The sequence below is a fragment of the Mustela lutreola genome, chromosome X (genome assembly GCF_030435805.1).
Source record: "Mustela lutreola isolate mMusLut2 chromosome X, mMusLut2.pri, whole genome shotgun sequence".
Lineage (NCBI taxonomy): Eukaryota > Metazoa > Chordata > Mammalia > Carnivora > Mustelidae > Mustela > Mustela lutreola.
Window position 1 is genome coordinate 79,791,596 of NC_081308.1, and position 144,179 is coordinate 79,935,774.

Genomic DNA, 144,179 nt, shown 5'->3' on the forward strand with positions numbered 1-144,179 from the left:
AAATAAATGATGCCATGAAATGTTCCAAAGTCAGAATTATTGGAATCCCTGAAAGCGAGGAGAAAGAAAGAAGTCTGGAAGATATAGTGGAACAAGTTCTTCATGAAAATTTTCCCAAGCTTGCAAATGGAACCAGCATTCATGTACTAGAGGCCGAAAGGTCTCCACACAAGATTATACATTCCAAAAAAAAAAAAAAAAAAAACACCAAGGCACCTGACAGTCAAATTGAGGAATCATAATTGTAGGTATGATCTCTTGAAGGATGCTAGGACATAGAGGCTCCTTACTTACAGAGGAAAGCCCATCAGAATAACATCAGACCTGTACAAAGAGACCTGGCAATCCAAAAAGGGATGGCAAGATATATTCAGGGAATTAAATGAGAAGAACGTGAAGCCAAAAATACTTTTTCCAGCAAGATTGATATTCAAAATGGATGTAGAGATAAAGAGTTTCCAAGACAGGCAAGGCTTAAAAGACTATGCAACCACCAATCCAACAGTGCAGGAAATATTAAGGGGGGTTCTATAAAAGAGGAAAAATCCTAAGAATAGCATTGAACAGAAATATAGAGACAATCTACAGAAAGAAAGACTTCAAAGGTAACACAATGTCAATAAAAACGTATCTATCAATAATCACTCTCAATGTGAATGGCATAATGCGCCTATAAAATGGCACAGGGTTGCAGATTGGATAAAACAACAGGACCCATCCATATGTTGTCTACAAGAGACCCATTTTGAACCTAAAGATACACCCAGACTGAAAGTGAAGGGATGGAGAAGCATCTTTTTTGCCAATGGGCCTCAAAAAAGGCCAGCATAGCGATTCTCATATCAGATAAATTAGATTTTAAGCTAAAAACCATAGTCAGAGATACAGAAGGATACTACATCATTCTTAAAGGGACTATCCAACAAGATGATCTAACAATTGTCAATATCAATTCCCCCAATAAAGGAGAAGCCAACTACATAAGAAAATTGTTAATCAAGATAAAGAATCATATTGGTATGAATACATTAATAATAGGAAATCTTAACATGCCTCTTTCAGAAATAGACAGATCATCAAAGCAGAAAATCAATAAAGAAACAAGAGCATTGAATGACACACTGGACCAGATGGACTTCAGAGATATATACAGAACATACAACCCTAAAACAACAGAATACTCATTCTTCTCAAGGGCACATGGAACCTTCTCAAGAATAGACCACATACTGGGTCACAAATCAGGACTCAACCGATACCAAAAGACAGACATTATTCCCTGCATATTCTCAGATCACAGTGCTTTGAAGCTGGAGTTCCATCACAAGGAAAAGTTCGGATGGAACTCAAACACCTAGAAGCTAAAGACCACCTTGCTTAAGAATGCTTGGATCAACACGGAGATCAAAGAAGAACTGAAACAATTCATGTAAACCAATTAGAATGAAGACACTTCAGTCCAAAACCTATGGGATACAGCAAAGGCAGTCCTAAGGGGGAAATATAGCCATCCAAGCCTCCATCAAAAAAATTGAAAAATCCAGAACATGGCAGCTGTCTCTACACCTTAAAGAACTGGAGAATCAACAACAAATCACACCAACTCCACACATAAGAAGGGAAATCATCAAGATTAGAGCTGAGATCAATGAGGTAGAAACCAGAGATACAGAAGAATGTATCAATGAAACTAGAAGCTGGTTTTTTGAAAGAATCAATAAGATCGATAAACCATTGGCCACACTAATCCAAAATAAAAGAGAGAAAGCCCAAATTCATAAAATTATGAATGAAAAGGGAGAGATCACAACTAACACCAAGGAAGTAGAAACAATCATCAGAAGTTATTATCAACAGTTATATGCCAATAAGCTAAGCAACCTAGGGGAAATGGATGCATTCCTGGAAAACTATAAACTCCCAAAATTGAACCAGGAAGAAACGAACAACATGAATAAACCAATATCTACTAATGAGATTGAAGTGGTGATCAAAAATCTTCCAAAAAACAAGAGCCCAGGACCTGAGGGATTCCCTGGGGAATTCTACCAAACTTTCAAAGAAGAAATAACACCTATTCTCCTGAAGCGGTTTCAAAAAATTAAAGCAGAAGCAAAACTTCCAGACTGTTTTTATGAAGCCAGCATTGCCATGATCCCCAAACCAGGAAAAGACCCTACCAGAAGGAAAAATTTCAGACCAATATCACTAATGAATATGGATGCTAAGATTCTCAACAAGATCCTTGCAAACAGGATCCAACAGCCCATTAAAAAGATTATCCACCATGACCAGGTGGGATTCATCCCTGGGCTACAAGGATGGTTCAACATTCGCAAATCAATCAATGTGATACAACAAATTAATATGCAAAGAAAAAAGAACCACATGGTCCTCTCAATTGATGCAGAAAAAGCATTTGACAAAATCCAGCATCCATTCCTGATTAAAACATTTCAAATTATAGGGATAGAGGGAACATTCCTGAATTTCATACACTCTATCTATGAAAGACCCACAACAAATATCATCCTCAATGGGAAAAAGCTTGCAGCCTTCTCGTTGAGATCAGGAAAACGACAAGGATGTCCACTTTCAGCACTCTTGTTCAACATAGTATTAGAAGTCCTAGAAACAGGAACCAGACAACAAAGAGAAATAAAAGGTATCCAAATTGGCAATGAAGAAGTCAAACTCTTTCTCTTTGCAGATGACATGATTCTTTATATCGAAAACCCCAAAGACTCCACCCCCAAACTACTAGAACCCATACAGCAATTCAGCAACGTGGCAGGATACAAAGTCAATGTACAGAAATCAGTGGCTTTCTTATACACTAACAGTGAAAATACAGAAAGGGAAATTAGAGAATCGATTCCATTTACTATAGCACCAAGAACCATAAGATATCTGGGAATAAACTTAACCAAAGAGGTAAAGGATCTGTACTCAAGGAACTACAGAACACTCATGAAAGAAATTGAAGAAGACACAAAAAGATGGAAGACCGTTCCATGCTCTTGAATTGGAAGAATAAACATTGTTAAAATGTCTATACTTCCTAGAGAAATCTATACTTTTATTGCCATTCTGTTCAAAATTCTACCGGTATTCTTCAAAGAGCTGGAGCAAATAATCGAAAAATTTGTATGGAACCAGAAGAGAACCTGAAAATCTAAGGAAATGTTGAAAAACAAAAATAAAACTGAGGACATCACATTACCTGATTTCAAGCTTTACTACAAAGCTGTGATCACCAAGACAGTATGGTACTGGCATTAAAACAGACACATAGACCAGTGGAACAGAGTCGAGAGCCCAGATATGGACCCTCAACTCTATGGGCAAATAATCTTCGACAAAGCAGGAAAAAATATACAGTTGAAAAAAGACAGTATCTTCTAAATGGTGCTGGGAAAACTGGGCAGCTATATGTAGAAGAATGAAACTCGACCATTCTCTTACACCATACACAAAGATAAACTCGAAATGGTTAAAAGACCTCAACGTGAGACAGGATCCATCAGAATCCTAGAGGCAACCCGCGGAATGGGAGGAGATATTTGCAAATGACAGTACAGACAAAAGGTTGATATCCAGGATTTATAATGAACTTCTCACTCAACGCACACAAAACAGACAAGCATATCAAAAAAATGGGCAGAAGATATGAACACAGACTTTTCCAATGAAGATATACAAATGGCTATCAGACATATGAAAAAATGTTCATCATCACTAGCCATCAAGGATATACAAACTAAAACCACATTGAGATATCACCTTACACCAGTTAGAACGGCCAAAATTAACAAGACAGGAAACAACATGTGTTGGAGGGGTGTGGAGAAAGAGAAACCCTCTTACACTGTTGATGGGAATGCAAGTTGGTGCAGCCACTTTGGAAAACAGTGTGGAGATTCCTCAAGAAATTAAAAATAGAACTTTCCTATGACCTTGCAATTGCACTCCTGGGTACTTACCCCAAATATACAGATGTAGTGAAAAGAAGGGCAATCTGTACCCCAATATTTATAGCAGCAATGGCCACTGTCGCCTAACTCTAGAAAGAGCCAAGATGCCCTTCAATGGAGGAATGGATAAGGAAGATGTGATCCATATACACTATGGAATATTATGCCTCCATCAGAAAGGATGAATACCCAACTTTTGTAGCAACATGGTTGGGACTGGAAGAGATTATGCTGAGTGAAAAAAGTCAAGCAGAGAGAGTCAATTATCATATGGTTTCACTTATTTGTGGAGCATAACAAATAGCATGGAGGACATGGGGAGTTAGGAGAAGGGTGTTGGGGCAAATTGGAAGGGGAGATGAAACATGAGAGACTATGGATGCTAAAAAACAATCTGAGGGGTTTGAATTGGCAGGTGTGTGGGAAGTTGGGGTACCAGGTGGTGGGTATTATAGAGGGCATGGATTGCATGGAGTACTGGGTGTGGGGAAAACATAATGAATACTGTTATTCTGAAAATAAATAAAAAATAAATTTAATTTAAAAAATGATTAAAAAAATAAAATGAATATTGAAAAAAATATAAAAAGAAAGGAAATATATATGTGTGTTAGATAAACTCGTTAAAAAACATTAAAAAGGAAAAGGGTAAAAGTTAAAAAAAATTAGCAGAAGAAGATAATATTGAAGAAGAAAAAAAAATTAAATTAACTGTGAGACTGAAGAATCTTGGGAAGAAAGCCATGAGTTCCGGGCTTTGCTTTCTCCTCTTCTGGAATTCCGCTGTTCTCCTTCGTATTGAAACTTCCCTCTTTGGTGTGTGAACTTGGTCCTGGCTGGATTTCTTGTTGATCTTCTGGAGGAGGGGCCTGTTGTAGTGATTCTCAAGTGTCTTTGCCCCAGGCGGAATTGCAGCACCCTTACCAGGGGCTGGGCTGAGCAATCTGCTCAGGTTTGCTTTCGGGAGCTTTTGTTCCCTGAGTGCTTTCCTTAGAGTTCTGGAGGATGGGAATTAAAATGGCGGCCTCCTCGTCTCCAGCCTGGAGAAGCCGAGAGCTCGGGGCTCCATTCCTCAGTGCACCCTTAGAGAATAGCGCCCAATTACTCCTGTCTCCCTGGCCTCTGACCATGCTCCGAGCTCACTGAGCCTGCGACCGGTTCAAGGTAACCCCGAGCTGAGAGCTCACTCCTCAGCTCTGTCTCTGCAGCCAGCTTTTCCGTTCTAATACCTGCAAGCTCTGCGACACTTAGACACCCCCGATCCTTCTGTGACCCTGCAGGTCCTGAGGCCATGCTGACTCCGCATGGGCTTCACCCTGGTTTAGCCTCTGGAGTGATGTCCCTCAGCGGAACACACTTTAAAAGGTCCTGATTGTGTGCTCCGTTGTTCTGCTGCTTGCTGGGAGCTGGCCCCTCCCTCCACAGTCTGTCTTCCCGTTGCTTTGGATTCACTTCTCTGCCAGTCCTACCTTTCAGAAAGTGGTTAATTTTCTGTTTCTAGAATTACTGTTCTTCTTCTCTTCAATCTCCTGTTGGATTTGTAGGTGTTTGCTATCTTTAGATAAGCTATCTAGCTGATCTCCTGCTACCTGAAGTAGTCTCAGCCTGCTACTTCTCCGCCATCTTGACTCCACCCCTCTACCTGGGAATAAATTTAACAGAAGAGGTGAAAGAATTATTCTGATAACTATAAATTATTGAAGAAAGAAATTAAAGATGGCACAAATGGAAAGATATACTATGTTCATGGATTGGAAAAAATCAGCCTTTTTAAAATGTCCATATTACCCAAAGCAATCTATAGAGCAATCTATAGAGCTAATGCAATCCTCATCAGAATTCCTATAGTATTTTTCACACAACTAGTACAAATTATCCCCAAATTTGTTTGAAACCACAAAAGAGTAGCCAAAGCAATCTTGAGAAAGAACAAAGCTGGATGTGTCACAATCCCATATTTCAATATATAATACTAAGCTATAGTAATCAAAATAGTATGGTACTGTCACAAAAAAAAATGTAAATCAAAACCTCAATGAGATATCGCCTCACACCAGTTAGAATGACTTGTAGCAAAAAGATAATAAATAACAAATGCTGTCTAGGATGTGGAGAAAAGGGACACCCTCATTTATTGTTGATGAGTATGTAACCTGGTAGAGCCACTGTGGGAAACAGTATAAACAGTATGTAAGTATTTTCCCAAAGAAAATCATAAAACTAGTTTCAAATGTTATATGCACCCCTATGTTTATTGCACCATTACTTACAGTAGCCAAGATAAAGATGTAACCCAAGTGTCCATTGATGGATGAATAAATAAAGTAAATATGCTATATACTTATAATGGAATATTACTCAGCCATAAAAATGAATGAACTCTTATAATTTGTATCACCATGGATGTACCTAGAAGATATGCTAAATGAAATAAGTCAGTCAGAGAAACACAGATACCATATGATGCCACTTACACATGGAATCTAAAAAACAAAACAAATGAACAAAGAAATGAAACAGAAACAAGACTCAGAATTACAGAGAAGAAATCAGTGGTTGCCAAAAGAGGATGGCCAAAATAGGTCATAAGGATAAAGAGGTACAAACTTCCAGTTATAAAATAAATAAGGCACAGTGATTAAAGAGTACAGCATAGGGCACAGAGTTAATAATATTGTAGTAATGTTTTATGGTGACAGATGGCAACCACACTTATCATTGTGAGCCTTGCATAATTTATAGAATTGTGGAATCACAATGGTGTGAACCTAAAACTAATATAACATTATATATGACTATATTTAAATAATTTAAAAATATAAAGAACACTCTGGATGGTCTTATTCTGTCTGCACAAATGAACTTTTTTCTCACCACTTGGATCCCCCTATTGTTTTCCCTATTCATGCAGTTGTATCCATCTTTGAAAGTTCTCATTCATTTAAATTAACCAAATTCAGACCCATCTTCCTTTAATATTCTCATTCACTGAAGTTAACCAAATTCTGGCCCAGCTGAATTCAGATGAGATTATGAAGGTAGTTTTATTTGCTCTTTGCCCCAAGTGACTTGTGAAGTATTTGTAAGAAGCAAAGACTAAACAGAGGGATCCAAGAGTTTTTGTGACAACCACCTTCATTTATTTTCTCCTTTTCTAAGATAAGGAGTTAAAGTGATACAAGTAGGGACAGCTATTACTCTAATGGTCCTTCAGTCTCAGAAGCCAGGAGGTATGTGGTATGGATGGCAATGGAGCATTTCCCTGATACCGCCAAATATGTGGATTATGGTGTTAGATGAGTCAATGTAGATAATGGGCAAGAAATTAACTTTTCATGCACATAATTTCATATCACATTGATATGTCCCTACACTGGACAACCTGATATGCAAGGGAAAAAATATCAATTTGTCAAAAGTGAAAAGGTAACATCTCAGAAATTTTTATATTAATGATGAAAAGAAAGCAGCAATCCGTTTTATCAAAGGCGATCTGATTAAAATAATATTCTTCTAATTATCACACTCTCCTTTTTTTTCTTTCTTTTGTTTGTTCTTAAGATTATGATGAATTCAACAATTATCATTTTAGAATATGCTGCCCTCTACTTTTAGAGCACTTTTCCAGAAAACATTTAAAACATTGTTCTGGTGTATATGATGACTAACATATTCATTCAGATGAGGGCTTCTCCACAGCATTATCTTCATAACCATCTGAAAGTAATTTTTCACCAAGTTGGGCTTTAGTCATGTTGTTATGGAATAATCCTATGCAGACTATGTTTCCAAATATGGGAAAGCCAGTTTAACTTTCTTCACCATTAAAAATATTTCATATTACACATTCTTCATATAAAATGTGTTAAACAAAGAAAGGAGAAGTAGTAGAAGGCCTGAGAAACATGAAATCAGAATAGATCATTCATAGTCTTTCAGCCTCTGTACTTGCCTTCAAACCTCCATAATTATCATCTGATGCCAAAGATCCAATGTACAGTTGTAGACCCTTATGTAGAGAACCACATCTGCCCTTTATTTGACATCAACTCAGAACTGGGGTCAGTTGTCCTCAGTGCTCATATAAAGAGGCAAATTAATGTCTAACAGTATGGAGATAAGAGGAAAGTGACCATCTAACAACTTTTACTCTATTCTGATATCCTTAGTGACCATTGTTATTTTGTCCCTTGATTTGACTTGTTACTTTTCCTTGTGTATTAAAACTCAATTCCCTCATTCCCTGGTTCTGTGTTTTTAGATGGTGTCTCTTATTAGCTAGCTCTTGATCCTGACCCATTATTTTCTGCCATAAAATCAAGACCTGGCTGTGTATTAGATGTTCTCCATTCATGATAAACCTTAAAAGTAAGTAGGGCATATTATTTTTCATCAAGAATAGAAAGAGAAGGAAAAAGAAGTTATTGTTGGAAGATATGGATAAGTATATGGGCAGATTAATAGAACCAAGGGAAATGGTGATTGTTTATGCTCTCAACATGGCAACAATTTTGGGGAGAGAAATAAAAGAGAATCTTGTTTGTTTGTTTGTTCATTTGTTTAATTAATGACAGTGGTCAAAATTTTTCAGTCTTAATAATAGAATTTTCCTTCAGCTATTTCAGTAATTATCATATCTGCCTGTGTGTAGCTGTCGACAGACTACCTTTTCAGCTAAAGGTGGAAGCATATTTTCTGCCTAAAGATGTCTTTTCCTCAGCATATTTCTATGAATGATTAACTAAAGATAAATGCTTTCTTATTGGAGATATTTTAGCACCAGTTTTTGCAAATATTATTGCTAATGCAATGTGTAACCAGGTATCTCATTATCAGGTCAGTGAGTTCTATTCCTGGAAGTGAAAAATTGATACCAAAAGCGTTTTGTTAAGTGTTGGCTTATATGATAGACATTGTGCTACAGACACCCTTGTTTCACCATATTTGTCTGTCAGATGGAGATAATTTCAAGAGGCCATTTATATTCATTACAAAGATTCAGGTAGATTTATATGGAACAGGAGACAGGAGGAAAATGGTATATTAACTCTATCTTAATATATACTTTTATAATGATTTTACTGTAAATATCTCAAGAGAAACTTTACTAAAGTAAAGTAGCTACCTCCTTTTACTGTATACAAAGTAAGACAGTTAGTTTAGAAAATAAAAACTTAAAAAGCAGATGCCCAGAGATGTTAAGTGACTTGGATAAGGTCATACGACCTGCACAGGTCATGAGAAAAACTGGACTTTTCTTTTGAGAAAAAATTAGGGAAGATACATGTTTCTCACACACCATAAGCCATAGACTAGAATGTCTTGAAAGAGCCATTGTTACACTAGTAATTTAGTTACTTCTTTCTAATTCCCTTATTTTTGGGGAAACACATTTAAAAACTGGGCAAATTATTTAAGAGTTAGTTTTATTAAATACAAACATAAATTAATGGGGCTTCCTAAATGAAAAAGGATTTAATATATATTATTTATAATATGTAATTATATAATATAAATATATAATACACATAATATAACTTAATCATAATTCAGTTTCACTATAATATTTAATGGAAATGATTACACACAGCAGCAGAACCATCTATTATAGGTTGCCTCAGAAAATATTTAGTTGTATTGCAGATCTGTAGAGGCAATTAAAATGCCCAGGTGACAGATGGAAAAAAAGGAATGTTCTGCTGAAAGATAAAGTAGCATTAATAAGGTCTCTAGTGGGATAAATATTAAGGAGAAGATGGTTCCAAGAAATCCTGGTAAAAATATTAAAAATACATTTCCACTCAAGAATATCACATTACATTGATGATATATTCACTAAGCCTTGACAGTCTGTCCTTTTTATTTCCCCCTTAGACAAAATCAAAAGCCAAGCAATTTTGACTTTCAATTCACATGTTAATTATAATGAATTTACTTTGATATCATTTGAAAGCATTACATATGAGGTTACTAAAACCCTATGAAAAATTTGCAAACATTCTTACTGCACTGAATCAGAGTTCTCCACTTGCTTCAAGTCCCTTCATATATATCCAAATAGTTTCTTGAAGTAAAAATAGGGAAGTATGAGAGATTTCAGAGTAAATTGAAAGACAGTAAGTTATAGTAAAATTGACAAACAAAATGAGAAAACTATTTATGTAGCTTTTCTATTATGAATATTGTGATAACCCAAGGTAGCATATGCCATTTGATATAAACTGTAATAACAATTTTTACTATGGAGAAGAGACTACAGAATAAAATAAACCCATATAAATATATGCTCCATCTATATGGCACCAAACATTCTAAGTTTCATTATATGTAATATAGTAAATGATAATGTAGGGATTTACTATGTACTTCTGGATCTTGAAGAATTTTAGTTTAATTCAGCAATGACTAGGTATTGATTATCATTATGAACAAAGAAGTTCTAAGCTAGGTATTGTCATGGGTACTACTAAAAAATGAATAAATTGATATCTGTTTTCAACCATCTTTCAAGTCAGACTAGTTCCAGGTAAAAGGTAATATATGCACACAAATAATTACATTATTAAGGAAACCAGGATATGCAGCCAAGAACAGCTATAAAATACTTTTGCAAAGTAGAAAATAAATAAAATAAGTCAACATCTTATCATAGAGTAAAATTTATTATTGAGTTAGTTAGTTATTAGTATATAATGAGAAACCACAAAAATCTTACTGGAATTTATTTAGCTTATATGGCTGTGAATTGGGAATTGGCTAATCTAGTATAGTTCAGGCTATTCAGGATATTGACTGGGATTCCCTAAACATATGTAGATTGAATAAGTTTAGCTAACCCAATGTAAGCCTAGGTAGGGTAGCTTGGTGAAAGCAGCTTCTTTTTGTCTTGCATTCTCCTCCTGGATGTAGCAGGGTAACCTGAGTGTGCTCTTCTCTTGGCAGTCCCAGAACTTGAAGAGAGTAAGCCCAAGTCTGAAAACACATTTCCTAAAATTGTATTGCCCAAAGTAAGTCACATGGCCAAGCCCAGAAAAAGAGTGGGAGGGCACTGCGAAGTTCATGGCAAAAGATGTGAATTTATAATCTTATCACCAAGGATAGATTATATATTTGGAATAATACAATTTACCATGAGTAGAGATGAAGGAATTTGTAGGTATATCTTTGCAGCAGAATTTATAGACCAGAATAAGATACTAGAATATCAATAATTTATGATAAATGAAATAATTCAAAACCAATGGGTGAAGTACATGCTTTTAAACAAAGGGTATTGAGAACTTAAGCTCACAATTTAAAAAGAAATCAGGTTAGATCCTTACCACATGCCATACATCAAATAATTTCCACATGATTTAAAAAGTGAACTATAAAAAATGATACCAAAACATATAGAAGAAAATATAAATAAATTTATAATTGATCTTGAAAAATGGAAGGGCTTTTTAATTCTTAAAGAAAAAAATCAACAGATTTCAAAACTTAAATAAACATTAATAACAACAAAATTAAAAGGCAAATAGAAAATTTTAAAAATTATTTAGACAAAGACTTAATACTTTATACAGTGACCTTTTTAAAGAATTTATTCATTTGAATTTAGAGAGACAAGATGGCGGGGAAGGAGGAGGATGTGCCATCTCAACCTGTACCCTAAAGTGAGCTGATTACCTACCTAAGAACTCCGATCACCCATGAAATCAGCCTGAGATCAGAATTATACATGTTTGGATCTCTATAGGGGCAGAATACGCCAGTGGGCAGGTAAAGCAGAGTGGGAATGTTGGACTGATATCAGAAGATAAACAAAAGGGGGAGGGAGCCACCAGAGGCGACCGATTGGAAAGTAATACCCCTAATATGAGAGTGCCCTGTGTCTGGGGACCAGCATTAACTGGAGACACGTTGAAAGCACTCAAAAAGAGCAAATGATCGCGGGAGGGAAATTGTGGGAATCAGGATGGCTAGGGACAGGTCCTTAAGTCCCCAGACCCAGGACAGCCTCCCCTGGTGCTGAGCCAGAAAGAGTGTGGCAGAGAAACCAGGTCTTGGTCCCTGAGCTGCCAACGTGCCCGAGATTGCGTGGTGTCCGGCTCCTGTGAGGGTCTGGGAGCCTCACAAGAGGGCAGAACACCAAGCCATGCTGCAGAGCCTGAGACACATGCACCCCTCACTCTCCTCTGAAAGAGGGGCGTGAAGGCCCAACCGGTGCTCTTTGACCCGCGCCATTGTTTCAGAGCCTGAGACATGCACGCACCCCCAAACTCTCCCCTGAGAGAGGTGCTCGAAGGCCCAGCCTGCTCTCAGAGCCTGAAATGCACGCGCAACCCATAGCCTCCCCTGAGAGAGGTGCGCACAAGCCAGGCGCTCTTAGACCCAGAAAGACCAGACACTCCACGCCTGGGCCAGTGGGAAAACCTCAGTGTGTGATTGCTGCTTGGAACCTTTTTGGCAGTCTGCAGCTGCCCAGACAGCCACCGGTGAAGTGGTTTTGGGTACAAGCAGAAGATCCTGCATCCCCAGGGACCACGACTTGGAACCTGCTCTGCCAGCAGCCAAGGGGGAACTTATACGGGTTCTGCAGCACCCACAGGAGAGAAAACAGGCTTCTCTCTGAGAGAAAGGTCAGGGTGCATTTTGCTTTCCTCTAAACCTACAAAAACCATCAAAAGCAGTCAAGGTGAGAGAAAAAAAAAAAAAGTGAACAAACATGAAAACCTCCAGAGAACAAAAGCCTGAAAAAACCGGTTTCCTCAGAACCCACCCCATTGAGGGGAGTGGGAAGACTTAACTCAGGGAACATCATTGACTGAAAAACCATGTGGCAGGTCCCTCCCCCAGAAAACTAAACAGGAAAAAAAAAAAAAAAAGGACCACAAGAGAACAACCATCACTACTTCATAGGACAACTTTTAGTTCTAATTCGTTCCCACTATTCAGGCTCATTTTTTTTAATATAAAAAATTTCTTAACCTATTTACCATCACAGTGAGATGTCCAGCACATCAAATTCCATAATAACCTTCTAACCTGAACTTTTTGATGCATACACCTGTGTTTTCTTTTGCATTTCTATTTTTTAAATTACTTTTTTTAAATTTTAGTTTAGTTTCATCTAATTTATTTTTTTAATTTTTATTTTCTAATATTCATACAGAGTAAAACGTCAAAGTTAATCCCCTTTCCCCAATCAATACTACCTCTATAGGAAAACCAATTTTTAATCCCCCTTTATCTTAGGAAAGTTGAGTCCTTTAACAAAGATATAAAGATACATCCAGGAAAAAACAAAACAACCATCCTCGCCCACACTGAGAAATTATAACCACTCTCCCATCTTTTTCTTCCACCACTGTTTCTATGTTTTTGTGTTTGTCCTAATAGTATATAAATCTTTTATTTTGGGTTCTTTTTGATGAGGTTCTTCCTTTATTTGCATATATTATTTTTTCTCATGTCATATACTTTTTTTTTTCCAACGAAAACGTAAGTTTGCTTTATTTTAAAACAGTAACTTCCTTCAATTGGAGAAGTGGCCAAAATTCAATACTGATACAAATTCTTAGGAGGTCAAAATATGAAATTCAGGCAAATTTTCTGAATTTTTTTAAAGGCAGAATTTATAAATCAAACAATGTAATCAACAACATATGTAAAATAAGTCACAGTTCAAATTTAAGCTAAGTAACATTTGCTAATATTGAGAACACTGCACATATTTTCAATAACTTAAAAGTAAATTTTCCTCTTCCTATCTTCACTTCTTTTTACTAGATTTAAGTAAATCCAAATATTTACTCGTGGTAAGAGATTCTGGCATTAACTATGAGTTTAACAGAAATACAGAAAACCATAAAGATTATCAAGCATTCACAAATGATCAGGTATAGCAATTCCTCAGAAGCCCTCAATGAGAAAGGCTGTTCTCCACTTTCTAATAGCACCTAAGGTTTGCTGCATAATGTAATTCAACAGAACAGCACTCTGACCAATGATAAACTTATATGAAATTATTTCACCTATTCAAGGTTTCATTATAAAGCTACGGTATTTGACCAATATTAAAAATCTTAAAACTCCATTATATTGCCATTTCCATTATGTATTACCTTAGCAACAAGTTATCTTTATGATGCCATTTATTCAACTGGAAAAAAAAAAAGATGGTACATTGTGGTTTTCATCTGTTACAGATTTAATTCTGATTTCTCACTATATGAAAACTACATTTTCTTTCTCAGTGCTGGAAAGCACTAAAGTGAAAGCAGCTTTCATAGTCCCTGACTTCCCTTTAAATGAAAGCATTATGGAATTTTCAGCAGTGAACATTATCTGGTTCCTACTTTGAACCCCATCTCCAAGGAAATGAGAGATTCTAAGGTAAAAAGTCCCATTCAAGGCAAAAAGGTTCCAATCCTAAATATTTCACTCCAACAACCTGTGTTCCATCATTGAGTAGTAAATGATCAGTGACAACTAATGATGGTAACAGTACCTTCACTGACATCATTATTAAAATCTACATACTATTTTATATCCAAATATATGCATATAAAATATCCGCACAGATAAATTAGTGTTAAAAATTAAAAACTCAACATCTACAAATGTCCTTTCTTCTGAAATCTATGTAATTGTTCTCAAGAGTAGAAACCTGAACATCCCAACTATACATTAAAAACACATGTCTGAATACATGTTATGGAAAACTTCAGAACTAATCTTACCCCCCCCAAAAAAAAACAAAAAAACCCCCACAAACTTAAGAGTGCTTTTGTTATTGCTGAATCTAATTAGACTTAAAGGATGTCACTGAATACTAAATTCAGGTATTTACTAAATAGTGTTGATTTTTACTTGTCAAACAGCCCTAACAAACCAACAGCTGGAACAAGGATAGTCATGTCATGTCATATACTTTTATCAGTCTTTTTGTTTGTCTGTGTCTGTTTGTATACTTCATAAATCTTACCTTGGGGCCCATTTGAGCTGAACCTTCTATTATCTTACCTTTCTTTCCTGTCTCTCTCCCTCTCTTTTTTTTTTCTTTTTCTTTTCTTTTTTCTCTCATTTGGGTGGGGATTCCTGATTGCTCAGAAATGTTCCAAGGTGCACCTAGACTGCACAACAGTCAATACATCCAGCTACATCCATTCAGTCATCTCTCACCAAAATGACTAGGAGGAGGAATGCCCAACAGAAGAAAAATTACAGAGGATGGACCTTCTGCAACAGAGATAACATCTATCCACATAGACAATATATGAGAAAGAGAATTCAGGCTAACAATTATCCAGGCAATAGCTAGGTTAGAGAAAGCCATGGATGACCAAATGGAATTGATTAGGGCTGAACTGAAAGCGACCAGAGATGGTGTTCACAATGTTAGGGGCAGAATTGAAAGCAACCAGGGATGAGGTTCACAATGCTGTCAATGACTTGACATCTAATCTAAATTCTCTCAAAGCTAGGGTAACTGAGACAGAAGATAGAATTAGTGATCTGGAAAACAAACAGATGGAGAGACAGGATCAAGAGGAAGCCTGGAACAAACAGCTTAGAAGCCACAAAAACAGAATCAGGGAAATAAATGATGCCATGAAACGTTCCAATGTCAGAATTATTGGAATCCCTGAAGGGAAGAGAAAGAAAGAAGTCTAGAAGATAAAGTGGTACAAGGTGTTCATGAAAATTTTCCCAATTTCGCGAATGGAACCAATGTTCATGTACTAGAGGCTGAACGGTCTCCACACAAGATTATAGATTCCAAAAAAAAATATCAAGGCACCTGATAGTCAAATTGAGGAATCGTAATTGTAGATATAATCCCTTGAAAGTAGCTAGGACAAAGAGTCTCATTACTTACAGAGGAAAGCCCATCAGAATAACGTCAGACCTGTCCACAGAGACATGGCAGGCCAGAAAGGGCTGGCAAGATCAGGGCACTAAATGAGAAGAACATGCAGCCAAGAATACTTTATCCAGCAAGACTGACATTCAAAATGGATGGAGAGATAAAGAGTTTCCAAGACTGACAAGGCTTAAAAGCTTATGCGACTACCAAGCTGACACTGCAGGAAATATTAAGGTGGGTTCCATCAAATAGGAAAAGTCCTAAGAATAGCATTGAACAGAAATATAGAGACAATATACAGAAAGAAATACTTCAAAGGTAACATGATGTCAATAAAAACCTATCTATCAATAATCACTCTCAATGTGAATGGCCTAAATGTGCCCATAAAACAACACAAGGTTGAAGATTGGATAAAACGACAGGACCCATCCATATGTTGTCTACAAGAGACCCATTTTGAACCTAAAGATACACCCAGACTGAAAGTGAAGGGATGGAGAAGCATCTTTCATACAAATGGTCCTCAAAAGAAGGTCAGGGTAGCAATTCTCATATCAGATAAATTAGATTTTAAAATAAAGACTGTAGTCAGAGATACAGAAAGACACTACTTCATTTCTAAAGGGGCTACCCACCGAGATGATCTAACAAATGTAAATATCTATGCCCCCAGTATGGGAGCAGCCAATTACATAAGAAAACTGTTAATCAAGATAAAGAGTCATATTGATATGAATACATTAAGAGTAGGAGATCTTAACACACATCTCTCAGAAATAGATCACCGAAGCAGAAAATCAATAAAGAAACAAGAGCATTGAATGACACATTGGACCAGATGGACCTCATAGATATATACAGAACATTCAACCCTAAAACAACAGAATACTCATTCTTCTCAAGTGCACATGGAACCTTCTCAAGAATAGACCACATACTGGGTCACAAACCAGGACTGAAATGATACCGAAAGACTTAGATTATTCCCTGCACATTCTCAGATCACAATGCTTTAAATCTTGAGCTCAATCACAAGGAAAAGTTCAGAAGGAACTCAAAAACCTGGAAGCTAAAGACCACCTTGCTTAAGAGTGCTTGGATCAACCAGGAGATCAAAGAAGAACTGAAACAATTCATGGAAACCAATGAGAATGAAGACACTTCGGTACAAAGCCCATGGGATAGAGCAAAGGCGGTCCTAATGGAGAAATTCATAGCCATCCAAGCCTCCCTCAAAAAACTTGAAAAATCCAGAACACAGCAGCTGTATCTATACCTTAAAGAACTGGAGAATCAACAATAAACCAGCTCCACACATAAGAACGGAAATAATTAAGATTAGAGCTAAGATCAATGAGGTAGAAACCAGAGACACAGTAGAATGTATAAATGAAACTACAAGCTGGCTTTTTTTAAAGAATCAATAAGATTGATAAACCATTGGCCACACTAATCCAAAAGAAAAGAGAGAAAGCCCAAATTCACAAGATTATGAATGAAAAGGGAGAGAACAACTAACATCAAGGAATTAGAAACAATCATCAGAAGTTATTATCAACAGTTCTATGACACTAAGATAAGCATCCTAGATGAAATGGATGCATTCCTGGGAAACTATAAAGTCCCAAAATTGACCAGTTATTGCTGGTCCCCAGATGCAGGGCATTCTCGTATTGGGGTATTACTTTCCAATGGGTTACTTCTGGTGGCTCCCTCCCCCTTTTATTTATCTTCCAATATCAGTCCCATGTTCCTACTCCGCTTTACCTGCCCACTGGTGTCTTCTGCCCCCGTAGAGATCCAGACGTGTATAATTCTGATCTCAGGCTGATTTCATGGGTGATTGGAGTTCTTTGGTAGGTAATCAGCTCACTTTAGGGTACAGGCTGAAAGGGCGCCTCCTCCTACTTCCCTGCCATCTTGTCCCAGAAATCAGAATCTTAATTAGAGCCTCCACAATAACTAGTTATATTTTGACACATTCTAGAACAAATGCCTATATTGAAATATGTGTGGTACTTTAACCATTTACATTTATGTAAGTAACTGAAATGGTAAGTACACTAACTTATAAAACTAATGTTTTTTTTTTTAATTTAATTTTATTTTTTCAGTGTTTCAAGATTCATTGTTTATGCACCACACCTAGTGCTCCATACACTATGTGCCCTCCTTAATACCCCCACCAGGCTCACCCAACCCCCCACCACCTCCCTTCCAAAACTCTCAATTTGTTTCTCAGAGTTCACAGTGTCTCATGGTTTGTCTCCCCCTCTGATTTCCCAAACTCACTTCTCTCCATCTCTCAATGTCTTCCGTGTTATTCCTTATGATCTGCAAGTAAGTAAAACATATGATAATTGACTCTCTCTGCTTGATTTACTCCACTCAGCACAATCTCCTCCAGTACCATCATGTTGATATGAAAGTTGGGTATTCATCCTCTCTGATGGAGGAGTAAAATTCCATTATATATAGGGACCATGTCTTCAGTATCCATGTGTCTGTTGAAGGGCATCTTGGCTCTTTCCACAGTGTGGCGATTGTGGTCATTGCTGCTATGAACATTGGGGTACAGATGGCCCTTCTTTTTACTAAATCTGTATATCTAGGGTAAATACCCAGTAGTGCAGTTGCAGGGTCATAAGGTAGCTCTATTTTTAATTTCTGAAGGAATCTCCACACTGTTTTCCAAAGTGGCCACACCAACTTGCATTCTCACTAACAGTGTAAGAGGGGTTCCCTTTCTCCACATCCTCTCCAAAACTTGTTATTTCGTATCCGTTAATTTTGGCCATTCTAACTGGTGTAAGGTGGTATCTAAATAATCTGTTTGATTTGAATCTCCTGGATGGCTAATGAGGATGAATATTTTTTCATTTGGCTATTAGCTATTTGTATGTCTTCTTTGGAGAAGTGTCTGTTTGTATCTTCTGCCCATTTTTAGATGTGATTATCTGTTTCTTGAGTGTTGAATTTGAGGAATTCTTTATAGATCTTGGATATTAGCCCTTTACCTGAAGTGCCATTTGCGAATATCTTCTCCCATTCCGTGGGTTGCCTCGTTGTTTTGTTGACCGTTTCCTTTGCTCTGCAGAAACTTTTGATTTTGATGATGTCCTAAAAGTTAATCTTCGCTTTTGAGACATGTCTTGAAAGAAGTTGCTGAGGCTGATATAGAAGTCGTTACTGCCCATATTCTCCTCTAGGATTTTGATAGCTTTCTGCCCCACATTTAGGTCTTTTAATCATTTCGAGTTTATGTAAGAGAATGGTTGAGTTTCATTCTTCTACACATAGCTGTCCAATTTCCTCAGCACTATGCATTGAAGAGACTGTCTTTGTTCCACTGACTAGTTTTTCCTGCTTTGTCAAAGATTATTTGACCATAGAGTTATGGGTCCTTATCTGGACTCTGGACTCTGGTCCACTTATCTGTGTGTCTGTTTTTGTGCCAGTACCATGCTGTCTTGGTAATCACAGCTTTGTAGTAAAGCTGAAAATTGAGCAATAAGGTGCCCCCAGTTTTGTTTTTCTTTTTCAACATTTCCTAAGCAATTCTGGGTCGTTTCTAGTTCCATACATATTTTAGGATTGTTTGTTCCACCACTTTGATAAATGCTGATGGAATTTTAATTGGGATGGCACTGAAAGTATAGATTTCTCTGGGCAGCAGAGACATTTTTACAATGTTTATTCATCCAATCCATGAGCATGGCATGCTTTTCCATCTTTTCGTGTCTTCAATTTCTTTCATGAGTGTTCTGTAGTTCCTTCAGTACAGATCCTTTACCTCTTTGGTTAGGTTTATTCCAAGGTATCTTATGATTCTTGGTGTGATAGTAAATGGAATCAATTCTCTAATTTCCCTTTCTATATTTTCATTGTTAGTATATAAGAAATCAACTAATTTCTGTACATTGATTTTGTATCCTGCCACATTACTGAATTGCTATATGAGTTCTAGTAGTTTGGCAGTGGAGTCTTTTGGGTTTTCCATATAAAATATCATGTCGCCTGTAAACAAGAGACAGTTTGACGTCTTTACCTATATGAATACCTTTTATTTATTTTGGTTGTCTGATTGCTGTTGCTAGGACTTCTAGTTCTATATTGAACAACAGTGGTGAGAATGGACATACTTGTCATGTTCCTGGTCTCTAAAGGATGTCTGTCAGCTTTTCAACACTGAGAATGATTTTCACTGTGGGTTTTTCATAGATAGATTTTATGAAGTTGAGGAATGTTCCTTCTATCCCCATCCTTTGAAGACTTTTAATCAGGAACAGATGCTGTGTTTTGTGAAATGCTTTCTCTACATCAGAGAAATCGAGAGGACCATGTTGCTCTTCTCTCTTTTCTTACTGATTTTTTCTATTGATTAATCAATCTATTGACTGATTTGCGAATGTTGAACCACCCCTTGCATGCCATGGATAAATCCCACCTGGTCATGGTGGATAATCTTTTTAATGTACTGTTGGATCCTATTAGCTAGAATCTTATTGAAAATCATGGCATCCATATTCATGAGGGATATTGGGCTGAAAGTCTCCTTTTTGATGGCATCTTTGCCTAGTTTAGGGATCAGGGTAATGCTGGATTCATAGAAAGAGTCTGTAAGTTTTCCTTCTGTTTCTATTTTTTTGAAACAGCTTCAGAAGAATAGGTATTATGTATTCTTTGAATGTTTGGTAAAATTCTCTGGGGAATCCTTCAGTTCCTGGGCTCTTGTTTTTGGGAGCTTTTTGATCACTGTTTCAATCTCAATAATAGAAGATATTGGTCTATTCAAGTTGTCAGTTTCTTCCTGTTTCATTCCTGGAATTTATAGGTTTCCAGGAATGCATCTATTTTGTCTAGGCGCCTAACTTATTGACATAAAACTGTTGATAATAATTTCTGATGATTGTTTCTATTTCCTTGGTGTTAGTCATGATCTCTCCCTTTTCGTTAATAATTTTATTAATTTGGGTCCTCTCTCTTTTCTTTTGGATTACTTTATTCTGGATTTTTCAGGTTTTTTGAGTGAGGCTTTGATGGCTATTTATTTTTCCCTTAGGACTGCCTTTGCTGTGTCCCACAGGTTTTGAACCAATGTGTCTTCATTCTCATTGGTTTCCATGAATTGTTTAAGTTCTTCTTTGATTTCCTGGTTGACCCAAACATTTTTGAGCAGGATGGTCTTTAGCTTCCAAGTGTTTGAATTCCTTCCAAACTTTTTCTTGTGGTTGAGTTCCAGTTTCAAAGCATTGTGGTCTGAGAGTATGCAGGGCATAATTTCAATCTTTTCGTATTGGTTGAGCCCTAATTTGTGGCCCGGTATGTGATCTATTCTGGAGAAAGTTCCATATGCACTCACAAAGAATGAGTGTTCTGCTGTTTTAGGGTGGAATGTTCTGTATATATCTATGAGGTCCTTCTGGTCCAATGTGTCATTCAAAGCTCTTGTTTATTGATTTTCTGCTTGGATGATCTGTCTATTACTGAGAGTGGTATGTTAAGAACCCCAACAATTAATGTATTTCTATTAATATGACTCTTTGTTTTGATTAGTAGTTGGCTTATGTAGCTGTCTGCTCCTATATTGGGAGCATAAATATTTACAATTGTTAGATCTTCTTGGTGGATTGACCCTTTAATAATGATGCAGTGTCCTTCTGTATCTCTGACATTATTTAGCTTAAAATCTAATTTATCTGATATAGGACTTGCTACCCCAACTTACTTTTGAGGCCCATTGGCATGAAAGATTGTTCTCTGTCACTTCACTTTCAGTCTGGATGCATCTTGTGGTTCCAAATATGTCTCTTGAAGACAGAATATGGATGGGTTCTGTAGTTTTATCCAGTCTACAACCCTGTGCCATTTATGGGAGCATAAATTTAGAGAAAAGAAACTTTTGAGGCCCATTGGCATGAAAGGTTGTTCTCTGTCACTTCACTTTCAGTCTGGATGCATCTTGTGGTTCCAAATGTGTCTCTTGAAGACAGAATATGGATGGGTTCCGTAGTTTTATCCAGTCTACAACCCTGTGCCATTTATGGGAGCATAAATTTAGAGAAAAGAAAAAAAATGTAAAGAAAAATCTTACTTTTTAAAAAGATTTCATTTATTTATTTGACAGAGAGATCACAAGTAGGCAGACAGAGAGAGAGGGAAGCAGGCTCCCCGCTGAGCAGAAATCCCAGTGCAGGACTTGATCCCAGGACCCTGAGATCATGACCTGAGCTGAGAGCAGTGGCTTAAATCACTGAGCCACCCAGGTGCCCAAGAAAAATCTTACTTTTAAACTTAGTGTGGGATCAATGGAGAAAAACAGAGCTTTCATATAAGGCCAGAAACAAGACAAAGATATCCACTCTCACAATTTTTATTCAACATAGTACTGGAGGTCCTAGCCACAGCAATCAGACAACAAAAACAAATAAAATGAATCCATATTGGTAAGGAAGGCATAAAACCTTCACTATCTGAAAATGACATGATAATCTATATAGAAAACCCAAAAGACTCCACCATAAAATTTTATAATTGAAAAAAAAAATTCAGTAATGTTTCAGGATACAAAATTAATATACAGAAATCTATTACATTTCTACATGCCCATAATACAGCAATAGGGAGAGAAATCAACAAAGCAATCCAATTTACAATTGCACCAAAAATAATAAGATACCTATGAATAAACCTAACTAAAGAAGTGAAAGACCTGTACTCTGGAAACTATAAAACACCAATGAAAGAAACTGAAGATGACACAAAGAATTGGAAAGATTGTCCATGCTCATATATTGAAGAAAAAATATTTTTAAAATGTCTATAATACCCAAAGCAGTTTACACATTCAATGCAACCCCTATCAAAATATCATCAGCATTTTTCACAGAACTAAAAAAAAAAAAAAAATCTAAAATTACATGGAACAACAAAAGACCTTGAATAGCCAAAACAATCTTGAAAAAGGAAAGCAAAGCTGGAGGCATCACAATTCTGGACTTCAAGTTACATTACAAAACTATAGTAATTCAAAACAGATGGTAGTGGCACAAAAATAGACACATAGATCAAAGGAACAGAATAGATAAACCAGAAATAAACCCACAACTCTATGGTCAATTAAAGGTTGACAAACAGGAAAGAATGTCCAGTGGGAAAAAGACAGTCTCTTCAACAAATGGTATTGGGAAAACTGGTCAGAAACATGGAAAAGAATAAAACTAGGCCACTTTCTTAAACCACACACAAAAATAAATTCAAAATGGATTAAAGACCTAAATATGAGACCTGAAACTATAAAAATTCTAGAGAAGAACACAGGCATTAACCTCTTTGATGTCAGTCATAACAACCTTACTAGATATGTATCCTGAGGGAAGCAATACAAAAGCAAAAATATATTATTGGGACTACATCAAAATAAAAAGCTTTCTGTACAGTGAAGGAAACAATCAACAAAACTAAAAGGCAGCCTACAGAATGGGAGAAGATGTTGGCAATGACATATCCAATAAAGGGTTTGTACCAAAAATATATAAAAAATGGATACAACTCAACACCTAAAAAACAAATATTCCAATTAAAAATGAACAGAAGACATAAACAGACATTTATTCAAAGAATATATCTAGATGACCAACAGATACATGAAAAGATGTTCATCATCAATTACCATCAAAGAAATGCAAATCAAAACTATAGTGATATATCACTTCAGTCAGAATGGCTAAAATCAACATTAGAAACAACAGGTGTTGGTGAGGATATGGAGAAAAATGAACACTCATGCACTGTTGGGAATGTTAACTGGTGTAGCTACTGTGGAAAAAAAGTATGAAAGTTCCTCAAAAGGTTAAGAATAGAACTACTTTACACAGTACTGGGTATTTACTCAAAGAGCGCAACAATGCTAATTGAAAGGGATGCAAGTTCCCTATGTTTATAGCAACATTATTTACAATAGGCAAACTACAGGAGCAGCCAAAATGTCCATCAATGAATGAATCAACATACATATATATGAATTATTATATATATATATATTATATATAAAGAATGATTAATATTATTCAGCCATAAAAAAAATGAAATCTGCCACTTGCAAATACATGGCTGGAGCTAGAGAGTATAAGGCAAAGTGAAATAAGTCATTCAGAGAAAGACCAACACAATATAATTTCACACATACATAGAATTTGAGAAACAAAAGAAATAAGCAAAGAGAAAAAAGAGAAATCAAGAAATAGACACTTAATTGTAGAGAACAAACTGATAGTTACCAGAAGGGATGAGGTGAAGGTATGGTTTAAACAGGTGATGGGGATTAAGGAATAAACCTTGGTAATCAGCACTGATGTATGACATTTTTGAATCACCATATTGTATACCTGAAACTAACATAACACTATATATTAACTGGAATTAAAATCTTAAAAAAACTGGTTTTATGCAGGATTATTGCAACAAGAGAAAACATACCACAACATAGAACTGGGCTCAATTCTGAATTCAGCAAAGACAACTGGGGATTTCAAGCCAAGGAGCAGGTGGGGGAGAGGTAGTTAGTAGACAGAAAATTATTAAGAGGGGAAATCAAGGATAGGGAGAATTCTTGCTATACTAATTTAATAGGATTTTTGCTGAAAGCAGGTTAGGATGGTCAGATACTACCTGGAAAATGCTGTGGAATGAGGAGATGCCTAGTGTGGGGGATTCTACTTAAACTGATTTAGTAGGATTCTTAATAAAACTGGGCAATGCAGTCCCAATAAGGAGAGATACTGAAGCCCAGTGTCAAAACCTCATTGAGAAGGGGGCTTAGGGAAGCCTGATTAAAGTTTGGTCGGTAATATCTACCTATCATCTGTCCATCTATTTGCATGGTTTTACAAGTTAAGTTTTAATATCCGGTTAAACTAATTTCCATGAGGCATTCTTATTTGCATAGATTTCTTAAATATTCTCAGATAATTGTTAGCCTGAATTCTTTCCAACATATTGTCTATGTTGATAGCCATTAGCTCTGTTGCAGTAGGTCCATCCTCTGTATTTTTCTTCTGTTGGGCATTCCTCCTCCTAGTGATTTTGGTGAGAGATGGCTGAAAGGGTGTAGCTCGGTGTATCAACTGTGGTGCAGTCAAGGTGCACACTGGAATGCTTCTGAGCAATCAGGGTTACCCACCCAATGAGAGGAAAAAGAAAAGGAAAAGAAAAAAAAGAGAGAGGGAGAGAGACAGGAAAGAAAGGTGAGATATAAGAGAAGGTTTCGCCCAAATGGGCCCCGAGGTAAGATATATGAAGTATACAAACAGACACAGACAAACAAAAAGACTGATAAAAGTATAAGACAAGAGAAAAAAATATATATATATGGAAATAAAGGAAGAACGTCGTCAAAAAGAACCCTGAGTGTAAGATTTATATACTATCAGGACTAACACAAAAGCACAGAAATATTGGTGGAAGAAAAAGATGTTAGAGTGGTTGTAAATTCTCAGTGTGGGTGAGGAAGGTTGTTTGGATTCTTCCTGGATGTATCTTGATATCTTTGTTAAAGGACTCAACTTTCCTAAGATAAGGGGGGATTAGGAATTGGTTTACCTATAGGGGTGGCATTGATTGGGGAAAGGGGATTACCTTGAAGTTTAACTATATATGAATATTAGAAAATAAAAATTTTAAAAAGGAATAAGCTAAACTAAACTAAAATTAAAGAAAAAGAAATTTAAAAAATAGAAATGCAAAAGGAAAACACGGGTGTATGTATCAAAAAGTTCAGGTTAAAAGGTTATTATGGAATTTGAAGTACTGGACATCTCACTGTGACAGTAAATAGGTTAAAAAATTATCTACATAATAATAAAAAATTAACTATATTTAAAAAATGAGCCAGAATAGTGGGATCAAATTAATAATAAAAATTGTCCTATGAAGTAGTGGTGGTTGTTCTCTTGTTGTCTTTTTTTTTTTTTTTTTCCTTTCCTGGTTGGTTTTCTGGGGGAGGGGCCTGCCACATGGGTTTTCAGTCCCTGATGTTCTCTCAGCTAATTCCTCCCGCCCCCCTCAAGGGGATGGGTTGTGAGGAAACTGGTTTTTTCAGGCTTTTGTTCTCTGGGGGTTTTTATATTTGTTCACTTTTGTTTTTCTCGCTCGCCTTGAGCACTTTTGATGGTTTTTGTCGGTTTAGAGGAAAGCAAACTGCACCCTGACATCCCTCTCAGAGAGAAGCCTCAGTCCAGCTGCAGAGCCCATATAAATCCCCCCTTGGCCGCTGGCAAAGCAGGTTCCCAGTCACGGTCCCTAGGGACTCAGGATTTTTTGCTTGACCCAAAACCACGGCAGCAGCGGCTGTCTGGGCAGCTCCAGACTGCCAGAGAACCATTCTCTTACACCGTATACAAAGATAAACTCAAAATGGATAAAACACCTCAATGTGAGACAGGAATCCATCAGAATCCTAGAGGAGAACATAGGCAGTAATCTCTTCCATATCAGCCACAGCAACTTCTTTCAATATATGTCTCCAAAGGCAAAGGAAACAAAAGTGAAGATGAACTTTTGGGACTTCATCAAAATCAAAAGCTTCTGCACAGCAAAGGAAACAGTCAAGAAAACAAAGAGGCAACCCACGGAATGGGAGAAGATATTTGCAAATAACAATACAGACAAAAGGTTGATATCCAGGATCTATAATGAACTCAAACTCAACACACACAAAAAGACAATCATATCAAAAAATGGGCAGAAGATATGGACAGACACTTCTCCAATAAAGACATACAAATGGCTATCAGAAACATGAAAAAATGTTCATCATCACTAGCCATCAGGGAGATTCAGATTAAAACTTCATTGAGATATCACCTTACACCAGTTAGAATGGACAAAATTAGCAAGACAGGAAACAACATGTGTTGGAGAGGATGTGGAGAAAGGGGAACCCTCTTACACTGTTGGTGGGAATGCAAGTTGGTGCAACCTCTTTGGAGAACAGTGTGGAGATTCCTCAAGATATTAAAAATAGAACTTCCCTATGACCCTGCCATTGCACTCCTGGGTATTTACCCCAAATATACAGATGTAGTGAAAAGAAGGGCCATCTGTACCCAATGTTTATAGCAGCAATGGCCACTGTCGCCAATGGCACAAAATTCATATCTCTCAAGTTACCCAGAATGTTAATGGGCTAAATGCCCCAATCAAAAGACACAGGGTATCAGAATGGATAAAAAAAAAAAAACCCATCTATATGTTGCCTTCAAGAAACTCATTTTAAGCCCAAAGACACCTCCATATTTAACGTGACGGGGTGGAAACGAATTTACCATGCTAATGGACATCAGAAGAAAGCAGGAGTGGCAATCCTTATATCAGATTAATTAGATTTTAAGCCAAAGACTATAATAAGAGATGAGGAAGGACACTATATCATACTCAAAGGGTCTGTCCAACAAGAAGATCTAACAATTTTAAATATCTATGCCCCCAACGGGGGAGCAGCCATCTATATAAACCAATAAATAACAAAATCAAAGAAACACATCAACAATAATACAATAATAGTACGGGACGTTAACACTCCCCTCACTGAAATGGACAGATCATCCAAGCAAAAGATCCACAAGGAAATAAATGCCTTAAATGACACACTGGACCAGATGGATATCACAGATATATTCAGAACATTTCATCCTAAAGCAACAGAATACACATTCTTCTCTAGTGCACATGGAACATTCTCCCGAATAGATCACATCCTGGGTGCTAACTCAGGACTCAACTGGTATCAGAAGATTGGGATCATTCCCTGCATATTTTCAAACCACAATGCTCTGAAGCTAGAACTCAACCACAGGAGGAAGTTTGGAAAGAACCCAAATACATGTAGACTAAACAGCATCCTTCTAAAGAATGAATGGGTCAACCGGGAAATTAAAGAAGAATTGAAAAAAATCATGGAAACAAATGATAATGAAAATACAACGGTTCAAAATCTGTGGGACACAACAAAGGCAGTCCTGAGAGGAAAATATATAGTGGTACAAGCCTTCCTCAAGAAACAAGAAAGGTCTCAGGTACACAACCTAACCCTACACCTAAAGGAGCTGGAGAAAGAACAAGAAAGAAACCCTAAGCCCAGCTGGAGAAGAGAAATCATAAAGATCAGAGCATAAATCAATGAAATAGAAACCAAAAAGACAATAGAGCAAATCAACGAAACTAGGAGCTGGTTCTTTGAAAGAATTAATAAAATTGATAAACCCCTGGCCCGACTTATCAAAAAGAAAAGAGAAAGGACCCAAATAAATAAAATCATGAATGAAAGAGGAGAGATCACAACTAGCACCAAAGAAATACAAACTATTATAAGAACATACTATGAGCAACTCTACGCCAACAAATTTGACAATCTGGAAGAAATGGATGCATTCCTAGAAACATATAAACTACCACAACTGAACCAGGAAGAAGTAGAAAGCCTGAACAGACCCATAACCAGTAAGGAGATTGAAACAGTCATTAAAAATCTCCAAACAAACAAAAGCCCAGGGCCAGACGGCTTCCCGGGGGAATTCTAACAAACATTTAAAGAAGAACTAATTCCTATTCTCCTGAAAGTGTTCCAAAAAATAGCAATGGAAGGAAAACTTCCAAACTCATTTTATGAGGCCAGCATCATCCTGATCCCAAAACCAGACAAGGATCCCATCAAAAAAGAGAGCTATAGACCTATATCCTTGATGAACAGAGATGCTAAAATTCTCACCAAAATACTAGGAAATAGGATTCAACAGTACATTAAAAGGATTATTCACCACGACCAAGTGGGATTTATTCCAGGGCTGCAAGGTTGGTTCAACATCCACAAATCACTCAATGTAAAACAACACATCAATGAAAGAAGGAACAAGAACCATACAATACTCTCAATAGATGCTGAAAAAGCATTTGACAAAGTACAGCATCCCTTCCTGATCAAAACTCTTCAAAGTGTAGGGATAGAGGGCACATACCTCAATATCATCAAAGCCATCTATGAAAAACCCACCGCAAATATCATTCTCAATGGAGAAAAACTGAAAGCTTTTCTGCTAAGGTCAGGACACGGCAGGGATGTCCATTACCACCACTGCTATTCAACATAGTACTAGAGGTCCTAGCCTCAGCAAGCAGACAACAAAAGGAAATTAAAGGCATCCAAATAGGCAAAGAAGAAGTCAAATTATCACTCTTTGCAGATGATATGATACTATATGTGGAAAACCCAAAAGACTACACTCCAAAACTGCTAGAACTTGTACAGGAATTCAGTAGTGTCAGGATATAAAATCAATGCACAGAAATCAGTTGCATTTCTCTACACCAACAGCAAGACAGAAGAAAGAGAAATTAAGGAGTCCATCCCATTTACAATTGCACCCAGAACCATAAAATACCTAGGAATAAACCTAACCAAAGAGGCACAGAATCTATACTCAGAAAACTATAAAGTACTCATGAAAGAAATTGAGGAAGACACAAAGAAATGGAAAAATGTTCCATGCTCCTGGATTGGAAGAATAAATATTGTGAAAATGTCTATGCTACCTAAAGCAATCTACACATTTAATGAAATTCCTATGAAAGTACCTTCCATCTTTTTCAAAGAAATGGGACAAATAATGCTAAAATTTATATGGAACCAGAAAAGACCTCGAATAGCCAAAGGGATATTGAAAAAGAAAGCCAAAGTTGGTGGCATCACAATTCCGGACTTCAAGCTCTATTACAAAGCTGTCATCATCAAGACAGCATAGTACTGGCACAAAAACAGACACATAGATCAATGGAACAGAATAGAGAGCCCAGAAATAGACCCTCAACTCTACAGTCAACTAATCTTCGACAAAGCAGGAAAGAATGTCCAATGGAAAAAAGACAGCCTCTTCAATAAATGGTGCTGGGAAAATTGGACAGCCCCATGCAGAAAAATGAAATTGGACCATTTCCTTACACCACACACAAAAATAGACTCAAAATGGATGAAGGACCTCAATGTGCGAAAGGAATCCATCAAAATCCTTGAGGAGAACACAGGCAACAACCTCTTCGACCTGCCGCAGCAACATCTTCCTAGGAACAACGCCAAAGGCAAGGGAAGCAAGGGCAAAAATGAACTATTGGGATTTCATCAAGATCAAAAGCTTTTGCACAGCAAAGGAAACAGTTAACAAAATCAAAAGATAACTGACAGAATGGGAGAAGATATTTGCAAACAACATATCAGATAAAGGACTAGTGTCCAGAATCCATAAAGAACTTAGCAAACTCAACACCCAGAGAACAAATAATCCAATCAAGAAATGGGCAGAGGACATGAGCAGACATTTCTGCAAAGAAGACATCCAGATGGCCAACAGACCCATGAAAAAGTGCTCCATATCACTCGGCATCAGGAAAATACAAATTAAAACCACAATGCGATATCACCTCACATCAGTCAGAATGGCTAAAATCAACAAGTCAGGAAATGACAGATGCTGGCGAGGATGCGGAGAAAGGGGAACCCTCCTACACTGTTGGTGGGAATGCAAGATGGTGCAGCCACTCTGGAAAACAGCATGGAGGTTCCTCAAAATGTTGAAAATAGAACTGCCCTATGACCTAGCAATTGCACTATTGGGTATTTACCCTAAAGATACAAATGTAGTGATCCAAAGGGGCACGTGCACCCGAATGTTTATAGCAGCAATGTCCACAATAGCCAAACTATGGAAAGAACCTAGATGTCCATCAACAATGAATGGATCAAGAAGATGTGGTATATATACACAATGCAATACTATGCAGCCATCAAAAGAAATGAAATCTTGCCATTTGCGACAACATGGATGGAACTAGAGCGTATCATGCTTAGCGAAATAAGTCAAGCAGAGAAAGACAACTATCATATGATCTCCCTGATATGAGGAAGTGGTGATGCAACATGAGGGCTTAAGTGGGTAGGAGAAGAATCAATGAAACAAGATGGGATTGGGAGGGAGACAAACCATAAGTGACTCTTAATCTCACAAAACAAACTGAGGGTTGCTGGGGGGAGGGGGTTTGGGAGAAGGGTGTGGGATTATGGACATTGGGGAGGGTATTTGCTTGGGTGAGTGCTGTGAAGTGTGTAAACCTGGTGATTCACAGACCTGTACCCCTGGGGATAAAAATATACGTTTATAAAAAATAAAAAATTAATTAAAAAAATATTGTGATCCTTTCTATAAAGTGTTCATGAAACATCAGCATATTCAGCTTATACAGAAATTATCCCCTACAAACAAGGAGTTTCTATTTTGTAAGAATTAGATTGTATTTCAGAGTGCAATAAAATCTGGTGTAAGAACAAACAAATAAAAAAAAATAGACAGACAACTCGAGGGGAGGAGTTAAAATGGCAGAATTGTAGGAAGACCCTGGGCTTGCCTCATCCCTTGAACACATAAGAAACAATCTGCAAGATAGGAGAGATCATGGTAGATGTGAGGTTCAGAAACATGAATTGGGAGCACCTGGGTGTCTCAGTCAGTTGAACGTCTGCCTTCAGCTCAGACCATGATCCCATGGTCCTGGGAACAAGTCCAGCATCAAGTTCCTTGCTCAGAGGGGAGCCTGCTTATCCCCCTGCCTGCTGCTCCCCCTTCTCTCTCTCTCTCTCTCTCTCTCTGACAAATAAATAAAATCTAAAGAAAGAAAGAAAGAAATGTGAATTGCAAGAGACAAAAGCTATGGTGTCACAGAGGGGTAGAAATGCTCTTGGTGGAATGAAGTCAGGGATAGAGGGAGAGGGTAGGAAAGAGAGCAGCACCTAGGGTTCACCCAAGGCCCAATGCAATGGAGATCCCCTGGGTCGCATGGGAAAAAAAAAAAAAAAAAAGCTCCCCTCCTGGAGTGCATTTTGAAGTGGGTATTTTCCCTCTCCAAGGACAAAGAATGCATCGGACATTATTGAGTGACCATTTAACAGCAGGGAACAGATGCACATGCAGAGGACTGATAACCTGGTAGCAGCCTTTTGCTGTTTCAACATAGACTACAGGCACTCATGCAAACATGCAACTGCTTTTCTGGGGCAGAAAGGGGAAAGGCACAGGAATGTGAGGCTCTCCTCCAGGGGAAGGGAGTGGATCCACACAGTGACAGATACTTTAACATGTATTGTTTTTAATCCCAACCAACAGCCAGAGAGAAAATACAAGAGAACTGTGGCATGGTGTGTGCCAATGACTAGCTAACCACAGACAGACTAAAGGCAGGGATATGACAAAAGCCTTGGATGCAGAAGAGAATATTGGTCACTTTTCTGTGAGGACCTCCTGAACAGCAGAGGCCATGAGTTCCCCTCTGGAGGGACAAGAGTGTGGAATGACACCATCTTTCATCACCCCCAACCCCACCCGACCTCCACCCGCAAGCATGATTGGACTTCAGAGACAAACATAGTGCCTGCAGTGGAGGCTGGAGTCCCTTACACCAAACCCCCCACACACACCCAGAAAAGATGTTTTTATTAGGGTGGGTCTGATTGTGAGACAGCACAGCAGGCTATCCCCTCAGAAGACCACATAAAGGCCCTCCACGTGCATCAAGGATACTGATCAAAGAGTGCTCCAAAGGGAGCACCTGGGTGGCTCAGTGGAGTAAGGCCTCTGCCTTCAGCTTGGGTCATGATCTCGGGGTCTTGGGATCGAGCCCCGCATCAGGCTCTCTGCTCAGCAGGGAACCTGCTTCCTCCTCTCTCTCTGCCTGCCTCTCTGCCTACTTGTCATCTCTGTCTGTTAAATAAATAAATAAAATCTTAAAAAAAAAAAAAAAAAAAAAAGAGTGCTCCAAAGTATCGCCTTTAGTTCTGTGGGAAATAGGACCAGGGTTTCGTTTTGTTTTGTTTTTCTCTATCAGTTTTTTTCTTTTATTTTAATTTTTCTTTTTTGTTTGTTTGTTATATTCTCTTTTTCTTTCTTCTTTGATATCAGGCTTACAGGGTTTTTGTTTTTGTTTTTTTACTTTTTTGTGCATTTGTTGACTTTTTTGTTTCCTTTTCTCATTTGTAAAATCAGTCTTTAAGTTTTTTCTTTTCTCTTCCTTTTCTCTTTCATTTTCCTTAGAATCAGTCTTATACATTTTTGTTTGTCTGTTTGTTTGCTTTCTTATTCCTTTTCCTTTTCTCTTTCCTTGGATAAGGAATTTTTTTTTTAATCAGGCTTAACAAATGAAAGCAAACCTAGATAAAGGTCTTAATACTCCCAACTGCAAGCAAGGAGGAGCTCTACAGAGGACTGACCTGGAAGGAAGAGCAGCCAAAATAAAACACAGTGAATACAACATTTTTCAATATAGTATTACTATTAGGAGCAGGAAACCTAACAAGTTTCTTAATATGCAAAAGACAGAAACCTAGACATAATGACAAAACAGAGGAATTCTCTCCAAAAGAAACATAAAAAAGAATTCACAACCAGGGATTTGCTCAAATAGATATAAACAAAGTATTTTAACAAAATTTTAAAAGACAGTCCTGGGGCACATGTGTGGCTCAGTTAGGTTTCCAGCTCTTGGTTTCCTCTTAGGTAATAATCTCAGAGTTTTGAGAATGAACCCAACATCGAGATTCACACACAGCGTGGAGTTTGCTTGAGATTCTCTCTTGCTCTCTCTTTGCCCCTCCCACTCATTCTCTCTCTCTTTCTCTCTCTCTCTCAAATAAATAAATAAAACTTTAAATGAAAGAAATGAACAACTGTCATAAGAGTATTAGCTGAGTGAGTGAAATAAGTCAAGCAGAGAGAGTCAATTATCATACAGTTTCACTTATTTTTGGAGCATAACAAAAAGCATGGAGAACAAGGGGAGATGGAGAGGAGAAGGGAGTTGAGGGAAATTGGAAGGAGAGGTGAACCATGAGAGACTATGGACTCTGAAAAACAATCTGAGGGTTTTGAAGGGGTCGGGGGTGGGAGGTTGGGGGAACCAGGTGGTGGGTATTGGAAAGGGCACGGATTGCATGGAGCACTGGGTGTGGTACAAAAACAATGAATGCTGTTACGCTGAAAAAAAGTAAAAAATTAAAAAAAAAAAGAATATTAGCTGGGGTTAAAAGAAGCATAAAGGACAACAGAAAAACCCTGGTTACAGAGATAAACGATCTATAACTAGTCAGGTTGGAAAAAAATACTATAACTAAGGGGTAGACAAGATGGTGGGGAAGTAGGAGGAGGCGCCCTTTCAACCTGTACCCTAAAGTGAGCTGATTACCTTCCAAAGAACTCCGATCACCCACGAAATCAGCCTAAGATCAGAATTATACACTTCTGGATCTCTACTGGAGCAGAAGACGCCAGCGGGCAAGTAAAGCGGAGTGGGAAAGTCGGACTGATATCAGAAGATAAACAAAAGGGGGAGGGAGCCACCAGAGGCGACCCGTTGGAAAGTAATATCCCAATATGAGAGTGCCCTGTGCCTGGGGACCAGCATTAACTTGGGAGTCTGGTAGAAAGCACTCAAAGAGAGCAAAGGATCATCGGGGGGAAATTATGGGAATTGGGGTGTTAGGGTCGGGGCTTAAGTCCCCAGACCCAGGACAGCCACCCCTGGGGCAGAGCCAGAGAGAGTGCGGCAGAGAAACCAGGTCTTGGTCCCTGAACCACCAGCGTGCCTGAGAGTTCATGGCGCCTGGCTCTGATGAGAGGTGGGAGCCTCACCAGCCAACAGAAGCACAGCCTTTTTGCAGTCCCCACGCAAGTGCCCTGCCATGCCATCACAGTCCGAATCCTGCCCCGTGCCCTCCTCTGAGAGAGGTGCACAAAAACTCCAGCCGGGTGCTCTTGGAACAGAAAGACAAAACATTCCCAGCCCGGGCCAGCGGGAAAATCTCAGTGTGCGATCACTGCTTGGAACTTCTCTGGAAGTCTGGAGCTGGCCATACAGCCACCGCTGCTATGGATTTGGGTACAAACAAAAAATCCTGAGTCACCAGGGACCGTGACTGGGAAACTGCTCTGCCAGCGGCCAAAGGGGGATTTATTTGGGCTCTGCAACCAGACTGAGGCTTCTCTCTGAGAGGGAGGTCAGGGTGCAGTTTGCTTTCCTCTAAACCTACAAAAACCATCAAAAGTGCTCAAGGCGAGAGAGAAAAACAAAAGTGAAAAAATATAAAAACCTCCAGAGAACAAAAGCCTGAAAAAACCAGTTTCCTCAGAGCCCACCCCCTTGAGGGAGGTGGGAGGACTTAACTGAGAGAGCATCATTGATTGAAAACCCATGTGGCAGGCCTCTTCCCCAGAAAACCAACCAGGAAAGGAAAAAAAAAAAAAGAAAAAAGATGACAAGAGAACAACCACCACTACTTCATAGGACAATTTTTATTATTAATTCGATCCCACTATTCTGGCTCATTTTTTTTTATATAGTTAATTTTTTAATATTATAGAGATAGTTTTTTAACCTATTTACCGTCACAGTGAGATGTCCAGTACATCAAATTCCATAATAACCTTCTAACCTGAACTTTTTGATATATACACCTGTGTTTTCCTTTTGCATTTCTATTTTTTAAATTTCTTTCTTTTTAAATTTTAGTTTAGTTTAGTCTAGTTTATTCATTTTTTAATTGTTATTTTCTAATATTCATATAGAGTTAAACTTCAAGGTAATGCCCTTTCCCCAATCAATGCCACCCCCATAGGAAAACAAATTCTTAACCCCCCCCCCTTATCTTAGGAAAGTTGAGTCCTTTAACAAAGATATCAAGATACATCCAGGAAGAATCAAAACAACCTTCCTCACCCACACTGAGAATTTACAAACACTCTCCCAACTTTTTCTTCCACCAGCATTTCTGTGTTTTTGTGTTTGTCCTGATAGTATATAAATTTTACACTTGGGGTTCTTTTTTATGAGGTTCTTCCTTTATTTGCATATATATATATATATATATATATATATATATATATATACAGTGCATTATATATATGTATGCATATATATGCATATATATACATATATATGCAAATATATATATATTATATTTTTTCTCTTGTTATATATGTTTATCAGTCTTTTTGTATGTCTGTGTCTGTTTGTATACTTCCTAAATCTTACCTTGGGGCCAATTTGGGCTGAACCTTCCCTTTTATCTCACCTTTCTTTCCTGTCTCTCTCCCTCTCTCTTTTTTCTTTTCCTTTTCTTTTTCCTCTCATTTGGGTGGGGAACCCTGATTGCTCAGAAGCATTCCAGTGTGCACCTTGACTGCACCAAAGTCGATACACACAGCTACACCCTTTCAGCCATCTCTCACCAAAATGACTAGGAGAAATGCCCAACAGAAGAAAAATACAGAGGATGGACCTTCTGCAACAGAGCTAATGGCTATCAACATAGACAATATGTCGGAAAGAGAATTCAGGCTAACAATTATCCAAGCAATAGCTAGGTTGGAGAAAGCCATTGGTGACCAAACAGAATTGTTTAGGGCCAAACTGAAAACAACCAGAAATCATGTTTTCAATATTAGGGAAGAGCTGAAAGCTACCAGGGATGAGCTTCACAATGCTCTCAATGACATCCAATGTAATCTAAATTCTCTCAACGCTAGAGTAACTGAGACAGAAGATAGAATTAATGATATGGAGGACAAACAGACAGGGAGAAAGGATCAGGAGGAAGCCTGGAACGAACATCTTAGAAGCCACGAAAACAGAATCAGGAAAATTAATGATACCATGAAACGTTCCAACGTCAGAATTATTGGAATCCCTGAAGGGGTGGAGAAAGAAAGAAGTCTAGAAGATATAGTGGAACAAGTTCTTCATGAAAATTTTCCAAATCTAGTGAATGGAACCAGCGTTCATGTCCTAGAGACTGAAAGGTTTCCCCCCAAGATTACAGATTCTCAAAAGTCCTTGAGACACCTAATAGTAAGAATGAAGAATTATAATTGTAGGCAGAACCTCTTGAAAGCAGCTAGGACAAAGAAGATCATTACATACAGAGGAAAGCCCATCAGAATAACGTCAGACCTGTCCACAGAGACATGGCAAGCCAGACAGGGCTGGCAAGATATATTCAGGGCACTGAATGAGAAGAACATGCAGCCAAGAATACTTTATCCAGCAAGACTGACATTCAAAATGGATGGAGAGATAAAGAGTTTCCAGGAACAGCAAGGTTTAAAAAACTATGCAACCAGCAAGCTGATACTGCAGGAAATATTAAGGTGGGCTTCTTTAAAGGAGGAAAAAGCCCAAGAATAGCATTGCACAGAAATATAGAGACCATCTACAGAAAGAAAGACTTCAAAGGTAACACGATGTGAGTAAAAACATATCTATTAATAATCACACTCAATGTGAATGGCCTAAATGCACCCATAAAACGGCACAGGGTTGCAGACTGGATAAAACGACAGGACCCATCCATATGTTGTCTACAAGAGACCCATTTTGAACCTAAAGATACACCCAGACTGAAAGTGAAGGGATGGAGAAACATCTTTCATGCCAATGGGCCTCAAAAGAAGGCTAGGGTAGCAATTCTTCTATCAGAAAAATTAGATTTTAAACTAAAGACTGTAGTCAGAGACACAGAATGACACTACATCATTCTTAAAGGGACTATCCACCAAGATGATCTAACAATTGTAAATATCTATGCCCCCAATATGGGAGCAGCCAATTACATAAGAATACTGTTAATCAAGATAAAGAGTCTTATTGATATGAATACACTAATCGTTGGTGATCTTAACATGCCTCTCTCAGAAATAGACAGATCATCTAAGTAGAAAATTAATGAAGAAACAAGAGCATTGAATGATACATTGGACCAGATGGACCTCATAGATATATACAGAACATTCCATCCTAAAACAACAGAGTACTCATTCTTCTCAAGTGCACATGCAACCTTCTCAAGAATAGACCACACACTGGGTCACAAATCAGGACTCAACTGATACCAAAAGACTGTGATTATTCCCTGCATATTCTCAGATCACAATGCTTTGAAACTGGAGCTCAATCACAAGGAAAAGTTTGGAAGGAACTCAAACACCTGGAAACTAAAGACCACCTTGCTTAAGAATGCTTGGATCAACCAGGAGATGAAAGAAGAACTGAAACAATTCATGGAAACCAATGACAATGGAGACACTTTGATACAAAACCTATGGGATACAGCGAAGGCGGTCCTAAGGAGGAAATGCATAGCCATCCAAGCCTCCCTCAAAAAAATTGAAAAATTCAGAACATGGAAGCTGTCTCTACACCTTAAAGAACTGGAGAATCAACAACAAATCACACCAACTCCACACATAAGAAGGGAAATCATCAAGATTAGAGCTGAGATGAATGAGGTAGAAACCAGAGATACAGAAGGATGTATCAATAAAACTAGAAGCTGGTTTTTTGAAAGAATCAATAAGATCGATAAACCATTGGCCACACTAATCCAAAAGAAAAGAGAGAAAGATCAAATACATAAAATTATGAATGAAAAGGAAGAGATCACAACGAACACCAAGGAAGTAGATACAATCATCAGATGTTATTATCAACAGTTATATGCCAATAAACTTAACAACCTAGATGAAATGGATGCATTCCTGGAAAAATATAAACTCCCAAAATTGAATCAGGAAGAAATTGACAATCTGAATAGACCAATATCTAGTAACGAGATTGAAGAGGTGATCAAAAACCTCCCAAAAAACAAGATCCCAGGACCTGATGGATTCCCTGGGGAATTCTACCAAGCTTTCAAAGAAGAAATAGCACCTATTCTCCTGAAGCGGTTTCAAAAAATTGAAGCAGAAGGAAAACTTCCACACTCTTTCTATGAAGCCAGCATTACCCTGATCCCCAAACCAGGCAAAGACCTACCAAATAGGAGAATTTCAGACCAATATCACTGACAAATATGGATGCTAAGATTCTCAACAAGATCCTAGCAAACAGCCCATTAAAAGGATTGTCCACCATGACCAGGTGGGATTCATCCCTGGGCTACAAGGATGGTTCAACATTTGCAAATCAGTCAATGTGATAGAACAAATTAATATGAGAAGAGAGAAGAATCACATGGTCCTCTCAATCGATGCAGAAAAAGCATTTGACAAAATCCCCGCATCCGTTCCTGATTAAAAGGCTTCAAAGTATAGGGAGAGAGGGAACATTCCTGAACTTCATCAAATCTATCTATGAAAGACCCACAGCAAATATCATCCTCAATGGAAAAAAGCTTCTGTCCTTCTCATTGAGATCAGAAACACGACAAGGATGCCCTTTCACCACTCTTGTTCAACATAGTATTAGAAGTCCTAGCAACAGCAATCAGACAACAAAGAGAAAGAAAAGTTATCCAAATTGGTAATGAAGAAGTCAAACTCTCTCTCTTCACAGATGACATGATTCTTTATATGGAAAACCCAAAAGACTCCACCCCCAAACTACTAGAACTCATACAACAATTCAGCAATGTGGCAGGATACAAAGTCAATGTACAGAAATCAGTGGCTTTCTTATACACTAATAATGAAAATACAGAAAGGGAAATTAGAGAATCAATTCCATTTACTATAGCACCAAGAACCATAAGATACCTGGGAATAAACCTAAACAAAGAGGTAAAGGATCTGTACTCGAGGAACTACCAAACACTCATGAAAGAAATTGAAGAAGACACAAAAATATGGAAGACCATTCCATGCTCTTGGATTGGAAGAATAAACATTGTTAAAATGTCTATAGTGCCTAGAGCAATCTATACTTTTAATGCTATTCCCATCAAAATTCCACCGGTATTCTTCAAAGAGCTAGAGCAAATAATCCTAAAATATGTATGGAATCAGAAGAGACCCCGAATCACTAAGGAAATGTTGAAAAACAAAAATAAAATGGGGGATTCACGTTACCTGATTTCAAGATTTATTACAAAGCTGTGATCACCAAGACAGCATGGTACTGGCATAAAAACAGACACATAGGCCAGTGGAACAGAGTAGAGATCCCAGATATGGACCCTCAACTCATGGTCAAATAATCTTCGACAAAACAAGAAAAAATATACAGTGGAAAAAAGACAGTCTCTTCAATAAATGGTGCTGGGTAAACTGGGAAGCTATATGTAGAAAAATGAAACTCGACCATTCTCTTACCCCGTACACAAAGATAAACTCGAAATGGATAAAAGACCTCAATGTGAGACAGGAATCCTTCAGAATCCTAGAGGAGAACATAGGCAGTAATCTCTTTGATATCAGCTACAGCAACTGCTTTCAATATATGTCTCCAAAGGCCAAGGAAACAAAAGTGAAGATGAACTTTTGGGACTTCATCAAAATCAAAAGCTTCTGCACAGCCAAGGAAACAGTCAAGAAAACAAAGAGGCAACCACGGAATGGGAGAAGATATTTGCAAATGACAAAAGGTTGATATCCAGGATCTATAATGAACCCCTCAAACTCAACACACACAAAACAGACAATCATATCAAAATATGGGCAGAAGATATGGACAGACACTTCTCCAATGAAGACATACAAATGGCTATCAGACACATGAAAAAATGTTCATCATCACTAGCCATCAGGGAGATTCAAATTAAAACCACATTGAGATATCACCTTACACCAGTTAGAATGGCCAAAATTAGCAAGACAGGAAACAACATGTGTTGGAGAGGATGTGGAGATAGGGGAACCCTCTTACACTGTTGGTGGGGATGCAAGTTGGTGCAGCCTCTTTGGAGAACAGTGTGGAGATTCCTCAAGAAATTAAAAATAGAACTTCCCTATGACCCTGCCATTGCACTCCTGGGTATTTACCCCAACAATACAGAGGTAGTGAAAAGAAGGGCCATCTGTACCCCAAAGTTTATAGCAGCAATGGCCATGGTCGCCAAACTGTGGAAAGAACCAAGATGCCCTTCAACGGATGAATGGATAAGGAAGATGTGGTCCCTATACACTGTGGAGTATTATGCCTCCATCAGAAAGGATGAATACCCAACTTTTGTAGCAACATGGAGGGGACTGGAAGAGATTATGCTGAGTGAAATAAGTCAAGCAGAGAGAGTCAATTATCATATGGTTTCACTTATTTGTGGCGTGTCGGGGACTGCCTCCGACCGGGAAAGTCCCCGCCATTACAAGAAGGTGCTTGGCTCACTGCTAGCAAAATACGCTGCAAGTATACAATGAACTTTCTGGTGAAGCCCGCCTAAAGGAGGACATAGTTATTGGCTGTATCAAATTTAATCAGCATAGTAACAGGACTCTCATTGGCTCTCCCCATTGCTTGACCCCTTATTGGTCACCCTGCTGTATATAAGCTAAGGAAGTTGATTAAATAAACAGAAATGAAGCATTAACACCATACCAGGCTCATTGTCATCCTTGAGGGCTGAGGGCGACAAATGGTGCCAAAACCTGGGAAATATTAAGAAAAATAGAAAAACCTTGCAAGGGAGAAGTCCGCAGGTAAGCGGGGAAGGGACCACGATCAAAGTGGTGGGAATCTTGTACAAGACCGCAATAAGAAGCGGGGCGGCCTTAGAGCCGGGATTTAACAAGTCCGCAATAAGAAGCAGGGCGGCCTCAGAGCCGGGATTATGCAGCAAGTATACACGGAACTGCCATTAGGTTGGGATTCTAATTATGGGATCTGGACTGTCAAAGTCGAGGTTAGAGGGTTCCCTAAAGGACTTTCTAAAGGCCAATGGCACGCCATTAAAAACGAAAACTGCTAGGACATTCTTGAATACAGTTGAGACAGTGGCGCCTTGGTTTCTGGACGAGGGCTTGCTAAATATCCCCCAATGGGACCAGTTAGGTGAGGATTTTAAGAAGAGGGATAAAAATAAACCACTGCCAACGGCAACTTTAGTTATATGGACTCTAGTCAGAGGGTGCCTGGGAGGATATAAGCCGAAATGTGATTCAGTTATTCAGGAGGGCGCTGAGGCACTCGAGGAAGTGAAAGAAGAACGCTCATCTCTTGCTTCGGAAAGGAGTAGTTCTAGCGAAGGGGAAGAAGAAATGTCGGGGGAGGAGCTAGAGTGGAAGTTCAAATTAAAACCAGACCCTCCCTGTTCAGCAGTGACCCCTAGTGCTCCGCCTCCTTACAATCCCCTGGCTGGGGAGATAACATGTAAATGTCATCCCTCTGCTAATGAGGATTGGAAGACCACATGGAGGGGAGCCAATAGCAGCTCGATTTTCCCAGTTCTAGAGGACCAAAATCATCAACGGTATCACCAGCCCTTGGAATTTAAATTAGTTAAACAATTAAAGGAAGCGGTCATGCAGTATGGCCCTCAGGCAGCATTTACTATTTCTCTAGTGGAGTCCATAGCAGGCATGAATTTAATCCCTGAAGACTGGGGGAATTTAGCAAGGGCAGCCCTCTCTGGAGGGCAATATTTGGTCTGGAAGACAGCATGGCAAGAGCATTCCCAGGATGTTGCATGGTGTAATGCCGTGGCAGGCAATCTACAATGGAATCTGGATATGCTTATGGGCATGGGGCCATACACTGGTAAACATGACAAACTGCAATACAACCCTGCTGTATACATGCAGATTGCGGCTGCCACTACCAAAGCATGGAAAACTCTCCAGGGCAGTGGGGACTTGCAGGGTCAACTATCTAAGGTGATACAAGGACCAAATGAAGCATATGCTGATTTTGTTGCAAGATTGATGCAAACAGCTGGGAGAGTATTTGGGGATGTTGACACAGCCATGCCTCTAATTAAACAACTGGCCTATGAGCAAGCCAATAAATGGTGTAAAGAGGCCCTTAGGCCATGGAAGGCTAAAGATTTAAGCACATACATTAAGGTATGCAGGGATATTAATGACAGTGTTATTCAAGGACAAGTACTTGCTTCAGCCATTACTCAAGGCCTTCAGGGCATTCAGCTATCCCAACGTAAGGGCGCTAAAGGAAATTCTGGGGAATGCTACAAATGTGGAGCTCAGGGGCACTTTAAGTGAGAATGTCCTGACAGCAAGGGTCCCCCAACAGTAAAGCAACCTGGCATATGTCCTAGGTGTGGCAAGGGTACACACTGGGTAAATGAATGTCGCTCTGTAAAAGATATTCAAGGTAATCCACTACCCCCAAGGAATTCAAAAAACGGGAAATGGGGCCCATCACCCCAGGGCCCTCAAATGTATGGGGTGCTTCAACAGGTAGCCTGCACGCATTACCCGCCGACGAGCCAAGGTGGGCTACAAAAGGAAACGCCGGATTGGACATCCGTGCCACCACCAGACTTGTACTAACCCCCAAGATGGGAACCCAGGTGGTGGAATCGGATTTTAAGGGCCCACTGCCTGTGAACACTGTAGGCCTATTATTAGGGCGTAGCTCCACAGCCCTTGCTGGATTAATAGTACACCCCAGAGTAACTGATGCTGATTATACAGGAATAGTCAAAATATTAGTGTCTTCCCCTCGTGGCATTACAGTTATCAGTCCAGGTGATAAAATAGCACAAATTATAGTGTTACCAAGTTGTCATAAACTATTCCCCAACACAGAAAAATCCCGTGGACTAAGGGGTTTTGGCTCCACTGGCCTGCCCCTCGCATGTCTAACAGTTGGAATGGAGGACAGACCTCTTTATTCTCTGTGGATCAGAAATAAAAAATTTATGGGCCTTCTGGATACCAGGGCTGATCGTAGTATCATTAATGAAGTTGATTGGCCAAAAGCTTGGCCCCTACAAAGGGCTGATCAAACCCTTAGAGGCCTAGGGGTTGCCCAAAGTCCTATGTGTAGTGCTGCTACATTACCATGGAAGGATGATGAAAGTCATAGCGGCCTGGTTCAGCCATATGTACTTAAGATCCCTATATCTCTCTGGGGAAGTGACATTCTTACTCAAATGGACCTAAAATTGACTACTGAAGCCTTTTACACTGAGAAAGCTCGAAACCTCATGACTAAAGCTGGATATTCAGGTGTTGGAGGATTAGGGAGTAAAAATCAGGGTATTACAAATTCAGTACCCCTAAGTAATTATACCTCTTGGATTGGTGGACTGGGGTTGGGTTTTTCATAGGGGCCACTGAGCCTTTGAAAATTCAATGACACACTGACAAGCCTGTGTGGGTTTCTCAGTGGCCCCTGCCGAAAGAAAAATATGAAGCAGCCCACACATGGGTGTATGCACAACTTGTTGCAGGACATATAAAGCCTTCCACTTCACCATGGAATATTCCTATCTTTGTCATTAAGAAAACATCAGGTAAATGGCGGTTATTGCATGATTTGAGAGCAATCAATGCCCAAATGGTTATCATGGGACCAGTCCAATTAGGGTTACCCTTGGTATCTGCCCTCCCCTCGAGTTGGCCTTCAATTGTTGTAGATATCAAATATTGCTTTTTTTCTATACCATTACACTCCAGTGATACCCCCCGATTTGCATTTACCATACCCACTATTAATCATTCTGGTCCTGATCAGCGATTTGAATGGACAGTTCTTCCTCAGGGTATGGCTAACAGCCCCACGATGTGTCAACTTTATGTTGATCAGGCCTTGCAAAAGGCCAAGGAGCTCTATCCTTCTGTTTTGGTATACCACTATATGGATGATGTACTACTTTGCCATAAACAGGAAGAACAGCTTGAAAAGGCCCTTGTTTTCCTTTTCGAATGTTTCAAACAGTTTGACTTGAATATAGCCCCAGACAAAATCCAAAAAACATCTATCAAGGACTATCTGGGCACTAGATTTGATGATACTAAAGTTAAACCTTTAAAGGTAACCTACAAACAGATAAATTAAAAACATTAAATGATTTTCAAAAACTCCTGGGAGATATTAACTGGATCCGGCCATACCTAAAACTCACTAATCAGGAACTACAGCCCCTGTTCAAGACATTGAAAGGAGACTCTGACTTGAACTCCCCCCGTATTTTATCTGAATAAGCTCAAGAAGCTGTTAAATTGATTCAAAATAGACTTGAGACTGCCCAAGTTGATAGAATTAATTACTCTGAAACCCTATATTATTGTGTTCTTGCAGTAGAGCACACGCCCACTGCTGTTTTTTGGCAGGAAGGTCCCATCTCCTGGGTCAATTTAGCTTACTCTCCAGGAAAAGTTCTTCCATGGTATCCCAATGCCATAGCTAAAATCATATTGAAAGGACTAAAACTTAGCATCGCTGCATTTGGCAAACAACCTGATGTCATCCTAACTCCCTATACACAAGAGCAGTTAACTTGCTTAACAGCATGTGACGATCATTGGGCCATCACTATGACTATCTCAACTGCAAAATTTGACAATCATTATCCAGCAAACCCATGGCTGCAATTTAGTCTTACTCACCCATTAATTTATCCAAGGGTTACACGTCAATCACCTTTGGATAATGCAAAACTCGTTTTTACTGATGGTTCTAAAAATGGGGTGGGCACTGTGGTTACCCAAGATAACACTTGGACCTTTTTATTTCAAAGCTACTCCCCTCAAATTACAGAGCTATTTGCAGTCATTAAAGCCTTTCAATTGTTTCATGATACACCTTTTAACTTGTTATCAGACAGCAAATATGTTCTCCAAGCTGTCTCCATCCTGGAAAACGTAGGTCACATCAGCACCAAATCCACCATTACAGAAACTTTAAAGAATCTCCAACACATTATATGGGACAGAAAGGTACCCTTTTACATAGGGCATATCAGGGCACATACAGCTCTCCCCGGCCCCTTGACGGAAGGCCATCGCACTGCAGACATGTTAACCAAAGAGCAATTTATCTTCACTTTAATGGAAAATATTCAACAAGCAAAACAATTCCACAAGCTATTTCATGTTAATGCTCTTACTCTCAGACTTAAATTCAACATAACTAAAGCCCAAGCCAGGGACATTGTAGTCTCTTGCAAAAACTGTGTTACCCTCTTGCCATCCCCCTCCTTAGGAGTTAACCCACGAGGCCTGTTACCCAACCATATATGGCAAATGGATGTTACTTACATCCCTGAATTTGGTAAACTAAAATATGTGCATGTTTCCGTGGACACATGTTCTGGTGTCATATTCGCCTCTATCCATGCTGGGGAAAAATCCAAAGATGTTGTTATTTCCCACTGCCTTCAAGCCTTCGCCGCTTGGGGTAAACCTCGACAAATAAAAACAGACAATGGACCTGCATACACCTCACAAGTATTTCACGGTTTCCTTACTCAACTAAACATTACCCTAAATCATGGTATTCCCTACAATCCTCAAGGACAGGCCATCGTGGAACGTGCCCACTTAACCATCAAACAAACTCTTTTAAAACAAAAAGGGGGAATAGGGGACACGTTCCAGTCCCCTAAAGACAAACTAAATACAATTTTATTTATTTTAAATTTTTTGATGCTCCATAAAAACGGTCAAGCAGCAGCTGAAAGACATTCAGCCCGTATGGATTCTTCCCCCAAGCCCTTAGTTCTTTGGAAGGATATCCTTACAGGACAATGGAAAGGCCCGGATCCTGTATTAATCTGGAGCAGAGGCTCCGTTTGTGTTTTCCCACAGGACAAAGAAGTGCTGATTTGGATTCCAGAGAGATTGGTCTGGAAGGCCCCTGAGAATGAGGATGAGGACAGAGGAAGCCGTGATCCTCCTACTGTCGTGGGGGACTCTGATATTCCTAATTCCCCCGATGGTGACACGTGAATTATGGGCTATTCTGAAGGCTTGGCCCTATCCTTTACCTTTAACTAATTCTTCCTTTATCTTCCCCCCATTCTTCACTAGCTGATATACTGAGTGTTGGTTCTATTGTTCCTTTTTCTGCGCTTTGTGTTACCCCTGTAAAATTCTCTCAATTTAATAAGGCCAGCAATTCCTCCCAACAGTTTTCTCTTAGTATTTGCAGGGTGCTTGGTCTGACGATATTCAAAATTTCACACGAATCCTTCTGGCTGAGATAACTCGACTAAATAGTATGCGTCTGCAACCAGCTTCCCTTCCAGAGCTATTTCCAACATTCAGCAATATGTTCCAGTTCACCAAACAATGGGCTGGTACAATTGGTCATCTTGTCCTCCTCCTTATTGGCATTCTGCTTCTATTCAGAAACGTTCACCAATGGAGAACACAGCAGCGAGAGCAGAGCCGAGCTATAGCACAAGCCCCTATGTCAATAGAGGCTGGGACATCTCCCCAGATATGGTTAAGCATGCTAGATCAGTAGTCAAAGACAGGTAAGATCAGTAGAGAAACATACCAAACTAAGACAGGACAGAGATCATCGAATCTTGTGTCTGATGACAGGTAAGGATGTTTTCTGCTACTGACGACCTAAGACAGGCACGATCTCTGCCATAAAACAAAAAAGGGGGAGATGTCGGGGACTGCCTCTGGCCGGTAAAGTCCCCGCCATTACAAGAAGGTGCTTGGCTCACTGCTAGCAAAATATGCAGCAAGTATACAATGAACTTTCTGGTGAAGCCCGCCTAAAGGAGGACATAATTATTGGCTGTATCAAATTTAATCAGCATAGTAACAGGACCCTCATTGGCTCTCCCCATTGCTTGACCCCTTATTGGTCACCCTGCTGTATATAAGCTAAGGAAGTTGATTAAATAAACAGAAATGAAGCATTAACACCATACCAGGCTCATCGTCATCCTTGCGGGCCAAGGGCAACAGTGGCGCATAACAAATAGCATGGAGAACATGGGGAGTTAGAGAGGAGTAGGGAGTTGGGGGAAATTGGAAAGGGAGGTGAACCCTGAGAGACTATGGACTCTGAAAAACAATCTGAGGGTTTTGAAGGGCCGGGTGTGTGGGAGGTTGTGGGTCTTATAGAGGGCACGGATTGCATGGACCACTGCATGTCATGCAAAAATAATGAATACTGTTATGCTGAAAATAAAAAATAAATTTTAAAAAATACTATAACTAAGATGCAAAATCAAATATATGTAATCACAATGAGTATGAAAGAAGGGGAGTGAAGAGTTGATACAGAATACAAAATTATGGAAAATAAGGAATCTGAATATAAGAGGGAAAGAAAACTATTAGATAACAATAAAGCCAAAATCCACCATAAGAGGGGAAACAATGTAGTTTAGAGCAGAAATCAAAATATAAAAATCAAAAGTAACAGTAGGATAATCAATGAAACTAGGAGCTGGTTCTTTGAGAAAATTAACAAAATTGATAACTCCCTAGCCAGAGCTATAGTAAAGACAAGAGTAGGAACACAAATAAATAAAATCTAGAATGAAAGAGGAGAGATCACAACCAACTCCACAGAAATACAAACAATTATAAAAGAATATTATGAGCAAATATATGCCAACAAATTGGGCAATCTGGATGAGATGGATAAATTCCTAGAAACATGTTAATGACCAAAACTGAAACAGGAAGAAATAGAAAATGTGAACAGACCCATAATCAGCAAAGAAATTGTATCAGTAATAAAAAAATCTCACAACAAAAAAAAAGGTCCAGGACCAAAGGGATTCACAGGGGATTTCTACCAAAATTTTAAAGAAGATTTAATATCTATTTTTCTGAGGCTGTTTCAAAAAAGTACAAATGGAATGAAAACTTCCAAACTCATTTTACAAGTCCAACATTACCAAAACCAGACAAAGTCATCACTAAAAAGGAGAGTTGCAGACAAATATCCCTGATGAACATAGATGCAAAATTTCTCGACAAGATGCTAATCAAATCCAACAGAATATTTAAGGGATTACTCACCATGATCAAGTGAGATTTATCCCTGGACTTCAGGGGTAGTTCAACATCCACAAAGCAATAAGTAGGATACATCACATTAATAACAGAAAGGATAAGGAGGATATGATCCTCTCAAAAGATGCAGAAAAAGCATTTGATTAAATAAACTTTCTTTCTTGATAAAAAACCCTTAAGAAAGTAGGGATAGAAAGAACCTACCTCAAGATCACAGACCCCATATGAAAGACCAGTAGTTAATATCATCCTCAATGGGGAGAAATTAAGAACTTTCGCCTAAGGTCAGGAACACGACAAGGATGTCCAGTCTCACCACTATTATTCAACACAGTACTGTAAGTCCTAGCACCTGCAATCAGACAACAAAAAGGAATAAAATACATCCAAATTGGAAGAAGTCAACTTTTCACTCTTCACAGATGAAATGATATTCTATTTAAAAATCCCAAAAGACCACCAAATCTTTGTTAGAACTGATTCATGAATACAGGAAAGTCTTAGGATATAAAATCAACGTATAGAAATCTGTTGCATTTCTATACACCAATAATGAAGCAGCAGAAAGAGAAATCAAGGACTTGATCCCATTTACAACTTCACCCAAAACTGTAAGATACCTAGGAATAAACCTAACCAAAGAGGTAAAAGATCTGTCTTATGAAAACTATAGAACACTTATGAAAGAAACTAAAGTAGACACAAATAAATGGAAAAAAAAAAAAAACCTATGCTCATAGGTTGGAAGAACACATATTGTTAAAGAATTTATTTATTTTTAGAGACAAAAAGAGTGTGCGAGTGGGAGGCAGCTCAGAGGGAGAGAGATAAGAAGACTATGTGCTGAGCTTGAAGCAGGGTTCAATTCCACAACACTGATATCATGACCTGAGCCAAAATTAAGAGTTTAACACTAAACTAACTGAGCCATACAGGCACCCAGGAACAAATATTATAATGTCCATACTACCCAAAGCATTTTACACATTCAATGCAATCCTGATAAAAATAAAAACCAGTATTTTTCACAGAGCTATAACCAACAATCCTAGAATTAGTATGGAAATGGGAAATAGCCCTAATAGATAAAGCAATATTGAAAAAGAAAATCAAGTCTGGAAGCATCATAGTGCCAGCCTTCAAGCTCTATTACAATGCTATAATCATCAATGCAGTATGGTACTGACATAAAAACAGTCACATGGATGAGTGGAACAGAATAGAGAACCCAAAAATGGACCTACAACTATATGGTCAAATGATCTTTGACAAAGTAGGAAAGAATACCCAATGAATATTTCTTCAACAAATAGTGATGGGAAAACTGGACAGCAAAATGCAGAAGAGTGACACTAAACCACTTTCTTACACCATACAAAAATATAAATTCAAAATGGATGAAAGGACTAAACGTAAGAGAGGACTCCATCAAAATACTAGAGAACACACAGGCAGCAACTTCTTTTACCTTGGCTGCAACAACTTATTACTATACATATCTTCAGAGGCAAGGAAAACAAAGCAAAGAAGAATTATTGCAACATCATCAAGATAAAAAAAACTTTGGCACAGCAAAGGAAACAATGAAACTAAAAGAAAACTGATGCAATAAGAGAAGATATTGCAAATGTCTTATCAGATAAAGGCTAGTATCCAGCATCTATAAATAACTCATCAAACTCAAACTCCAAAAAATAAATAATCCAGTTTAAAAATGGGAAGAAGACATGGATAGACATTTCTCCAAAGAAGACATCTAGAAGGCTAACAGACATATGAAAAAATGTTCAACATCAACTCATCATCAGAGAAATACAAATAAAAACCATAAGGAAATTCAAAATCACACCACTCAGAATGGCTAAAATTAAAAACTCAGGGAACAATAGATGTTGGCAAGTATGTGGCAAATGGGGAAGATTCTTGCACTATTGGTGGGAATGCAAAGTGGTGAAACCACTCTGGAAAACAGTATGGAGTTTCCTCAAAAAGTTAAAAATAAAGCTAACCTGCAACCTAGCCATTGCAATACTAGTTATTTACCCAAATAATACAGGTATTCATTAGAAGGGGCACATTTACCCCAATGGTTATAACAGCACTATCCACAGTAGCCAAATTATGGCAAGAGTTCTGACTGATAAATGGATAAAGAAGTAGTGTGTATGTATGTGTGTGTGTATGTGTGCGTATATACAGTACACAATTGAATATTACTTAGTCATCAAAGAAATGAAACCTTGTCATTTGCAACCTTGTCAATGGAACTAGAGTGTATTATGCTAAGCAAAATAATGCAATCAAAGACAAATGCCATATGATTTTATTCATTACAATTTAAGAAACAAAAAATAAACGTAGGGGAAATGAAAGAGAAATGAAATAACATTAAAACAGAGATTGTGGCAAACCATAAGAGACTCCGTAGTTAAGAGAACAAACTGAGGGTTGCTGGAGGGAAGATGAGTAGGGGTTGGGCTAAATGTGTGATGAGTATTAAAAAGGGTACTTGGGATGAGCACTGAGTGGTATATATAAGTGATGAATCATTAAATTCTATTCCTGAAGCCAATACTACATTATATGCTAACTAACTTGAATTTAAATAAACAAAATATGATTTAAAAAACAAAACTAAAAAAACAAAAATAACAAAAAAAAATTACTAGATATGCAAAGAATATAGAGTACAGAATGTAAGTATATCACTAAAGAAAACCAACAAACCATGAAAAACAGAACAAGAAGAAATGATTGCAGAAGGCTACAAAAAAAAAAAGAAAAAACCCAGAAAACAAGTAAAAAGATGGAAATAAATATGTATCTATCACTAATTACTTTGAATGTAAAGTCCATAAAAATATACAAGATTGACACTATCTTATAATAAGGAGAACAATTCAACAAGAAGATATAATTATAAATATTTATGTACCCAACATAGGAGCACCCAAATACAGAAATCAATTAATAACAAAGAAACCAATAATAATACAATAATTGTAGGGGACTTTAACACCCCATTTATGTCAAGAAATAATATCCAAAGAGAAAACAAACAAGGAAACATTGGCTTTGAATGGCACACATATTTAGAACAGTCTGACCTACAATAGCACAATACACATTTTTTTCAGATGGATGGGGACAAAACAAGTCTTAGAAATTTCAGAAAGACTGAGGCCATACCAGGCATCTTTTCTGACCACAACAGTATGGAATTAAGAATCAACCACAAGGAAAAAATCTTGAAAGACCACAAATACTTGAAATTTAAGTAACATGCTACTAAACAATGAATGAGTCAACCAAGAAATAAAAGAAGAAATAAAATTTCATAGAAACAAATTAAAAAAAAATACAATAGTCCCAAACCTTTGTGGTGCAGCAAAAGCAATCCTAGGAGGAAAGTTTATAACAATATAGGCTATAGAAGAAGCAAGAACCAAGAAAAATCTCAAATAAACAACCTAACCTTATACCTAAAGGAGCTGGAAGAAGAATGAACAAACAAAACCCAAAAGCAGCAGAAAGAAGAAAATAATAAACATAAGAGCAGAAATAAATGATGTGGAAACTTTAAAAAACAATAAAGTAGGTCAATGAAACCAACAGCTGGTTCTTTGAAAATACCAACAAAATTGGTAAACCTTTAGCTGAAATCACCAAAGAGAAAGAAAGGATTCAAATAAATAAAATAAAAAGTGAAAGAGGAGAAATAATAACCAACTCCACAGAAATACAAATAATTGTAAGACAATATTATGAAAAACTAATGCAAAATAATTAGACAACATAGAAGAAGTGAATAATTTCCTAGAAACATATAACCTACCAAAACTGAAGCAGAAAGAAATAAAAAATTTGAACAGAACGATTACCAGCAAGGAGATTGAATGGCAATGAAAAAAAATCCCAATAAATAAAAGTCGAGGAACATATGACTTCACAGGCAAATGCTACCAAACATATAAAGAAGAGTAAATACCTATTCCTCTCAAACGAGCCCAAAAAAATAGAAGAAGGAAGACTTCCAAAGTTGTTGTGTGAGGCCAATGTCACCCTGATACTAATACCAAATAAAGACACCACCAAAAAAGAGAACTACAAGCCAATTCGTCAATAAACATAGATTCAAAAATCCTCAACAAAATACTAGCAAACTGAATCTAACAATACATTAAGAAAATTATTCACCATGATCGATTTGGGTTTATTCCTGGAATGCAAGCATGGTTCAATCTTCATGAATCAACCAACATGTTACTTTACAGCAATAAGAGGAAGGATAAAAACCATATGAGCATTTCAACAGATACAGATAAAGCATTTGACAAGCTACAAAATTCATTCATGTTAAAAACTCTCAAGAAAGTAGGTTTAGAGGGAATATACCTCAACATAATAAAGGTTAGACATGAAGAACCCAAGGTGAACATCATACTCAAATGGGAAAACCTGAGAGTTTCCCTCTAAGGTCATGAACAAGACAAGTAAATAGACTCTCACCATTTCGTTTCAACATAGTACTGGAAGTCCTAGCCACCAATCAGACAAGAGGTATAAGAAATGAAAGGCACCCAAATCAGAAGAAGAAGTCAAATTTCACTATTTGCAGATGACATGATACAATGTGTAAAAAACCTAGAAGATTCCACTAAAAAGCAAGTAGAACTGACAAGTGAATTCAGTAAGTTAGCAGGATATAAAACCAATGTGCAGAAATCTGTTGCATATCTATACACTAATAATGAGCCGATCTATAAAGAACTCCTCAAACTCAACACACACAAAAGAGACAATCATATCAAAAAATGGGCAGAAGATATGAGCAGACACTTCTCCAATGAAGACATACAAATGGCTATCAGACACATGAAAAAGTGTTCATCATCACTAGCCATCAGGGAGATTCAAATTAAAACCACATTGAGATACCACCTTACACCAGTTATAATGGCCAAAATTAGCAAGTCAGGAAACAAAGTGTGTTGGAGGGGATGTGGAGAAAGGGGAACCCTCTTACACTGTTGGTGGAAATGCAAGTTGGTACAGCCTCTTTGGAGAAGAGTGTGGAGATTCCTCAAGAAATTAAAAATAGAGCTTCCCTATGACCCCATCATTGCACTCCTGGATATTTATCCCAAAGATACAGATGTAGTGAAAAGAAGAGCCATCTGTACCCCAATGTTTATAGCAGCAATGGCCATGGTTGCCAAACTGTGGAAAGAACCAAGATGCCCTTCAATGGACAAATAGATAAGGAAGATGAGGTCCATATACACTATGGAGTATTATGCCTCCATCAGAAAAGATGAATACCCAACGTTCGTAGCAACATGGATGGGACTGGAAGAGATTATGCTGAGTGAAATCAGTCAAGCAGAGAGAGTCAATTATCATATGGTTTCACTTATTTGTGGAGCATAACAAATAGCATGGAAGACAAGGGGAGATGGAGAGGAGAAAGGAGTTGAGGGAAATTGAAAGGGGATGTTAACCATGAGAGACTATGGACTCTGAAAAACAATCTGAGGGTTTTGAAGGGGCAGAGGGTGGGAGGGTGGGAGGGTGGGGGAACCAGGTGGTGGGTATTAGAGAGGGCACGGATTGCATGGAGCACTGGATGTGGTACAAAAACAATGAATACTGTTACGCTGAAAAGAAATTTAAAAATTAAAAAAAATAAAAATAAATATTTTCAGCTAAAAGAAAAGAAAACACTTTTAAAAGATGTGATAATTAAAACAGTATAGTACTGGCACAGAAATAGACACACAAATCAAGTGAAATGAATAGAAAATACAGAAATAAACCCAAAATTACATAGTCAAGTAATCTTTGACAAAGCAGAAAAAAATATACAATGGAAATAACAGTCTTTTCAACAAATAGTGTTGGGAAAACTGGTCAGCTTCATGCAAAAGAATAAAACTGGACCACACTACTGGGTATTTGCCCAATAAATATAAAAATAGTAACTCAAAAAGATACATGCACCACTATGTATATTGCAGCATTATTTACAGTAGCCAAATTTGAAGCATTCCAAGTGTCCATTGACTGATGAACAAATAAAGAGAGGGTGGTATATATACAGTGGAATATTATTGAGTCATAAAAAATAATGAAATCTTTCCATTTGCTGTGACATGGATGGAGCTAGAGAGTATATTGCTAAGTGAAGTAAGTCAGTCAGAAAAATGATTTCACTCACGTATATAATTTTAAGAAATAAAACGAATGAGCAAAGGTTTAAAAGAAAAGAGACAAGTCAAGAAACAGACTCTTAACTATAGAGAACAAACTGATGATAACCAGAAGGGAGGTGGGTAGGGGGATTGGTGAAGTAGGTAATGGGGACTAAGAAATGCATTTTTGTGATGAGCACTGGGAGATGTATGTAATTGTTGAATCACCATATTGTAAACCTGAAACTAATGTAACTGTATGTTAACTTTCCTGGAATTAAAATAAAATTTAAAAAAACTAAGTATGTAGAATGAAATAAGGTAGTAATAAGGTTTAAATATACAACTTAAAATGATCAGAGTAGAAAAAAATTTTAAATAGAAGTCCAGTTTTAATAACAATCAGGGAATTCTCATTATAAAATGAAATTTAATACATTATATACTTATTATATTGGGGATATTTAATAAATTAAGGAAGAATAAACATGAAGTTATGAGTACTCTCATACACTCTACACCACTTGTAAAGTGAAAATTGGTACCTGGTAGGAATGCGAGCTGATACACTTAGATAAACTGTTTGCCATATTCTATTAAAGGCCGACTTATACATACCATTTGGACAAACAATTCTGCATCTGCTATATAGAGAAATTCTTGCACATGGGCCCCAAGAGAAATGTATAAGAACATTCATAACAAGATCATTTGTGATAGCAAAAACTGACAATAAATCAAATGTTTGAAAGCACACTGGATATATAATTTTGGTATATTCACAAAACTGAACACAGCACTAGAAATAAAATAATGAATCTAATAGATAAAATATTAGGTAAAAAACAAAGTTTATAAAGGATACATGAGGTATTATCTCTTTTTTGAGTTTTTAAATTTATTTTTTATTTATTTATAAACATATGATGTATTATTAGCCCCAGGGGTACAGGTCTGAGAATTGCCAGGTTTACACACTTCACAGCACTCATTAGATATTATTTCATCATATGTAGGTACAAAAACAGAGAAGGTTAAACTGTGTTGTTTAAGAGTTCATATTAAGCAATAAAATTTTAAATAAATACAAGTCCTACATATACATTATCATGATAGTCATAATATCTAGAAGACAGAGATGAGACTATGATCAGGGATGACTTGCACAGAGGACTATTGGAGGTGCGGGCTTTCTATTTCTTGATCTGAATACTGGTTTCTTATTAATTATTCATTAAACTGGATATACATGCTTTTGTAGTTCTTTGTATTTATATCTTAATAAAAAAATAGTTGAAAAGAAGGAAGTCTTAGAATTAATGAACTAAGCATGCAACTTAAGATTTTAGAACAAGAACATCAGAATAAAATTTAAACATAGAAGGAAGGCAATAAAGCTAAAATCAGTAATTAATGGAATATAAGACATAAAATGGAGATGGTAATGTCAAAATGTGCTTCTTAAAAAAAAATAATAAGAAGAAAAATTTTGGCAAGATTAATCAAGAAGAAACAGAACAAAGTTGCTATGCTAGGAATGGAAAAGTAGGCATTAATCAGGTATAAAAAATGAAATACATAAAAGAAAAGTACAAACTCTTATGCCAATGAATTTGAAGGCAACATGACATGAATAAATGCTTAGAAGTATATAAGCACCAATAATAATAATAATAATAATAATAACTCAAAGAAATAAAAACAAATAGCCTTATAATAATTAAAGAAATTGATGGAGAGGAGGAGGGGTTTAAAGGGATGGGGTGGCTGGGTGAAGGACATTGGGGAGGGTATGTGCTATGGAGAGTGCTGTAAACTGTGTAAGACTGATGAATCACAGACCTGTACCCCTGAAAAAGATAATACATTATATGTTAATACAAAAATTAAAGAAATTGAATTATAGTTTAAAAATATTTAATAAAAGAGAAATCTAGGTCTGGTGACTTTATAAGTGAGTACTACCATACATTAAAGGAACAGACAATTCAAATCCTACATATATGGCTCGATGAATTTTTTAGAAAATGGAAACACTCTCCTATAATTTCATGAGATGGACACCAAAAAGGCCAAGTACTGTATAAAAAAGAAAAATCATAAACTGGTCATGTTCATTAAGTACAAATTGTTCTAAAGATCTAATGCAATTCTGAAGGAGGGCTTAAGATAGCAGAGGGGTAGGGAACTTGAATATGGTCTGGTCCCTGGAATTCAACTGGATGGTTTTCAAATCATTCTGAACACTTAAGAAATCCATCAGAGATCTGAGAAAAGAATTGTTGCAGTTCTACAGATTGAAAAGTGACCACTTTTCATAAGGTATAAGATGCAAATATATGAATCTGGAGCGATATATTGGAAGATAAGCCATGGAGGGGAAGGAGCTCTTAAGCAGGCTACCAGAAAGTAAGCAGCAGAGCACAAAATCAGAACTTTCAGAAGTCTGTTACAGTTGGGGTTGTCCCTTACTTAAAGGTGCTCAGGTGGCAAACCAAGGAAGAATGCCAGGAAGGGTATTATGGTCTTAGAATCCCCTGGGTCACAAAAAGAACAGGGATGTCTGAGTGCAGCAAAGTTCCCAAGTCCTGGAACAGGAAGCTAGCTGAATACAGTGAGCCTACGCAATGGCTTTCTGCTCAGCGTTGCACCATTTGACCACCATTCCCTGCTCAGGGTCCAAGCAAAAAGCAGAAGCAAGGCAAGAACCTCTTCCATCCCCTAGGATGTATGACATGAGTCTGCACAGCCAGAGTCATTAATGTTTGGAGACTCAAAACTTGGTCACACGTATGAGATAAAAATGCTAGGTCACGGGCTGGGTGAACACAGGGCTAGGACAGAAACCAAGGAGACAAAAGTGTTTGACTGCTTTTCTGTGAGGGCTCACTGATGTTGGAGGACAGGAACATCCAGCTCCTGGGCCAGAGAGCAGGGTGCCAACATTTTCATCTCCACCATCACCACTGGTCCTGAAAGTCTTCAAGAAGCACAATGCCACATAGTGGAATCTGGAGCAGCTTACACTGACCCCAGCCCCCAATAAGGGAGATACAATTCCACCAGGACAAGACCACCTGGGAATCAGAGCATCAGGACCCTCACCTAGAAGACCAGCAGGAGCAACAAGCTAACACCAAGTTTACTGATCATAGAGAACTGTAAAAGTTCAGCTCTTGGGAAAAAAAGTATATAGCATTTGTATTTTTGTTTGTTTCTAAATTATAATTCTTTAGACTTTCAGTTTTATTTTCTCTCAGCTATTTCCTTATTTTATCAATTCCATTTTAATTCTTTTTTAAATTTTTATATATGTGTATATTTTTTTGTTTCCTTTGACTGTATTTTACTTTATTTTGTATAGACATAAGTTTTTCTTTCTTTCTGATTTTGAGATCTAGTTTCTTTAAACAAACAGACCAAAATATAGCCAGAATCTAGTTTATTGATCTGTTCTGTTTTACTTCTGTTTAACATTTTCCTATTTTGTTTTGTTTCTGTTTTATCCTGGTTTGTTTTGTTTGTAATTTTTCTGTTGTTTCTTTTGTTGTTACAATTTTTTAGTCTTTTCTCACTCTTTCTTCTATTCTTTTCTGGACATATGATAAGACAGAGAAACTCACCCTAAAATAAAGAATAGGAGGGAGTACTCACTACCAGAGATTTAATCAATACATATATGAGTAAGATGCCAGAATTAGAATTCAAAATAATGATTATAAAGATACTAGCTAGGCTCGAAAAAAGCATAAAAGACAATAAAGAATCCCTTCCTTGCAAAATAAAAGAACTAAAATCTAATAAGGCCAAATTTAAAATGCTATTACTGAGACAAAGTAAAAAATAGAGGCTGGACAGGGCACCTGGGTGGCTCAGTTATTAAGTGCCTGCCTTCAGCTCAGGTCACGATCCCAGAGCCCTGCATCAGGCTCTCTGCTTGGCGGGAAGCCTGTGTCTCATTCTCCCACTCCCCCTGCTTGTATTCCCTCTCTTGCTGTCTCTCTCTCTGTGTGTGTTAAATAAACAAATAAAATCGCTTAAAAATTTAGAGGCTGGGGACGCCTGGGTGGCTCAGTGGGTTGGGATCAAGCCCCGCATTGGGCTCTCCGCTCAGTGGAGAGCCTGATTTCCTTCCTCTCTCTCTGCCTGCCTCTCTGCCTAGTTGTGATCTCTGTCCGTCAAATAAATAAATAAAATATTTTTAAAAATTTAGAGGCTGCTGCCTTCGGCTCAGGTCATGATCCCAGCGTCCTGGGATCGAGCCCCGCATCGGGCTCTCTGCTCAGCAGGGAGCCTGCTTCCTCCTCTCTCTCTGCTTACTTGTAATCTCTGTCTGTCAAATAAATAAATAAAATCTTTAAAAAAAAAAAAAATTTAGAGGCTGTAACTGTTAGGATAAATGAGGTAGAAGAGGGAGTCCGTGATGTAGAATACAAAATGATGAATAAGAAAGCTGAAAAAAAAGAGAAAAACAACTACTGGATCATGTAGGGAGAATTTGAGAAATCATCGATCCCATAAATTGAAATAATATTCAAACAATAGGGATCCCAGAAGAGGAGGAGAGAGAGAGGGGAAACTCAAAAGATTTACTTGAACAAATTATAGCTGAGAACTTCAATAATCTAGGAAAGGAAATATGCATTCAAGTCCAAGAGGCACAAACAACCCCCTTAAAATCAATAAAATTAGGTCAACACCTTAACATATAATAGTGAAGCTTGCAAATTTCAAAGATAAAGAGCAACTCCTGAAAATAGCTCAGGACAAAAGGTCATTAACCTAAAAGGATAGAAATGTAAGGCTTGTGGCAGACCCATCCACAGAGACCTGGCAGGCCATAAAAGGACTGGCATAATATATTCAGGATGTTAAATGGGGAAAATATGCATCCAAGAATACTTTATCCAGCAAAGCTATCATTCAGAATAGAAGGAAAGATAAAAGAGTTTCCAGGACAAACAAAAACTAAATGAATTCATGGACACTATACCAGCACTGCAAGAAATATTAAAAGGGAGCCGTTGAGTAGAAAGATCCCAAAAGTAACAAAGACAAGAAGGGAACAGAGACTATCTAGAGGAATAACGACTTTATGTATAATAAAATGGTTCTAAATTAAAATCTTCCAATAATTATTTTGAATAAAAATGGATTAAATGCTCCAATCAAAAGACACGGTATCAGAAAGGATAAAAAAAAAATAAGACACATTGAAATACTGTCTAAAAGAGACTGATTTTAGACCCAAAGACCTCCAGATAAAAAGTGAGGAGGTGGAGAGCCATTTATCATCCTAATGGACATCAAAAGAAAGCCAGAATGGCAATCTTTTTATCAGAGAAACTAGATTCTAAACCAAAGACTATAAGAAGAGTTGAAGAAGGACACTATATTACAATAAAAGGATCTACCAAATAAGAAAGTTTAACAATTATAAATATTTATGCCCCTAAATTGAGGGCAGCCAAATATAAACCAATTAATAACAAAATAAAAGAAATACCTTGATAATCATACAATAATAGCAAGGGACACTAACATACCACTCACAGCAATGAACAAATCATCTAAGCAGAGAATAAACAAGGAAACAAGGACTTTGAATAACACACTGGGCTAGATAAACTTCACAGATACATCCAGACCATTTTATCCTAAAGCAACAAAATACACATTTTTCTCAAGTGCACATGGAACATTCTACAGATAGATCACCCACTGAGTTACAAATAATGTATCAACTGGTACCAAAAGAATGGGATTATTCCTTGCATATTTTCAGACCACAAGGAATTAAAACTTGAAGTCAATCACAAGAGAAATCTTGAAAGAAACACAAATATATAGAGGTTAAAGAGTATCCTACTAAAGAATGAATGGGTCAAACAGGAAATTAAGGAAAAATTTTTTAAAAAACATAGATACAAATGAAAATGAAAACACAATAATTCAGAACATTTGGCCTGGAACAAAGGTGGTTCTAAGAGGGAAATATATAGCAATACAGGCCTTTCTCAAGAAACAAGAAAGGTCTCAAATAAACCACCTATCCTTACACCTAAAGTAACTGGAAAAAGGACAGCCAACAAAGCATAAATCCAGCAGGAGAAGAGAAATAATAAAGATTAGAACAGAAATCAATGAAATAGAAATCAAAAGACCTGTAGAACAGATCAATGACATGAGGAGATTGTTCTTCAAAAGAATTAATAAGATTGATAAATCCCTAACAAAGCTCATCAAAAAGAAAAGATAAAGGACCCAAATTAGTAAAATATGAATGAAAGAGGATGAATTACAACCAACACTGAAGAAATACAAATAAATATAAAAGAATATCATGAGAAATTATATACCAACAAATTAGGCAATTGGAAAGAATGCATATATTCCTAGAAACATATAAAGGACCAAAACTGAAACAGGAAGAAACAGAAAATTTGAAAGACCCATGACTAGGAAAGAAATTGAAACAGGAATCAAAAATCTTCCAATAAACAAGAGTCCAGGGCCAGGTGGCTTCCCAGCAGAATTCTACCAAACATTTAAAGGAGAATTAATACCTATTCTTCTGAAGCTATTTGAAAAAATAGAAATGGAAGGAAAACTTCCAAACTCATTCTATGATCCTGGCATTACCTTGATCCAAGAACAAGACAAGGAGCCTGCTAAAAAGGAGAATTATAGACAAATATCTCTGATGAACATGGATACAAAAATTCTCACCCAGATACTAGCAAAGATGATTCAACAGTACACTAAAAGGATTATTCACCGTGACCAAGTAGGATTTATTCCTAGTCCAAAAGACTGGTTCAACATCTCCAAATAAATCAATGTGATACACCACATTAATAAAAGAAAGGACAAGGACAAGGATCCTCTGAATAGATGCAGGAAAGCATTTGATGAAATACAACATATTTTCTTGTTAAAACCTCTCCAGCCTGTAGGGTTAAAGGGAACATATCTCATTTTCATAAAAGCCATATATGCAAAACCTACAGTGAATATTACCCTTAGTGGGGAGAAACTAAGAGCTTTTCTCCTAAGATCAGGAACATGACGGGGATGTCCCCTTTCATCACCATTGTTCAACATAGTACTGGAAGTCCTAGCCTCAGCAATCAGACAACTAAAAGAAATAAAAGGCATCCCAATTTGGCAAAGAAGAAAAATTTTCACTCTTCACGGATGACATGATACTCTATGTTGAAAACCAAAAAGATTCCACCCAAAAACAGCTAGAACTTACAAAGGAATTCAGCAAAGTCACAGGATATAAAATCAATACAGAGAAGTCAGTTGCATTTTTTTAAAGATTTTATTTATTTATTTGTCAGAGAGAGAGAGAGAGAGAGAGAGCGCACGCAGACAGAGTGGCAAGAAGAGATAGAGAGAGAATCAGGCTCCCTGCTGAGCAAGAAGCCCAATGTGGGACTCGATCCCAGGACGCTGGGATCATGACCTGAGCTGAAGGCAGCTGCTTAACCAACTGAGCCACCCAGGCATCCCGTCAGTTGCATGTCTATACACTAACAATGAGACAGAAGAAAGAGAAATCAAAGAATTGATCCCATTTATAATGGCACCAAAAATCATCAGATACTGAGGGTAAAACCTAACCAAAGAGGTAAAGGAACTGTACTGCTGAAAGTGATATAACACATAAGAAAGAAATTGAGGAAGACACAAAAAGATGGAAAAACATTGCATGCTCATGGATTGAAAGAAAGTTTATTGTTAAAATGTCTATGCTACTCAAAGCAATCTACATATTTATTGCAATCCCTATCAATATACCATCAACATTTTTCTGACAGCTGAAACAAACAATCCTAAAATTTATATGGAAACCAGAAAAGACCCAAATATTGAAAGGAATATTGGAAACCAAAACCAAAGCTGAAGGTATCACAATTCTGGACTTCAAACTGTGTTGCGAAGCTATACTCATCAAGACAGTATGGTACAGGCAGAAGAAGATTCATAGATCAATGAAACAAAATAGAGAACCCAGAAATGGACCCTCAACTCTATGGTCAACAAATCTTTGACAAAGTAGGAAAGACTATCCAATTAAAATAAAGACAGTCTCTTCAACAAGTGGTTTTGGAAAAATGGACAGCCACATGCAGAAGAATAAAACATCAGAGAAAGTCAATTATCATATGGTTTCACTTATTTGTGGAGCATAACAAATAGCATGAAGGACAAGGGGAGATGGAGAGGAGAAGGGAGTTGAGGGAAATTGGAAGGGGAGGTGAACCATGAGAGACTATGGACTCTGGAAAACAATCTGAGGGTTTTGAAGGGGTGGGGGGTGTGAGGTTGGAGGAACCAGATGGTGGGTATTAGAGTGGGCACGGATTGCATGGAGCACTAGGTGTGTTGCAAAAACAATGAATACTGTTACACTGAAAAAAATAAATAAATTTTTAAAAAAGAAGAATAAAACTGGACCATTTTCTTATATCATACACAAAAATAGACTCAAAATGGATGAAAGACCTAAATGTGTGACAGAAATCTATCAGAATTCTAGAGAAGAACAGAGGCAGATACCTCTTTGACCTTGGCCTCAGCAACTTCTTTGTAGACACGTCTTCAAATTAAAGGAAAACAAAATAAAAAATGAACTATTGGGACTTCATTAAGATAAAAAGCTTTTGCACAGCAAAAGAAACAATCAGCAAAACTATAAGACAGCTTACAGCTTAGAGGGTAGGAGATGATATTTGCAAATGTCTTATCAAATAAAAGGCTAGTATCCAAAGTCTGTAAAGAATGTATCAAACTCAAAACCAAAAAAAACAAATAATCCAGTCAACAAATGGGCAGAAGACATGAAGAAACATTTCTCCAAAGAAGGCATAGAAATGTCCAATAGACATCTGAAAAAATGCTCAACATCACTCAGCATCAGGGAAATACAAATCAAAACCACAATGATATACCACCTCACACAGAATGGCTAAAAATTAACAAGTCAGGAATCAACAGATTTGGTGGGGATACAGAGAGGGAGAACCCTCTTATAGTTGGTGGGAATGTAAATTGGTACAGCTGCTCTGAGAAACATTATGGAGGTTCCTCAAAAAGTTAAAAATAGAGCTACTTTATGGCCTAGAAATTACACTACTATGTATTTGTGCAAAGGATACAAACATAGTGATTTGAAGGGGCACATGCATCCCAAAGTTTTTAACACCAATGTTCACAATAACCAAAATATGGGAAAGGCCTAGATAAGTATATTTACACAATGGAATATTACTCAGCTATCAAAGAGAATGAAATCTTGCCATTTGCAATGGTGTGGTTGGAATTAGAGTGTATTAGAATGGCATTAAGAAGGGCACTTGATGGAATGAGCACTGTATGTTATAAGCAATTGATGAATTACTAAACTCTACCTGTAACTAGTAATATACTATATGCCAATTAATGATTTAAATAAAGATTAAAATAAAAATCTAATGCAATTTCAAACAAAATCCTAACAGGCTAGCATGTGTATGTGTGTGTGTCGATGTGTCACTTGAGAAAACAAAGAATAAAAAAAAAAAAAGACACAGTAGTGCAGAAGAAGAAGGAAGGAAGACTTGCCCTATTGATTTTCAACACATATTATGAACATATAATAATGAAGACAATATGATATTGGAGCAATTATAGACATATAGAACAAAAAAAAAGAATGAAGAAAGACCACATATATGTGTAAACTTGATTTATAACAGGAAAAAAAGCATTGCATTGTAAAAGAAACAGAAGAGATCATCCATTGAATGGTGAAGGAATAAATGATAATTCATATAGAAAGTAAAAAAGTTGAAGACGATATTTGAAAGATATATAAACAAGAAAGGCTTACTCTCCAAATATATGAAGAACTCCAGTCAATCAGAAAGAAAAGACAGCCATACCAATAGAAAATGCACAAAAGGCATGGATAGGTATTTCACAGCAGGATGAAATACTTGTGTCCTGTGAACATATCCTCAACCTCATTTGTATTCAAGTAAAGTCTTAGGAAAAGCAAACAAGATACCATTACATATCCACCAGATTAGAAGTATTAAAATCAGGCGCACCTGGTTGGCTCAGTCAGTTAAGCATCTGCCATCTGTTCAGGTCATGATGTGGGGGTCCTGAGATTGAACCCTGAGTCCAGCTCCCTGGTCAGCAGGCAGTCTGCTTCTCCCTCTCCCTCTGCCTCTCCCCACTGCTTGTGCTCTCTTACTTACTCCCTCACTCTTTCACTCTCTCAAATAAATAATCTTTTTTTTTTTTGAAGTATTAAAAGCATAGACAACATCAAGTTTTGGAGAAGTTGTAAAGCAACAGGAACTCCCATACACTGTTAATGAAAGTATACATGAATAAAAACCATTTTGGAAAACAGTTTGGCATTGCTTGGTAAATCTGAGCATTTACTACAATTCTTCAATTCTACAACTATACAGCTAGAAGTAAGCAATTATACTCCTAGGTACATATTCTGAAGAAACTCTGAACATGTGGAAAGAAAGAGAGGAAGAAAGAAAGTAAGGAAGGAAAGAAGGAAGGAAGGAAGGAAGGAAGCAAGGAAGGAAGGAAGGAAAGAGAGGAAACTTTGGAATGCCCACTATAGCTCTCTTATGCCAGGCCCTCTAGAAAATGGAACCTGACAGAATTTTTATGTGCTCAGGCTTTATTGGGGGAATTCAATGAAAGGGAAACAGCAGTGAAGAAAAAAAAATCTAAAATAAGCCATAAAATGTTTTTAAAAGTAAAGTGAGGTAGGAAGGATAGGAAGGCAAATATATTCATGAGTGTGACAAACATAATAAATGATCTCATCTCACACAATCTCTTCAAAGAGGCTATATGAAATGATTTAATCTTAAAACAGTCTTTTTGAGGAGGGAGGAAAAAGAGAACAATTTATCTGCTACTTTCTTTCTCTTTTCCTTCTCATCCTAACCAAAGACTTCTCTGCATGAAACTGGCTTCCCTCACTTCCATGTTGTGTCAACTGATTCTTCCAGGATGGAAGCCAGAGCTCCCATGGTCTAGTCCAGATGGTGCATGACACAATAATCTCTTCTTGCTAGTTAGTGCCATGTATGATTATTAGTCTGTGGCAAAACAGCTCTTGGGATTGATGACCACAGAAATAGTATGAATAGTTATTAAGGAGATATGGATGTGGGAAAGGGTTGGGTGGGAGGGGCTTGCAGATCTATAGAAGGGCACATAAAATGAGGCTGGTACACCATTATATCATAATAGGAAAAAATACTTGAGATAGCCAAATATCTAGCCATACTAGATTAACTAAATTATGGTATAGTCATATAATGAAATAGTATATAGTAGTATAAAGGAATGAACCACAGCTATATATATTAATGTTGATGGATATACAAATTATAACGTTGAGCTAATGAAGCAAATCACAGAAGTGTATGATTCCATTTATACAAGGGAATAGGAAATAGGAAAAAGAACATATTGTTCATGTAGACATACAGAGGTGATAACCAATAACTATAATCAGGAGAATTTGTATTGATCAAGGTAGTGGTTACTTCTTTAAATCTTTTTTTTTCTTAAGATTTTTACTTATTTATTTGACAGAGAAAGATCACAGGTAGGCAAAGATGCAGGCAGAGAGAGAGGAGGAAGCAGGCTCCCTGCTGAACAGAGCACCCGATGCGGGACTTGATCCCAGGACCCTGGGACCACGACCCAAGCCAAAGGCAGAGGCTTAACCCACTGAGCCACCCAGGTGCCCAAGGTAGTGGTTACTTCTAAGAGAGAGATACAATTATGGAAGAGGGCACATTAGGGGCTTCTAAGATTCTGATATAATCTAGGTCTTAAACTGAATTGCAGGTACATGAGTATTGATTTTAATATTTTTCAACTGAATATGAACATTTTATTTCACTCAAAAAATAAATAAATTGGTAGTCTTTAACTGGAAAAATCAAATTTTTATAAATTACTTAGACCTATATCTATAGAATCATTAAACTTCTAAATTGATCATTAAACTCTTAAGTTATATTTTACAGCATTATTCAGAAGAAATTATATGTCAATGTGTATTTTCAAACTGAGCCATTTAACATGAATGTTAAGAATCATTTCCTTCTAATTCATCTCCCTGCCTCCAATTTTTATTCTTCCAGCCCATTATTTCTACCTCTCCCAGATTACTTTCCAAAACAGTTATTTGCTTATGTAATACTTCTTCTTATTAAAGATATTTTTTTTTAATTTATTTGACAGAGAGAGGTCACAAGTAGGCAGAAAGTCAGGCAGAGAGAGAGAGGAGGAAGCAGGCTCCCTGCCGAGCAGAAAGTCTGATACAGGACTCCATCCCAAGACCCTGAGATCATGACCTTAGCCAAAGGCAGAGGCTTAACCCACTGAGCCACCCAGGCATCCTGATTATATAATACTTCTTTTATCAAACTTTCCATGGCTTCTGACTATTATTCTAGAATTTGGGGGTGACCTCATGCAGATCTTGACACAACTGTCCTTTCATAAAGAAAATGATATCATTAATTAGGGTGTAGCCTTCTTTAGTTACAAAGTCAATCTAAAAGTATACCCTGATCACTTTGATTAGGCTGAGAAAAACTAGGGGGAGGATATTGATTAGACCACTGTATTTTCTTAGCATTTTATTTATTTATTTGGAAGAGAGCGAGCAAGCACAATCGAGGGGAGGGGAAAAAGAAGAAGCAGACTCCCCACTGAGCAGGGACCCCCAGTGCAGCACTCAATCCTGGGACTCTGGGATCATGACCTGAGCCAAAGGCAGGCATTTAACTGACTGAGCCACCCAAGAGCCCCAGACCACTGTGTTTTCTAAGACTCTTTAGCAACACATGGTATTTGTAGATCAAATCTATAAATAATCCCATCAACATGTGATTTGAATTAGTGTCATATTCAAATGGTAAGTTTTTCTTGATATTTTCCCTAGAATCTCAGGGAACCTTACCATGATCACTTGCTGTGACTACTACCATCCACATGTATTTTCAAAACCTAATTCTCCTAAGAGAATGTTCTAGTTCTGCCATATTCATACCACTGCTCCCTAAGTAAGTCATTCCTACCACTATGACATAGCTCATCTATTTTCTTGATATGGGATACCATCTCAAATCCTTTTTATCTTTCACAAACTTTCTCATATCTTACCTTCTTCTTAGTATCTGTATTTAATGAATGGTTACTATGTGCCAACCACTATACTTGGTGTTTATCATGCATTATCTTATTAAATTCTTACAATAACCCAATGAAGTAAGCACTATTATAATCCCCCTTTTACAAATGATAAAAATGAGGTTTGGGGAGGAGCAAGATGGCAGGACAGTAGGAGACCTAAATTTCACCTGGTTCTAGGAATTCAGCTAGATAGTTATCAAACCATTCTGAACACTGACAAACTCAACAGGAGATCGAAGAAAAGAATGATAGCAATTCTACGAAAAATGAGGTTCAAAGGGGTTATTTAACATTTATATAATCATGTAAATACTAAGTAGCAGAGCCAAGATTAATATGAGATATATTTGACTCCAAAGACCATGCAAAGGCAATTATAATTGGTTCTTTAACAAGGTGGGAATTAGGGTGCTCATCCATCATAAGGTCAAAATCCATAGATAAATTTTGACTCCTTCACATTTAACTACTAATAGCCTATTGTTGACCAGAAGCATTACTGATAACATAGACAGATGATTAACATGTATTTTGTATGTTATCTGTATTATATACTGTATTCTTATAATAAAGTAAGCTAGAGAAGAGAAAATGTTATGAAGAAAATCATAAGAAAGAAAAAAAATATTTATACTGCTGTACTGTATTTATCAAAAAATGGTTTAAACCTATGTTATTCAATGGTCAACTGTATAATAATTTTTATTAACAATGAGCCATTCCTGCTTAGGCCTCCTAGAGAATTTAGAGCATTGTTTAAATCATGCTGCCATTATAACATATGTAGTCACATATGATTTAGTAATGTTACACACACTTTTATTCAATTTTAGATCCTGAATAAAATTAAAGTTCCATTAACTCTCTATATATTTTATATATCACCCCTTTTTTCTCCCATAGAACCTAGTATACACTGCAAATACTCAAAATATACCTTGTCTTAATCATTTTCATTGAAACCCTATATTCTACCTTGTTGATTTCTTCTAACAACCCTTTAAAGTGCTCCCTATTTTTACCATATGTAAAGAATTAATAAATATTAGGAAATTGAAGATTTATGAAAAATAGGTCTTAATTTGAATCATTAGTGATTCAAAATGTGATGCTAAAATTGGGACATCCTTGAATTATATGCACTTATGTATCTATATGAATGTGTACTGGGTCTAAATCTTTATCCAAAGATTCTCTTTAAAGGTTTTTGCCTCTAGCTTTCTATTCCCTGCTCAGTGAAATCTTACCTGCTCTCAGAAGGAAGAAGTCTTGCTCTGACCCCAGTATTATCACATTTTTCCTGTTTTCTGCGCTTATGATTGCTTATGATGGGCAGGATTAGTGGTGAAAAGAAAAGTTAATAAGAACAAGCAAGCCTGAAGGGGAACAAATTCTCTGGTTAATGTGGTTAATAATAAACTGTCTTTATTCCTTGTTCTCCTTATTCTTTCTTCTTCATGAAGAAGCTTTATTTCCCATTTAGATACTCCTGCCTATACATAGTAACACACATACAATCTATACCCAAAGAAAGTGGAGACTGGATCTCTCTCCTGAATTTCTTTCTACAGAGTGCCAGTATTTCCCAGAAGTTCTCCCTCTCTCAATATTGGATTTTCTTCCATTCCAACTTTGGGTATTTCAGCCTCTTATACAGAGCTGGAATACACTTTTGAAAGAGCTCAATCAAAAGTTCAAGAATAAGCAACTGGGGTGCCTGGGTGTCTCATTGGGTTAAAGCCTCTGCCTTCAGCTCAGGTCATGGTCCCAGAACCCTGGGACTGAGCCCCACATAGGGATCTCTGCTCGGCAGGGAACCTGCTTCCTTTCCTCTCTCTCTCTGCCTGCCTCTCTGCATACTTGTGATCTCTGTCTGTCAAATAAGTAAACACAATCTTAAAAAAAAAAAAAAAAGAATAAGCAACTTAGCTTAAAAGCTGTAGGTTGTGTGGGCTAGTTCTTCACCCTGAATCTCCTACCATGCCTTAGTCTTTCTCAGAATTATTGTCTAGTCTCCTGGCCCTCACAATCTGTTTCAAGGAGTGAAATTATGGCTGAATGAGGCTAGACTTTTAAGAGATTAGTGGTTATTTTCAGTCTACATTGCCAGCTATAGGTTTTCTTTAATGGTAAGATAGTACTAGAAATATGGGAATGCAATAAAGAAGAGTGCTTGCATTTATCCAGTCCATTTAGTGACTGTATTTAAAAGGCTCCTCTTCTCATCCTTGCCTTGAGCTATGTGGTTCATTAAGTCTTTCTCCAATGTCTCATGTGGCTCTTCATGAGCATGCCATTTTTTTTTTAAGGTTTAAACTAGTACCTCCATTTTGAAAGCCACAGCTTGTTGTTGCACTGGAGTAACCTCCTCCTTATTCAAGAAGAGGTTCAATTCTTTTAGAAATTTACTACAAGATTGATCTCAACAGCAAGCTCTAATCAGGTTTCTTTAGGCCTTTTTGAAACGTCTTGCTCACTGTCCTGCATCTAAACATGAAATTCAAAGCCTTCTTTCATAAACTTTGAAATTTGTTGTCTTCACAGCCCACCAGTGTTACTTTTGAAATTGTCACTGTCTTCTGGAAGTCTACCAACCTCATCACTTTCATGGGCACAAAGTAATATATTGATATATTCTGATGTTCCTGGTTCATGAAAGACCATAAAATAACCTATCTCTGGCCCATTTGCCTAAACACAGCACACTTTTATTCTGCTACTCCAATGCCGTTATGGAATGGGGTGGGAAATGGACTTTTAGATTTTAATGTTCCATGAGCATTACTCAGGAAAGAAGGGGGAAATATGATTATTCTATGTGTATATGAATAATAAAATATTGCTATTGTTCATTTCTAAATTTGATTATAAAAATAAAAAATAAAGTTGATTAGACTACACTATCATTGATAACATAAGCTTTGAACTGTTTTTATCATATCAGTAAAGGCTTAGCTCTAATTGGGCCCCATTTTTTCTCAATTTCTCCTTATAGCCAAAAGTTTGCATACAATCATCTAGGGTTAAGATTAATGTGGAATGTCTTCAAGTAGAGCAATATTCAATTGCCTAGACAGGAATCAAACCAAATACCTAAGCTTTGCTAATAAATGACCACAAAAGAGACACTATATTTATACAGAAATATTATTTATCCACCTGCCTATTTTTAAAAATGAAATATTTAAAGCAGTTTACTGTACATGGCACCTATAAAAAAGGACTGTAAAGTTGAAGAAAGAAGATAATTACATAAGGAAAGCTGCACTAAAACTAATTACCACAATTCATCATTGTACTTTAATGTGATTCCAGATAGTCAAGTCAAAATTGGAAATATGATTAATTATGCAGTGGTTATTGTTTAATTAAAAATACCAATTCATGGGGCTCCTGGGTGGCTCAGTAGGTTAAAGCCTCTGCTTTTGGCTCAGGTTATGATTCCAGGGTCCTGGGATCGAGCTCCGCATCGGACTCTGCTCAGCAGGGAGCCTGCTTCCCCCTCTCTGTCTGCCTGCCTCTCTGCCTACCTGTGCCCTCTGTCTGTCAAATAAATAAATAAAATCTTTGAAAAACAATACCAATTCATCTGGATACCTAAAACTAAATGACTGGAGGAAATTTTTTATGAAGTTCTGTGTATAAGAACCATTGAACCTAAGAGTCAGTGTTCTTACAGAATAATTTTCCCACTGTTTTTAATATATATGCTCAATAACAGCTGGGTATAATATTAAGTTATAATATTGTGAGGGCCTATATTAGTAATGTCCAGGTAAGTGGTAACCTAACTTGATTCAGAGTTTTAAGTTCATGCTAATCAGCCATTTCTCTACATTCTTGTTTTATCTCAAATATCAAAGGCTTCGACCTTATGCTTAAATCACTACACTAATGTGAGAAGTCACTATTAGTGGTTTGTCTCTCTTCCTTTGAACTTACAAAACCTGCACAAATGTTAGCTCATTTTTCTTCACAACACAACCTAGGGACAGGGAGTTAACTTCATGCTTTCTGGATGTACCATTTGTAGTATAAAATAAAATGACTCACCTAAAGTAAAAGGATTGTTACAGACCTAGAAGAATTAGAACACAGGGTTGTCTCACTTTCAACATGATGATCTTTTCATTATATTTCTACATAATTAAAGTGTATAATAGACAAATGTCCACATGACTTGGGAATAAAACATTCCCAAAAAGATTACAGACACAATATATCCACCAAGTATTATATATAAGAATTTTTTTTATTGCTTAGGGTTTAATTCTACTAGACATAATAAGGTGGTTAATTTCCTTAACTTTAAAGCTAAGAAATTATATAATCTTTCAAATGCCAATGTTCAGACTCTACTTATAAACAATGCTGTTAAGATTTTTTTTTTTAAATAAACAAATAACCTAACAGAAAAGGACTCAGGAAAGACAGAAAGAATCCAAGCATCTGGACTTAATACATTTATGGTAACACCCTTGGCTTTTCTCTGTTTTGTGTTATCTATTATTTAAGGAACACATGTGAAAAATATCCACTAAATAAATGAAATTTCATGCCACCCCTTCACAACCAACAAAGATTCATTTTAAGACCAAATGTTTATTCTGTAAACATAAGAAGCAATACAAAAAGAGGAAAATGAACTTTTAGTACATTGGGTATGGGAAGGATGTACACTGTCGTATCATAGCTGAAAAGACTCAAGTCTGAAGATGGATGTGATGCAGGATCATTGAGTGCAATGATCAAGAAAGAATTCTTGAAATATTTGCATTGCAAAGAGGTGTTTTTATTGTAGCACAAGGACAGGACACATAGGGATAAAGAGCTACATTGAGATTGTGATGAGTGATTGATTATATCGGGTTTGCTATCCTATAGAGCTGAAGGTGACCTTAAGCCTTCAGGAAATTGAGTCGATAGGTTCCTGGAGGTCTGCCTATTATTAAGATTGTGCTTTTTGGGGCAGCTGGAACTGAGCCCTGTGTCAGGCTCCCTGTTCAGTGGGGAGCCTGCTTCTCTCTTTGTCCCTCCCCTTGCTTGTGCTCTCTTTCTCTCTCTTTCAAATAAATAAATAAAAATAAAAATAAAAAAGAAGAGTGTGCTTTTTTGCAGTGCCTGGGTGTCTCAGTCAGTTAAGCATCTGCTTTTGGCTCAGGTCTTAATCTCAGAGTCCTGGAATTGAGCTCCACATTTGGCTCCCTGCTCAATGGTGAGTCTGCTTCCTCCCCCTGCTCTTTCACTCTCATTTGCTTATGTGTTCATGCAATCTCTCTCCCTCTCAAATAAATAAATAAAATCATTTTTTAAAAAAGGTTGTGCTTTTCTTGTAAATCATTAGGAGAGTTACAAACTGTAGTGGAGTTTCAAGTCCTGCATGACTGAATTATTTGTCAGTTGACCATTTGTTTCTCCCCTACTTTTGTTCTTAGGCAGTCACTAGTGCCTGAAGAATGTTATACATCGCCTACCATAAAAGAGGGGGTGGTTTTCAAGGAGTAAGCTCACATTTTGCCCTCAGTTTGCCTTTTGTCCTCTCATCAGGCGGCTCACATGGTTGCTGCTGCATCTGCCCTTTCTGTCCACTGCCGCTCTCTCAAACAAAGCAACAGTTCCATCCCTCTGTGCCTGCCTGAGGGCTCATCTGCCTTTCCACACTAATGGCATACATTTTTCTAGCTCTTGTAGGTGAGAAAATGTTCATAAAAATGCAGATGGGAAATATTATCTATAAATAACAAACTTTCTTTGCTGTGTCCTGTGATGGCAGCTGAAAGAAAAGGAAGTAGAATTTAAACATGTTGATACCAGGTGCCAGGCAATTGAGAAAACAAGGTATTTTCCCCCAGATTTTCTGGTTTAGTACTCAGAGCAAATCTGAAAAGTGAATGTTATTGTTTCCATTTTGGAGATTAGAAATTTGAGGCTCAGATATGTTAACTAATATCAAACTAGTAAATGCCTCAGTAGAATTTAAATCTATCTGACTCCTTCCATATTTCTTCAGGACACAACAAATCATCATGTTTTCTCAATTCTCTAGGATTAATTCACAGTGAATAGAGGGAATGAATTCATTTAGCGAACCCATATGTCAGTTAAGGTTTGGCTTTCACCTTTCCCTGAACAGAGACGAAGGACAGAAGGAGTGTCAATAGAAGCACTGCCATAGTTGGAGTAGATCTTCAAGAGGAAGTGAGTAAAAAAGACAGAAGAAATGATGACTTTCAAGGATGGATTTGGGTTCTTTCTTAAGGGCCTAAATCCTATACAGCTACAGGGGGATTGCTTTAAGGAAAATAATATAAAATTATAAGTACAAAATTAAATGCAAGGTTTTAGAAGAGCCAATGCAATAAAGAGCCCTGTAGCTTAAAGATTCTTTAGCTTCAATGTAAATCTGTCTCAGCTTAAAGTATTTAACAATATAAACTTTGGAGGAAAGAGGATCAAGAAGATGTGAACAGAGGTAAAGAGATATAAGGTTATATGCTTCTGGCATAAAAGAGATAGTTCTGTTTTTAACTTTCCACCTTAGTACAAAAAGAAGAAACACTTAGCAAGAAATTAAATTCTGCCAAGTAAAATTGTCCTTTTTCTTTAAGTCCTGCAAACTATATATGAACAACTTGATATAAACTTCAAAGAAATCACCACTACAGCTCCTGTATAGATAATCTTCATGGTTGTTGCTGTATGGAATGTTCAAAATTCTTAAGACATTTGAACTACAACCCAGGAAAATCTTCAGTGAGAGCAAACACACTGCCACTGTCTGCTCTCACTGTATTTGAAGGTGCTTTGAGCTTAACAGCTAGAAATCTCCACTGGTTAACCTCAGAACTCAAAAACTGATTTAGATAATGACCTAATCACTAATATCATTTTTTCTTTTGTTTCCATAGAAATGCTCCTTGTTTAACACCTGATTTCTTGAACCATAGGCCTAATTTTGAAAACACATCTGTCTCACCATCCCTGAAATGAATTTAACTAAATTGACCTATTGTCAGGGCTAAGAATAGTTCAATGAAGTGAAATAATTTACCAGCTCAACTTTTAATATGAAGAACTTCCAGGGAAGTTCCAGACAGGGGAACTGTAGGGGCCTAGGGCAGGCTGCCTGAAAATTTGCCACTTTCACATAAAGATTATTTTAAGTTAACAGTAATAAAAACCTAGCAGATGCAGGAAAGATACTTTGCCTCCTCCATAAATGCTTAAATTTACATTGGAAAGAAGAGGCTGCAACAAGAAAAGAAATATTAACAGAGGCCCCTTTTAGCTTAAGAACTCTAAAAAATTCCTCTAGAAATTTCCTTTATCTCTAAGCCCCCCAATCATCCTCCAAGCAAATGGCCCACTGACATACATCTGAAAAGTTTCATGACTAAGGTTTTATTAGATGGTAATAAATTACCTTTCCCCAACAACAGCAGCCCCCTCAAGGTCCTGGAAACTGTACTTCCAAAATTCCTTAGAGATTTACAATGTCCCTAACCCCCTCCCAGCTTAAAAGTATATAATGGGTCAATCCCAAGACCACACTGCCGCTCTTTCTGTCCACAGGCCCTGCCCTGTGTTTTAATAAAACCACCTTTTTGCACCAAAGACATCTTAAGAATTCTTTCTTGGCTGTCTGCTTTGAAACTTAACATGTTTACCACATTATTTCACCTTCTTGCTAAGGAGTTTTCTCTCCTTTCTGTCCTCAGGCCCCTACATTTTTTCTTGATTCATATAAGCTTCATGTTGCCTCATTGTCCTTGGAATTTCATGTCTATGAAGATTCCCTATACATACACCTGTTAAAATTTATTTTCTCCTGTTAGAAAAAGGGATGGACAGAAATGGCCAACCTGTCTCTTTTTATTGCTTTCAGTCACTATTCCTCAGTAACAGAGATATCTTCACTTGAGATGACCCTCCAATCAGTGCCCAATATACAAAATGTCTCCAATGTGTTTAAAACATGTTTTTATGTTAAAGTAGGCTTACAGGATCATGGGGGTGGGGTGTGGGCTAGGATTGCCTTTTGCCCTTAATAAAGTGTCAACACCAAGACATTGAGTCCCTAGGGGAATGTCACTTTGTGTGTTTCAAGGACTTTTCAATGGGATGTAGGTGGTAAGGAAATTTAATAATTTTTCTTCTACCTTTGTTTCCCATATCAAAAGGAGATGTTTGGAAAAACAAGATTGCTGTATTATGATGTATGGACATAGAATGTAGTACAAGATGACAAGAGAAGAAATACAATGTGTTTAACAATAAAAAATAGAGAAAAGGGATTAGGTACACTTGGGGGAAGATGAGGTTATTATGTTTATATGCAGCAGTATGAACCATTCAAAGTATTAATCAATCTTTCTACATAAAAGGTTACTATTACAGTAATGGAGTAATTGATCTAAGTCCATCAAATGACTGAAAATACCATCTCTGTTGGTTTTCATACCAGTATTTTGGTCATATAGATAAAGCTTGTATGTGGAGGAAAAGTCAGAGAGACTTTGGGGGGGAAATAAAAACAGATATATTTGAGAGTATTATGATATAATAGCGTGTCCGAAGTGTGACTATGGCCTCTTGAGACCAGTTTTTCTACAGACATAACAGAATTGAGATAATCAAATGAGCAGTGTTCTTTAAAGTGGTCACACAGTTAACAATTATGCTGCTATACACTTGTGAAATTACTCAGTAGAATTAGATACAGAATCTGAGATACACTGTTGTGGGTATTCTCACTGATGGCAAATTTTGGTCCTCTGAGGGGAAGATTTGATTTTTTTAATACACCTAAAAGTCATTCAGAGTTAGATCTCATGAACATGGTGAGTGATCAAACTGCTAATAGCATGTGGATCAAAAATGAAATGACTATAAAGTAATGAAACTGATCATTTGATATAGCACAGAATGTAACCTCTAATGAAATTCCAAAGGTGAAAGTTATAGATAACATCATGCTCACCAGGTTCCCATACTATCTGACACTGTCATTTCTAATTCTCCCTTTTAACAATTATCCATCTGAGACTGTTAGTTGTGCTGATGAAAGACAATGATTGGCATGACTTAGCTTATTAAGAACTGCTTGATTCAGACAAAGGGGGAAAAATCCCTTCCGTATTTGCAGAACCCATCCTAACATAACTTCATAAATATGTGGTGCAGATCACAAGATAAAACAAAAGTGTCTTCATGAAAACACACCTCAAGACTGAAGAGAGGATAGGGAAAAAGAGAAGAAAGGATGACACAATTTATTTGTTACAGTAATTTTCTAGAATTTGTACTGGGACTTCTAGTAGGAACCATGCAGGATATGCATTAGGCACTTTAAATGCTTTTTATCAGATATCATTCTTGTTATATAGCATATTTAGTTTAATGTACTGCTGAAGACTTACAATAAGTCTAAGGGAATTGTATTATTCCCATGTGTGATAACAGAGCTGAGCTACTGAGTAACCTGTTCAAGGTCTCACAGCAAATAAGTGACAGAACCAATAAAGAGATCACTGTCTGGCTCACTACAAAGCCAATGCTCCTTGTAGGATACCATGATGTACACGTTCTCTTACTGTTGGCATCTGGGGCATCAGTTATCTCACTCACTTATTCAGTAAATATTTACTTGTCACCTACTATGCCCTAGCACACTTCTAGATGATGGAGATATAGCAAGAAATGGAACAAAGCCCTACCCATCAGAGAGTTTATATTCTAGTAGGAGAAAAGAGGTAATAACAAGATAAACAGGCAAAAAAAAAATAGTGTTCTGGATAGTCATTAATTACTATGTTTAAAAATAAAGTGTGGAGCCCCTCTCTTCCTCGGTACTACCTATGGAAGTGGCAGCCATCTCCTACTACCCTCAGGCCTCTGGTGAAGCACAAGATCATTAAAAACAGGATGAAGAAGTTCATCCAGCACCAGTCAGGCTGATATATAAAGCTAAGGCACAACTGACAGAAACCCAGAGGCATTGAGATTATGGTGTGCAGAAGATTCAAGGGTCAGATCATTATGCCAAATATTGGTTAAGGAAGCAAGAAGAAAACAAAGCATAAGATGCTCTGTGGCTTATAGAAGTTCATAGTCCACAATATCAAGAAGCTTCAAGTACTGATAATGTGAAAAAATCTTACATTGCAGAGATTATTCACAATTTCTCCTTCAAGACTGCAAAGCTATTGTGGAAAGAGCAGCCCACCTAGCTCTCAGAGTCACCAATCCCAATGTCAGGCTACACAGGTAAGAAAATTAGTGTGTGTTCAACAAGAAGATTTAACAATTTTAAATATCTATGCCCCCAACGTGGGAGCAGCCAACTATATAAACCAATTAACAACTAAATCAAAGAAACACATCAACAATAATACAATAATAGTAGGGGACTTTAACACTCCCCTCACTGAAATGGACAGATCATCCAAGCAAAAGATCAGCAAGGAAATAAAGGCCTTAAACGACACAGTGGACAAGATGGACATCACAGATATATTCAGAACATTTCATCCAAAAGCAACAGAATACACATTCTTCTCTAGTGCACATGGAACATTCTCCCGAATAGATCACATCCTCAGTCCTAAATCAGGACTCAACCGGTATCAAAAGATTGGGATCATTCCCTGCATATTTTCAGACCACAATGCTCTAAAGCTAGAACTCAACCACAAAAGGAAGTTTGGAAAGAACCCAAATACATGGAGACTAAACAGCATCCTTCTAAAGAATGAATGGGTCAACCGGGAAATTCAAGAAGAATTGAAAAAAATCATGGAAACAAATGATAATGAAAATACAACGGTTCAAAATCTGTGGGACACAACAAAGGCAGTCCTGAGAGGAAAATATGTAGCGGTACAAGCCTTTCTCAAGAAACAAGAAAGGTCTAAGGTACACAATCTAACCCTACACCTAAAGGAGCTGGAGAAAGAACAAGAAAGAAACCCTAAGCCCAGCAGGAGAAGAGAAATCATAAAGATCAGAGCAGAAATTAATGAAATAGAAACCAAAAAAACAATAGAACAAATCAACGAAAGTAGGAGCTGGTTCTTTGAAAGAATTAATACAATTGATAAACCCCTGACCCGACTTATCAAAAAGAAAAGAGAAAGGACCCAAATAAATAAAATCATGAATGAAAGAGGAGAGATCACAACTAACACCAAAGAAATACAAACTATTATAAGAACATACTATGAGCAACTCTACGCCAACAAATTTGACAATCTGGAAGAAATGGATGCATTCCTAGAAACATATAAACTACCACAACTGAACCAGGAAGAAGTAGAAAGCCCGAACAGACCCATAACCAGTAAGGAGATTGAAACAGTCATTAAAAATCTCCAAACAAACAAAAGCCCAGGGCCAGACGGCTTCCCGGGGGAATTCTACCAAACATTTAAAGAAGAACTAATTCCTATTCTCCTAAAACTGTTCCAAAAAATAGAAATGGAAGGAAAACTTCCAAACTCATTTTATGAGGCCAGCATCACCTTGATCCCAAAACCAGACAACGATCCCACCAAAAAAGAGAGCTATAAACCAATATCCTTGATGAACACAGATGCGAAAATACTCAACAAAATATTAGCCAATAAGATTCAACAGTACATTAAAAAGATTATTCACCATGACCAAGTGGGATTTATTCCAGGGCTGCAAGGTTGGTTCAACATCCGCAAATCAGTCAATGTGATACAACACATCAATAAAAGAAAGAACAAGAACCATATGATACTCTCAATAGATGCTGAAAAAGCATTTGACAAAGTACAGCATCCCTTCCTGATCAAAACTCCTCAAAGTGTAGGGATAGAGGGCACATACCTCAATATCATCAAAGCCATCTATGAAAAATCCACCGCAAATATCATTCTCAATGGAGAAAAACTGAAAGCTTTTCCGCTAAGGTCAGGAACACGGCAGGGATGTCCATTATCACCACTGCTATTCAACATAGTACTAGAGGTCCTAGCCTCAGCAATCAGACAACAAAAGGAAATTAAAGGCATCCAAATCGGCAAAGAAGAAGTCAAATTATAACTCTTCGCAGATGATATGATACTCTATGTGGAAAACTCAAAAGACTCCACTCCAATACTGCTAGAACTTATACAGGAATTCAGTAAAGTGTCAGGATATAAAATCAATGCACAGAAATCAGTTGCATTTCTCTACACCAACAGCAAGACAGAAGAAAGAGAAATTAAGGAGTCAATCCCATTTACAATTGCACCCAAAACCATAAGATACCTAGGAATAAACCTAACCAAAGAGACACAGAATCTATACTCAGAAAACTATAAAGTACTCATGAAAGAAATTGAGGAAGACACAGAGAAATGGAAAAATGTTCCATGCTCCTGGATTGGAAGAATAAATATTGTGAAAATGTCTATGCTACCTAAAGCAATCTATACATTTAATGCAATTCCTATCAAAGTACCATCCATCTTTTTCAAAGAAATGGAACAAATAATTCTAAAATTTATATGGAACCAGAAAAGACCTCGAATAGCCAAAGTGATATTGAAAAAGAAAACCAACGTTGGTGGCATCACAATTCCGGACTTTAAGCTCTATTACAAAGCTGTCATCATTAAGACAGCATGGTACTGGCACAAAACAGACACATAGATCAATGGAACAGAATAGAGAGCCCAGAAATAGACCCTCAACTCTATGGTCAACTAATCTTCGACAAAGGAGGAAAGAATGTCCAATGGAAAAAAGACAGCCTCTTCAATAAATGGTGCTGGGAAAATTGGACAGCCACATGCAGAAAAATGAAATTGGATCATTTCCTTACACCACACACAAAAATAGACTCAAAATGGATGAAGGACCTCAAAGGAATCCATCAAAATCCTTGAGGAGAACACAGATAGCAACCTCTTCAACCTCAGCCGCAGCAACATCTTCCTAGGAACAACGCCAAAGGCAAGGGAAGCAAGGGCAAAAATGAACTACTGGGATTTCATCAAGATCAAAAGCTTTTGCACAGCAAAGGAAACAGTTAACAAAATCAAAAGTCAACTGACAGAATGGGAGAAGATATTTGCAAAGGACATATCAGATAAAGGACTAGTGTCCAGAATCTATAAAGAACTTAGCAAACTCAACACCCAAAGAACAAATAATCCAATCAAGAAATGGGCAGAAGACATGAACAGACATTTCTGCAAAGAAGACATCCAGATGGCCAACAGACACATGAAAAAGTGCTCCATATCACTCGGCATCAGGGAAATACAAATCAAAACCACAATGCGATATCACCTCACACCAGTCAGAATGGCTAAAATCAACAAGTCAGGAAATGACAGATGCTGGCGAGGATGCGGAGAAAGGGGAACCCTCCTACACTGTTGGTGGGAATGCAAGCTGGTGCAACCTCTCTGGAAAACAGCATGGAGGTTCCTCAAAATGTTGAAAATAGAACTGCCCTATGACCCAGCAATTGCACTACTGGGTATTTTCCCTAAAGATACAAACGTAGTGATCCGAAGGGGAACGTGCACCCAAATGTTTATAGCAGCAATGTCCACAATAGCCAAACTATGGAAAGAACCTAGATGTCCATCAACAGATGAATGGATCAAGAAGAGGTGGTATATATACACAATGGAATACTATGCAGCCATCAAAAGAAATGAAATCTTGCCATTTGCGACAACATGGATGGAACTAGAGCGTATCATGCTTAGCAAAATAAGTCAAGCAGAGAAAGACAACTATCATATGATCTCCCTGATATGAGGAAGTGGTGATGCAACATGGGGGCTTAAGTGGGTACAAGAAGAATAAATGAAAGAAAATGGGATTGGGAGGGAGACAAACCATAAGTGACTCTTAATCTCACAAAACAAACTGAGGGTTGCTGGGGGGAGGGGGTTTGGGAGAAGGGGGTGGGATTATGGACATTGGGGAGGGTATGTGCTTTGGTGAGTGCTGTGAAGTGTGTAAACCTGGTGATTCACAGACCTGTACCCCTGGGGATAAAAATATATGTTTATAAAAAATAAAAAATTATATAATGAAAAAAAAAGAAAATTAGTAGACAGCTTATGTGCATGTCATATTTGTGTTAATAAAACCATAAAACTATAAACAAACAAACAAACAAACAGTAAATAAGGTGAAGAGAAAGACAGAAAGAGAAATCTTTTCCAAATTCTATGGACTGAAAAAGTGACATTTGAATAAAGGTCTCAAGGAGATGATAAATAAAGCTATGAATATACCAAAAGGAGGATAAATCTAGCATGAAAGAATTACCTTTGACAGTAGCTGGGTTCATGGTATTAGGAAATGATCAAAAAGGATCAAATTTGAGATCCATTTTGACAATAGAAACAGCAAGGTATATTGATGAATTGGATTTGAGATGAAGGAAAGTGAGGAATACGAATAGATATCAAGTTATTCTGTTTTGTTTCTTTTTTTTTCAAAATTCTAGATCTATCACAGAATAGTCTTATAACATATTTTATAAAAAATACTCTGTATACAAATAAATTTGGGAAATTCCAGATACTGTAATATATCCTCCTTTGAATATTAAGAATGCAATTAGCATATTACAGGCTCCCAGATGACTGATGTAAAAAATCAATGAATGATTGGATAGATGGATGAATAAACAAACAAAAAGAATTTTCTCATTAATCTTTTACCACAGAACCCAGTTTTCCTGGCATAGGGGGTTTGAGAAAACACTTAACATTTTAAGCAAACCTTAAAACTGAAAAATGCACACCAGGTTTCATAACAACACAAAAAAATTAATCTTAATCTTGAGCTGAAACTTTTTCAAGATGCCATTCTGAGTTCAGGAATCCTTACCCAGGGGCAAAATATAGTTTTTAGGTTTAAGGTTTCCATAGGAATAGTGGTATATATTAATACTGTATTGTACTTATGATTTTTGGCAAGAATCTTCAGGAACAAACTGTGAGTTGCCAACAAAAGAATTACCAAACCTTTTCTATGGAAACAAGTTAGGAGTTCTAAAGTGTTAACAAGCAGAATATAAGGAGCACAACAAGAATACACATTTACATTTTTTTAATTTTTCAATTAATTTTTTTCTTCCAAGTTTTCATTTAAATCCCAGTTAGTACAATGTAATATTAATTTCAGGTGTCAAATATAGTAATTCAAAACTTACATACAATACCCAGTGCTCATCACAAAACCCCTCTTTAATATTTCATCACCTATTTACCCCCCCTCCAGTAATCTTCAGTTTCTTCTCTATAGCTAAGAGTTTGTTTCTTGGTTTTTCTCTTTCTAGCCCCAATGTTCATTTGTTTTGTTCCTTAAATTCCACATATTATTGAAATTGTATGGTATTTGTCTTCCTCTGACTGATTTATTTCACTTAGCATAATACTTTCTAACTCCAACCCTGTCATTACAAATAGCAAGATTTCATTCATTTTTATATTTGAGTAAGATACACACACACACACACACACACACACACACAACCTCTTCTTTATCCATTCATCAGCTGTTGGACATTTCAGTTCTTTCCATAATTTGACTATTGTTGATAATGCTGCTATGAACATCAGATGCATGCACCCCTTTGAATTAGCAATTCTGTACAATTTTGGTAAAACCCTAGCAGTACAATTGCTGGATCATAGGGTAGTTGTATTTTAACTTTTTGAGGAACCTCCATACTCTTTTCCAGAGTGGCTTCACCAGTTTCATTCCCACCAACAGTGCAAGATATTTGCTTTCTCCACATCCTTGCCAACATTTGTTGTGTCTTGTGTTGTTAGTTTTAGCCATTCTGACTGGTGTGAGGTGGTATCTCATTGTAGTTTTGTTGTGTATTTCCCTGATGACGAGTAATGTTGAGCATCTTTTCATCAGTCTGTTGGTAATCTGTATGTCTTCTTTGGGAAAATGTCCATTCATGTCTTCTGCCGATTTATTAACTAGAATACTTGGTTTTATGGGTGTTGAATTTTATATATTCTTTATGTATTTTAGATACTAGTCCTTTATCAGATATGTCACTGCAAATATCTTCTCCTATTTAACAGGTTACCTTTTATTGTTTCCTTCACTGTACAGATTTTAATTTTGATGAGGTCCCATATGTTATTTTTGTTCTTATTTTTCTTGTCTCAGGAGACATATCTAGAAGGAAGTTGCTATGGCCAAAGTCAAAGTTTACTACCTATGTTCTTCTCCAGGATTTTAATGCGTTCCTGTCTCACATTTATGTCTTTAACCCATTTTGATTTGTGCGTGTGTGTGTGTGTGTGTGTGTGTGTGTGATGTAAGAAAGCAGTCCAGTTTTATTCTTTGCATGTAGCTGTTCAGTTTTCCCAGTACCATTTGTTAAAGAGAATGTCTTTTTCCTATTGGATATTCTTTCCTGTTTTGTTGAAAATTAATTGACCCTGTAGTTGTGGCCTCATTTCTGGATTTTCTATTCTGTTCCACTAATCTATGTCTCTGTTTTTATGCCAGTAACATACTGTCTTCACTACAGTTTTATAATATAACTTGAGGTCCAGAATTCTCATGCTTCCAGCCTTGCTTTTCCTTTTTAAGATTGCTTTGGATATTTGGGATCTTCTGTGCTTCCATACAAATTTTAGGATTGTTTGTTCTGGCTCTGTGAAAAATTCTGGTGGTATTTTGATAGGTATTGCATTAAATGTGTAGATTGTGTTGACTAATATGGCATTTTTCACAGTATTTATTTTTTTAAGATTTTATTTATTTATTTGACAGACAGAGATTACAAGTAGGCAGAGAGGCAGGCAGGGAGAGAGGAGGAAGCAGGCTCCCCACTGAACAGAGAGTCTGATATGGGGCTCAATCTCAGGACCCTGGGATCACGACCTGAGCTGAAGGCAGAGGCTTTACCCACTGAGCTGCCCAGGCACCCCCACAACATTTATTCTTCCAACCCATAAGCATAGAATATTTTTCCACTTCTTTGTGTCATTGTCAATTTTTGCATCAGCGTTTCATAGTTTTCAGCATACAGATTTGTTACCTCTTAGGTTAGGTTTATTCCTATATATCTATTGGTTTTGGTGCAATTATAAATGGGATTGATTCTTCAATTTATTTTTCTGCTGTTTCATTGTTGGTGTATAGAAATGCAATGGATTTCTGTACATTGATTTTGTATTCTGCCACTATTTTTGAATTTGCATGTCAATTCTAGCAATTTTTTGGTGGAATCTTTTGGGCTTGCTGTATAGAGTATTATGGCATCTGCCAATAGTCAGAGATTTCTTCTTCCTTGCTGATTTGGATGGCTTTCTATTTCTGTTTGTTTTTTGATTGCTGAGGTTAGGACTTCCAGTACTATGTTAAACAACGGTGGTGAGAGTGGGCATCCTTGTTTTGTCCCTGACCATAGAGGAAATGCTCTGTTTTTCCCCCATTGAGGATGATATTAGCTGTCAGTTTTTTGTGTATGGCCTTTATTACATTGAGGTATGTTCACCTAACTCTACCTTGTTGAGGTTTTTTTCATAAAGAGATGGTGTGTTTTGTCAACTGCTTTCTCTGGATCTATTGAAAAGATCATATAGTTCTTTTCCTTTCTTTCATTAATGTGGTTTATAGTGTTGATTGGTTAGTGATATTGAACCACACTTGTAGCCCAGGGATGAATCCCCCTTGATCATGGTGAATGACTCTTTTACAGTACTATTGGATTTCATTTGCTAGTATTTTATTGAGAATTTAGGCATCTGGGTTCATCAGGTATATTGGCCTTTAATATATATTTTTAGTGGAGTCTTAATTTTAGTATTGGGGTAATGTTGGCCTCCTAGAATGAATTTGGAAAGTTTCTTTCTATTTCTATCTTTTGATATAATTTGAAAAGAGTAAGTATTAACTCTTCTTTAAATGTTTGGTAGAATTCACCTGTGAAGCCATATGATCATGGACTTTCATTTGTTGGGAGATTTTTGGTTACAGATTCATTTCTTTGCTGGTTATTAGTCTTCTTAAGTTTTCTATTTCTTCCTGTTTCAGTTTTGGTAGTTCATATGTTTCTAGGAATTTCTTCCAAAAATACATTTCTTCCAGATTGCCCAATTTGTTGACATGTAGTTTATCATAATATTCTCTTATATTTGTTTGTATTTCTGTGGTGTTGTTAGTGATTTCTCCTCTCTTGTTTATGATCTTATATATTTGGGTCCTTTCTCTTTTCTTTTTATAAGCCTAGCTAGGGATTTATCAATTTTTAGTTTTTCAAAGAATCAGATCCTGGTTTCAATGACTGTTCTATTTCTTGCTGTTGTTGTTGTTTTTGTTTCTATCTTATTGATTTCTGCTCTAATATTTATTATACCCTTCTTCTGCTAGCTTCAGGGACTCACTGTGAGAAGAGTGAATAATCTCCCCTCGATGTGCCCCAGCCATTCATCACATTGTGCTGTCTGCTGCCGAGTTCTTTCTTGTCTTTTGTCCGGGAGTAGGGCAACATCTTTAGTCCCAGTCATGCCCACTGACCCTTAAAATTCCAGTCTTTAAGCTCCACTGGTTGCAAAAACTGAGGACAATCAGCCCCTTTAATTTTCCCAGCCAATGGCTTTGGGGAAAGTGTTCTTGTTGTGCATTTCCCTCTGTGTTCCTCTCTCACCTTTCTCTGTGACCATGGCTCTCTCTCCTCCACAACACCCATGACCCTTTTCTCCTCCAAATCACATATCTGCATTTCCTACCTTCTCTGATGTGGTCTCTTCTCTCCCTCTAATTATGGGATTTGTTCTGTCAGTCCTTAGGTAAATTTCTTTGGTATTGAGAATGATTTGAAACTTATCTTATTGTGTTCAAGGGGCAAGATGAACCTAGGGTCCCCCTACTACATTTCTTTCTTAGCTCCCCAGGAATACCCTTTTTAAACTACTTGCTTTTTGGATTAGAAATTTCCACCACAAATATTCTAAACTGAATCTTTATACAGGTGCTATCTTGGAAGAGTTCCTGTATGTCTTTCTTCATTCTGCTTCCTCACAGGCATTTTAGTATAGTATTCTTTTATCCTTGGTTTCACTTTCTTCAGTTTTGCTTTCCACAGTTTCAATTGTCCACAGCTAACAGAGATCTGGGAGCAGGTGATCCTTCTTCTGATGTCAGAAGGTCAATAGCAGCCTATCACTACACAATAATGTCTACATCAGTCATCTCAATTCATTTCATTACACATACACATTTCATCATCTCACATCATCACCAAAGGATTGTAACTGAACAAATGTGAGTTCACATCTTCGTGTGTCACAGATAGAAACTACACCAGGTTGAATCTTTGAACCATATTTTCAGCAAGTAAGAAAATCACAGGGAATAACTTCTAATGCAATGATTCCTTGAACAAGGGTGAATTGGTTCTTTTTATTTAGGGTTTGGATGAATATTTAGATAGGAGAACCTAGTCATCATATGTAGAAGTGGGCATAAGGTCACACATGAGCTTTAAGGAAACATGTCTATGAATACATTGTATATTATGTAAACAAGGCTTGTGCTCCTCCTTGGGTAGAGATTTTAGTATTATTACCAGATAAAGGTAACTGTCAGTCTCTCTATGGGTGACTTCATGGTCCATCAATGCAACCAAAAGTTAGGGGTTAAGTTGAAACTGGTCTGGGTATTGTGTACTAGTCAGAACTCTTTATCTGGGTAGTCATTATTGTTTGAGGTGTAGCTTCTGTTTTCATCAGAGGATGCTACACCCCTCAGGTCTTTTGCCTGTCTTAAGAGACAAGCTGGAAAGTAGAGCTTAAGGAAAAATATGGGACAAAGATAAGGGGGTACAAACAGGTGAACAGTAAAGGTCAGGTCTTAGGGTCTAGCGGTAACAGGATAAATATAGAATAAGTTATTTTTAGAGAGCCCACATACTTGTAATTTTTCTTTCAGTATATTGTTTTAACACTTCTATTTTATTATTTGTTACTATTATAAGTCTTTTACTGTACCTAGTGTATAAATTAAACTGTATCATATGCATCTATGGGAAAAAACATACTATATATAGGGTTTGGTACTATCTCTGGCTTTAGGCATCCATCATAGGTCTTGGAATGTAACCCCAAAGATAATGTAGGGGACTAATGTATCACAGAAACTCAGAGATGAAAAAGATTTAAATTTCTACCCAGCATAAGAATCTCTTTCACAATATCCCCCCAACACTCTCATCCAACAACTTCTTTTTTTTCCTGCTTGACAACTTTTAGTCTATTTCATTTATTTTCATTTTTAAAATTTTTTCAGTGATCCAAAATTCATTGTTTATGTACCACAACTTTTTGAGCATCCCAGTAACAGGTAGCTATCTGCTCTATGAAGCATTCTACTCCATTATGGGGTCACTCTAATTGTTAGCAGGATTTTCTTCATATAGAACATAGATTGACTTTCTTACTCTAACTCTCACAGCTGGTCTTAGGAGCTAAATAGAATGATCTTCCAGGGGAGGGGCAAGATGGCAGAGAAGTAGGAGACCCTGTTTCAACTGGTCCCCTAAAGTAAGCTAAATATCTACCAGAACATTCTGAACACCCATGAAAGCACCCTGAGATGTAAGATTATATACTTCTGGATCTATACAGAGGCAGAAGACATCAGTGGAGAAATAAATCAGAGTGGAAACACTGGGACTGATATTGGAGGATAAACAGAAGGGGGAGGGAGCCACCAGAAGTGACCCATTGGAAAGTAATATTCAATACAAAATTGCCCTGTTTTGGGGACCAGGATTAACACAGAGTCTGGTTAAAAGCACTCAAAAAGAGCAAAAGATCTCAAGGGGCAACTGGTGGAATTGGGCAGTCATGGGCATGGGCCTAAGCCCATGGTCCCAAGAAGGTCACCAACAGTGACCACCCATGCCAGAGAGAGTCTGGTGGGGCCTCCAGTCCATGGAACCTGAGCGTGCACCTTCCCTGTGCTTGTACCACCTCTTTGGCTGGGGACATCCCTGCCTGTGCCCAAGAGAGCTCAGCATGAACTCCAGTCGGGATTCCTCCACCCACAGCCTACCATGGCCCACAGCCTTTTGCAGCCTGTGTGACCATGGGGTCTGTGCATACAGTCCATGCCTGAGAGAACCGAGCATGAATTCAGGTGGGGGTCCCTCAGCCGGCAGCCTTCCACAGCCTGTGCTTCCACTGGGTGTGAGCACACCCGGCATGGGGGTGGACCCTGGACAGCAGTCTTGGCAATGGCAGTCACTAGGGTTCAGGCTTGCCTGGACCAATATCGCTTGTGGTTTTAGGATCACGGGTGTGCAGAGACAAGTGGGGGCTTCAGGAAACCACTGAGATGGTGGCTGGAGGTGGGCACTGTCTCTGTCAATTTGTGGTGTTCAGCGGAATTTACAGAGGAGGTATCTGTGTGTTCTGGACTACCCACAGGGGAACAGTCTGAGACTTCTCTCTGAGGTGGAAGTCTGGGTACAGAGAGTTTACTTCCCACTAAACCTCCAAAAAGCCACAAAAATCCCCAAAGTACAAAAACCTCTAGAGAACAAAAGCCTGAAAAACCAGTTTCCAAAAACCACAGGCCCCTAATAGGAGGCAGGGCGACTCAGCCCAATCAAGATTGACTGAAAAACAACGTGGCAGTCCCCTCCCCCAGAAAACAAACTGAAGGAGCAAGAGGACAACCACCAAAGAGTCCCCATAAAACTGTAAAACTCCAACATCAGGGGAAAACAATATATTAAGCTCCTGGTATTGCCCCAAAACATCTGTATTTCATAGATAAAACTTTTCTCTTTTTTTTTTTTAACTAGTTCTCCTGATTCTTCTTCTTTTCATTTTTTAACCAACTTACCATTACAACTAGAGGTTTAATACATTTTCTATAAAGACTTTTTAACTTGAATTTTTTCATACATATATGTAGGTTTCTTTTTCTTTTCCTTTTTATAATATTCATGTAAAGATAAGTTTCAAGGCAATCCTTTTCCACTATTCAATACTACCTGTATATATAAAACAGTTATAATTTCACTGTATCTCTGGAAACTTCATTCCTTTAACAAAAATAGCAAGATACATCCAGGAATAACTAAAATAACCTTCCTTTACCATATCAAGGATTTATAACCACCCTCCCATCTTTTTCTTCTGTTACTGTTTCTGTGTATTTGTCTTTGTTCTTGTATTATATAAATTTTATTCTTTGGATTCATTTTGACTGGGTTTGTCTTTTTATTTTCTTCTCTTTTACTTTTGTCAGTCTTTTTATTTGTTCTTTTTTGCTTATGTACCTTATAAATCTCTCTTTAAGGGCTCACTCTGGATGAGATTTTTTTTTCTTTTTCTCCCTCTCTTTTTTTCTCTTTTACCCTCTTTTTTTCTTTTTTCATTTCTTTTGAATTGTGACTTCCAACTTTGAAAGGTGACTTCCAAAAGTTCCAAAAATTTCCAGGGTGCACATTGCCTATATTGTGGTTGATATATTCAGCTATACATCCACTGAACCACCTCTACCAAAATGACTATGAGGAGGAACAACCAAGAGAGGCAAAATTTAGAGACTGTGTCCTCTGCTATTGTTGGATATGGACATAAACAGGATATTGGAAAAAGGATTCATGGTAACAATTATCCAGGCAATGGCTAGGTTGGAGAAGATCATTAGTAGCAACATAGAATATCTAAGGGCAGAAGTGAGAGCTTATCTGGCAGTACTAAAAAATGCTATCAATGAGATCCAATCTAATCTAAGTACTCTAACAGCCAGGGTACCTGAGGAAGAAAATTGAATTAGCGATAAACTTATACAAAAGAAAGATCATGAGAAGGCCTGGAACAAATAGTTTAGAAGCAAAGAAAACAGAATTAAGAAAATAAATGATGCCAAGGAAGGTTCCAGTGTCAGAATTATTGGGATACCTGAGGAGGTGAAGAAAGAGAGAAGACTAGAAACTATGCTTGAACAAATTCTGAATGAAAATTTACCTAATCTGGGGAATGGAACAAGTGATCGTGTCCAAGAGGCAGAAAGGACATCCCTCAAGATTAACAATTCAAGGAAGAACTCCAGACTCTTAATTGTGAACTTCATAAATTGTAATTGCAGACAGGAGGTCTTAAGGGAAGCTAGGGGGAAGAAATTCCTTATGTACAAAGGAAGGACCATCAGAATAACAACAGACCTGTCCACAGAAATCTGGCAAGCCAGAAAGGGCTGGCAAGACATATTCAGGGCACAAAATGAGAAGAACAGGCAGCCAAGAATATGTTACCCAGCAAGGCTGATGTTCAAAAAAGATGGAGAGATAGAGCTTCCAAGACCAGCAAGGTTTAAAATGGTACATGACCACCAAGCTGTCACTACAAGAAACATAAAGGGGGGTTCTATAAAAGAATAAAGAACACCAGAGTGACATAGAACAGAAATTTACAGAGACAATCTATGGAAAAAAGAATGTCACAGGCAACGTGATGTCAATAAAAACATATCTTTGAATAATCACTCTCAATGAGAATGGCCTAAAGGCTCCCATAAAATGGCACAGGGATGCAGACTGGAGAAAATGACAGGACTCGTCCATATGCTGTCAACAAGAGACACATTTGGGCTCCAAAAGTACATCCAGACTGAAAGTAAAGGGTTGGAGAACCATCTTTCATGCCAATGGGCCTCAAAAGAAAGCTGGCGTAGGGATTCTCATATCAGATAAATGAGATTTTAAGCTAAAGAATGTAGTCAGAGGGCGCCTGGGTGGCTCAGTGGGTTAAGCCACTGCCTTCGGCTCAGGTCATGATCTCAGGGCCCTGGGATTGAGTCCCGCATCAGGCTCTTTGCTCAGCAGGGAGCCTGCTTCCCTCTACCTCTCTCTCTGCCTGCCTCTCTTGTCTATTTGTGATCTCTCTCTGTCAAATAAATAAATAAAATCTTTTTTTTTTTTTTTTTAAAGAATGTAGTCAAAGATACAGAAGGATACTGCATCATTCTTAAAGGGTTTATCAACTAACAATTGTAAATAATTTTGCCCCCAATATGGGAGTGGCCAACTACATAAGCCAACTGTTAATCAAAATAAAGAGTCATATTGATATGAATACATTAATTGTAGGGGATCTTAACATGCCACTCTCAGAAATAAACAGATCATTCCAGCAGAAAATCAATGAAGAAATAAGAGCTTTGAATGACACATTGGACCAGATGGACCTCATAGATATATACAGAACAATCCACCCTAAAACAACAGAACACTCATTCTTCTCAAGTACACATGGAGCTCTCTCCAGAATAGACCATATACTGAGTACTGTGAAATGTGTAAACCTGGCGATTCACAGACCTATACCCCTGAGGATAAAAATACATTATATGTTTATTTAAAAATCAATAAAATAAAAAATAGACCATATACTGGGTCACAACTCAGGGCTCGACCAATACCAAATATTGAGATTATTCCCTGCATATTGCCAGACCACAATGCTTTGAAAGTGGAACTCTACCACAAGAAAAAGTTTGGAAGGATTCAAACACTTGGAAGCTAAAGACCATCCTTCTCAAGAATGTTTGGGTCAACCAAGAAATCAAAGAAGAACTTAATTCATGGAAACTAATGAGAATGAAGATGCATCAGTCCAAAACCAATGGGATATGGCAAAGGTGGTCATAATGGGGAAATACATAGCCATCCAAGCCTTGTTCAAAAAAAAATTTAAAAATCCAGAGCACAACAACTCTCTTTACACCTTAAAGAACTGGAAAATCAACAACAAGTTAAGCCAACCCCATGTACAAGAAGGGAAATAATCATGTTTAGAGCAGAAATCAAAGAGTTAGAAACTAGAGATACAGTAGAAAACATCAATGAGACTAGAAGCTGGTTCTTTGAAAAAATCAATAAGGTCAATAAATCACTGGCCAAACTAATCCAAAAGAAAAGAGAGAGGACTCAAATTAATAAAATTATGGATGAAAGAGGAGAAATCAGGACTAAGACCAAGGAAATAGAAACAATCATCAGAAATTATTACCAAGTCATATACCAATAAGTTAAGCAAACTAGAAGAAGTGGATGCATTCTTGGAAATCTATCCACTTCCAAGACTGAAATGGGAAGAAATTTACAATATGAATAGTATTGTAGCTAGTAATGAGATTGAAGCAGTGATCAAAATCTTCCAAGAAAACAAGAGCCCAGGACCTCACGGATTCCCTGCAGAATTCTACCAAACATTCAAAGAAGAAATAATACCTATTCTCCTGAAGCTGTTTCAAAAAATAGAAATGGAAGGAAAACTTCCAGACTCTTTCTATGAAGCCAGCATTACCCGATCCCCAAACCAGGCAAAGACCCCATCAAAAGGGAGAATTTCAGACCAATATTCCCAATGAATATGGATGCTAAGTTTCTCAATAAGATCTGAGCTAATGAGATTTAATGGTACATTAAAAAGATTATCTACCATTTCCAGGTGGGATTTATCCCTGGGATGCAAGGGTGGTTCAACTTTCACAAATCAATCAATGTGATAGAACAATTCAATAAGAGAGGATATAAGAACCACATAGTCCTTTCAATTGATGCAGAAAAAGTATTTGCCAAGACACATCCCGTTCCTGATTAAAATGCTTCAAAGTGCAGGGATAGAGGGAACATTTCTCAATTTCATAAAATCTATCTATGAAAAACCCAAAGCAAATATGATTCTCATTGGGGAAACCTTCCCTTTGAGATCAGGAACACAACAAGGATGTCCATTCTTGCCACCATTGTTCAATATAGTAGTAGAAGTCCTAGCAATAACAATCAGAAAACAAATAGAAATAAAAGGTATTCAAATTGGCAAAGAGGAAGTCAAATTCTCTCTTTTCACAGATGGCATGATACTTTATATGGAAAACTCAAAAGACTCCACTCTCAAACTACTAGAACTCATGTAGCAATTAAGTAATATGGCAGGATACAAAATCCATGTACAGAAATTATTCTTATACACTATATATTGTGTATACATACAGTATACACTATATACAGTATGCATACAGTATAATGTATACATACAGTACACACTATACTATACATTGTGTTCTTATACACTAACAATGAAAATATAAGGGAAATTAGAGAATTGATTCCATTTATTATCGCACCAAGAACCATAAGATACCTGGCAATAAATCTAACCAAAGCGGTAAAGAATCTGTACTCGAGGAGCTACAAAACACTCATGAAAGAAAGTGAAGAAGACAAAAATATGGAAAAGCATTCCATGCTCATGGATTGGAAGAATAAACATTGTTAAAATGTCTATAATGCCTAGAGCCATCTATACTTTCAATACCATCCTGATCAAAATTCCATCGACATTTTTCAAAGTGCTGGAACAAACAATCTAATATTGCATGGAACCAGAAGAGACACTGAATTTCTAAGGAAATACTGAAAAAGACAAATAAAACTGGGGGCATCAGTTTTCTGATTTTCAACTTTATTACAAGGCTGTGATCAACAAGGCAGCATGGTACTGGCACAAAAAAAGACACATAGACCAGTGAAACAGAGTAGAGAGTCCAGATATGGACCCACAACTCTATGGTCAAATAATCTTCAACAAAGCAGGAAAAAATATCCAGTGGAAAAAAGGCAGTCCCTTCCATAAATGGTGCTGGGAAACTTGGACAGCTATGTGTAGAAGAATGAAACTCAACCATTCTCTTACACCATACACAAATATAAACTCAAAATGGATAAAAGACCTCAACATGAGGCAGTTATTTATCAAAATCCTAGAGGAGAACATAGGCAGTAACTTCTTTAACATCAGGCACAACTTCTTTCAAGACATGTCTCCAAACGCAAAGGAAACAAAAGCAAAAATGAACTTTTGGGACTTCATCAAAATCAAAAGCTTCTGCACAGGAAAGGAAAGAGTCAAAAATAACCAGACAACCCATGGAATGGGAGATGATATTTGCAAATAACACTACAGACAAAAGGGCTGATATCCCAGATCTATAAAGAACTCCTCAAACTCAACACCCACAAAACAGATAATCCCGTCAAAAAATGGGCAGAAGACATGAACAGACGCTTCTCCAAAGAAGACATACAAATGGCTAACAGACACATGTAAAAATGATCATCCCCATTAGCCATCAGGGAGATTCAAATCAAAACCACATTCATTGAGATACCACCTTACACCAGTCAGAATCACCAACATCAACAGGACAGGAAACAGCAAGTGTTGGAGAGGATGTGGAGAAAGGGGAACCCTCTTACACTGTTGGTGGGAATGCAAGTTGGTGCAGCCACTTTGGAAAACAGTTGAATATTCCTTAAGAACTTCAAAATAGAATTACCTTATGACCCCACAATTGCACTGCTGGGTATTTACCCCAAAGATACAGATGTAGTGAAAAGAAGGGCCATCTGTACCCCAATGTTCATAGCAGCAATGGCCACAATCACCAAACTCTGGAAAGATCCAATATTCCCTTCAATAGATGAATGGATAAAGAAGACATGGCCCATATGTACAAAGGAGTATTATGTCTCCATCAGAAAGGATGGATACCTAACTTTTGTATCAACATGGATGGGACAAAAGGAGGTTATGCTGAGTGAAGTCAAGCAGAGAGAGTCAATTATCATATGGTTTCACTTACTTGTGGAGCATGAGGAATAACAAGGAGGACATTAGGAGAAGGAAAGGAATGTGAATTGGGGGAAATCAGGGAGGGGGACACAAAGCATGAGAGGCTGTGGATTCTGAGGAACATACAGGGTTTTGTAGGGAAGGAGAAGAGAAGGATAGGTGAGCCTGGTGGTGGTTTTTAAGGAGGGCACGTATTGCATGGAGTACTGGGTGTGGTGCATAAACAGTGAATCTTGGAACACTGAAAAATAAAATAAAATCATTAAAAAAAGATAAACATAAAGGACACAAAGTATTTAATATGGATATGTGAAAAGGAAATGATGGATATAGACAATGCCCTTTTTCATTTCCGATGTAGGAAAATGGGAGGAACATACTAGTAATGTTGTTTGCTTTTATAATAAAAATGTGCTGATTTTTATATACAAAAATATTAAAAATGAATCTTCTTACTTTTTCCCTCCCTGGGGGAATTACAATATAAAAACCAAGAATTTCTTTCAACTTGTTGATATGCTTCCCTAGAAACTACATAATAACTAGGTTTTCCTAGAAGTAAAACAAATGGGATTTTGATTACTCTCCAGATGCATGAATTTTGTAATTCTCACAGGTGATAGTAATTTAAGAATCCTGGTAATGACATGAGTTTCAGAAATCTTCTCATTTAAAAAAAAATGTATCTAAGAACAAATCTTGATAGGGATTTGGATATTATAATACTATTATACTGGATATATATATATATATATATATGCATATAATTTTCATATTATATGTATATATATCTAGCATAATATTAATGACATATGAATGTCTTTGACATTTACATGTTCAGAGTCTAGAGGTGACAATATATGTAGGAGAACAATAGCTGTCTGGATGTTTGGGACATTTTATACCCCTTATAAATATCTCTCTCATTTCTTGATTATTGTCAGGATTGTGTCATTATTTCAAGCCAATCATATAATTCTGCTTTTAAAATATCAGACTTATATCATGGGCACAAACTATTTGATTGAATGTCTAAATTTATCACTTCTATTTTCTGAAACTGTTTTTAAAAAGAAAGGAAGGAAGGAAGGAAAGAAGGAAGGATGAAATAAAGGAAGGAAGGAAGAAAAAAGAAAAGAAATAAATGGAAAGAAAACGTCCAAACTCATTCTATAAGTCCAACATTATATTAAACAAGATCAGACAAGTACCCTGCTAAAAAGGAGAATTACAGACCAATATCTCTGATCAACAAAGAAGCAAAAATTCTCACAAAGATAGTAGCTAAGAGGATCCAACAGTATATTAAAAAGACTATTCACCACGACCAAGTGGGACTTATTCCTGGGCTGCAGGGTGCTTCAACATCTACAAATCAATCAATATGATATGTCACATTAATAAAAGAAAGGAAAAGAACCATATGATCTTCTCAATAGATGCAGAAAAACATTTGACAAAATACACCATCCTTTCTTGATCAAAACTCTTCACAGTGTAAGGATAGAGTAAAAATACCTCAATATCATAAAAGCCATATATGAAAAACCTACAGTGAATATCATCCTCAATGGAGGAAAACTGAGAGCTTTCCCCTTAAGGTCAGGAACCCGGCAGGGATGTCACTCCCATCACTGTTGTTCAACATAATCCTGGAAATACTGGCCTCAACAATCAGAGGGGGAAAAAAGAAATAAAGGCATTCAAATTGGCAAAGGAGAAATCCAACTCTAATTCTTCACAGATGACATGATACTTGAAGTAGGAAACCCAAAAGATTTTACCCCCAAAATACTGGAATTCAGCAAAGTTGCAAGATGTAAAATCAATGAAGAGAAGTCAGTTGCATTTCTACATGCTAACAATGAAGCAGAAGAAAGGCAAATCAAGGAATTTTTGCCATTTAAAAATTGCATCAAAACCCACAAGATACCTAGGGATATACCTAGCCAAAGAATCAAAAGATCTGTATCCTGGAAACTATAGCATGCATATGAAAGAGATTGAGGAAGACAGGAAGAAATGGAAAAACTTTCTATACTCACAGATTAGAAGAACAAATGTAGTTAAATTGGCTATGCTTCCCAATGAAATATACACATCCAATGAATTCCCTATTAATATACCATCTAAATTTTTCACAGAGCTGGAATAAACAATCCTAAAATTAGTATGGAAACCAGAAAAGACCCCAAATAGCCAGAGGATTGTTGAAAAAGAAAACCAAAGCTGGAGGCATCAGAATTTCTGAACTTCAAGCTGTATTACAAAGCTTTAATCATCAAGATAGTATGGTACTGGCACAAAAACAGACACATAGATTAATGGAATAGAATAGAGAACCCAGAAATGGACCCTCAACTCTATGGTCAACTAATCTTGTGCAAATCAAGAAAGAATATCCAATGGAAAAGACACATGAAAAAGTGCTCCATATCACTCGGCATCAGGGAAATACAAATCAAAACCACAATGAGATATCACCTCACACCAGTCAGAATGGCTAAAATCAACAAGTCAGGAAATGACAGATGCTGGCGAGGATGCGGAGAAAGGGGAACCCTCCTACACTGTCAGTGGTGCAGCCACTCTGGAAAACAGCATGGAGGTTCCTCAAAATGTTGAAAATAGAACTGCCCTATGACCCAGCAATTGCACTATTGGGTATTTACCCTAAAGATACAAACGTAGTGATCCAAAGGGGCACGTGCACCCGAATGTTTATAGCAGCAATGTCCACAATAGCCAAACTATGGAAAAAACCTAGATGTCCATCAACAGATGAATGGATCAAGAAGAGGTGGTATATATACACAATGGAATACTATGCAGCCATCAAAAGAAATGAAATCTTGCCATTTGCGACAACATGGATGGAACTAGAGCGTATCATGCTTAGCGAAATAAGTCAAGTGGAGAAAGACAACTATCATATGATCTCCCTGATATGAGGAAGTGGTGATGCAACATGGGGGCTTAAGTGGGTAGGAGAAGAATCAATGAAACAAGATGGGATTGGGAGGGAGACAAACCATAAGTTGACTCTTAATCTCACAAAACAAACTGAGGGTTGCTGGGGGGAGGGGGTTTGGGAGAAGGGGGTGGGATTATGGACATTGGGGAGGGTATGTGCTTTGGTGAGTGCTGTGAAGTATGTAAACCTGGTGATTCACAGACCTGTATCCCTGGGGATAAAAATATATGTTTATAAAAAATAAAAAATTAAAAAAAAAAAGAAAAAAGAAAAGAGACAGTCTCTCCAACAGTTTGTTTTGGGAAAATTGGAGAGCCCCTTGCAATAAAATGAAACTGGACAATGTTCTTATATCACACACAAAAATAAATTCAAACGGATGAAGGACAGGTATCAATGTCTTTGATGTCAGCTGCATCAACTTCTTGCTAGACATGTTCCCAAAGGCAAGAGAAACAAAAGCAAAAATGAACTACTGGGGTGTCATCAAGACAAAAACTTTTGCACTGCAGAGGAAACAATCCACAAAACTAAAAGGCAACTTTGTGGAATGGGAAAAGATATTGGGAAGTGTCTTATCAGATAAAGGGCTAGTATCCAAAATCCATAAAAAAAACTTACTAAACTCAACAACCAAATAATCCAGTCAAGAAATGGGCAGAAATTTCTTCAAAAAAGGCATACAAATAGCCAACAGACACATGAAAAATTTCTCAGCATCACTTGGCATCAGCGAAATACAAATCAAAACCACAAGGAGACTCACTCACACCTGTTAGAATGACTAAAATTAACAGGTCAGGAAACAACAAATAATGGTGAGGATGTGGAGAAAGGGGAACCCTCTTGCATTGTTGGTGGGAATGCAGACTGGTGTAACCACTCTGAAAAACAGTGTGGAGGTTCCTCAAAAAGTTAAAATAGAACTATGTGCCAGCAATTACACTGCTAGGTATTTATTCAAAGGATATAATCATAGAGATTGGAAAGGTCACATACACTACAATGTTGATAGCAACAATGTCCACAATACCCAAAATATGGAAAGAGCCCAAATGTCCATGGACAGATTAATGGATAAAATGAAATGGTGTATATATATATAATGGAATATTAGTCATCAGAAAGGATGAATACTTACCATTTACATTGATATGGATGGGACTGGAGTTATTATGCTGAGTGAAATAAGTCAATCAGAGAAAGACAATTATCATATGGATTCCCTCATATGTGGACTTAAGAAACAAAACAGATGAACAAAAGGGAAGGGCAGGAAAAATATTGTAAGATGAAAGCGGAGAAAGAGGCAAATCATCAGAAACTCTTAACTATAGGAAAGTGAGATTACTGGATCAACGGTGCATGGGGGATGGGGTAATTAGGTGATGAACATTAAGGAGTACACTTGAAGTAATGAGCACAAGCTGTTGTATGTAATTGATGAATTAACAAACTTTACCTCTAAAAATAATAATATGGCATTTGCTAATTAAATTGAATTTAAATAAAAATAAAAAACCTATAAATCAGTAATTTTTAGCACAATTTTTCAACTGTAGTCTTAACCAACACAGATAACATTATTTCATAAGAAGCTTTTTTTTATTTTCAGCATAACAGTATTCATTATTTTTGCACCACACCCAGTGCTCCAAAGATACAGATGTAGTGAAAAGAAGGGCCATCTGTACCCAAATGTTTATAGCAGCAATGGCCACAGTCGCCAAACTGTGGAAAGAACCAAGATGCCCTTCAATGGACGAATGGATAAGGAATATGTGGTCCATATACAGTATGGAGGATTATGCCTCCATCAGAAAGGACGAATACCCAACTTTTGTAGCAACATAAGAAGTTTTAAGAGTATACTATACTACATTAAAGTATATGAACAGCTACATAATAAGTTACATTTAATATTGATATGATTTTAGTTCATTTGTTTCTTCATTCCTTTCTTTTATACATCTATTTCTTAATAGCTTCAGGAAATTTAGGTTAACTCAAGTGCTGCACTGGGAACTAAGTGGTCAATTCACTGTATTTTGTATTATATACGACTGTATTCATTTTGCTATGCTAATCAAGGGACACCTGGCACCAAAGGAGAAAGTCTTTTCAGAATCTTAAATCTGTGTTCTTTTCTCCCCATTTTAGACTCTATACTACATAATGAGTATTCTGAAAATTAAAAGAAATAGAAACTCATTTATGGTGTGGTTGATAGTATTCACCTTAAAATTACCACAGAGAGCTCAAGTTCTTATGTAATTTCAAGATTGGTGCCAGTACATAGTTATTTATGTCATGCAGGTTAAGCAAATAAAAATATGTTGGTTCATATTGAACTGAAAGGTTGCAACCCACAAATATATGTTTGGCACAAGTCATCTGTTTAATGTATATCCCTCAACATTTCAAATGTACCGCATAGGCATCTGTATCAGAAATTACTAATATCTTAATATTCAATGGGATATTCATCATCTCTTACAGGAATGTATTCTCTCTTGTCTATTCATCCTTACTAAATCCAATGTTTGTTTTAAAGTACAATGGTTAAAAGACAGTCTCTTCAATAAACGGTGCTGGGACAACTGGAGAGCTATATGTAGAAGAATGAAACTCGACCATTCTCTTACACCATACACAAAGATAAACTCAAAATGGATAAAAGACCTCAATGTGAGACAGGAATCCATCAGAATCCTAGAGAAGAACATAAGCAGTAATCTCTTCGATATCAGCCACAGCAACTTCTTTCAAGATGTGTCTCCAAAGGCAAAGGAAACAAAAGCAAAAATGAACTTTTGGGACTTCATCAAAATCAAAAGCTCCTGCACAGCAAAGGAAACAGTAAAAAAAAAAAAAAAAAAAAAAAAAAAAAAAAAAAAAAAAACAAAGAGGCAACCCACGGAATGGGAGAAGATACTTGTAAATGACAGTACAGACAAAAGGTTGATATCCAGGATCTATAATGAACTCCTCAAACTCAACACACACAAAACAGGCAATCATATCAAGAAATGGGCAGAAGATATGAACGGACACTTCTCCAATGAAGACATACAAATGGCTATCAGACACATGAAAAAATGTTCATCATCACTAGCCATCAGGGAGATTCAAATTAAAACCACATTGAGATATCACCCTATACCAGTTAGAATGGCTAAAATTAACAAGACAGGAAACAACATGTGTTGGAGGGGATGTGGTGAAAGGGGAACCCTCTTACATTGTTGGTGGGAATGCAAGTTGCTACAGCCTCTTTGGAGAACAGTGTGGAGTTTCCTTAATAAATTAAGAATAGAACTTCCCTATGACCCTGCCATTGCACTCCTGGGTATTTACCCCAAAGATACAGATGTCATGAAAAGAAGGGCCATCTGTACCCCAGTGTTTATAGCAGCAATGGCCACGGTTGCCAAACTATGGAAAGAACCAAGATGCCCTTCAACAGATGAATGGATAAGGAAAATGTGGTCCATATACACTATGGAGTATTAGGCCTCCATCAGAAAGGATGAATACCCAACTTTTGTAGCAACATGGAGGGGACTGGAAGAGATTATGCTGACTGAAAGAAGTCAAGCAGAGAGAGTCAATTATCATATGGTTTCACTTATTTGTGGAGCATAACTAATAGCATGGAGGACATGGGGAGTTAGAGAGAAGGGATTTGGGGGAAATTGGAAGGGGAGGTGAATCATGAGAGACTATGGACTCTGAAAAACAATCTGAGGGGTTTGAAGTGGCAGGGGGTGTGGGAGGTTGGGGTACCAGGTGGTGGGTATTATAGAGGGCACATATTGCATAGAGCACTGGGTGTGGTGAAAAAATAATGAATACTGTTATGCTGAAAATAAATTAATTAATTTAAAAAAATAATAAATAAAGTACAATGGTTAGTTAAACTTGGTTTATAATAGATTAGGTTAGGGTCTTATGTTCTGGAATGATTCATCTTAGCATAAAATGTTGAAAGATAAAGGAAAATCTTATGACTTTATTATAACATCTAAAGTTGAAGACTTTAATAGAAAATAAGAACTGTTAGATAATTTAAATATTTAGCATTCAGGAAATTTGATGCTATGTAACACAGATTGATATTTAAGAAGTAGATTTCTAATTTAAATCTGTGTGAATGAGAGAGGAATTAGTGATGGCTTTATATATTTGCACAGAAAAGACATTTTGCTTTAGGTACATATTGATAACCAGAACACAGAGCTAGAATTTCCTTTATGGATATATAAAATTTTAATGTGTATGCATATAAACATACACTGTGTATGCATATAAACATACATATAAACTGGGGTGGTTATAAACATACATATAAACATACAATGTGTATGCATATAAACATACATATAAACTGGGGTGGTTTGAGTGATGGGGTGGGAATAGAAAAACTATTTGTGATGTATTGTATTCTAATAATTGGTTCAGGTTGTCCTGACTCATTACCGAATTAATGAATTAGTGTAGTCTAGGGAGAAAAAGGGACATGTTTTGAAGATTAGCCACCTAAAGGTATTTCCAACTGAACTATTAAATAGGCAAAACTTGATTTGTGTGCTTTTTATTTTTTTATTGTTCAGTATGCTAGCCTCAGTTCTCTGGCTTTATAGCATACAAGGGGTATGTTTAGAGTGTTTACATAGAATCAGAAATGTTATGAGCATATTGTTTAGTTACTCATATGATAATGAAGATGATAGATTTCTACACTTATTGTTCTATTAAGCTAAAGAAACATAACTTTGGAAAAACCACAATATGTTGGATCAGCATAGAGGTGTTAAGACCAAAATTGTTTCAGTAATGTTGTTTAGTCTGAAATTTTAGTTGAGCCAGCTTTTTTTGAAAACCAAATGTCCTCGGAATAATTGAAAAAGGTATTAGTAAGTATAAGTGGGAAAAATATAGAGCAAATAGCATCTTCTCTTCATTAGCCACCTCTTAATTTTAGACAAAAAATAGAGATGCTACTGATTTTTTTTTTTTTTTTACTGACACACAACTGATTTTTTTTTTTTAACTGACACACAACTATTCGTTTTAGGTATACAACATAGTGGTTCATAGTGGTTCCACAACTCTATACCTTGTACTATGCTATGTTCACCACAAGTGTCACCATGCATGCTATCACAATACCATTGACTATATTCTCTATGTTGTACCTTTTATTCCTGTGATTTCTTCATTCCATATCTAGAATCCTGTATCTCCCACTCCCCCTCATTCATTTTGCCCATTCTTTCATACCTTTTCCTTCTGGCACCCATCATTTTATTCTCTGTATTTATAGGTCTGATTCTGGTTTTTTTGTTTGTTTATCCATTTGCTTTGTTTGTTTGTGGGAATGTAAATTGGTACAACCATGATGGAAAACAATATGGAGGTTCCTCAAAGAATTAAAAATAGATGGGCAACTGATGGCTCAGTCGATTGAACATCTGACTTGATTTCAGCTCAGGTCCTGATCTCAGGGTCATGGGATTGAGCCCCACCTTGGGCTCCACGCTCAGATGGAGTTTGCTTGTCCTTATCCCTCTGTATCTCCCCCCATCTCTCTCAAATAAATTAATTAATTAAGAAAGAATTACAAATAGAAATATCATATAGTCCATTTTTTCCAATACTAGGTATTTACCCATAGAAAAAAAAAACACTCATTTGAAGAGATATGTGCATCCCTATGTTTATTGCAACATTATTTACATTAGCCAAATAGGGAGGTAGCCCACATGTTCATTAATAGATGTATAGATAGAAAAGGTAGCACACACACATACGCACACACACACACACACATATAATGGCATAGTACATAGCTATAAAAAAGGGGGGGTTCTTGTCTTTTTTGACAATATGGATAAACCTAGAGGGTATTATGCTAAGTGAAATTAATCAGACAAAGAAAGATGAATATCATGATTTCACTCAAACATCAAATCTAAAAAAAATACAAAACAGTTTTAATAATATTAATAAACATTTACAATATACACATATATTCTATCCTTCTTTTCTTCCTACCACTTCTTTTTTTTAAAGATTATTTATTTATTTATTTGACAGAGAAGAGAGACAGCAAGAGAAGGAACACAAGCAGGGGGAGTGGGGAGGGAGTAGCAGGCTTCTTGCTGGGCAGGGAGCATGATATGGGGCTCAATTCCAGGATCCTAGGATCATGACCTGAGCCAAAGGCAGATGCATAGCGACTGAGCCACCCAGGAACCCCTCTTCCTAACATTTCTAATTTTAGTTTATTTATTTTTAAAGATATATTTATTTATTTGAAAGAGAGAGAGACAAAGAACAAACCAGGGGAAGAAGAAGGAGAACAGAAGGAGAGGGAGAAGCAGGCTTCCCATTGACCCATTGAATCAAATGTAAGGTTTGATTCCAGGACCCTGGGATCATGACCTGAGCTGAATGCAGATGCTTAACTGACCAAGCCACCCAGGCTCCCCACCACTTCTAAATTTTAATATATGGAACAGGTATCAACTTTTTTTTTTTTAGCTTTAGTTATTACATTACTTTATAAAATATGCTTAGTAATGTTGAGTGCACAAAGAAAAGAAGCTTTCAAGATTCAATCTAGTTCTATGATATTTATTTATTTCTATAAATGGCAGACTAGTAAGGGATCTCATTAAATATCATTCCCAGGACCACAAATGATATCACACCAAAATTTTAGTAAAGTCTATAATACAATTTTATTTAGCAGAATCATTGTGAAATATCCTTGTTTAACAAGTATTTAACTGAAAGATGGAAGCATGAATTATGTCTATGTACTATGTACTAAATGTACTATTTAGGTGTAATTCTAAATTCTAAATAGTACATTTAGTACTATTAGTACTAATAGTACATTTAGTACTATTTAGAATTACATCTAAATAGTAGTTAGGATTTTGAATAGTGATAATACAAATACATTAAAAATACCATTGGTTTAAATATTTTCACTGGTCCTTGTTACATGCAGCATTTACACCCACCATTATTAAGTTTTGTTTTATTTTCCTTAAAATTGCATATCCTCTTTAGTTACTAGACACAGAAAAGATAATGATTTGCCTAGAGCAGAAGTTCGTATTACCTATGTTAGGCCCAAGTTATGCACATGCATACAATTGATCTGCTTGTTTTAAGTGAACTTAAAATCCTATGAACAAGGGAGTTAGTAAATGGCTTTGCCTATATCTTTCAACAAAAGGAATCAGGTATGGTTTATCACCATGATAATGCCTACAGAGACATTGATGCTTTTAGTTCTATGACCATTCTATTGTCATGTAGATAATGTAGCTGATTGGCTCAAACTGAAGTGTTGGAAACCATTCAATTGTGATTCTACCTTTTGGAGTTTTGACATAGCCACAATACCACTGGAAGTTCAAACAAATAGTTCATCATCAGACATTTGATTCAGTGATACACAATCTGGTTGGTGGGCATTGTAATTTTAAAACATATTACCCTTCACAAGCATACCACAAATTTAACTAACATTTTATTTTCTCCACCGATTGTTTTAGATCTTTTAAGCCATTCCTTTAAGAAGTGTACAGACTCCCTGACGGCTAGTGATGATGAACATTTTTTCATGTGTCTGATAGCCATTTGTATGTCCTCGTTGGAGAAGTGTCTGTTCATGTCTTCTGCCTGTTTTTTGGCATGATTATCTGTTTTGTGTGTTGAGTTTGAGAAGTTCTTTATAGATCCTGGATATCAACCTTTTGTCTGTACTGTCATTTGCAAATATCTTCTCCCATTCCGTGGGCTGCCTCTTTGTTTTGTTGACTGTTTCCTTTGCTGGGCAGAAGCTTTTGATCTTGATGAAGTCCCAAAAGTTCATTTTCGCTTTTGTTTCCTTTGCCTTTGGAGACGTATCTTGAAAGAAGTTGCTGTGGCTGATATCAAAGAGGTTACTACCTATGTTATCCTCTAGGATTTCACTGTGAACCACATATTGTATTAAAAAGTAATGTACACAAACTGAATAAATATAAAATACAAAATAAAGAAGAGGTACAAAAATAGATAAGATACAGTTCATGCTCTCAGTCTAATGGCTGAATGTTTATCTAAGCAGACATTTAGAAACATGGCATTCTGTTGGCAGTCTCAGTCTACGTGATTCATTATCAAATTCTATTATGGACTTCTACTTGACATTTTTTAAAAATTTTTATTTATATTTAAATTTATTTTCAGGGTTCCAGAATTCATTGTTTCTGTACCACACCCAGTGCTCCATGCAATACATGCCCTCCATAATACCCACCACCAGGTTCACCCAACCTCCCATACCCCACCCCTCCAAAACCCTCAGATTGTTTTTCAGAGTCCACAGTCCCTAATGGTTCATCTTCCCTCTCCTTGACATTTAGACCAAGTTTGATTTCCTGTACAATCAGAGTGCATGTTTATTAATTGGTAGAATTTAGTTAGCATTAGACAAATCTGCTAATTTTTATTTTTGATAAACTCAATTCTCCTTTTTAATGTTTTTGTTCCTTTTACTACAGTGTACTATCTTTCATTAATACAGACACATTGTCTGAAGGAGAAAAGAAAATGAAAGCCTAATTTTAAAACAGCTAAATAAGTGATTTCTTTAAACAAAAATAAGATGTTTTTTTTTGTTTTGTTTTGTAAATTTCTAAGATACTCGTGTAGTGGGTCAGCATTTGAATGCAACAATTTTCATTTGGAGGTAAAATGACATTATAGAGTTATAGTTCTATGAAACCATTTCAAAATACATGTTTGGCATTTTGTCTAGGTTACAAAAGTGATTCATTTGAATGATTTAGATATTGTTTCTTGCTTGACATAATATTGTCACCTAACTGAATCATTTGCATATAACAGAGACAAACTACACAGCTGGAAAAGTGAGCGGTATGATTTAAGTCAGTTAATTTAATTTCAAGTTTGTTTCTCACCTATAAATATTATATCCAGCAGTGGAGGAAGAATCTTTAATTAAACAAGATTTCCTTTGCCCAGGCTCCACTGTACTACTAATTGTCATAGTGGGGATCAGGCTCACTCTATAAAGATGCTTTATTGGATGAATGGCTAAAGAAGATATGGTCCATATATACAATGGTGTATTATGCCTCCATCAGAAAGGATGAATACACAACTTTGTATCAGCATGGGCTGGACTGGAAGAGATTATGCCGAGTGAGATAAGTCAAGCAGAGAGATTCAGTTATTATATAATTTCAATTACTTGTGGAACATAAGGAATAACACAGAGGACATTGGGAGAAGGAGAGAAGTGAGTTGGAGGAAATCAGAGGGGGAGACAAACCATGAGAGAATGTGAAATCTTAGAAACAAACTAAGGATTTTAGAGGGGAAGGGGTAGGAGGTTGGGGTAAGCCTGGTGTGGGTATTAAGGAAGGCACTTATTGCATGGAGCACTGGGTGTGATGCATAAACAATGAATCTTGGAACACTGAAAGAAGAATTTTCTTTTAAAGTTCAGAAATAATAAAAAAAATGATGCTTCATTGGAGTATGTTGGTAATTATGATTAAGGTTTTTATTCCCTTCCACCCCAAGGATTTGATATTCTACAAATGAAGTATTCCTACTAATATCTACATAAGAGAACATAGCACTCACAGAGGAAAAATCAATTTAAACTGTCAAACACTGAGATTTATAACATGGCAGTGGAAAAAGAGGACCCTAGGCTTGTCATGTCCCATGAGCACAAATAGATAACTATCAAATCACCACAAATACACCAGGTATTGACTTGAAGACTGACAGAACAGGGGCGCCTGGGTGGCTCAGTTGTTAGGCGGCTGCCTTCGGCTCAGGTCATGATCCCAGGGTTCTGGGATCAAGTCCCGCATCAGGTTCCTTGCTCAGTGGGAAGCCTGCTTCTCCTTCTTCCACTCCTCCTGCTAGTGTTCCCTCTCTTGCTGTGTATCTCTCTGTCAAATGCTGTGTCTTTCTCTGTCTAATAAATAAAATCTTTTTTTAAAAATGACTGACAGAACAAACTCCAAAACTAAAGGGAGAGTGGAGGCCACATCAAAGAATGTAGAAAGTACTGAAATGTCAGTTTGGTAGAGAATCGATCATGGGTACTGTGGAAAGAAGATAGAAACTGAGAACTTTTCCTCTACTATCAGAAACAAAACAGGATGTCCACTTTAACCACTGCTAGTTAACATAGTACTGGAAGTACTAGTGCCAGAAATCAGACCAAAAAAGAAATATAATGAATCCAAAATCAACAATGTAGAAATCAAATTTTCACTATTTGCAGATGACATGATACTCTACATAGAAAAATTGAAAGGCCACCAAAAAATTGGTAGAACTGATACACAAATTCAATAAAGTCACTGGATACAAAATTAATGTACAGAAATCTGTTGCATTTCTATACCAATAAAGGAGCTGGATAAAGAGAAATTAAGGAATCAATCCCATTTGCAATTGCACCAAAACCCAAAAGATACTTGGGAATAAACCTACCCATAGATGTGAAAGACCTATATCCTGAAAAGTATAAACCACTGATGAGAGAAGTTGAGGATGATACAGAGAAATGCAAAAATATTCCCTTCTCATGGATGTGAAGAACAAATATTGTTAAAGTGTCTGTACTACCCAAAGCAATCTACACATTTAATGCAATCTTTATCAAAACACCACCAGCATGGGGACACCTGGGTGGCTCAGTGGGTTAAAGCCTCCGCCTTCAGCTTGGGTCATGATCCCGGGTCCTGGGATTGAGCCTCACATTGGGCTCTCTGCCCAGCGGGGAGCCTGCTTCCTCCACTCTCTCTGCCTGCCTCTCTGCCTACTTGTGATCTCTGTCTGTCGAACAAATGAATAAAATCTTTAAAAAGAAAAAAACACCACCAGCATGTTTTCACAAAGCAAGAATAAACAATCATACAATTTTTATGGAACTGCAAAGGACTCTGAATAGCCAAAGCAACCTTGAAAATGAAAAGCACAGCTGGAGACATCACAAGTATGGACTTCGTGTTATATTAAAAGCTATAGTGATCAAAGCAGTATGGTATTGGCACAAAAATAGATACATAGATCAATGGAACAGAATAGAAAACCCAGAAATGTATCCTCAACTCTATGGCCAAATAATCTTTGTCAAAGCAGGAAAGAATATTCAGTGGGAAAAAGTCTCTTCAACAAATGGTACTGGGAAAAGTGGACTGCAACATGCCAAAGAATGAAACTGGACCAGTCTCTTACACCATACATAAAAATAAATTCAAAATGGATCAAACCCCTAAGTGTGAGACTGGAAACCATTAAAATCCTAGAGGAGGACACAGGCAGCTCTTTGACCACAGCTGTAGCATCTTCTTGCTAGATATGTCTCCTGAGGCAAGGGAAACAAAAGCAAGGATAAACTATTGGGACATTATCAAAACAAAACACTTTGCATAATGAAGGAAAAAGAAAAACTGAAAGGTAACCTATGAGAGAAGATATTTGCAAATGAAATATCTGATAGCAAGTTAGTATCCAAAATATATAAAGAACTTATAGAAGTTAACTCACCAAAAGCAAATAATCTAATTAAAAAGTGGGGAGAAGACATGAATGGACATTTCTCTGAAGAAGACCTTCAGATGTCCACCAGATACATGAAAAGATGCTCAACATCAGTGACCATCAGGGAGATACAAATCAAAATTACAATGAGATATCATTTCACATATATTAGTACAGCTAAAATCAACAACACAAGAAACAGCATGTTCTAGCAAAGACGTATATAAAGGGGAACTCTTTTGTACTGTGGGTAGGAATGCAAACTGGTGCAACCACTGTGACAAATATTCTGAACATTCCTCAAAAATTTAATAATAGATGGACCTTATGATCCAGCAATTGCACTAATAGATATTTACCAAGAGAATCTATATATTCTAACCCAAAGGGATACATGTATCCTGATGTTTATAAAAGGATTATTAACAACAACCACATTATGGAAACATCCCAAGTTTCCATCAACTGATGAATGGAGATTGTGTGTGTGTGTGTGTGTGTGTGTGTGTGCATATATAAAACATATAATGGAATATTACTCATTCATTAAAAGGAAGGAAGTCTTGCCATTTGCAAGGATATGATGGATGGAGCTAGAGAGTATAATGTTTAGAAAATTAAATTAGTCTTAGAAAGATAAATACCATATGATTTCACTCATATGTGACATTTAAGAAACAAAACAAAGGAAAAAGAGAAAAAAAAGAGAGAGGGAGGTAAACCAAGAAACGGACTCTTAACTATAGAGACCAAATTGGTGGGTTTTTTTTTATTATTATTTTTTAGACTTTATTTATTCATTTGACAGAAAGAGAGATCACAAGCAGGCAGAAGGCAAGCAGAGAGAGAGAGAGGGAAGCAGGATCCCCACTGAACATAGAGCCCAATGCAGGACTTGATCCCAGGACCCTGAGATCATGACCTGAGCTGAAGGCAGAGGCTTAATCCACTGGGTCACCCAGGTGCCCCCAAATTGGTGGCTTCTAGAAAGGATTTAGCTGGGGAATGGGTACAGTGAATAATGGGGATTAAAGAATGCCCTTGCTCTGATGAGCACTAGTTGTTGTATGGCAGTTTTAAATTACTGTACAGTATACCTGCAACCAATATTACACTGTATATTAACTAAATGTAATTTAAATAAAAACTTTTAAAAAAGTGTCAGGGTGCCTGAGTGACTCAGTCAGTTAAGTGTCTGACTTCAGCTCAGGCTATGATCTCAAAGTTCTGGGATCAAGCCCTGCATCATGCTCTGCACCCAGCAAGAGTCTGCTTGTCCCTCTGCTTTGCCCTCCTCCCCTGCTCTCTCTCTGTCAAATAAATAAATAAATTCTTTGTAAAAAATGAAATGTCAAATGCCTCTGAAAATACAAGGAGAACCTAGATCCTACCCACTATCACATGATGGCTTTTCTCAAATTAAATCTCTCTTGCTGGAGGTATTGAGTAGGTCTTCATTCTCTCTTTTTAAATTTAGTATTCCTAAGAGGACAACCCTCTCTCATATGAATTATCTTTATAAATACTTGCTTTCCACACATTCACTAATTGATTTCATTTGTTTTTAGAAGTGAATGTTTATAAAATAAGGAAAACAATTTATTCAAACATATGATAAAGATTCACATCAGTTGTTTTACCAGATAAATTTTCTTGGTAATAATAAATAACAATCTGAGGGGTTTGAACCAGTGAGGGGTGGGAGGTTGGGGGAACCAGGTTGTGGGTCTTAGAGAGGGCACGGATTGCATGGAGCACTAGGTTTGGTGCAAAAACAATGAAATTAATGCTGTTATGCTGAAATTAATCAATTGATTGATTAATTATTTTTTAAAAAGGAAAAAAATAATAAATATAATTCCCTTCAATATACAAAATGATGGGAATAAATCAGAGATCAAAGTTTTTTTTAACTATTTCAACCCTAAGTTTAACAAAGTCTCTAGATATTTAATCTTCACCAAATAGTTTTTAAATACAAATGTGACTATCACCCTGTGATATTGGGAATGATGAAGTCTTGATCTAATTAATTTCATATTCATTATTCTGTTATTAAAAGATAATTTTGGCAATAACCCAGGATGGTTGTAAGGGAAATTTCTATGATGAAAAAGTATGCATAGGTCAAAATCTTTGTAGTTCACAGAATCCTTTAGCTTTCTAATCATCATTGTAGTGGAACAACTAGTGAGGTAAGATACTGAATTAAGATAAAAATGAAATGGCTGAAATATTAAAACTGAAATCTATAGAAATAACAGTGCTTCAGTAAACCTTTCCATAAAACTCAGCTGAGATGAGACCAATCACCAAACCTGTTCAAAGAAATACTATTTGAATGTCTGCACTGTGTGCTCTAGCCATGTTGTAGAACATCATTTTTGCTATTATATGCTTCTCAGAAGATCTTTTCCTCAAGTAACAAGACATATAATTTCTTAAAAATGCTTTATTTATTTATTTATTCAAGAAAGAGTGATTGAGAAAGAAAAGCAGAGACAGGGGGGAGGGGCAGAGGGAGAGAGAGAAACAGACTCCTCATTGATCAGGGAGCCAGATGTGGGGTTCATCCCGGAATCCAGGGTCACAACACAAACTGAAGGCAGAAGTTTAACAGACTGAGCTACCCAGGCACCCCAAGACATACAATTTCTTGAATTTTTGAAATTCATATTTCATTTGATAATTGTTTCTCTCAATATTTAAAATAAACTGACATGAAGATATATATATATATATATATATATATATATATATATGTATGTAAATACAATTTTCCTTAATATTTATTATAAAAGAGAATATTGAAACATAACTGGTAACTTTTTTATGGTATAGACTGAATTGTATCTGCTCAAAATTTTCATGTTGAAACCTTAATCCCCCACCATTGAAGATAGGGCCTTTGGGAGAGAATTATGTCTGGATGAAATAATGAGGGAGATATTAGTGCCCTTAGAAGAAGAGATGCCATGAAACTTGTTCTTCCTCTGCCATGAGAGGACAAATTGAGGAGGCAACTGTTTGAAAGCCAGGAAAAAAAGCTCTCATTAGAACACAACCATGGTAGTTCAACTTGGACTTCCAGCCTCCAGAACTGTAAGAACATAGATTTCTGTTGTTTAAGCCACCAGCTATATTGTTATAGCAGGTTGAGCAGGCAAATGCTTTTTCATATTAAGCACAGATTTTATTTCAGAATTGAGACATATTGGCAAATAGTTTCAGCAGTAAATCTCAAAAACAAAAAGAAGGAAACATTATAAATAATTTTTAATAAGTAAATTTGAACAAACTTTATATGTAGGGTGCTGTTTTGAATTCTCAGACTCTGTGACCATTTGGGAACTTATTTGTTCCTCAACCTGTGCTTTGGAGGTCTTACTTCTCTGGTTATCTTTTCTTCCATCTTCCCTTCTTTCCTCTAAAAAATGTATTCAGTGTCCAATCTCCCAAGTTATTGTCTCTATCTGAAACATTTAACTCTTCTCCAAAAGCCTGCTGATTTCAGTAACTTCTTTACCTCCTGTCATCAAGAGAGTCAATGAGTCCAAGAAGTCTTTTTAAAATGGTAAAAATAAATTAACAAATTCTTTTTATCTTAGTACCTTATAAAGTATAAAATTTTTTGCTACTGCAATTCACATGTTTGCCTTCTTAAGGTAATGTAAGTTTTACAATTTTGTTAAGGTATATATGTTTAATTAATGTCCTGACAAAAAAGCAATCATTTTAAAGCTGGATCATACCTACCCCTGACTCCCCTCCATTTCACTTACATCTGGCCCAAAGGTATTTTGTCCAATTCCTGGCAAACTGGTGGTCTCAATAGCATCATTAATATTTTTAAATAAAATTATTTTTCATGTCAGTATTTTTTCATCACAGACATCACCTTATAATATTAAGTCTTCAATATAATAAATCAGTTTTACTTATTTGGTACTGAATTTACCTATTTTATATTGGATTAGGTGCTCAATAAATTATATATATAAAGATAATGGTAATGATCAAGGGATTTCTGGAACAACACCATGAAGAAGTATATCTTTTCTATTTTGTCCTAAAGGATTTATCGGATGTGTAGAACACCATTAATGGTAACATAATGTTCAAACAAGAACAGCTTCATATTTTATACCCTTGTTCAAAAGATTTACTTTCAACCCATGTCATGGGCATATATTTACCATATTGTACAATTAAACTAGGAAAAAGTTCCTTTGACCTGGTTATTTTATGAAAATTTAAAATACAAAAGTAAGTACTATTAATATAAAAAGTATAGAAGGATATTAGCAAAAATTGCAGAGTAAGGAAAATGAACTGTAGCTCTTCCATGAAAACCATGAAGGAAACTGGCAGTAATTGTCAGAATTAACTTTTGCAGAACTTTGGAAATTAACTAAAGTTTTGCAGCAAACTTGAGAATGATTATTCAAGAAAAATGGTGGATTTTAAGTCAGAACAATAAATTTTGTGGAATTTTAACTTACTCCAGGTCTGTCCTCTTCTTCCAAGCTTAGTAGCTGTGGAAATAACAGTCCACATTTTTGGTATTTGAGAGAACAGAAGAGACCTCTTCAGAAGAATTATAATTAATGCATTCCTTTCATTCAGAAGAATTATAATTATTTGTTATGACCTGTCTGGTGACTCCCTAAAAGCCTGGCTCAATAATCTTGTTTTTATTTACCCTTAATTCAGAGTTAGCTTAGTACTAAAACTGTTTCCCACATTTATTGAAAATATTTAAAGGCTGATGTGTTAGTTGCTTCTGTCAGAGGCCATAAATTGGAATTGGAGAAAATAAGAGACTAATCAAAATGCTTGGGAGAAAAAAAATAACTGGAGGGATGAAACATATTTTTTTTAATTTTTACTTATTTATTTGAGAGAGAAATAGATTGAAAGAGTGAGTAGGAGAAAGGGCAGAGGGAAAAGCAGTCTCCCTGAAGAGCAGGGAACCTGACAGAAGATTCAATCTCAGGACCCTGGGATCACAACCTGAGACAAAGTCTTATCCTTAACTGACTGAACCACCCAGGTGTCCAGAATGAAAAATCCTTAATGTCTTTGAAAAGCTCCAAATCATTCCTGAGAATCTAGAATTTCATGTGCATGGTAAGGGCTGTCCACATGCTAAGGAAATCCTCAGAAGGTCCTAAAATCTCATATCCTGCTAACCTTAAAGCTTTGTGGAAGTGGGAAGTAAAGACTAAGGTAGAATTGTAAACTGCCTGGCTGAGTGTTGAAGTATGGTCAACACATACAGAGCCCTTTGGCAAAGATCGGAAGATTTTTGGTTACAGATGTTCAAGTAAATCTGTGTTCAGCTATTTTGTGACCTAAAATAGTGGAAAGGTGACTTTAAGTACCACACATGACAATGAATATCGATATTACAGAATTACTCCAACAAGTCATCTTAAAGAACAACAGCTACAAGTAGCAACAGCAAGTAATGGGTAGGAGAATCTGATTTCCAGAGTTATCACATCATAGCATTCAAAATATCCAGTTTTCAACAAGAAAATGGAAGGTATAAAAAGAAAGAAGAAGCCAGTACAAAGGAATAAAAGAAATCAATAGAAACTGTGCTTGAGGAAGCTAAGACAATGGATTTTTTTACACAATGATTTTAAATCAGTTGTTCTAATTATATTCAGCAAGCTAAAGAAAAACATGTCTAAAGAAATAAGAGAAAATAGAACAATTTATCACCAAATAGAAAATATCAGTTAAGAGATAAGTTTAAAAAGGAAGAAAATAGAAATTTTAGAGTTAAAAAGGACATAAACTAAAACAAAAATTTCACAAGAAGAGTTCAAAAACAAGGAAGTAGAAAAAAGAACCAACTAACTGAAGATAGATCAATTGAGATTATTCAGCTTATGAAATTGAAAGAGAAAAAGAAAGACAGTCAGCAGAGATTCAGAGACCTGTAGAGCATCATCAAACATACATGCATGAGATATTTAGAAGAAAGATAAATAGGTAGAAAAACATTTAAAGAAACAATGACTGTGAACTTCCCAAATTTGATGTAAATAATCTATGTACTCAACAAGCTCAATGAACTTCAAGTTTCATAATCTCAAAGAGATCCTAGACATATTATAATCAAACTGATGAAACATAAAGATGGAAAGAAACTTTACAGTAGCAAGAGAGAAATCACTCATCACCAAAAATGACACCTCAAAAAGGATTAATAAATGACTTATCAGAAACCATGGAAACCAGATGGCAGTGGCATGACATATTCAAAATGCTGAAAGAAAAATAACTGTCAATCAAGAATTCTATATGCAGTAAAATAATCCTTCAAACATGAAGGAGAAATTAAGACATTCTCAGAGAAACAAACGTTAAGGAAGTCTATTGTTTATAGATCTGCCATATAAGAAATGTTAAAGGGAGTCCAGAAACTATCATGAAAAGACACTAGATGGTAACTCAAGACCATATAAAGAAATAAATATCTCAATAAGGAAAATGCATATATGCAAAATAAAACTAATAATATGCCTGGTTTTTCAACATATGAAAACCAATATATGTAATACACCATATTAATAAAGACAAAAACACTTGTTCATCTCAACAGAGACAAAATAATTTGACAAAATACATATCCTCTCATGATAAAAATACTCAATATTCTCAGAATAGAAGCAAAGTTTTTCAAACTGATAAAGGGTACCTATGAAAAACCCACCAATAACACCATATTTAATGATGAAATACCAAAAACTTTCATTCTAAGATTTGGAACAAGACTAGGATGTCAGTTTTCACCAGTTCTATTCAACATTTTACTGGAGATTCTAATTAGAGCAGTTAAGCAACAAAAATAAATAAAAAGCATCCATGTGGGAAAGTGTTATAGACTGCTTTCAGTCTTCCCCCTCCAATTCATATGTTGAAGTCCTAACTGCCAGTACATTAGAATATTACTATATTTGGAGATAAAGTATTTAAATAGGTAAATAATGGTAAAATTAGGTGTTTAGGGAGGACCCTAATCCAATATAACTGTTGTCCTTATAAGAAAAGGAAATTTGGACACACAGAGAGATGCTAAGTGTTCACACACACAGAGAAAAGGTCTATGTGAAGTTACAGTGCAAAAGTGTCCATCTGCAAGCCACAGAAAGTCAGTGAAGGAAAAAAAAAACCTGTCAACATATTGATCTTGGACTTCTGACCTCCAAAACTGTGAGAAAATAAATTTCTATTATTTAAACCATGCAGCCTGTGATGTTTTGTGATGGCAGCCCTAAAAACATATACATATATAATTTCCATGCATAAAAAATGGAAAAGAGACAGTTGTAAATATACTTTTACACAATTTCAAAGTTCTGCCTCTTTACTCAACAATAATGTGCAAATATTTTTCACATTACTGCATAACTGTTATAAGTATTTTACTTTATTTTTTTAATTTATTTTGTATTTATTTTCAGCATAACAGTATTCATTATTTTTTCACCACACCCAGTGCTCCATGCAATCCGTGCCCTCTATAATACCCACCACCTGGTACCCCAACCTCCCACCCCCTGCCACTTCAAAACCCTCAGATTGTTTTTCAGAGTATTTTAAATCTTCTGATTTTATCAAGTGAATTGGTCATAATTTAACTTTTCTTGAAAATTTTAGGTTATATCTGAACCAGAATGAACTTTTTCACTAAAAGCAAATTCAAGAATTAAATCTGTCCATCATATCCCCTTTAAAATTTTGCTTTATACTTGTGAATTATTTCCTGAAATATTATATACATTTACACAACTGCCAGAAAAGAGTTGTTCAAACATTTTCTAGCATTTTATTCTACCAGAATAATAAACCCCATTTTGCCAATGTATAAATAAATAGATTGAAATTCATATAATTCTTTGTTAGAGAGACTGAACTTTTTGTTTTTACCTAGTTGACTGTTCATTGCATTTTCTTTTTTCTTAATTTTTTTTAATTTTTAATTTTTTTTTGACACAGAGGGATCACAAGTAGGCAGAAAAGCAGGCAGAGAAAGAGGAAGAAGCAAGCTCTTTGCTGAGCAGATAGCCCAATGTGGGGCTCAATCCAGGACCCTGGGATCATGACCTGAGCTGAAAGCAGATGCTTTAAACCACTGAGCCACCCAGGTGCCACTGCATTTTCTATAGTGCATTTTTATGTGTGTTTTGTAAAATATAAAAGCATTTCTTATTTTTGGAAACTTCTATCATAACTATCTTTTCTTCTTTATACAGAAGTATTGATATTACTTTCCATTATGTTCCATTATGCTATTTCTAAAATATAGAAGCATAGTTTTAAAGACTTGAAACTGCTTGCAAATATTTGTGTTTGAGTTAAAAATTACAGGGAACAAGGAAAGTCATGTTATTGTTGAAAGTGAGAAACTTTGCTTTTAAGGATTACCAGTGAGTCTCTGATGCCAAATGAAAAGGGAAAATTGTAAACATAGAATTAATAAGATAAATTCAAGGGCAAATGACTGGGATGGGTGAAGGAAACCACCTTTCAAAATCTAATTAAGAGAAAATAAAAGATAAACAGAAGAAAAAAGCAATAGAAAGAAAATATATATGTTTAAGGATTCAAAACTATATAAAACAAGTAATAAGCACTTAGTATTGTATGCAACTGATAACTCACTAAATTCTATCTATGAAACTAATAATATATGTTAATTAAATTGAATTTAAATAAAACATTACAAAGGAAATTTTTTTTTAAATAAGACTTCTATATGCAGTTCTTTTCTAATAGATTTGAAAAACACAAGTACTGATTTTCATGAAAAACCCAAATGATTGAAATTGTCTAAAGATGGAGAAAAGTAAAGAGATCAGTGGCTGTGGAAGAAACCAAAAGAGTTGGCAAAGGATTAGCTCTAAAAAATTCTCTCCTTAAAACAAATACTCTTATGTTGGAACTTTGTAAATATTTCTGGTACAAATCATTTCGTTTCTAGAGAAACTGTTCCAGAGTTCAGAAGAAAAGGGAAATCTTCGCTATTCATACCATTAAAATAACCAAATTCTGATAAAACCTGACAAAAATAGCACAAAAAGTAAACTGATTATACTTCTAAATATGTGTAAATAGTTCTGTATAAAATAGTTCTGTATAAAATGCTCCTGAAAAAAATGCAGGAATAAACTGGAAAGATGACACATAATTAAAAACTATAGTTTAGGGGCAGCCAGATGGCTCAGTCAGTTAAGCGTCTGCCTACAGCTCAGGTCGTGATCTCAGGGTCCCGGGACTGATCCTCAAATCAGGCTCCCTGCTCATCAGAGAGTCTACTTCTCCCTCTCTCACTGACCTTCCTCCCCGGTTGTTCGCTTTTTCTCCATCCTTCCTCCCCTCACTCCTTCCCAAAAAACAAACAACAAAAAATAAAAACTATACTTTATTCCAAGAAGGCAAAATGGTTGAGCATGAAATAATAAATTATCACATTAATGGATCAAGAGAAAAGTTAATCAAGAGATAATTAATATAATTCAATATTTATTCTTGATTAAAAGGCTAAGAGTAAGAGACAGATATAAAGATATTTCCTTAATATAATAAAGAAAACAAATTTCAAAGTTAGATTATATTCAATAATCAAAACATAAAGGCATTTTTGTAAATATCAGAGTGGTTATAGGACATTCATTAATAATAGCCAGCCAACTAAATAACCAATCAAACAATCAAACTCCAAAATAAGAGAAGGGAATTTGGGAAAGGAGGAGGTAGAAGTATGCTTACCTGAATATTGCTAATCTAGATGTCAGAGACTTAAATGGAAAAAAAAAATTATTAGTCTGCTGTGTTTTACTTTTTTTAATACATATTCAGAACATTTCATCCAAAAGCAACAGAATACACATTCTTCTCTAGAGCACATGGAACATTCTCCAGAATAGATCACATCCTCGGTCCTAAATCAGGACTCAACCGGTATCAAAAGATTGGGATCATTCCCTGCATATTTTCAGACCACAATGCTCTAAAGCTAGAAATCAACCACAAAAGGAAGTATGGAAAGAACCCAAATACATGGAGACTAAACAGCATTCTTCTAAAGAATGAATGGGTCAACTGGGAAATTAAAGAAGAACTGAAAAAAATCATGGAAACAAATGATAATGAAAATACAACGGTTCAAAATCTGTGGGACAAAACAAAAGCAGTCCTGAGAGGAAAATATATAGCGGTACAAGCCTTTCTCAAGAAACAAGAAAGGTCTCAGGTACAAACCTGACCCTAAACCTAAAAGAGCTGGAGAAAGAACAAGAAAGAAACCCTAATCCCAGCAGGAGAAGAGAAATCATAAAGATCAGAGCAGAAATTAATGAAATAGAAACCAAAAAAACAATAGAACAAATCAACGAAACTAGGAGCTGGTTCTTTGAAAGAATTAATAAAATTGATAAACCCCTGGCCTGATTTATCAAAAAGAAAAGAGAAAGGACCCAAATAAATAAAATTATGAATGAAAGAGGAGAGATCACAACTAACACCAAAGAAATACAAACTATTATTAGAACATACTATGAGCAACTCTACGCCAACAAATTTGACAATCTGGAAGAAATGGATGCATTCCTAGAAACATATAAACTACCACAACTGAACCAGGAAGAATTAGAAAGCCCGAACAAACCCATAACCAGTAAGGAGATTGAAACATTCATTAAAAATCTCCAAACAGGGGGGAGGGGCCGGCTCCCGGCAAGCGGCGGAGCAACCGCGCACAAAATCAGGACTTTTAAAAGTCTGTTCCGCTGAGGGACATCGCTCCAGAGGCTAAACCGGGGCGAAGCCCATGCGGGGTCAGCGTGGCCTCAGGTCCCGCAGGGTCACAGAAGGATCGGGGGTGTCTGAGTGTCGCAGAGCTTGCGGGTATTGGAACGGGAAAGCCGGCTACAGAGACAGAGCCGACAGTAAGCTCGCAGCTCCGTGTTACCTTGAACCGGTCGCAGGCTCGGTGAGCTCGGAGCGCGGCCGGAGGTCAGGCAGACGGGAATAACTGGGCGCTGTTCTCTGAGGGCGCACTGAGGAGTGGGGCTCTGGGCTCTCGGCTCCTCCGGGCCGGAGACCAGGAGGCCGCCATTTGTATTCCCGTCCTCTGGAACTCTACGGAAAGCGCTCAGGGAACAAAAGCTCCTGAAAGCAAACCCGAGCGGATTACTCACCCCGGCCCCGGGTAAGGGCGGTGTAATTCCGCCTGGGGCAAAGACACTTGAGAATCACTACAACAGGCCCCTCCCCCAGAAGATCAACAAGAAATCCAGCCGAGACCAAGTTCACCTACCAAGGAGTGCGGTTTCAATACCAAGGAGAGCAGCAGAATTCCAGAGGAGGAGAAAGCCAAGCACGGAACTCATGGCTTTTTTCCTGTGATTTTTTTTAGTCTTGCAGTTAATTTAATTTTTTCTTTTTCATTTTTTTTTTTTTCTCGCCTTCGGGTAAAATTTTTTTTTTTTTTTAACTGTTACCGTTTTCTTTTTTAACGATTTTTTACTAGTTTATCTAATATATATATATATTTTTTTACATTTTTCTTAGGTGTTTTCTTTTTTAAAAAAAATTCTTTTCTTTTTTTTTTTTTTTTTTCTTTTTTCTTTCTTCCTTTTTGAACCTCTTTTTATCCCCTTTCTCCCCACTCACGATTTTGGATCTCTTCTAATTTGGCTAAAGCATATTTTCCTGGGGTTGTTGCCACCCTTTTAGTATTTTACTTGCCCCTTCATTGACTCTTATCTGGACAAAATGACAAGACGTAAAAATTCACGACAAAAAAAAGAACAAGAGGCAGTACCGAAGGCTAGGGACCTAATCAATACAGACATCGGTAATATGTCAGATCTAGAGTTCAGAATGACAATTCTCAAGGTTCTAGCCGGGCTCGAAAAAGGCATGGAAGATATGAGAGAAACCCTCTCGAGAGATATAAAAGCCCTTTCTGGAGAAATAAAAGAACTAAAATCTAACCAAGTTGAAATCAAAAAAGCTATTAATGAGGTGCAATCAAAAATGGAGGCTCTCACTGCTAGGATAAATGAGGCAGAAGAAAGAATTAGTGATATAGAAGACCAAATGACAGAGAATAAAGAAGCTGAGCAAAAGAGGGACAAACAGCTACTGCACCACGAGGGGAGAATTCGAGAAATAAGTGACACCATAAGACGAAACAACATTAGAATAATTGGGATTCCAGAAGAAGAAGAAAGTGAGAGGGGAGCAGAAGGTATACTGGAGAGAATTATTGGGGAGAATTTCCCCAATATGGCAAAGGGAACGAACATCAAAATTCAGGAGGTTCAGAGAATGCCCCTCAAAATAAATAAGAATAGGCCCACACCCCGTCACATAATAGTAAAATTTACAAGTCTCAATGACAAAGAGAAAATCCTGAAAGCAGCCCGGGAAAAGAAGTCTGTAACATACAATGGTAAAAATATTAGATTGGCAGCTGACTTATCCACAGAGACCTGGCAGGCCAGAAAGAGCTGGCATGATATTTTCAGAGCACTAAACGAGAAAAACATGCAGCCAAGAATACTATATCCAGCTAGGCTATCATTGAAAATAGAAGGAGAGATTAAAAGCTTCCAGGACAAACAACAACTGAAAGAATTTGTAAATACCAAACCAGCTCTACAGGAAATATTGAAAGGGGTCCTCTAAGCAAAGAGAGAGCCTACAAGTGGTAGATCAGAAAGGAACAGAGACCATATACAGTAACAGTCACCTTACAGGCAATACAATGGCACTAAATTCATATCTCTCAATAGTTACCCTGAATGTGAATGGGCTAAATGCCCCTGTCAAAAGACACAGGGTATCAGAATGGATAAAAAAACAAAACCCATCTATATGTTGCCTCCAAGAAACACATTTTAAGCCCGAAGACACCTCCAGATTTAAAGTGAGGGGGTGGAAAAGAATTTACCATGCTAATGGACATCAGAAGAAAGCAGGAGTGGCAATCCTTATATCAGATCAATTAGATTTTAAGCCAAAGACTGTAATAAGAGATGAGGAAGGACACTATATCATACTCAAAGGGTCTGTCCAACAAGAAGATTTAACAATTTTAAATATCTATGCCCCCAACGTGGGAGCAGCCAACTATATAAACCAATTAATAACAAAATCAAAGAAACACATAAACAACAATACAATAATAGTAGGGGACTTTAACATTCCCCTCACTGAAATGGACAGGTCATCCAAGCAAAAGATCAGCAAGGAAATAAAGGCCTTAAATGACACACTGGACCAGATGGACATCACAGATATATTCAGAATATTTCATCCCAAAGCAACAGAATACACATTCTTCTCTAGTGCACATGGAACATTCTCCAGAATAGATCACATCCTCGGTCCTAAATCAGGACTCAACCGGTATCAAAAGATTGGGATCATTCCCTGCATATTTTCAGACCACAATGCTCTAATGCTAGAACTCAACCACAAAAGGAAGTTTGGAAAGAACCCAAATACATGGAGACTAAACAGTATCCTTCTAAAGAATGAATGGGTCAACCGGGAAATTAAAGAAGAATTGAAAAAAATCATGGAAACAAATGATAATGAAAATACAACGGTTCAAAATCTGTGGGACACAACAAAGGCAGTCCTGAGAGGAAAATATATAGCGGTACAAGCCTTTCTCAAGAAACAAGAAAGGTCTCAGGTACACAACCTAACCCTACACCTAAAGGAGCTGGAGAAAGAACAAGAAAGAAACCCTAAGCCCAGCAAGAGAAGAGAAATCATAAAGATCAGAGCAGAAATCAATGAAATAGAAACCAAAAAAACAATAGAACAAATCAACGAAACTAGGAGCTGGTTCTTTGAAAGAATTAATAAAATTGATAAACCCCTGGCCCGACTTATCAAAAAGAAAAGAGAAAGGACCCAAATAAATAAAATCATGAATGAAAGAGGAGAGATCACAACTAACACCAAGGAAATACAAACTATTATAAGAACATACTATGAGCAACTCTACGGCAATAAATTTGACAATCTGGAAGAAATGGATGCATTCCTAGAAACATATAAACTACCACAACTGAACCATGAAGAAATAGAAAGCCTGAACAGACCCATAACCAGTAAGGAGATTGAAACAGTCATTAAAAATCTCCAAACAAACAAAAGCCCAGGGCCAGACGGCTTCCCGGGGGAATTCTACCAAACATTTAAAGAAGAACTAATTCCTATTCTCCTGAAACTGTTCCAAAAAATAGAAATGGAAGGAAAACTTCCAAACTCATTTTATGAGGCCAGCATCACCTTGATCCCAAAACCAGACAAGGATCCCACCAAAAAAGAGAGCTATAGACCGATATCCTTGATGAACACAGATGCGAAAATACTCAACAAAATACTAGCCAATCGGATTCAACAGTACATTAAAAAGATTATTCACCACGACCAAGTGGGATTTATTCCAGGGCTGCAAGGTTGGTTCAACATCCGCAAATCAGTCAATGTGATACAACACATCAATAAAAGTAAGAACAAGAACCATATGATACTCTCAATAGATGCTGAAAAAGCATTTGACAAAGTACAACATCCCTTCCTGATCAAAACTCTTCAAAGTGTAGGGATAGAGGGCACATACCTCAATATCATCAAAGCCATCTATGAAAAACCCACCGCAAATATCATTCTCAATGGAGAAAAACTGAAAGCTTTTCCGCTAAGGTCAGGATCACGGCAGGGATGTCCATTATCACCACTGCTATTCAACATCGTACTAGAGGTCCTAGCCTCAGCAATCAGACAACAAAAGGAAATTAAAGGCATCCAAATCGGCAAAGAAGAAGTCAAATTATCACTCTTCGCAGATGATATGATACTATATGTGGAAAACCCAAAAGACTCCACTCCAAAACTGCTAGAACTTATACAGGAATTCAGTAAAGTGTCAGGATATAAAATCAATGCACAGAAATCAGTTGCATTTCTCTACACCAACAGCAAGACAGAAGAAAGAGATATTAAGGAGTCAATCCCATTTACAATTGCATCCAAAACCATAAGATACCTAGGAATAAACCTAACCAAAGAGACACAGAATCTATACTCAGAAAACTATAAAGTACTCATGAAAGAAATTGAGGAAGACACAAAGAAATGGAAAAATGTTCCATGCTCCTGGATTGGAAGAATAAATATTGTGAAAATGTCTATGCTACCTAAAGCAATCTACACATTTAATGCAATTCCTATCAAAGTACCATCCATCTTTTTCAAAGAAATGGAACAAATAATTCTAAAATTTATATGGAACCAGAAAAGACCTCGAATAGCCAAAGGGATATTGAAAAAGAAAGCCAACGTTGGTGGCATCACAATTCCGGACTTCAAGCTCTATTACAAAGCTGTCATCATCAAGACAGCATGGTACTGGCACAAAAACAGACACATAGATCAATGGAACAGAATAGAGAGCCCAGAAATAGACCCTCAACTCTATGGTCAACTAATCTTCGACAAAGCAGGAAAGAATGTCCAATGGAAAAAAGATAGCCTTTTCAATAAATGGTGCTGGGAAAATTGGACAGCCACATGCAGAAAAATGAAATTGGACCATTTCCTTACACCACACACAAAAATAGACTCAAAATGGATGAAGGACCTCAATGTACGAAAGGAATCCATCAAAATCCTTGAGGAGAACACGGGCAGCAACCTCTTCGACCTCTGCCGCAGCAACATCTTCCTAGGAACAACGCAAAAGGCAAGGGAAGCAAGGGAAAAAATGAACTACTGGGATTTCATCAAGATCAAAAGCTTTTGCACAGCAAAGGAAACAGTTAACAAAATCAAAAGACAACTGACAGAATGGGAGAAGATATTTGCAAACGACATATCAGATAAAGGACTAGTGTCCAGAATCTATAAAGAACTTAGCAAACTCAACACCCAAAGAACAAATAATCCAATCAAGAAATGGGCAGAAGACATGAACAGACATTTCTGCAAAGAAGACATCCAGATGGCGAACAGACACATGAAAAAGTGCTCCATATCACTCGGCATCAGGGAAATACAAATCAAAACCACAATGAGATATCACCTCACACCAGTCAGAATGGCTAAAATCAACAAGTCAGGAAATGACAGATGCTGGCGAGGATGCGGAGAAAGGGGAACCCTCCTACACTGTTGGTGGGAATGCAAGCTGGTGCAGCCACTCTGGAAAACAGCATGGAGGTTCCTCAAAATGTTGAAAATAGAACTGCCCTATGACCCAGCAATTGCACTATTGGGTATTTACCCTAAAGATACAAATGTAGTGATCCAAAGGGACACATGCACCCAAATGTTTATAGCAGCAATGTCCACAATAGCCAAACTATGGAAAGAACCTAGATGTCCATCAACAGATGAATGGATCAAGAAGATGTGGTATATATACACAATGGAATACTATGCAGCCATCAAAAGAAATGAAATCTTGCCATTTGCAACAACATGGATGGAACTAGAGCGTATCATGCTTAGCGAAATAAGTCAAGCAGAGAAAGACAACTATCATATGATCTCCCTGATATGAGGAAGTGGTGATGCAACATGGAGGCTTAAGTGGGTAGAAGAATAAATGAAACAAGATGGTATTGGGAGGGAGACAAACCATAAGTGACTCTTAATCTCACAAAACAAACTGAGGGTTGCCGGGGGGAGGGGGTTGGGGAGAAGGGGGTGGGATTATGGACATTGGGGAGGGTATGTGATTTGGTGAGTGCTGTGAAGTGTGTAAACCTGGTGATTCACAGACCTGGGGATAAAAATATATGTATATAAAAAATATATGTTTATAAAAAATAAAAAATTAAAAAAAAAAAAATCTCCAAACAAACAAAAGCCCAGGGCCAGACAGCTTCCCGGGGGAATTCTACCAAACATTTAAAGAAGAACTAATTCCTATTCTCCTGCAACTGTTCAAAAAATAGAAATGGAAGGGAAACTTCCAAACTCATTTTATGAAGCCAGCATCACCTTGATCCCCACACCAGACAAGGATCCCATAAAAAAAGAGAGCTATAGTCCAATATCCTTGATTAACACAAATGTGAAAATTCTCAACAAAATACTAGCCAATAGGATTCAACAGTACATTAAAAAGATTATTCACCACGACCACGTGGGATTTATTCCAGGGCTGCAAGGTTGGCTCAACATCTGCAAATCAGTCAATGTGATACAACACATCAATAAAAGAAAGAACAAGAACCATATGATACTCTCAATAGATGCTGAAAAAGCATTTGACAAAGTACAGCATCCCTTCCTGATCAAAACTCCTCAAAGTGTAGGGATAGAGGGCACATACCTCAACATCATCAAAGCCATCTATGAAAAACCCACCGCAAATATCATTCTCAATGGAGAAAAACTGAAAGCTTTTCTGCTAAGGTCAGGATCACGGCAGGGATGTCCATTATCACCACTGCTATTCAACATAGTACTAGAGGTCCTAGCCTCAGCAATCAGACAACAAAAGGAAATTAAAGGCATCCAAATCGGCAAAGAAGAAGTCAAATTATCACTCTTCGCAGATGATATGATACAATATGTGGAAAACCCAAAAGACTCCACTCCAAAACTGCAAGAACTTATACAGGAATTCAGTAAAGTGTCAGGATATAAAATCAATGCACAGAAATCAGTTGCATTTCTCTACACCAACAACAAGACAGAAGAAAGAGAAATTAAGGAGTCCATCGCATTTACAATTGCACCCAGAACCATAAGATATCTAGGAATAAACCTAACCAAAGAGGCACAGAATCTATACTCAGAGAACTATAAAGTACTCATGAAAGAAATTGAGGAAGACACAGAGAAATGGAAAAATGTTCCATGCTCCAGGATTGGAAGAATAAACATTGTGAAAATGTCTCTGCTACCTAAAGCAATCTACACATTTAATGCAATTCCTATCAAAGTACCATCCATCTTTTTCAAAGAAATGGAAAAAATAATTCTAAAATTTATATGGAACCAGAAAAGACCTCGAATAGCCAAAGGGATATTGAAAAAGAAAGCCAACGTTGGTGGCATCACAATTCCGGATTTCAAGCTCTATTACAAAGCTGTCATCATCAAGACAGCATGGTACTGGCACAAAACAGACACATAGATCAATGGAACAGAATAGAGAGCCCAGAAATAGACCCTCAACTCTATGGTCAACTAATCTTCGACAAGCAGGAAAGAATGTCCAATGGAATAAAGACAGCCTCTTCAATAAATGGTGCTGGGAAAATTGGACAGCTACATGCAGAAAAATGAACTTGGACCACTTCCTTACACCACACACGAAAATAGACTCAAAATGGATGAAGGACCTCAAGGTGCAAAAGGAATCCATCAAAATCCTTGAGGAGAACACAGGCAGCAACCTCTTCGACCTCAGCCGCAGTAACATCTTCCTAGGAACAACGCCAAAGGCAAGGGAAGCAAGGGCAAAAATGAACTATTGGGATTTCATCAAGATCAAAAGCTTTTGCACAGCAAAGGAAACAGTTAACAAAATCAAAAGACAACTGACAGAATGGGAGAAGATATTTGCAAACGACATATCAGGAAAAGGCTAATATCCAAAATCTATAAAGAACTTAGCAAACTCAACACCCAAAGAACAAATAATCCAATCAAGAAATGGGCAGAAGACATGAACAGACATTTCTGCAAAGAAGATATCCAGATGGCCAACAAACACATGAAAAAGTGCTCCATATCACTCGGCATCAGGGAAATACAAATCAAAACCACAATGAGATATCACCTCACACCAGTCAGAATGGCTAAAATCAACAAGTCAGGAAATGACAGATGCTGGCGAGGATGCAGAGAAAGGGGAACCCTCCTGCACTGTTGGTTGGAATGCAAGCTGGTGCAGCCACTCTGGGAAACAGCATGGAGGTTCCTCAAAATGTTTAAAATAGAACTGCCCTATAACCCAGCAATTGCACTACTGGGTATTTACCTTAAAGATACAAACATAATGATCCAAAGGGGCACGTGCACCCGAATGTTTATAGCAGCAATGTCCACAATAGCCAAACTATGGAAAGAACCTAGATGTCCATCAACAGATGAATGGATCAAGAAGATGTGGTATATATACAGAAAGGAATACTATGCAGCCATCAAAAGAAATGAAATCTTGCCATTTGCGACAACATGGATGGAACTAGAGCGTATCATGCTTAGCAAAATAAGTCAAGCAGAGAAAGACAACTATCATATGATCTCCCTGATATGAGGAAGTGGTGATGCAACATGGGGGCTTAAGTGGGTAGGAGAAGAATAAATGAAACAAGATGGGATTGGGAGGGAGACAACCCGTAAGTGACTCTTAATCTCACAAAACAAACTGAAGGTTGCTGTGGGGAGGGGGTTTGGTAGAAGGGGGTGGGATTATGGATATTGGGAAGGGTATGTGCTTTGGTGAGTGTTGTGAAGTGTGTAAACCTGGTGATTCACAGACCTGTACCCCTGGGGATAAAAATATATGTTTATAAAAAAATGAAAAATTAAAAAAAAGTTTTTATTTAACTTGTATTTAATTAACAAACAGTGTAATATTAGTTTCAGGTACATGCTATAGTGATAAAACACATCCATAAATCATCCAGTGCTCATCAAATATACACTGCTGTTTATTTATTTATTTTTTATTTATTTATATTATTTTTATCTTGTTATATTAGTCACTATACAGTACATCATTAGTTTTTGATGTTGCATTCCAAGATTCATTGCTTGTGTATAACATCCTGTGCTCCATGCAATACATGCCCTCCTTAATACCCACCACCAGGCTCATTCATTCCTCCACCCCTTCCCCTCTAAAACCCTCAGTTTATTTCTTGAAGTACAGAGTCTCTCATGGTTCATCTCTCCCTCCAACTCCCCCCCTTCACTTTTCCCTTCCTTCTCCTAATGTCCTCCACGTTATTCCTTATGTTCCAGAAGTAGGTGAAACCATATCATAGGTTGACTTTCTCTGCTTGACTTACATCACTTAGCATAACCTCCTCCAGTCCTATACATATTGATGCAAAAGTTAGATATTCATCCTTTTTTTAAAATCAATATATAATGTGTTATTATCCCCAGGGGTACAGGTCTTTAAATTCCCAGGTTTACACAATTCACAGCACTCACCACAGCACATACCCTCCACAATGTTCATCACCCAACCATGCTCTCCCTACACCCCTCCCCCTGCAACCCTCAATTTGTTTTGTGAGATTAAGAGTCTCTTATGATCTGTCTCCCTCCCAATACCATATTGTTTTGTTTATTCTTTTTCTTACCCCCCCAGACTCCCCACATTGCCTCTCAACATCCTCATATCAGGGAGTTAATATGGTAACTGTCTTTCTCTGATTGACTTATTTCACTAAGCATAATACCCTCTAGTTCCATCCATGCTGTCGCAAATGGCAGGATTCCATTTCTTTTGATGGCTGCATTATATATATATATATATATATATATATATATATATATATATATATAATCACTTCTTCTTTATCCATTCATCTGTCGATGGACATCTAGGTTCTTTCCATAGTTTGGCTATTGTGGACATTGCTGCTATAAACATTCGGGTGCATGTGCCCCTTCGGATCACTACATTTTTATCTTTAGGGTAAATACCCAGTAGTGCAATTGCTGGGTCATACAGTAGATCTATTTTCAACTTTTTGAGGAACCTCCATGCTGTTTTCCAGAGGAGTTGCACCAGCTTGCATTCCCATCAGCTTTGTAGGAGTGTTCCCCTTTCTCCGCATCCTCGCATCTGTCATTCCCTGACTTGTTAATTTTAGCCATTCTGACTGGTGTGAGGTGGTATCTCATTGTGGTTTTTATTTGTATTTCCCTGATGCTGAGTGATGTGGAGCACTTTTTCATGTGTCTGTTGGCCATCTGGATGTCTTCTTTGCAGAAATGTCTGTTCATGTCCTCTGCCCATTTCTTGATTGGATTATTTGGTTTTGGGGTGTTGAGTTTGCTAAGTTCTTTATAGATTTTGGATATTAGCCTTTTTCTGATATGTCGTTTGCAAATATCTTCTCCCATTCTGTCAGTTGTCTTTTGGTTTTGTTAACTGTTTCCTTTACTGTGCAATAGCTTTTGAACTTGATGAAGTCACAATAGTTCATTTCTGCCCTTGTTTCCCTTGCCTCTGGCTATGTTACTAAGAAGAAGTTGTTGCAGCTGAGGTTGAAGAGGTTGCTGCCTGTGTTCTCCTCAATGATTTTGATGGATTCCTTTTTCACATTGAGGTCCTTCAGCCATTTTGAGTCTATTTTCATGTGTGGTGTAAGGAATTGGTCCAGTTTCATTTTTCTGCATGTGGCTGTCCAATTTTCCCAACACCATGTGTTGAAGAGACTGTCTTTTGTCAATTGGACATTCTTTCCTGCTTTGTTGAAGATTAGTTGACCAGAGAGTTGAGGGTCTATTTCTGGGCTCTCTATTCTGTTCCAATGATCTATTTGTCTGTTTTTGAGCCAGTACCATACTGTCTTGATGTTGACAGCTCTGTAATAGAGCTTGAAGTCTGGAATTTTGATGCCACCAACTTTGGCTTTTTTTTACAACATTCTGGCTATTCGAGATTTTTTTCTGGTTCCATATAAATTTTAGGAATATTTGTTCCATTTCTATGAAAAAATGGATGGGATTTTGTTAGGGATTTCATTAAACATGTAGATTGCTTTAGGTAGCATAGATATTTTCACAATATTTGCTCTTCCAATCCATGAGCATGGATAATTTTTCCATTTCTTTGTGTCTTCCTCAATTTCTTTTGTGAGTACTTTATAGTTTTCTGGGTATAGGTTCTTTGCCTCTTTGGTTAGGTTTATTCCTAGATATCTTATGGTTTTGGGTGCAATTATAAATGGAACTCACTCCTTAATTTCTCTTTCTTCTGTCCTGTTGTTGGTGTAAAGAAATGCAACTGATCTCTGTGCATTGATGTTATATGCTGACACTTTCCTGAATTCCTATACAGGTCTATCAGATTTGGAGAGGTGTCTTTTGGGTTTTCCTCATAAGTATCTTATCATCTGCAAAGAGTGATATTTTGACTTCTTCTTTGCCAATTTGGTGTCTTTAATTTCTTTTTGTTGTCTGATTGCTGAGGCTAGGACTTCTAGTACGATGTTGAATAGTGGTGATGATAATGGACATCCCTGCTGTTTCCTGAACTTAGCAGAAAAGGTTTCAGTTTTTCTCCATTGAGAATGATATTCACGGTGGGTTTTTCATAGATGGCTTTGATGATATTGAGGTATGTACCTTCTTTCCCTACACTTTGAAGAGCTTTGATCAGGAAAGGATGTTGTACTTTGTCAAATGCTTTTTCAGCATCTATTGAGAGTATCATATGGTTCTTCTTCTTTCTTTTATTAATATATTGTATCACACTGATTGATTTCTGGATGTTGAACCAACCTTGCAGCCCTGGAATAAATCCCACTTGGTCGTGGTGAATAATCCTTTCAATGTACTATTGGATCCTATTGGTTAGTATTTTGGTGAGAATTTTCACATCTGTGTTCATCAGGGATATTGGTCTGTAGTTCTCTTTTTTGATGGGATCCTTGTCTGGTTTGGGGATCGAGGTGATGCTGGCCTCATAAAATGAGTTTGGAAGTTTTCCTTCCATTTCTATTTTTTGGAACAGTTTCAGGGGAGTAGGAATTAATTCTTCTTTAAATGTTTGGTAGAATTCCCCTGGGAAGCCGTCTGGACCTGGGCTTTGGTTTGTTTGGAGATTTTTGATGACTGTTTCAATCTCCTTACTGGTTAAGGGTCTGTTCAGGTTTTCTATTTCTTCCTGGTTCAGTTGTGGTAGTTTACATGTCTCTAGGAATGCATCCATTTCTTCCAGATTGTCAAATTTGTTGGCGTAGAGTTGCTCATAGTATGTTCTTTTAATTGTTTGTATTTATATGGTGTTGGTTGTGATCTCTTCTCTTTCATTTTGATTTCATTTATTTGGGTCCTTTCTCTTTTCTTTTTGATAAGTCTGGCCTGAGATTTATCAATCTTATTAATTCTTTCAAAAAACCAGCTCCTAGTTTCATTGATTTCTACTAATGTTTTTTGTTTGTTTGTTTCTATTTCATTGATTTCTTCTTTTTTAAAAATATTTTATTTATTTATTTGACAGACAGAGATCACAAGTAGGCAGAGAGGCAAGCAGAGAGAGAGAGGAGGAATCAGGCTCCCCTCTGAGCAGAGAGCCCGATGTGGGGCTCGATCCCAGGACTCTGGGATCATGACCTGAGCCGAAGGCAGAGGCTTTAACCCACTGAGCCACCCAGGCGCCCCTGATTTCTGCTTTGATCTTTATGATTTCTCTTTTCCTGCTGGGTTTAGGCTTTCTTTGCTGTTTTTTCTCCAGCTCCTTTAGGTGTAGGGTTGGGTTGTGTACTTGAGACCTTTCTTGTTTCTTGAGAAAGGCTTGTACCGCTATATATTTTCCTCTCAGGAATGTGTTTGCTGTGTCCCACAGATTTTGAACCATTGTGTCTTCATCATATTTGTTTCCATGATTTTTTTCCATTCTTCTTTAATTTCCTGTTGACCCATTCATTCTTTAGAAGGATGCCATTTAGTCTCCATGTATTTAAATTCTTTCAAGATTCCCTCTTGTGATTGAGTTCTAGCTTCAGAGAATTGTGGTCTGAGAATATGCAGGAAATGATCCCAATCTTTTGATACCAGTTGAGACCTGATTTGTGACCCAGGATGTGATCTATTCTGGAGAATGTTCCATGTGCACTAGAGAAGAATGTGTGTTCTGTTGCTTTGGGATGAAATGTTCTGAATATCTCTGTGATGTCCATCTGGTCCAGTGTGTCATTTAAGGCCTTTATTTCCTTGTTCATCTTCTGCTTGGATGATCTGTCCATTTCAGTGAGGGGAGTGATAAAGTCCCCTACTATTATTGTATTATTGTTTATGTGTTTCTTTGATTTTGTTATTAATTGGTTTATATAGTTGGCTGCTCCCACATTAGGGGCATAGATATTTAAAATTGGTGGGTCTACTTGTTGGACAGATCCTTTGAGCATGATATAGTGTCCTTCCTCATCTCTTATTATAGTCTTTGGCTTAAAAACTTATTGATCTGATATAAGGATTGCCACCCTTGCTTTCTTCTGATGTCCATTAGCATGATAAATTGTTTTCCACCCCCTCACTTTAAATCTGGAGATGTCTTCAGGTTTAAAATGAGTTTCTTGTAGGCATAATATAGATGGGTTTTGATTTTTTATCCATTCTGATACCCTGTGTCTTTTGATTGGGGCATTTACCCCATTTGCATTCAGCTAACTATTGAGAGATATGAATTTAGTGCCATTGTATTGCCTGTAAGGTGACTGTTACTGTATATTGTCTCTGTTCCTTTCTGATCTACTACTTTTAGGGTCTCTCTTTGCTCAGAGGACCCCTTTCAATATTCCCTGTAGAGCTGGTTTGGAGTTTGCAAATTCTTTCTGTTTTTGTTTGTCCTGGAAGCTTTTTATCTCCCCTTCTATTTTCAATGATAGAATATCTGGATATAGTATTCTTGGCTGCATGTTTTTCTCATTTAGCTCTGAGTATATCATGCCAGTTCTTTCTGGCCTTCCAGGTCTCTGTGGATAAGTCCACTGCCAATCTAATATTTTTACCATTGTATGTTACAGACTTCTTGTTACGGGCTGCTTTCAGGATTTTCTCTTTGTCGCTAAGACTTGTAAATTTTACTATTAGATGGTGGGTTGTGGACCTATTCTTATTGATTTTGAGGGGGGTTCCTGCACCTCCTGGATTTTGTTGCTTTCTCCCTTTGCCATATTAGGGAAATTCTCTACAATAATTCTCTCCAATATACCTTCTGCTCCCCTCTTCCTTTCTTCTTCTTCTGGAATCCCAATTATTCTAATGTTGTTTCATCTTATGGTATCACTTATCTCTCAAATTCTCCCCTCATGGTCCAGTAGTTGTTTGTCTCTCTTTTGCTCACCTTTTTTTTATCTCTGTCATTTGATCTTGCATATCACAATTCTCACTTCTACCTCATTTATCCTAGCAGTAAGAGCCTCCATTTTTATTACACCTCATTAACAGCCTTTTTTTATTTCAGCTTGGTTAGATTTTAGTTGTTTTATTTCTCCAGAAAGGGCTTTTATTTCTCCAGACAGAGTTTTTATAATCTCTTCATTGCCTTTTTTGAGCCCAGCTAGAACATTGAGAATCATCATTCTGAACTCTAGATATGACATATTACCAATGTTTATATTGACTATGTCCCTGGCCTTCAGTACTGCCTCTTGTTCATTTTTTGTGATGAGTTTTTCCACCTTGTCATTTTATCCGGAGAATATATGAAGGAGAGTATAAAATATTAAAGGGTAGCAAAGACTCCAGGAAAATGTGTGTTAACCACATCAGAAGAGACCCCAAATCATGGGGGATAGAAAGGGGGTAAAAAGAAGTTCAGAAAAAAAAGAAAAATATATAAAAAAGAAAATATATATATTAGACTGGTGACTAGAACAGGGTCACCCAAATAATTTTGGGAGTATTTTGGTCTCTTAGAAGAAACTACCTCCCTAAATTTTAAAGAAAGAAAAAGAAATATATATATATATATATATATATATATATATATATATATATATACAAAACACAAATTAAGGGTAAACATGATGAAAGGGTGGAATACCCAACTTTTGTAGCCACATGGACGGGACTGGAAGAGATTATGCTGAGTGAAATAAGTCAAGCAGAGAGAGTCAATTATCATATGGTTTCACTTATTTGTGGAGCATAACTAATAGCATGGAGGACATGGGGAGTTAGAAAGGAGAAGGGAGTTGGGGGAAATTGGAAGGGGAGGTGAACCATGAGAGACTATGGACTCTGAAAAACAATCTGAGGGTTTTGAAGGGGTGGGGGGTGGGAGGTCAGGGTACCAGGTGGTGGGTATTATAGAGGGCACGGATTGCATGGAGCACTGGGTGTGGTGCAAAAATAATGAATACTGTTATGGTGAAAATAAAAAACAAATTGAAATGAGGTTCCCCCCCCAAAGAAAAGAAAAAAAAAGGGTGGAATATGACTATAAAGATGAAAATTCTTTTTTAAAAAATTTCTAAAAAAGGAGCTGGTAAGATAACTTGGTTGGGAGAATAAAGAAAAAGAAAGTGGAGAGAATTTGCCCAGGCTGAAGACTAGAACAGAGCCCTATGCTAGATTTAGGGTGTATTTTGATCTATTAGAAGTTGTATCCCTGAATTTTTTAGAAGAAAAAACCCTATGTGTATACTTAAAAATAAAGTTAGATACGATGACAGATAAAATATGACTATAATAAAGAAGGTTCAAAAAGATTTTTTTAAGTGAAAGCTATTGTTAAGATAAACTAGTTAAAAAACGTTAAAAGAGGAAAGAGTAAAAGTTAAAAAATTTTAGCATAAGAAAAAATAAAATTAAAAAGATCATTTAACTTTGCAAGACGAAAGAATCAGGGGGAAAAGCCATGAATTCCATGCTTTGCTTTCTGCTCCTTTGGAATTCCGCTGTTCTTGGTAAGTGAACTTGGTCTTGGCTGGATTTCTTGCTGATCTTCTTGGGGAGGGGCCTGTTGTAGTGATTCTCAAGTGTCTTTGCCCCAGGCATAACTGCACCACCCTTAGCAGGGGCCAGGCTAAGTAATCTGCTCTGGTTCGCTTTCGTGAGCTTTTGTTCCCTGTAGAGTTCTGGAGGATGGGAATGAAAATGGTGGCCTCCGGATATCTGGCCCAGAGGAGCCAAGAGCTTGGGGTCCCACTCCTCAGTGTGCCCTCAGAGAAAACCGCTCAATCACTCCTGTCTTCCTGGCCTCTGGCTGTGCTCTGAGCTCACCCAGTCTGTGACCAAGCATCTCTGTCTCTGGAACACAGCCTTGCCTAGTGTCTCCAAATCCAGCAGATCCCTGAACTCTTCCAGGGGTGTCTCCCCGGATCTTGTGGGGTCTCTGCTCAAAGACCAATGACCTGACTGTACCACGGATCATGGTTTAAGGTAACCTCAATTTGAGAGCTCAGTCCTTGGCTCTATCTCTGTAGCTGGCTTCCCCATTCTAATACCTGTGAACTCTGTTATACTCAGACACCCCCGATCCTTCTTGTGACCCCACAGGACCTGAGAGCATGCTATCCCTGCATGGGCTTCACTCTGGCTAGCCTCTGGAGTGATGTCCCTCAGTGGAGCAGACTTTTAAAAGTTCTGATTTTGTGCTCCATTCCTCCACTACTTGCTGGGAGCCGGCCCCTCCCCCCATGGTCTCTCTTCCCATCACTTTGGAGTCACTTCTCGCATGTCCTACCTTTCAGAAAGTGGTCGATGTTCTGTTTTTAGAATTGCTGCTCTTCTTCTCTTCAATCTCCTGTTGGATTTGTAGGTGATCAGAATGGTTTGATAAACTATCTAGCTGATCTTCTGCTACCTGATGTCATCTCAGCCTGCTACTCCTCTGCCATCTTGACTCCTCCTCTCCAGTATTCATCCATTCTGCTGACTGGATAATATTCCATTGTATATATGGACCACATATTTATCCATTTGTTTGTTGAAGGGCATCTTGACTCTTTCCACAGTTTGGCGATTGTGGACATTGCTGCTATTTACATGGGGATACTTATAGCCCTTCTTTTCACTACATCTATATCATTGGGGTAAATACCCAGTAGTGCAATTGCAAGGTCATATGGTAGCTCTATTTTAAATTTTTTGAGGAATCTCCACACTGTTTTCCAAAGTGGCTGCATCAACTTGCATTCCCACCAACAGTGTAAGAGGGCTCCCCTTTCTGCACATCCTTTCCAACATTAGTTGTTTCCTGCCTTGACAATTTTTTGCATTCTAACTAGTGTAAGGTGGTATCTCGGTGTGGTTCTGATTTGAATTTCCCTGATGGCTAATGATGATGAACAGTTTTTCATGTTTCTGTTAATTATTTGTATGTCTTCTTTGGAGAAGTGTCCATTCATGTCTTCTGCCCAATTTTTGACTTGATTATGTTTTTTGAGGGTTGAATTTGAGAAGATCTTAAATAGGTGATGGGAATTAAGAGTACACTCCTTAATCACATCCCTAAGAGTACACTCCTTAAACACATCCCCCCACCTGCCTCCCTTCTGGTAACCATTAGTTTGTTCCCTATAGTTAAGAGTCTGTTTCTTGGTTTGCTTCTCCCTTATTTTTCCCTTTTGCATTATTGTTTATTTCTCACTTTCTGCATATGAATGAAATAATATGGTATTTCATTTAGCTTAATACTTTCTAGCTCCATTGACATTGATGCAAATGATAAGATTTTATTCTTTTTTATGATTAATATTCCATTTAATATACACATGTCTTCATTTTTATCCATCCATCAGTCAACAGACACTTAGGTTGTTTTTATAATTTGGTTATTATAAATAATGCAGCTAAAACATCAGGGTGAATGGATGCCTTAGAAATATTTTTGTATTCTTTTGGTAAATATCTCAGTAGACATATCTAGAAAGAAGCTGCTATGGCTGATGTCAAAGAGGTTACTGCCTGTATTCTCCTCTAAGATTTTTATGTTTGGGTCTCACTTTTAGGTCTTCCATCCATTTTGAACTTATTTTTGTGTATGGTGTAAGAGAGTGGTCCAGTTTCATTCTTTTACATATTGCTATCCACTTTTCCCAACACCATTTGTTGAAGAGACTGTCTTTTTTCCATTGGATATCCTTTTCTACTTCATTGAAGATTAATTGACCATGTCATTGTGGGTTCATTTCTGGGTTCTATTCTTTTCCATTGATCTGCATGTCTATTTTTGTGCCAGTGCCATACTCTTTTGATCACTACAATTTTGTATGTAAATTGAAGTCCAGACTTGTGATGACTCAAGCTTTAGTATTCTTTTTCAATGGCTATTTGGGGTCTTTTGTGGTTCCATACAAATTTTAGGACTGTTTGTTCTAGCTCTTTGAAAAATGCTGGTGGGGGACGCCTGGGTGGCTCAGTTGGTTAAGCAGCTGCCTTCGGCTCAGGTCATGATCCCAGCGTCCTGAGATCGAGTCCCATTTCGGGCTCCTTGCTCAGCAGGGAGCCTGCTTCTCCCTCTGCCTCTGCCTGCCATTCTGTCTGCCTATGCTCGCTCTCTTTCCCTCTCTCTCTCTGATAAATAAATAAAATCTTAAAAAAAAATGCTGGTGGTATTTTGATAGAGATTACCTTAAATGTGTAGATTGTTTTGAGTAGTAGACTCTTTAACATTATTTGTTCTTCCAATCCATGAGCATGGAATATTTTTCCATTTCTTTGAGTCATGTTCAATTTCTTTTACCCGTGTTTTATAGTTTTCAGAGGACTGGCCTTTTACCTCTTTGGTTAGGTTTATTCCTAGGTACCTTACTATGTGGGGGGAAAATGGTATCCTAGGTATATCTAGGTATTTTATTGTATTGGTGTAAATTTCATTTTTTTAATTTCTCTTTCTGCTACTTCATTTTATATAGAAATGGGACAGATTTCTGTACATTGATTTTGTATCCTGTGACACCTCTGAATTTGTTTACTAGTTCTAGCAGTATTTTAGTGGAGTCTTTCAGGTTTTCTATACAGTGAAAAGTTAACTTTTCCTTCTTGATTGGGATGCTTTTGTTTCTATCTCTCTCTCTTTTTTTTTTTCTTATAGCTGTGACTAGGTCTTCCAGTGCTATGTTGAGTAAAAGTGGGGAGAATGGACATCCCTGTTTTGTTCCTCACCATATAGGTAAAACTCAGTTTTTTTTTTTCCCATTTAGGATGATATTAACTATTTTTTGTTTGTTTTGTTTTGTTTTGTTTTTTTGTATGTGGCCTTTATTATATTGAGGTATGATCTCTCTAAACCAGTTTTTATCATTAATTAGTATTGTACTTTATCAAATGCTTTTCCTGTATCTACTGAAATTATCATACGATTTTTATCCTTTCTGTTATTGATGTGATATTTCTCATTGATTTATTTGCAAATATTGAATCAACCTTTCTACCTTGGAATAAATTTCACTGAACTTGGTGAATGAATCTCTTAATGAATTGTTGGGTTCTGTTTGTTAGTCATTTATTGAGCATTTTACATCTATGTTCATCAGGGATGTTGGCCTGTAGTTCTCTTTTTTAGTGAAGGCTGTATGTGGTTTTGGTTTCATGGTGATGCTAGACTCAGGATAAATTTGGGATTAATCTTCTTGTTCTATTTTTTTGCAATACTTTGAGTAGAATAGGTATAAACTCTTCATCTGTGAAGTTATCTGGCCCTGGACTTCTGTTTGTTTAATTTTTTTTATTACTAATGCAATTTCTTTGCTGGTTATCAGCCTGTTCAAGTTTTCTATTTCTTTCTGATTCAGTTTTAGTAGTTATAAGTTTTTAGGAATTTGTCAACTTCCTCTAGGTTATCCAATCTTTTCTATATAGTTTTTCATAATATTCTCTCATAATTGTTTGTATTTCTATGGTATTGGTTGTTATTTCTCCTCTCTCATTTGTGATGTTATTTCAGTCATTTCTCTCTTCTTTCTGGTAAGTATGGCTAGATATCTGTAAATTTTATTAACTTTTTCAAAGAAACAGCTCCCGTTTTCATTGAACTATTCTACTGTTTTTAGTTTCGATATCATTTATTCTTGTCTAATATTTATTATTTTCTTCCTTATATTGGTTTTTGTCTTGATATGTTGTTCTTTTTCTAGCTCCTTTAGGAGTAAACTTGGGTTGTTAATTGAGTTTTTCTTCCTTCTTGAGGTAGGACTGTATTGTTATATACTTCCTTCTTATGATTGCTTTTACTAAATCCCAAAGGTTTTAGATCTTTGTGTTTTCATTTTCATTGTATCCTATGTATTATTTTTATCTCTTCTTTTATTTTGTGGTTTACCCTTTCATTTTTAGTAGCATGTTGTTTTACCTCAATGTATTTATGGCCTTTCCAATCTTTTTTTCATCTGGTTGATTTTTAGTATCATAGCATTGTGGTAAGAAAAATTGCATGACTTCAATCTTTTTATATTAGTTGAGGCCTGTTTTGTGACTTAATATGTGATCTATTCTGGAGAATGTTCTATGCTTACTTGAAAATAATGTGTATTGTGCTGTTTCAGGACAATTTTTTTGACTGTATCTATTAAGTCCATCTGGTCCAGTGTGTCATTCAAAGCCATTTTTTCCTTGTTGATTTTCTGCTCAGATGATCTGTCCATTGATGTAAGTGGGCTATTAAATCCATTTACTATTATTGTATTTCTATCAGTTAACTCCTTTATGTTCAGTATTAATTGTTTTATATATTTGGGTGCTCCTATGTTGGATGCATAAATATTTACAAATGTGATATATTCTTGGATTGTCCTCTTTGACTATATAATGGCCTTCCTTATCTCTTTTTAAAGTCTTGTTTCTCTAAGTATTGTTTTTTTTTAAGATTTTATTTATTTATTTGAGAGTGAGAGAGGGAGTGAGAGAGAGCGTGAGAGGGTAGAAGGTCAGAGGGAGAAGCAGACTCCCCATAGAGCTGGGAGCCCAATGTGGGACTCGATCACGGGACTCCAGGATCATGACCTGAGCCAAAGGCAGTGGCTTAGCCGACTGAGCCACCCAGGCGCCCTAATATAAGTATTGTTGCTCTGACTTTCCTTTGACATCCATTTGCATGATCAATATTTTTCAATCCCTTCACTTTCAATTTACCTGTGTTTTTAGGTCTAAAATGAGTCTTTTATAGAAAACATAAAGATAGGTCTTGCATTTTATTCATTTTGAGACCCTATTTCTTTTGATTGAAGTATTTGGTCCATTACACTTGAAATAATTATCGATAGATGCATATTTATTAACATTTTATTACTTGTTCACTGTTGGTTCTGAAGATTTCCTCTGACCCTTTCTTTTTCTCTCTTTCGTGTTTTGCTGATTTTCTTTCGTGATGTACTTGGCTTCCTTTCTTTATATTCTTTGCATTTTTTGTGGTTTTGATAAGTGGGCAGCATTAGATTTATATATAATTTCTTCCTCAAATAGCAATCTATATTAAGTTGATAGTCATTCAAGTTTGAAATTATTCTTTTTTCCTTTCTCCCCATATTTTAGGTATATATTATTATATTTTATATTTCTGTGAGTTCCTTGACTAAATTTTACAGAAATATTCCTTTTAATGTGTGTTCCTTACTTTATACTATCTATATATAACTATACTATATTTTTGTGTCTCCTTTCCACTCAAGGAGTTCCCTTTAGTATTTCCTGTAGGGCCTCTTTCTTAATAATGAATGGTTTTAGTGTTTATTTTTCTGGGAAACACTTTATTTTCTTCTATTCTGAATAATAGCCTTGCTGGATAGAATATTCCTGGCTGCATCTTTTTCTCATTCAGCACACTGAATATATCATGCCACTCTCTTCTGGCTTGCCAAGTTTTTGTCAAAAAATCTCCAGGTAGTTTCATGGATTTTTTCCCTTGTAAGTTAAAGACTTCTTTAGTCTTTCCACTTTTAAGATTTTTTTCTTTCTCACTATAGTTTGCAAATTTAATTTCAACATGTCATGGTTTGGGCCTGCTGTTGTTGATTTTGATGGGAGTACTCTGTGCCTCTAGGATCCAGATGGCAGTTTCCTTTCCCAGATTAAACAAGATTTTTAGCAATTATTTCTTTTTATTTTAAAGATTTTACTTTTTAAAGTTTATTTGAGAGAGAGCACCTATGACAGAGTACAAGCAGGGGGCAGTGCCAAAAGGATAGGGAAGAGCAGGCCTGCTGAGCAGACAGACCCACACAGGGCTTGATCCTAGGACTCTGGGATCATGACCTCAGCCAAAGGCAGATGCTTAACTGGATGAGCCACCCAGGCACCCCAGATATTATTTCTTTAAATAAATCTTCTATCCCCTTTTCTTTTTTTCTTCTGGGAATTCTATGATATGAATGTTATTATGTTTGATGAAGTCACTTATTTCCCTAAGTCTATCATTGCGTTGCATAATTCTTCCTTTTCTCTTTTGTTCAGCTTCTTTATCTTCTATTATTTTTTCATTTATATCACTTATTTATTCTTCTACTTCCAGCCTGCTGTTCATTATATCAAGCCTGTTTTCAATTTCATTTATTACATTCATCATCTCTAAGTTTTTTTTTTTTTTTTTAAGATTTTATCTATTTATTTTACAGAGAGAGACACAGCACAAGAAGGAACAGAGCAGGAGGAGTGGGTGAGGGAGAAGCAGGCTTCCCACCAAACAGGGAGCCTGATGCAGAGCTCAGTCCCAGGACCCTGGAATCATGACCTGAGCCAAAGGTAGACACTTAATGACTGAGTCACCCAAGTGCCCCTGATTCTTTTTAAAATCACTATCTTTATGATTGTTGTTTTAAATCCTCCATCAGGCATGTTACTTTCATCTGCTTCCTTTATATCTATGGCCAGGGCCTTATCTTGTTCTTTCACTTGGAATAAATACCTCCATCTTCTCATTTTCTCTAAGTCTCTGCATGCTTCTCATTAGAAAAGTCAGTTATGTCTGCTGCTCCTGAAAGTAATGCCATTATGAGATAGAGGCTGTGTAATGCCCAGGGACTAGTGCTTGAGGGAGTGTCTCCAGTGTGGGCTGTGTGTCCTCCTTTGTGTTCTGACGGCTCTATCCTTTAGGCCAGTCATCTGCAGAGTATGTCCTTGTCTGCTGTTAACAGTGTTTGATCCCTGGCCTGAATGTCATGAGTTTGAAGTAGGTGTGCTCTGGTGTGCTTGTGAAATGAGACCTTACACCATCTCCTTCAGAACTGAG